General features: G+C 42.1%; 2 protein-coding genes across 9 annotated transcripts; both read left to right on the top strand.

The window, feature by feature from the left end:
* Positions 1-20709: 20709 nt before the first annotated feature.
* UBR5 (ubiquitin protein ligase E3 component n-recognin 5) lies at positions 20710-102507 on the top strand. 8 transcript variants are annotated; one of them, XM_084282449.1, is made up of 60 exons: positions 20710-21053; positions 37428-37472; positions 38134-38215; positions 38402-38478; positions 39271-39390; positions 42102-42291; positions 43712-43871; positions 50607-50756; positions 52741-52934; positions 56985-57101; positions 57183-57293; positions 58062-58216; positions 59321-59438; positions 60303-60487; positions 60873-60982; positions 62582-62694; positions 66162-66305; positions 66395-66506; positions 66713-66867; positions 67712-67909; positions 68997-69207; positions 69848-69892; positions 73143-73269; positions 74596-74747; positions 75141-75236; positions 75655-75778; positions 76080-76177; positions 76878-77026; positions 77411-77502; positions 78437-78583; positions 78678-78796; positions 78890-79016; positions 79116-79245; positions 79796-79956; positions 80429-80668; positions 81543-81666; positions 82292-82403; positions 83498-83629; positions 84528-84785; positions 85154-85422; positions 86122-86333; positions 86654-86884; positions 88449-88522; positions 89146-89318; positions 89418-89531; positions 90052-90272; positions 91202-91322; positions 91417-91515; positions 91794-92037; positions 92583-92694; positions 93246-93390; positions 93685-93815; positions 94053-94113; positions 94450-94625; positions 95040-95124; positions 96137-96292; positions 96682-96795; positions 97897-98041; positions 98615-98700; positions 99602-102507. In XM_084282449.1, exons 1-60 carry the CDS (start codon positions 20992-20994, stop codon positions 99812-99814), a joined length of 8424 nt encoding a protein of 2807 aa, XP_084138575.1. In that variant the 5' UTR covers positions 20710-20991; the 3' UTR covers positions 99815-102507. The 8 variants fall into 8 exon arrangements, with proteins under 8 accessions (XP_084138575.1, XP_084138577.1, XP_084138573.1 ...); XM_084282451.1 differs by having other exon boundaries at positions 52723-52934; positions 75192-75236; XM_084282447.1 differs by having other exon boundaries at positions 52723-52934; positions 79122-79245.
* Positions 102508-107497: 4990 nt separating this feature from the next.
* Positions 107498-120387, top strand: RRM2B (ribonucleotide reductase regulatory TP53 inducible subunit M2B). The gene is made up of 9 exons (XM_084281863.1): positions 107498-107554; positions 109730-109885; positions 111250-111366; positions 111936-112069; positions 112609-112703; positions 114542-114675; positions 116425-116529; positions 117561-117674; positions 118135-120387. Exons 1-9 carry the CDS (start codon positions 107519-107521, stop codon positions 118285-118287), a joined length of 1044 nt encoding a protein of 347 aa, XP_084137989.1. The 5' UTR covers positions 107498-107518; the 3' UTR covers positions 118288-120387.
* Positions 120388-124113: the final 3726 nt, after the last annotated feature.

The raw sequence follows: 124113 nt of genomic DNA, 5'->3' as shown, positions 1-124113 counted from the left end.
AACTCTTTTACTACTGCTTTGTTGAGAAAAAAATAAATAATATTAATAAATAATAATAAAAAGAGTGTCTTGGAGTTTTGAATTGAATGTTCAGTTCACACAGATGGGGTTTTGATGCCGTGCCTTTGGTCCTCAGCACCCAATGGGGCCAAAATGCACCTGCTGGGGAAGCCCTCCAGAGCCTCTTCCAGCTGGGACACGGGGCTGGGCACGTCTTCACAGCGGCTGGGTGCTTTCATTGGCATAACAGGAACAAAAGAGCAGGTAAAGTGTGTGCAAAAGGGTATGTGAGTGCTTCTTATAAAAATGCTAATGCTGTTTCCGGCCTCTTGAGGGTGTTTGGTGATGCGCAATAAATTACTTTTATAGGGTTTTGTGAGCAGCCGTGAATTTAACGCTATTTTCAAGGAGCAAGAAGTGTCTCTCTAATCACAGGCAAGGAACCTAAATAAAAAAACCTTCCAGTCAGCAAGAGTAAAAATATCAGGCCTTTACCTTTAGAGCCTTCCTGATAATGCCTGGAAACCAGTTAAACCTGTGTACCCAGGAGAAAAATAGCACAAATAATGTGTCTCTTCCAAGATGTTTAGTTACTCTTCCTCCTGCAAAAATCAAAGGAACGGTCCAAAAATGTGAGGTCATTAGAGACAAGCCCACTTCCCTGGCTGAGATGCGTGGTGCTCCAGTCCAGGGCAGTGACCCTAAGTGATGAGCTGCTGCAGCGCTCCGATCTCATGGGTCTGCCCACGGTTTGGAAGCACACAGCTTCTGCTTTGGAGATCAGGAGCAGAAGTTGGTGGAAGAAAGCTGGTAATGGGACAGGAAGGATAAACTGAGGTCTGTGAGCCACCTGAATTCAGGCACAAAGTCCAAGTTCCTGTGCAGGTGACAAAGCAGGTGGGGAAAAGGTGCTGCTGGGTGCCCCCTTCCCAGCCGGCATGCAGGAGGTCAGGTCTCCAGCAGGCACCAGCCCTGCAGCCCAGGCTCCTCATCTGCCCAAAACATGGGTGCACCAGGGCTGACCCCATATTCCTGGAAGGAGAGAGCCCAAGGACGAGAAGTTGAGCTTTAGGGAACCCAGAGGCTGCTGTGTGCGGCTACAAGATGCATTGAAGTGGTCCAGAACTGATTCAACTTTTAAGCAGTCATTTTGTTTATTTCAGATGAGAAAAAAAAAAAAATCCCTAGCAGAAAGCGACCCGGGGTAGGATTTGAGCTGGGGGTGGATGGCAGCTCCTCCCTGTGAGTCACCGAGCAGGACTTCCCCAGGATGTGCTCCTCCTGAGAAACTCGGGAGAGGTTGAGGCTGGCAGGCAGCAGCATCTCGGCTGGCTCGCAGTGCTCCGGTGCGGAGATTGCAGGAGAAGTGCAGCCTGTTTGGCTTTGTTTGCACGGATATCCCAAAGCCTGTGCCTCTTCCTTGTTCTGGGGCAGTTTATTTGAGCAGTCTGCACTGGGTTCCCTCTGCAGACACTTTGTCTGTTTACACTGCTCCAAAACAAGCTCTCCTCCTAACACGCAGCTTCGTGTTTATGCTTTGATTTGCCCGGCACTCTGACCCTTCCTGGAGATGCTCAGACCCTCCAGTCTTCACCCCTTTAACACGGTGATCATGTTTTTAGTTCCCTGGATGAAATATGACATATATAGGTTCAGCACACCATGCTGGGTCTCAGACATGACCTTCAGCTGAAACAATTCGCTACTGCAGGTGGTCCTCGGGCAGGCAGGGGATGCAGCATCTCCCAGAACAGGAGTCCCCAGGGAATCGAGGAGTATCAGGACACCCAGAGGATAACCCACGTGTGCCCTCCTGGCAGGGGGTGGGCTTTCACTTCCCAGCAAATTAAAATCTGCCAGGTGAGGTGCAGGGCATGGCGATTCTCCCTGCAGTTTGAGCTGTGGTTTGTAGTTTAATGGTAAAACTCTTTTCACCTGCAGACCTTGAAAGACTACAGGTGCCACCCTGAGTTAGAGACAGAGCCGAGACCCTCTGTTATCTGCAGCTGCTGTTAAAAGAGAGGACGGTTTTGTGTCTGTGATTCCACAACACCTACAGATAGCAGCACTATCGGGAGGTGGAGGAGAGCAACGAGGAGCAAGAGGTGTCTGACAAGTGGCTGGGGAAGGAGGCCGCGAGGTTAAAGAGTTACAGGGAACGGGGCCAGAGCCCATGCCAGGGGGGAGGCAGCTTCGCCAGGTGCTGGGCGATCGGTTTACTCCTCATCTAAATCTAGTGCAGGATTATTAACGGCGTGACAAGTGCGGAGTGTGGGATGACAACAAGGCCGCGGCCAGCGTACGAGAGCACTCGGCGCCGGGAGCTCCTGCTCCGACCTCTAAATTAGGAGTGCTTTCTCCACAGATAAAGACAGGGAACGTGCTCTGAAAGGTTACCCAGGGGTTAATCGAGGTGCCTGAGGGATGAGCGGGCACAGTGGTTGCACCTAACATCAGGCATGGATAAAATGGGCGAAGTTCCTCCACTTTTGGTCCACTTTTGGTACGAGGAGGAACCACGTTCCTGCACAGCTCCGGCCTGCAGAGCACTGCCAGGCTGCAGGAAAACTCCTGGAAGCACAGGACCGAGGGGAGGTCTGGAGCTGGCATCCTCAGCTGACCTCCCACTACAGGGCTCTGTTTATTTATTTATAAGTGCCCCGATAAGGCTAGAGTTCAGGAACGCAGCCGTGTTTATAGCTGCGGAGCCAAATCGCCCTCTTGGGCACCTTCCTCGTGCCAGGGAATTCTGAGAGGGTATTTGCTCTATCAGGATGGCCAAAACGGGCCCCCAAAATAATTCCCTGCAACACTACGCTGAAGAATACCCGAGCACGTGGAAGCCCCTGTTATGGCCAACAGCAGTGGCTGCTGAATCGAGCCTGCTGAAGCAAACAAAACTCCTCGTATTCAGTCACGCTGCTCTGGGGGAGAAGAGCTGCAGGACCAAAGGTCAATATAATCCAGCACAGAAACCGAATGTGGTCTCGGTCCCTTGTGAGTGCTCCCACACACCACAGCAACACCAATGTCAGCCCTTGCCATCCCTGCTGTTTCCTATCGGCCTCGCAAACAAAAAGGCACGCTGCAGCCCAAACCAGCCTCCCTGCTTTGCAGCAGCACCTTTGTTGTTTTTTGCTTGCAACAAATATTTGCACAAGGATAAATTAAAAAATAAAACAAAATCATCTGCCACCTAGTGGCAAATTTCTTTCAGGGAGATGCCGGCGTGAGCGTGTCTTGCTGTGTTAGTGGTAGCTGTCCAGGAGTATTTTTGTTTAGCAAGCTCTCATTGAAGCAGCATTTGGAGGGTACGGATTTCAGTTACACTTTTGGGTAAGTCCCAGGCATGTAGGTGTTCACAGAGCTCAGTGACCGAGTGATTTGCTTCTATTATGCAGGTCTTAAAGGTGCTTCAACCCGTCCGGACACATTGCACAGGACATAAAACGAATTAGGATTTTTCCTCAGTCTCCCAGCCTTCAAGTCTGTGAATTTAAGCACTAACAGCCTTAATTGGTAGGCTAAACATCTATTTGTAGTTCATTTCTGTAAGAAAACATGTTTTTGGTCCTACATCTTGCTTTAATAATTGGTGTGCATCCCCCCTGGACACGTCACCGTGCCCTCAGGGCATCCCTGCGTCAGCAGCAGGAGAGCCAGGAGCAGCGGCTCCGTCCCGGCGGGGTGGCGGTGGTCAGGGAGCAGCAGAAATACCTCCTGCAGTGCCGTGTCAGAGACACGTGGAGTCCTTGGAAAGACCAAAGCAGGGGGAATGGTGTGCTTCATGGAGAAAAAGTGATTTCTACTGTGTTAGTGGGTGAGACAGGGAACTGCTGCTCCCAGTCCGGTGTCCACAAGGGCACTGAAAGCCTGAAAAAGGGCGCAAATATGGAACAAAAATACCAAGGAGCTGGAAACCGGCTTCTTACAATGAGCAAATCTGGAATTCAGGATTGAAAAGTGACTTACTGGCAATGTAGCTACCACTGTGTTCTGACAAAGCCGGCTTCTGAGGGCTTTTTTTCATCCGGCAGAGTCAAAAAGAATGAACTGACGGTGCCAGGCGATCTCATGTTAGTAACAAGGCATGACATTTAATTACGAGGAAATTAGTCACTGGAACAGAATACAAAGAGAAGCGCTGGAGTCTGTCTCCTGAAGTCTTCAAATCAAGACTAGAAGCTTCCCCAGAACTCACACTTTGGGCAGCTGGTTTGTGGTATAATAGGAGATGAGGCCAGGCGATCTGACAGTGCCTTTTAGTCTTAAAATCTGGGAATAAAACCATATCTGTAAATAAAATCATGATGTTCGGGAGTTTAATTTGTCTTTGGAAGCCCCATTTAGGAGCAAAGTGTGAGGAGGATGTGTTAAAGGATGAGCAGTGAGGATAAGAGCAGTCGCAGCCAGCCCTGCGATCGCTGCGGGGCTGTGCATGCTCTGCAAGTCTGAAGTCATGGGTAGATGGGAGGTGTTGAAATCTGTTTCTCTTCTGCACGCTGAGACAGCTTCTGCAGAAATAGTTACCGAGTGAGAAGGCTGTGTCCCAGAGGGGTTTCGGTTGTATTATTCCGTGGGTTGCTCTGTCTGAAGGAGGTCTCCTCAGGGCTCCTGAGCATCCTTATGGCCGTGAGAGCAGGAGGAGGCCTCCTTGCTGAGGCGTGGATTATTTCCATGTGTCCTCCACCAGCGTCAGGAAAACCAGGCTGCCCGCGCGTAGGCTGGTACGTACTGACCCAGATACACACCAAGCCCATAAAGCTTGAAGTTTGTTATCGGATATTTGAGTGCTACCTGGACGCTGAACACCTGCCAGCAGCAGCACGTTTCTCGCACCAGTGTTGAGTTACCTCGCTGCCTACGGCCAAACCAGTCCTCGGGAGGGGATGTCTGCTAGAGGTGGCTTCTCCCAGGGATGGGAGGTGAACCCAGACAAATTTAGGGAACAAAGACCCAGCTTCCAAAGAGCAAGGGCAACTCCCCACTAGCACAGGTAACCTTGGAAGGAGTCTCCTCCCTTTGAGGTGATTATTATCGAGCCCTAGGAAATATCCTTACAGCTCTAATGGAAGTGATGGGATTGGGAGAAATTTCCTTATTGTAGAAGTGTGATTGATAAATGGTTTCATTCAGCTTTTGAAATCCACGAGATTTATAAGCAGCAGCAGTACCTGTGCTCAATCAGGCTACCTCCTGCAGTGTCCTTTTACCTAGCAAGTGACCGCTGCCAAGTGTTCCCCAAATCACCCGTATCTTCATGTTTTCCCCTTGGCACCCCCCCTTTCCAATCACCAAACCCTTTTGAAATGAAATGAGGCTCGCACACTTTTTTTTTTTTGAATGCTCTGTTTTGTTTTGGAAGAGGCAAGAAGTGCTGGTGGTGCCCACAGACAGGATGGAGCTGGAGCCCACGGGAGGAAAGAGAGAAGGAAGGACCCTGCCGGGGTCGCCCCGGGTGGCTCAGAATCTCATGAGGCAGGGGCAGTGCTTGTGGGCGGTTTCAATCTTCATGATCCTGTTGGATCCTACTGAGTAGGTCACCTCGTCTTCACTCACCCCTGGCGGCAGGGAGATTTCCTTCCTGATGTTTTTGTAGTTGTACTCCCTCCCCCGCGCGCTGGTGTGTGCCTCCTCGTGCTCCGCTAGCACCTGGACCTTCCTGTCCTTCACCTTCACGGTGAGTTCCTCGGGGTCAAAACCCTTCACATCCATCACAGCTAAAACGTTACGGTCCCGGGAAGCACTCGGCAGCCTGTTAGATCTTCGTTGTATGCTGCAATGGAAACAAGAACAGCGCCTTGCAGACCGACTCGTGGGGGAATGGGTGGGTAACTCCGAGGCCGAGAGAAGCAAATGGGAAACTGTCAGCTCCACCTTCGCATGCAGGCTGACCCACAGCACTTGGGCTGCTGTTGGCCCACGCCTGCAAGCTTTGGTGGTCAGGAGCACTTCAGCGTGCCGTGTTGGGATGGGGCAGCTGAAGTGCTGCCATCCCTTCTGGTCTCCCAGCATTTGGTTACACCTCCTCTCAGACAGGGCTGTGTCCCGTACCGCCCCCCGTGCGGCCCTATTACCTGACCAGCTCCTGCTCGATGTCCACTGTGGCCGGCAGGGCCCTGCCCCGCTCTGCCAGGTGGCTGGATGTCCCGCGGGGATGCAGGCAGGGGCAGGGGGGATGCGGCAGGGGGCTGCAGGGGCAGCAGGGGGGCAGCTCCTCCCGCAGGTGCCGCAGCTGCCGGTCCAGCAGCCGCACCTGCCTCTGCATTTCTCTCTCGGCTCGCCTCAAATCCCACTCGGCATCCTCCAAAACGTGGTTGAACAGAGACATCTTCGAGCTGCGGCGAGCCGCATCGGTGCCCGAGCGCGGGTTGCGCTCGGAGATGGAGGGGAAAAAAATTTGCCCGGAGAGCTGCGGGTTGGCGTGAGGCGTGGGGCGCAGCCACGGGTGTTCTTATGAGTGCTGTGAGCCCAGGAGGTGCCTTGTGACATCAGGGGGCTGGGGACGTGTCACGGGGCTGGGGACGTGTCACAGCCCCATGCGTGTCCCCGGGAGACCCACCAAAACAGGCCGCCCAAAGCCCCATCCAGCCTGGCCTGGAGCACCTCCAGGGATGGGGCATCCACAGCTTCTCTGGGCAGCCTGTGCCAGGGCCTCACCACCCTCACAGTGAAGAATTTATTGCAAATATCTAACCTAAATTCACTTTCTTTTAGCTTTAAACCATTATTCCTTGCCCTATCCCTACACCCCCTGACACAGAGTCCCTCCCCAGCTGTCCTGCAGCCCCCTTTAGGCACTGGCAGGCCGCTGTAAGCTCTGCCCGGGGCCTTCTCTCCTCCAGGCCAAACACCCCCAGCTCCCTCAGCCTGTCTGCACAGGACAGGGGCTCCAGCCCCTTGGTCATCCTCATGCTTCTCCCCTGGACCCACCCCAGCAGCTCCATGTCCTTGTGCTGGGGGCCCCAGAGCCGAATGCAGGGCTCCCGGTGGGGTTTCAGGGCAGCAAATGTCTGTTAGCAGCCGAATGCTTCACATGTACTCATGCACACATAAGAGCCAGCTTATTTTATATTGAATGGTAGTCTCACCCAGGAAAAAAAAAACACTTTATGGTTTATTACTCATAAAAGGCTCAGCTTTTTTTTGTTTTCAGGCTGAATCTTTTATTTAAAAGCTGAATTCAAAGACTGCCACTGTGTGAAGGGCCCCTCCTGGAAGGCGGCTGTGCACCTTTCCGACTGGGGTACTTTGCCTTCAAAACCCTGACACTCTCCGGTCCCCCTGGCTCCACATAAAAGAGCCTTTCAGGAGGTCTCTCTCGCGTGGTACAAGCCTGAATCATTTATTTCACAGAGGAAGTTTCCTTTGCCAAGTCACATCTGAGGAGACGAGATCTGGAGCAGACCGCTCACGCTGAGGAGCGCTGCGCTAAATCTTCCTGACAGAGTCCTCGGGGCACGGAGAGCAGCAGCTCCCCGCGCTGCGAAGGCACGGAGCCCAGGAGAGAAGGTGGGTCAGGGTAACCCAGCACCCCTGTGAGGAAAGGGGGCCCCGCAGAGGTGGCCTGATCCTGGCCGGCTGCCCCACGGGACCCCAGGCTGCTATTTTCTTTTTTTTCCCTCTTGCTTTTTTTCTTCTCTCCACATTTTGGCAGCAAAGCCCACAGGCTGTCCAAATTGCACATTTACAGCAGAGAAGCCCAGTGGGTGCGTGACTTACATAGAGTCTAGGTTTGACCTTAAAGCTACCTCCCTTTCACATTTGCCTCCTTCTTCTTTCAGTTATGTATTTATTTATTTATTTAAAGTTCTAGCAGGTCCCAAGAGACCCGTGAATCACCTAAAAAATTTATAGGGGAAAAAAAGAAAACAGGTAGCAGAATAAAGCAGTTGCCCACCTCAGGTCCCATCGGTCACGGCACGCACACTTCAGAGCCAGGAACATTTCAACACTTGGCCCTGGACCAGGGATCAGAAGAGAAAAGCTGAAGCGAGATTGGGGAGGATACACCAAGAAAGAGCCCCAGAGAATGGCTGGCAGTGAATACAACGGGCCACGTGGCGAGCCACCAAACTTGCCCTTAGGACAACTGGTCCTGGGGGGCTGCTCTCCAGACGCAGCTGCTGTGGTCCCTCCTGTGAGCTCATGCAAGGAGGCTGCATGACACTTTACAAAACACACCAGAGGGGTTGCTGGTTTTCTAAGAGTCACTGCAAGCCAGCCACCCTGTGAGCTGAAGGCTCTGTTGGCACTCAGGCAGGCGAACATCACACACAGAGGTCTGCAAGGTCCTTTGCTTGGCTAGCTCAGCTGCTGAGGCAGCTGGTTTTAGCAGCTGGGACATCCGAAACCAAGGAGCACATTCTCCAGCACTTCCAAGAGGTGTCCAGCGTGTATTTATGTTTACTCCCGGGCAGCAGTGAGGGGGGTGTTGCCAGCAGCCTCCAAACACCACCCTCGGAGGCAAGGACACCTCTAGGCCACATGGGTGAGCCCCTCTCCAAGCTGGCACACAAGATGCAGTCCGTCATTTGGCCATGCTGCTTGGATGATGACCTCTGGGCATGGCAGGAGAAGGACATCTGAGCTTGGTAAGTGTCCACCTGTGCCCTTACCTACTGGTGGGGCTCTCCTGATCTTCTGCACATCTCTCGCAGCAGCACCTCTGGCTTGACATCCTGGCCAGTTGTGCCACCACTTGCCCCAGAGCTGCAGGGATCCACGAGGGCTTCACTGCCACCCTGATGTGTGGGGCAAGGACTTCTCACAGTCCAGCTTGTTCTCAGGCCTGGAGAGCATCAGTACAGCCCCTGACCCTGAGCAGGACATGAAGGTATGCGTGCCTGCAGGACACACACACACCAAGTATGTTCACTGAGCTGCTTTTCTCCCCCTCTGCTCCCTTTCCCATCCCATTCCCACCAGCTGAAGCACGTCGAGTAGGACTGCCCCTGACACACGGTGCCTGCTTTTTCTTGTCTTCCCGTGCCCTAAAACCTCCCGGGGAATTCTGCAGTGGGCAGACACGCAGTGTCAGCAGCGCCTGCTGTGAAGCCAAGCAGCACGGGAGCAGCTCTGCTGTTTTACAAACATTTCCTGAAACACCTGTGCACGGAATTGCTCGCCCCCAGGGCACCGGATGCTCCAGCACTGTCACACTGGGTTGATATCTTTACTTGTATTTTCAACCAATGGTTAAAAATATAAAAACTTTTTTGCAGCCAGGACTTTTATTTATTTATTTATTTATTTTAACTGAGCTGTGGTTTTAAAACCAGAAGTAGACACACGTCTCCAAAGGCAATCTGTAGCCTTTTTTTTTCCTTTTTCTGCATCATCTGTGCAAGAATTGTGTGCCGTCAGGGTGCTTTTTCACACTTCTGTTGTTGCTTTTATCAGCAAACAAACAAATAATAAAAAAAAACAATGCTATAAACCTTTGGTCCTCCCCAGCACTTAGCACTGTTTGCAAATTACTGCAGCTGAGTATCATAAATTTAGTTTCAGCGTCGTCTCAGCCATATGTGATCATTCTCAGGAGTGCCCCCATATAGGTTGCTGTCTGTGGATGCCATTTTTAGGAAAGGGACCTCAGCAGTCAGATCTGGCTCGTTAAGCAAGTGATGGTTTGGGTTGCCTGCTATCCCTTTTCAGGCTTCATGTCCTTTGGGGCATGGCATTATAGAGAAACCCATGGTCTAAGTGGTTCAGATGAATGAGATCTCACCTCAGCCTGGCACATAAAAGCCAGCAAATGTTAACGACAAGAAGCCCCAAATCACAGACGTCCCTGCTCCCAGTACAGCAAGAGAAAGAGGGACTGGTGACAGCCCACGGTGCTTGGGAGGTGAGCAACACGTGGAGGTGGGTACACCATGAAGAATCATAGAAACGTTCAGGTTGGAAAAGCCCTCTAAGACCATCAGGTCCAACCTTTAACCTAGTACTGACAAGTTCACCGATAAACTCTGCTACTAAGTTCTACGCCTACACGTTTCTTGGATACCTCCAGGGATGGTGACTCAACCACTTCCCTGGGCAGCCTGTTCCAGTGCCTCACAACCCCTTCAGCAAAGAAGTTTCTCCTAATATCCCCCTCTCTGAGGGGATGGCTCCTGCAATGTCCCCATGAGCTGGTGAAGCAGCTAAGGACAACCTCTTAACTCAGCACTTGACCAAACTCCCCCAGCCCAAGCAGCCTGCAGAGCCCACGTGCCAGGCCCATCGCCCTGTGGGCACCAGCCTGTGGGGCCACGGGGACCTTCACGGCCCTCCAGGGCGACACGGGGCTGTAGGCAGGACGGTGAACGGGAAGCGTGGCCATGCCAGCCTGAAACAGCTCCTCCTGAACGCCTGCTCCTTCTGCAGCCATTTCTGAAAGCACGCGACCCTGTCACGAAGGGCTGGGCTCCTGACTCATGAGGGGCGTATTCATCACGGCAGCAGCTCGCTTCTGAGGCAGAGTAATCCGCCGTGTGCTAAACAAGCCTTTCCTGACGGGCTGCTCACACATGGCCGGAGCCGTGCCCGCTCCTTCCCTTCCTGCTAATCCTGGCCCCGCTGTCCGGCTGAGGGGCGTGCGAGTGTGTCGGGGAAGGCCATGCCCCGTGAGTAACGCTGGCAGCGTCACTGGGATGTGTCAGGAGGAGCCGTGCAAGGCAGGAAGCCCGGCTGCTCTGCAATTATTTCCTGCGGGCTGTGGGTGGCCTGGCCTGCCTCACCGCTGGGGACTTCTCCGGCATGGGGAGGTGGCACCCGGGTTGCTGTGGGCACAGCTACCACGGCGTTCGCCTCGGATCTGGCCCTTGTCGGTCTCACCGGTGGGCTCGAAGTCACCCTGATGATAAAAACCAACGCAGCTACGCCAAACGCCATCTGGGTTCTTCGTCGCCTCGTTTCTGAGCCTTCGTGGGTGTCAAGATCTTCCTGACACACAGGAAGCTGAGAACCTTAATCTTAAAACACAAAAGGGGAGTGGAAGGATGGACAGCAGAGGACGTCTATCAGACTGCTGCTCCATAGCCCCGCGAGGAGCTGGAGACCCCGCTCAGAGCCCAGCTTGTTGCGACGGCCCATGGGGACAGACTTAAAGATACCCCAAATACCATGAAGCTTGCAATCCCCTCCACTCCATTCACTTCTCTCCTCATTTCCATATGCGACGGAGGTAATTAGCCATGTAACCGTGCACTTCTGTGTCCAGCCAGGCATTGCTGAGAGGCTTGGAGCAGGCCCAGGGAGCCAGGCTCTCGGGCTCAGCCTGCTCCTCTTTCCAGGGACGGAGCCTCCCCGTACGCAGCGTGTCCCAGCGACGTCCCGTGGGTGTTATTCCTGGATTCCCAGCACGCTGCTTGTGGACATGACAACATTCTTTGATATCCTCTCGGTTCTAAAAACATTGTTAACACTCTTTAACCTTCAATCATTTATTTTTTTATTTTTTATTTTTGTTTTTTTCTTTAACCTACTTAGGCCAGACAGAAGAAAATGAGTGCTACTTTTCCCTTTTGGAGCAAAACAGTTAATGGATTGCTGACTTGCCAATAGCATCTTCACTCTGTCTCTGCATGCTGGAGCACAATTAAAGCAGTGACAAGTCCCTCCCCTGCACATTTCAGGTCACCACCGAATCCAGCATCTGCGCTGAAGCTGCGTTACCCCATTTATTTATAGGATTGCATCTGAAACACCCAGCAGCAGCATGTCTCCAAGAGCAGAATCCAGTGGCATGCCTGTCCCGGCATGTTATTTGTATTCATTCACTAAGCTTGCCCTTTCTAGAGCCTATTCTAACCCAAAACATCCCAACAGCTCCCCAGTGCCGGAGAGCAGCACTGACTGTGCTTTCCAGCTCTCGGGTCAGTGGATGAGTATTGGGTATTTCACAGCAACACTGTCCAATTTAAGCATCTTGTCTACCTACATGTAAACACAGAAGAAAATGGTATTCTCTATAACAATGCATTTTGTGTTGCTAATTAACAGTCTGACGTCCACTTCTGTTCAGGGCAGTCCTCTAGAAATGAAACAGCTTGCTTTAGGTGTAGAAATCGATGTGTTAGTGCAATGCAAGAGAGAGCTCATTGTTACAACATCCACCTTCTGTTTTTCTCTCTGCACGATGAAGGAAAGGCCCAGCCACTTGTTGGTGATATTCCAAGACTACCTGAATGCTGGTGAAGTCCCCTGCATTTCAATCCGTGTATTAAGTGAAAGTCCTTCCCCCAAAGAGCATCCTTGGAAGACGACCAGGAGCATCTGATGGGCTGCGTGTGGGAATTCCCCTTGCAGCAGACCGGCTGCAGTCACTCGCTGCAGACAGGAATGCGCCTGCCAGCAGGCAGCACTGCGCTTCTCCAGCATCGTGCAAGGAGGCTTGGAGCCCTGAGAGCCTCAGAGTTCACATCTTCTTGGGAAACCTGATTATTTCAAGTCTCCTTTCCAAGCTGGAACATTGTATAGGTAGCAAAACAAGCTTACCGAAGCCCTTTGCTTAGATGCTGGTGCTTTGATATTTGATGGGATTCCTATGAAGGGGAGAAAGATCTAAAGTGCTTGATAATTCTGTCGTATCTCAGTGAAATCCATTTCCAATCTCATCTGCGCTGCTAGGGAGAAAAAAAATCCATCAGTTTTAATGAGAATGAAGCTCCAAGGTGAGGTTCTCCAGGCTACAGATCTGGAGCCTCAGAGCAGAAGGCACTGCAGTTATGTGTGGAGGAGAAAGAGCCTGAGATATCTCTGCAAAGTGTTGTTATCCAAGATTTGTTTGATTTGTTTGATCGATTTTCTTCCTCTGGGGGTAATTATCGAATTAAATGGCTTAATAATGAAAATTAGAGAAACTCTCTGAGGGGGAAAAAAAAAAGGTAGCCTCAGAGCTTGGTATCCTCTCCCAAGAAAGCTGTGAAGTCTCTCTCATAATGTGGGAACTGTAATTTAATTGTGTTGTACAGCAGACTGGAAAAATGCATGAATCAGACTGACAAGTGCTTCCAGCCACCTGTGATTACAAAAATCCCAGCTCACAGCATGAGCCCTCTCCAAGTGCATCCAGGGGGTCGCATTGGTGAAACAGATCAAAGGCCGGACCAAAACGTTGCTCTCGTCACCTGGCCTGAACTAGGAAAGGTCCAGATGTTGCTATAGCTCTCACAAAATTTTCCTGTTCCGGAACCTATATCGGAATAAAATACTTTGTTCTATAATTAATAGCTGGGTTTCTGTCTCTACAGAATGTCTCGGAGCCCGTCCTCCCCCAGCATCTCGCAGGCACGCAGCGAAAGAGCATTGCTGGGCCACAGAGCGCAGAGCTAGTCGAAACCTGTCCCTAATATCCAGGGCTGATTCTATTAGCTAATTATACGTTGTGCAAAAAGGGATTTCCTAACAGCCTTTTTTAAGTTAAAACGAAGATCTGGATCTTTTTTTTTTTATATGTCAAGGGACCAGATAAACCAGAATGCAAAACCCTGTAACAAACACACCTCACGTACTGGCCTCGTGCATCAGCACCGTGCCTCCTGCAGTTTTGTGCTTCAGTTTTTGGGGAAACACACAGGCTGGCAGGTGGTTACAATTCTCCTACAGGTGCCTGCGCTGCGAAACTTCCCCGACTCATTGTGGAGGTTTCCTAGCAACTTCCTTTCACGGGCTTTTGTGCTCAAATTTGTTTGGAGATGTGGGCTATCATAAAACAGTATTTCTGCCTATTTAAACTAGTTCAGCTCTTTTCAGCCAGCAAGGCGAGCACAGTAGCAGCAGCAGTGCCTGATTTATATCCTTTTCAGCTGTTTCCTCCAAAACAAACAGAACCATGAATTATTACAGGTGGGTTTCTTGCCTTTAGTCACTAACCGGTTCACCAATCTAGTGCTCAAATTGCTGAGCAATGGGAAAACTCCAAATCTCTTTTTTATTTTTTATTTGTTTTTAAGACATAGCACCTGTATTTCCAATGATGTCTGCATCGATGACATTATTACTCAGTTCCTTTTGCATACCTGAAACTAACAGATGTTGACTCTGGACAGTCCTTTCCAAATACGCGAGAGACACCGCATTTTTGGGGGGCCAAAAGTGCTCTTAAAAACAAGCAAAAACAAAACAGCCAAACCTTGCTAACCTTTGTGTGCGTGCATGTGCAATCAGTTTAAAACTGGCCCTGGGTTTTACTTAGGTCTGTAAATTCACTGTGGGTGGTAGCATCCCGGTTTGAACACGCTGAAGGAGTGTTTATCCAGGATTTTGGACCGGCTCAAGCAGCTTGCCACGCCATCCTTAGCTGAAAAGGAAGCGAGCGAGCAGCTTGGTGAGCACAGCAAACCTGAGAGAGAGCAAGGGCATGCAGGAGAGGAACCTCCACGTGCTGGTGGAGCTTCTCGTCCCACCCGGGCATGGCTGAGGCACGGCAGCAGTCCTGAAACTGTGGAGCATGAAACCTCTCCCCAAGCTGGCCCGCCGCTGTGGCTGGTTTACCTCCGCACCAGATAGCCCTAGCAGAGATTAGCCACGCTTCCACCCTTGTGTGCACTGGGGATTTGCCAAATCCTGGCATTTGTCACACTTTGCTGCCCTAAACCATTGTGTTTCTTGCTTCACGCCGCTGTTTGTCCCCGTGCAGCTATGTCAGCTGTTGCCATCAGTTGTGGAGGCCAGGGCAGGCTTCCAGAGCAGATCAGGCCCTGGATTTCTACCAAAACCCATCTGATCCCGGCTGATTCCCCCCACCTTTACGTCTGGGTGAGGTGACAAGCGACGGAGCCCACAAAGCAGCACACCACGCAGCTCTTTAAATAGCTGTCCTCTCCAGCAAGTCACGGCTGCTCCTCTATCCTGCGCGCAGCAGTCCACCCACGGGGCCGGGAGGGCTCCTCGCCGACCATGCCGATTGTTTTAAGACCTGCTGACATTTGGAAAAAGAAATTTGATATTTCTCCCTCTTCTGTCAGTGTGACAGGAGCTGCTCGGCGTGTGCCTCGCGCCTCGAGCCCTGTAATTAAAGCCCGCAAGGTTTTGACGAGCTCCTGGGCGCCGCTATTGTTCCTGTGCTCGGCGGCGAGCGGTAGCACGAAGGGTTAACTTTCCGCTGCGTGCCTCCACAAATCTGCATAATGCCTCACATTTGGCAGCTCATTTGCATAATTTTAAATGACTCTTTTGTCTCGGAAATAAAATCTGAAAGGCAGCTTCAGGAGTAAGTGCTCGATATTAACGTTTCACATAATAAGAAGGCTCGGCTCAGTCTGTTTGTCGGAGCCCTTCAAAGGGGGGCTGGAAAAAAAAACAATTTTTGTAGGGAGCTGGTGTTTCCCCATCGCCGAGCCTTGGGTGTTCTCTCCCGGTGCCATCTTGGCTGCCCAGAGCCAGCTCTCTGCTGGTGCTGAGCCAGCCCACTGCCCCCCGGCAGGCCCTGGGGAGGGAGGCTGCTCCCCAGGGGCTGCACCGCCGAGGCAGCGGCTAAGCCACTCGAATCGTCACATCCCAAAGCAGCGCACTGCCAGCCCTAGAAGTCAGGCAAAGCAGAGCATGTTTTCCACCTCATGGCAGCTGCCACCTCGCCACGCTGCAGGCAGGCTGCTCCTCTTCCTCTGGTGCTTTGTTGTTTTGCCACGAGGGCCCTCGGTCCCGTTCCTTCCCAGCCAGACGGAGCAGCTTCGGGGAGAGCTTGAGGCAAATCCAGCTCGGCCTGGGCAGCACGCACAGGCCGTATGGGAAAAGGACAAGTGTACATCTGTAATCCTGAGTGAACAGGTCTGTCAAATGCCAGCAAGCTTCTACACAGCACGTTTAGCTCAGTTTTACTTTTGTCTAATGCTCGTAACCCAAATTCAGGTGAACTCCAAACTTTCATGCAGGTGTTGTTACTCTGAGTTCCCTCCCTCAGTCCCCAGTGGCATGAAAGTTTTAAATAAAACACTTCCAAGACTGTCTAGGGACATTTTTTCTACCTTCACCTTTTGCCTTAGCCGACCCTTTTAACCGAAACTGCTGGTAAAATTAGCCAAAGGCGGGTTGCGGTGTTAAAAATTTCAGCCCCAATGAAAGCCTGAGGCAACACTGACTGCAAGCGAAGCTACCTGCACGGTCAGTTGGGAGCCCGTGGGTCTGTGTTTGTCAATCTGCCTGCCTGCTTGTGTCACCCACCACACACACACAGCCGTACACCTCAGCCAAGTGGTGGAGTTGCTGTTATCCACCCCAAAATGCGCATCCACCAGCTAATGGTGTCCCTTGCCCCTTATGCTGCACTGGATAAAAACCCTCCAGAATAAAACCTTTCCGAATATTTATTCGGGTTTGCCTCACCCCGGTAGTTTCGGTGAAGCCTGATGTTACCTACAGCAGCAGTTCTCAGCACAGGCCTTGCTCCTGCATCTCCCTCTATCTGCTGCCCCCGCTCCCTTTTTCTTTTTTCCCCTTCAGCTCTGACATACCATCACTGCAGAAACCCTAAAACCTCATTTCACGGGACTTCCACCTGTTAGAGCTGTCCCTCTGCACATGAACCAACATCTATTTATTTATTTATTTATTTATTTTGGATGTTTCATCACTTGTGCGACTGGTTGGGCTGACCTGGCGCAATGATGTTCTCAGCTTGGGAACATGCTACCGGGATAGAAAGGCACATTTACAGAGCAGCTCTCCTGCTCTGTGTAAGCGCCCTTAGTGATTTGAGGGAGGGGGGAAAAAGGGAAAAAGCTCACCAGACTGCTAGCAGAATAACTAACCCAATTGAATGGAAAGAACGGGGAAATAAAAACCCTTTTTTGTCCCAGTTAATCACCCAGCCTCCCCTGACGGGCTGCAGGCCGATGTGCGGGGATCTCACAGGGCGCGGGGCCGAGCTGCTAAGGCCATGGGCCCAACTTTCAGGCTGCTAAATTCCCATTTCTGTCTCGTCACCAGCTTGCAGGAAGCTGCTTTGATGTGAAATAGTTAACTCCAGCTAGAAGCAGGGTGAGGAGCAATAACAAATGATGGGTTAAGGACGGAAAACAAAACGTGAGTCTGCCAGGTGTCGGTGGCTCACCTCGATCCCAGGCACATCGTGCCAACCTCCCCTAGGCAGGAGAAGGGAAACCTAGCCAGGAGAGGAAAAGACTGCAGCAGAGCTCGGGTTTTTTTGGTTGCTGGAGAAGCCACAGAGCAGAGAGCTGCAGCAGGTGCTCTGCTAGGTGCTGAAATCCGCAGTAAGATTACAGCTTGAGACCCGGACTTGCTTTGGACTTTGCTTCGGTTTGTGGCATAAGGTGCCAGAAATGAGATTTCTTTCTTTGCAATGCGCTCTGTTGATCACTCCAGAAACTTCCCTTCAGTCTTGGGAACCATCTAGAAGCCGCAGTTTTCTCCACAGCACCCCTGTTGACATTTCCAAGAACGCCGGCCTCATTTCTTCCCCGGCCAGCGACGGTCGGATGCTGCCAGCCCGATGTCATCTCTGTTGACATCTGAAGTCAACAGCCTGGAAAACGCGCTGTGGGGTCCTCAGATGCCTCGGGCTTTCACTTTTGTTCAGAGCCTCCTTCCCCAACTCCTGCGTGCTGCACCAGCCCGGGGCACACCTGCCAGCATCCGCCTCCACCGGCCACACAGCAAAGGCCCTTGCAGGCTTTTACCCCAATCCTCCCACCCCTACAAAGTCCCCTCCCTTTGGGACTTGCAACAGAAACCTGGGGAAACACCCGGCTGCAGCTGCTGAGTGAGCCGAGCAAGCTGTGAGCAGTGACTCCGTCCTGCTGCGTATTTTTCAGATCCTTCTGGGGGAAAAGTTCCTGGAGCATCCACCCGAGCTGCGTGTGCTCGCAGCAAGGGGCTGGGCGAGACAACCTGCCAACCCACATGCTCCTCTGATCCCAAAACCTTCAGAAAATGTTGCCTCTCAGCAAACCTCAGCTTCAGACACGACAGCTATAAACCCACGGGAGTTATTTTACGCGGCCTTTCTAAGCGGGCAAAAATTCCAATTAGCCACGTCTACGAGGAGGAAACCCGTCCTGCTGGTCGGGTGGTGCTGTATTTATAGCTGCACCTTCGCGAGGAAGCTTCTTTATCAGCAGCCCTGAAAATAGCAACATTTGGACGCAGAGGAGTTGTGCAACTAAAGCTCTTAGGCCGAGGCAGGAGGCCTGCCTTGAAAATAGTTTGGAAAGAAAGAAAATCCAGTTGTGCTCTTCATTTTTCTCAGGACTTAGGAAATGCACATTTTGAAACCATTTTACTAATGGATGTTGTCGTCCCAGAGGCTTAGACAATGCAAAAGTCTTGGGAACATCTTTTTATTTTGAAGCTCTTGAAAAAACAAGCAAGAAGGAGCAGTCCTTGGATTGAACATTTGGACTGATGTCCTCTCATCCACGCTTAGGGTCAGCTGCTGTTGGAGACAGCAGGGTAAGCTCCTGGTGTGAACGCTGAAAGCTGAGATTCGCACCACTGAAGTTTATTCTGGCTCCGAGCATGAGTTGCAGTGAAATCTTTTTTTTTTTTTTTTCTTTTTTCTTTTTTTCTTTTTGCGTATGCTGAGTGTTTGCATTGGCACGGCCACAGGCAACGGCTAAAACTGGGGTTCAGTGATAATGTAAATAAAGCCACAGAAAGGGATTGCTCACAAACGCCAGCAGCAGGCTGCTGAGCCCTAACAGACCTATCTCCCTTTGGGCTTTTCCAGCTCTTTTCCTGTCCTTTATCTAATAGCTTTCCATAACCCATTAACTTTTAAAGCCTGCTCGTCAAGTGTGGAAGGAAGAGAGTAATTGAAATCACATCCTTATGCCCGGCCCTTAAAAACACTCCTCTGAACAAGTCACGTTACTTGGAAATCCAAGCGCTTTGGAGAACTAGATCTCGATCCCGAGAGCCACTGTAAGTTATCGGGATCTTCCCAAGCCCCACTCAATGCATTTGAAACATCGCCAAGGATGCAGCAAGGATGCAGGACTTGATGTGGCCCATCTTCCAACAGTCCAGCGTGAAGGGGAATGACTGCCAAAGGCAAGCAGTCAATAGTGGTGTAAGAATAAAACCAAAAAACATGATGCGAAGTTTTACAGGAGATTGTCATCCTGATAAAATGACTGAGGTCGAGACAACTTAGAAGATCCTCCTGTTGCAGTAAAGTACGGGAATGTTTCAGGGAAACCATAAATAAAAATAACAAGAAAAGCAGAACAAAACAGGGAAAGAAAGAAAGAAAAAAGAACAAAACAAACACTTTGCTATGAGAAAATGCAGAACTAAGCCATCCAGAAACCCCTAGTTCTGTCTGAACAAAAAAGAAATCATGGATCTCCCCTGTTTTTAAAAGCACAGCTACTGCACTGTCCCGGTACAGAACAGATTTCATCCTGTTCCACGCCTTGTGCATTGCCAGCAGCCTGCTTGGATTTCTCCTCTAAGTAGTTCAGGTTGTCTTGTGTGTGTTCGCAAACGTGTTTGAGTATTGCTGCCACCTGAGAGCAGAACATATGGGGAAACAGTATCTGAGAGTAAGAAACTTGGAACACGACAATGTAATATTTGCTTTTTATCCCGTTTCCTCATGTTAATGATAGCTGCACTGGAGAAAAATCCTTCACCAGCTCCTCAGCTCCCAGGGCTGCAGGCTCCTGACAGCCAGGGGGGAACCCAGGGAAGAACGGGGGCTGCAACATGGCAAGTCCCCGAATTACCTACGTCCTTACATTTGGGAACAGATTTGGGGGGAATACCACTACACGGCCTCAAAGAGGCCTCGTAGCTCCCTGACCTAGGCTGGGGGGTTATTTGGTACCATTATCACGGGGCATGCCAAAAAAAAATCCACACTGGTTTTCCAAATTCCTGAAAACATGCAAAAATAAGCTGGAAAACCAGCAAGGAAAAAAATAAAAATAAATGAGATGAGAACCTTGTTTAACCCCAACCAAGGTGTAAGTTTCTGTAGAAGTGACTGCTTTTCTGACTGGTTATATTTTGTGTAGAAGTCACTATTTTCTGACTGGTTATATTTTATGTAGAAGTCACTATTTTTCTGACTCGTTATATTTTGTGTAGAAGTGACCATTTTTCTGATGGGTTATATTTTGTGTAGAAATGGCTGTTTTTTCTGACTGGTTATATTTTACGTAGAAGTCACTATTTTTCTGACTAGTTGTGTATTGTGTGGAAGTGGCTGGTTTTTCTGACCGGTTATATTTTGTGTAAAAGTGACTTGTTTTTCTGACCACTTACATTTTGTGTAGAAGCAGCTGGTTTTTCTGACTGGTTATATTTTGCATAGAAGTGACTTTTTTCTCACTGGTCATATTTTGTGTAAAAGTGACCATTTTTCTGACCAGTCATATTTTGTGTAGAAGCGCCTGCTTTTCCTGACTGTTTATACCTCGTGTAAAACTGACCACTTCCCCGACTCCTTCATATTTTCTACAAAACCGGCTATTTTATTAACTCATAACACCGTCCCCCCCCGAGGCACTCGAGGCGGGCGCTCACCCCCCCCCGCCCCCCCCGGGCACGCGGCCCTTCACGTCCCCCGCGCATGACATCACCCCCCCCTCCCTCCCCCCCTTCCCTCTCCACCAACCAGCGGCGAGCTTAGTGCCATGCCGCCCGGCGGCCGCGCTTCCGCCACTCAGCGCCCTCCTTACAGGGGCCGGCCGCCGCCCCGCCCTCCCCTCCCTCCCTGGCGCGGCGGCGGAGGCGGAGCCGGCCCCGCGGCGGAGCCAAGATGGCGGCGCGTGGGTGAGCGCGGCGCGCCCGGAGCCTCCTCCCGCTGCCGTTGCTGCCCGGGGCCGCGCTCGCCTCCAGCCCCTCCGCCACAGCACCCCGGGGCCTCCGGGGAGCGGCCGCGAGCGCCCCGGGGCGAGCCCGGTAGGCGGCGGCGGCGGCGGCCCGGAGGCCGCGGGCCCTCCCCCCCCCCCCCCCCCTTTCCTCCGCCTCATTGTGTGCCCGGCCCCTGCCCGCCTCCCTCCGCCGGGGGGAGCCGCGGCGGCGGCGGCGGCGCGGACCATGACCTCCATCCACTTCGTGGTGCACCCGCTGCCGGGCACCGAGGACCAGCTCAATGACCGGTGAGGGCCGGGGGGGGGTAGGGGCGGGAGGGGAGCCCCGCAGGGCCTGGGCCCCGCCGGGAAGGGCCTCGCCGAGGCCTCCCCCGGGGCCCTCAGCCCCTTCCCGGGGGGTGCGGGGCCCTGCGCGGGCTCTCAGCGCTCTGTGCTTCTCCCCCTCATCGTATATTTATTTTTTTAATAATAAAGCGGGCCCCGCTGCCGCATCGCCGCTGCCCTGCGGCTCGGCGGGGGAAGCCGGCGGCCAGCTCGGCTCGGGGAGGAAAGGCAGAGCCCAGGGGAAGCGGCCTGGGAGGAAACCGGGCTGCGAGGCCGCTCTCCTGCCCCGCTCGGTGCGGCGCTGACAGCGAGCGCTGCGGCTCTGCGCCTCTTCCCTGGGGTCTGCCCGGAGCGTGCGCTGCGCTTGAGAAGCGCCGCTGCTGCTCTTGGCCGTAAATCCTTTAGAAACGTGCGGATTTTCATTTCTTTTGAAGGTTGTGCATGAAAATAATCTATATTTTTAATCATCGCTGGGTAGAGATTATGTATTTTACACTATAAAGAAACTCTATTTAATTTTTTCGATTGTCTTTTAGGTATATATAAAACTTTAAAAAGTGCACGCTCTTGCTTTTATATATATATTTATATATTATATATTTATATATTACATATAATATATTTATATATATATATATTATATATTTTGTGATCTTAGTGGGTTTCAGGACAGGTCAGGGTCCAGTTCCCTTCCCCTGTTATTTGCAGTTTGGCTAAGGAAGAGTGATCCGTAGAGAAACGCTATTTAATCTTTACAAGTGTTTTGGATATATATAATTTTAAAAAAGTGGATGCTTTGGGTCATATTCTCAGGGATTTTTGTGATCTTGCCGGGTTTCAGAATAGGTCAGGGTCCAGCTCACTTCCCCTGTTGTTTGCAGTTGGGGTTAGGACAAGTGACCCAGCTGTGCTGAGACAACTCTGTTAAGACACAGCAGAGGTTTGAGGGCATGCGATGAGGAAAATGGGTCATTGTAAAGATAAAACTCCTGCTGAACTGCATCACCCCTGCTCTTAAAAGAGGGAAAAGAAACTTGTAAGGATAAAACATGTCCTGGACTTGAAGCATGTCAGCGTGGAGTGTTTCTTTTTTTTTTTTTCCTTAACCTGATGATGCATTTTGCAGGACCCCGCTTCCCTTGGGGAGGCCTGCCCATTCCTAAGGGATTGTTTGGCTTTCTCCACAGTAACGCGTTGGGATTTGGCATACATCTTCCTTTAGAGTGACAGGCTGAGAGGTGATGCTGTAGGAGGAGTTCTGCTGCTTCTTCATTGTGCTGGTTTGATTTAGGATAATGATCTGGGGCTTCAAACTTAAAAGGACCCCAGCGGTTTTTCTTTGTCTTTCTTCCTTTCTTTCTTTCCCTTTATTTTATAATTTTTTTTATGTTGGTAGGCCCTTTCGAAAGCATTTGGCATGTAATTATCGTGCTTTGCTTGGAGTGAGAGAGCTCATCTGGCTTTTCTTTAATGTAACCCGTTTTCTTCACTTACTGTTAAACATGGTGTCCCTTCAGTCTCCGTAATGCTTCCTAATTTATTATTTTCTGTTTCTCGCCATTGCAGCAGCTTTTTTGATACAGGAAGCTTCATCAAGTGTGGTAATTAATAGAAGGAGAAGGCTGCAGAAGTGCCTTTAAGTAGTGACTTATTCTGAAAAAATCAAGCGGCCCCTCAATCTGAGCTGCAAGTCATAAATTTCCGCTTGGTAAACATCATTTCACGAGAAGCGTGGTAGCTGCGCACCAGAACTTGCAGGGCAGGGAAACAGGAACGGTTCAGAAATGGGGCTGAGGTGCCCGTGGACGTGCTGCAAATGCCAGCTCAATTCTATCAGCGTTGTTGCCTATTGCAGTTCTGTCAATAGAGATTAGGATCAGGACAGCTGAATGAATTTTCACATCATATACACATGGAAGTTGGAATCCTGGAACATCTCCAGTCTCTGTTTCTTTCCCTCCTTGCCCTCCGTAGGCTTTTTGAGGCCGCGCTGCAGGTCGTGGTCGGTATTCCCCATTGCTTTTTTTCTGTCTCCATTCAGCATGATAATTGCTGCTCAAAATCCGATTTTGGGGCTCTAGTTCTGTGTTGTGCGTGTTCATTAGGAGCGTGCGTCGAACGTGGTCGGCCGTATTGCTTTCAGGAGTGCAGTAATCACATTTTAAAGCACAAGGGATTTATTAGTGCAGTCCTGGTGTGAGTTTTTATCCGAAAGTACTCGCTGCACTTAGCAGTAATCAGTGTGGATGTCTGCAGTGGACAGGTTGTGTTTGGAAAGCATCCTTTTCTTCAAGTGCTGCTATGCTCTCCAAAACGCGAGGAAGTAGCTGTTCTCAGTTTGATTTGGTGCAGTTTGTGTTGCTCCGTTCTGCAGTTTTCACTCTATTTTCAGTGTCTCTAGTTACCCCTCTTACTCAGCAGCGACTCGGAGAGCAGCACAGCACTGAAGAGCAGAAGAAAAAGTAACTGTAGAACCGCGAATAATTGGGAAGGCTCCCAAACGCGGGCGCGCACCATCGGAAAGTGCTTAACTAGTATTTTTGAGAACACTTAATGCTCTGCCTTAGTGGTAGTTATTAGACCTCTCTCAAATTACTTGAAGCGATGTTGGCTTCTCCGTGGTGCTCATCCAGATGTCTGGAAGCTAGGTGTGCTGGAGAAAGCTCACCGAGTCCAAGGTTATATTTACTCCTGAAGCTGTCTTAGATTTCACTTTTTGAAATGGGTAACAGGCTGAACTTTCGTTTTGGATGAGCTAAAGTAATTAAACCTTTTCCTCTAAGTTTATTTAGGAAGGTAGGCAACTTGGAGCTCTTCCCCTGAACCATTTCTCTGCAAAGTGAATATGAAAAGTTTAGTGGGAGAAATATCAGGTATGGCCTGCAGTAAGGCTCTGTGAAGTATTTGGGTTGTAAATAATTGCTGTTACCTCTGAAAAAGAGAAGCCCAGCTTCTACTGCAGTGTGTGTTAAATATATTTTATGGGTTATCCACCCCACTCCAGGTATGTTTCAGAGTTGGAGACTTTGTGCCTTGTAAAGGAAGCTTAACACCCAACTTCATCGATAGCTCTGTCTTAGAAAATGTTAGTTTTTTTTTTTTAATTTTTATGTTGGGTAGGAAGTGGGTGTAACCGCAGCCAATAACTATTTCGTGGCTGTTAGGAAACCTCCCAGGAGCAGCTCAACCTGCTGCTCTGTGGAACGGGAGCCGTGCTCCTCGCGTTACGCTTCGTGGCTTTCCCTAGACGAACTCCCCGTTGGGGATGGGGCTTGTCTGGAGGCTTTGCTTTGTGTTTTTACCTTGCACTAAGAAAATTACCGTCAGCTAAGCCATTGAAGTGGCGGCACAGATAGGGGAAGATGTCATTTTTGAAGTGGTTATTATTGATGTATGGGTAATGTCCTTTCTTTCTTCCCCTGTGAAGATGAGCCCCGGTGAATGTGGTTAAAGAGGGAGTGTTTTGCAGTTCAGGTGAGTGGCACGCAGTCAGTTCTCTCACAGTGGGCTGCGTGAAGCGAGTGATGTGACAAAGTTCACTCGCAGCTGCAGTGAGTGCCTGCCTGCAGTCGTGCTGGGGAAAGGAAGGGATCTCCTGCTCCTAAGGGAGTTTGTTTTGCCTTAGTATGTTCAGTGCCTTGCTCTGTTATTTGAACGCTTCAGTTTAGGCATGGCCTAAAATAAGTAAAATTAACTAGGGTGCTTTACATCCATGTTAAAACCCTCCGACAACCAATTTCTACAGAAAAAGCACCTGGCAAGGACGTGTCCTTCTGGTCTGTGTCTCCTCGCTCACGTGCACGAAAGCATCATTGGCACGGTGATGGGTAAGAGAGCAGTGGCTGTGTGGGCTGCTGCTCCGGCCGATTCTTCCCCTTTCTTTGCCTTTCCTGATGAGCAAATCGGTTAAAAATCCCCAGCAGATGTTGCTGGACGGAGCTGGGGCAGGGCGTGGTGCGGTTCTGCGCGGGGAGCCAGCGGGGATGTGGAGCTGCTGTCCCGGCCCCGAACGCCTGCAGGAACTGCACATGGGGAGGGAATGCGCCCGGTAACGAGGCTTTGGGTAGCCCACAGCTCCATCCTCTACACCCACCGGCCTCCTGGGAGACCCCGTCCTCTCCCGGCGAGGAGGCAGCCCCAGCATAAACTCCTCGTTGCTGCTCAGGGCTGGGGGAGAAGGGATCATCTGGCTTGGTTTGAAATAGAAAACCTCCGAGCTGCACGCGGCACTGCAGCCTTCTGTGCGCATACTTGTAGCTCAAGTGATTTACTTTGGCGTGCTTTAAACCGTTTCCTAATCTATTGTAGCAAAGCTGAAGTCAGCCTGCCTCAACCAGAGATGGATGGACTGAGGTTTGATTACAGGGAAACCATCGCTAACGTAGTGCTTGGGTTCTGGGAGTTGGTTGCTCCATGAGACTTTAGTAATCGGAGATGTGCTGATTTATTTATTTTTTTTTAAATGAAAGCTTTTAGGTGTGTCAAATGGTTTGTACCACCAACATGGTTCACACATTAAGAAGCAGGGCATTAAGATTTCATCTCTTTATTTCTATGTTGTTATTTAAGGGTGATGATTTGGGAGGCTGAGCATCATCTTCAGTCCAATTTAGTATCTTCATTTATTAATCAATTTAGTATCTTCTGTAGAAATTCTGCCTGCAGGTTTACTTTCTTAAATATGTGAGACCTTCTTCAGTAGATCAGAATAAGAAATCCAAGATCAGACTTCTTGTTTTTAGGCAGCTTGATTCTGATTTTGTTAATAAATAGAAACGTGGTTGCTTCTGCCCTCTGACTAATGGAACTTCTGTTAAAACAGCTCAAAAACTTTAAATTGCATATACACATACTTCCAAGGCCAATTTTTCACTAGCTGTTGAAAATTTTCCTATGAGCCAATTAACTTTTCGTATCTGATTGATTGTCTGAGATTCCTTACCCATAGGCCAGCAGATGTTCCTGGGTGGGTGAGCATCAGAATATATGGGTTTAAAAAAAAAAAAAAAAAAAGAAGCATTTTTAAAAAGTGCTGTACGAGGGAGTGTAGGAGGGAAGAGGAAGCAGGATTGAGGTCCTTCCATTTTGAAAGCAGCGAGTTTATTTTGGCTACTGTAATGTGACACTGTAGTGCGAGTGATCCGAGATGAGAGTGGCTGTGAGCGGTCACGAGGAGTTTGGTAAAATAGCAATTGGGGCACAACCGTTGTCTCTTTTCCCTTTTCACATCAGCTGTGGAGTTTGGGTATTTTTGTTGAATAGATCGATAATTAAGTAAGATTAATGGGATCACATCTGAATAGTTGTATTTTAAGGAGAGCAGTGCATGACAGCTGCAAGAAAACCTTTTTAACTCTTAGTTTTCTTCGGTATCAGTCAACAACATTTATGTTCTAGTTCTTTGATTACAGCTTTCAACCTGCAACAGCATACTTTTAGGGTAACTTTGGTACAGAATGTGTTTATTAAATACTACAAAAGTATTCTCAGTGGCAGCTAGAACAAGATGTCTGTCATAAATATGTAATTAAGCCATATGGCTTTAATCAGTGCATATTACATGTTCTTCCTTAAACTTTCTAAAGTTTGAGCAGATAACTGTTCAGTGCCCAATTACACCGTGTCAGAAGTTACTTAACACTTGAGGGAAAAAAAGAGGGATGTACCTAATCGTGGCAGGCTTTGCAGGGTGCCAGAGCTCTGTTTTTACTGTTACGGCACGGTTAATTGTCCTTGGCTTAAATGAAGCGGGCTGCAGTCCGCATTTGAAAATTGCATCAAGAAGGGGAGGGGACTTCAAAGCAGCTTTGATTGCAGTGAGTGCACTGACGGCTGCCTAGGTAGTTAAATTTGCAAGGTGTTCCCTATAGAGAGTTCTGCCTTTTCCTGCATCCACTAAAAAGCTGCTTTAACTGAGATAAAACCAGGCAGAAAAACTACTTGGGCTTCTCTGCTGCACAAATTTACGTCTTTTAAACTTAAATTCAGTGAAGCCCAGTAAAGACTGGCTCTTAGTAACAACTTCACGTAGAAGACTGCAGCAGTGGGCACCTGTACGTGCCCCAGGGAGAACGTGGGAACAAGGCCTGGTTGCAGTGGCTGGAAGATTTTACATGGGGAGGGAACAGTTAGGAGAAAAAAGTATTGAATTAAGCATGAAAATAGAAAATTTTAAGGTGTTTTTGTGCAATACTGTGAGCCTGGCAGTGTAAGTGAGGATGGTCACAGCATTGATAAGGCTGCTACAGCAACAATTACCCAGCTTTCAGACCTTAAGCTCTTCGTTTTTCTTAGCGTAGTATTATTTTAATCATAATTTCTATACTCTTAAAAAGTCTTTGCTTTAAGAAAAAAAAAAAAAGTCAACCAATACTGCCTTTTTCTCTCTTACCCTTCCCCTCCAGGGAAAATTAACTGCTCTGTTTCAAATTAAAGAGCTCTTCTGTATCTTTGAGAGAGAACAGGTACTGCCTCGGTCACACAGAGGTATGAGATTTGCCAGTCCTACGCACTGCAGACATGCTGAAGAAGTGAGCAGAGGGTTGTAAGGTGGACACAGTGGGCATCCACGTTTCTGTAACATAACTGGCTTGGATCCCGTTGAGGAGTGATGTAAGCACTGAATTTGCTGTCTTTGAGATCTTTGCCTACCTCTCGAAACTCTCATTGCCGCTGCCAGCAAAATTGGTGACAGTAAATGTTTCACCCTGTCTTCCAGAAAATCTTCGCTGCTGTGCCTTAAAGCGCAGCATGCTTTACAGTACTAAATCGTATCGGTACAGAAAAGCTCTGAGTGTGAACTTGCCACCCATTTTCAACACCCCAGCAAGATTTTGTTGCAGTGCTAAAAATGCTCTTTAACACAGCATTCTGTGTTTTGTCTCATCGCCTATTTTTGTCATCCCGAGCCCATTAATGTTACGCCATAAGGTGTCTCTTGGAGACTTCTCAAATAATTCGCATCCCAAAAGAGATTACATGCGTGCTCTCTGCAATTTTATTTTGGGCAGCTTTTCTTCTCCGGTAAGCCAGTTACTACCTTGTATCAGAGAAGATGTTCTGAAATAGCTCCGCTCCTTTGTGTTTCTGATTTAACTTTACAGTATGGCATTTTCATAAAGAATGTGGTCTAAAAACTGAAAACATTCAGCTGATTAATGCTATTTTGGAAGGCGGCCGTGTTGGAGCTACGAACTGTCACTGCTGTTTTATTGCCAGCCGCGAGGTCTGCCAGCTCCATTTGTGACATCAGTAATGCAACTCAACAGATGAGAGTACGGAGGCTGCTGGGGGGGTTCACAATCCTAAGAAATTGATGTCTTCAGACCAAAAAAAAAAAAAAAAGAAAAAAAAAAAAAACACAACAAAACAAACCCCCAAAACATTAGAGGGGGGTGTGTTTTGTTTGGTTGTGTGGGGGCTGTTCTTTTTTTTTTCTTTCACACACTCTCATCAGCATTGTGGATATTTAGAAATATCTTGCGTATTCTGGGATGATGATACCCGTACAGCTGCACTTTGCCAATTCGCTAGAAAATAGCCCCAAAAGAAACTTGGGTGCTCTGTGCGCAGGGTTTTGTGGCATTGCTTTCTGCAGCGTGTTTGCCATCATCTCTAGCTCAAGCTGGATTCTCATTTTTGTCTTTTTTCATGCTGTGTAGAAGTAGTAGTGGACTGGTTCAAGCCAAGCCTGTGTTAAAACAGCATTTTTTCTCAAAGATGGATCTCATTTTTTTCAAGATGGATCTTAAATATATGGACTCTGACATAGACTTACAGACAAATATTTCTGCTACGCTGTTTTTTACCAAAAATGTGACTGAAAAATAGTTACCCATGTGAATGTAGTTGAATGAGAGACCTAAACCTTACTCTTTCATCTTGCAAAATAATTTTGCTTGAACATATCTCAGTGTTTATTCTTTTACTTACAACATGGCATTCTGCTTTTCTCTGTCCATCCTGGAAATGATCAGAGATGCATTTATTTTCTAACTAGTAAATATCCATAAGGGTTCTTGGAAAAAAGGACTTCCTGCTTTTAATACTTTTCTTGAAAAAAAGCTTTTCATAGAACTAGGTTGCTGTCTGACCTTTAATGACGAAGATCTGTCTCTTAAGGTTGTCAAAACTCTTGCGTTCAGCTTTGACCATACTTAAAATCATAATAATTACAGTGTCTGTCTCCCCTTCACCCACTTACTTATGCAGTTTGCTGACTTTGGCAAAACCTATCTCCAGAACAGGGATGTAAAGGACCTGAATAACACTCCAGTGATGCAAACCTTGCAGTTGCGGGGTCAGATCAGGTAGGCAGAGCACACCATGCCTGGGATTGCCCTGTGCTGGCTGGGCAGGAGCAGCCGGAGCGTTGTTTCGTTCCCCTGTGGCTCAGCATCGGGCAGGTCTGTTACCTGAAATAGTATGGCCGCAGGCAAAACGTGAAGTAGGAGGTACCCAGCGTGCTGCTTCAGGAGCTCTCGCAGGGGAACCAAAATGCTGGTTAGGCTGAGGGGAAGCACCTGGAGTTTTGTGGCTGCGGTACAGACAGATGGAGAAGAGCAAATCTGTTTTCAGCAGTGGAAAAAAAATTAAAAAAAGGTATTGTGAGGAGCTCCGCGCCTCAAAAGTTGGGTTTTCTTTTGAGTTATTTTGCCTACGGTGTGCATCTGACAGCGATTTGGCTCTTGTTTTTCTGGCATGGTGCTTGCTTTCTATTCCCTTTGCCAGGTCTCGTTCTGTTCCTACCTAAATCAAAGACACAGTGACTGAGGGGAAGGTTTTGAAGTTGCGTGTTTGGTAGAAGAAAGTACAGCGTGAGGAGAGCTTCATGGTTTTTAAAGGCAGTTTTTAGCAACTTGGGAATGCAGCGTGCAGGTCCTGCTGTGGCACCAGAGTTTTGGCTGAAGGTTTTAGGCCTTCAAATATGAGGAATTGGCAAGTAAAGGACTGGACTTACTAAATTGTCCTTCCATGGCGCTACAACTAGCCAAGACAAAAAGTACTTAAAAATTCAACAAATTTTTACCTTAATTTTTTTGTTTTTTTTTTTTAGCATTTGAATGTCCTTATCAAAAGCCATTCATTGTCTGACATTGCACATAGTGATCATGGCTTCAAAAAGCTTAATGCAAGGGTGCAGAGATCATGACTTGGGTTCCCACAGAAGCCACAAGTCGGCCCAGAATCTGGCTGTGCTGGTTTTAAGCCTCCATGGTGGTAAATACGCAGCCGCTGTGGTGGCTCATAAGGAACTCTTGAAGGACCTTTAGCAATCTAACACCACCAGACACAAAAAAATCCTAGTATTTTACACTAACCAGGTATTTATTTTTGGTAGCTTCCTAGCCACGTGTTGGTAGGCAGCAGTTGCACGTTTCTGAACGTTTCAATACTGCCTCCTGCTATTTAAAGTGGATGTTTTTCAAGTATCCTTGAATTAAACCGTGAGGTTCTGAATTCCCACTCCACATTGTACTGTCACGGCAGGATTTGCTTGCTGAAATGACGGGTAACTGAATAGTTTACAGCTTGCATTGTCCTAAGATGGGGAGCTCACACCCAGCTGAGGGAGTTGCTTCAGTGGTTGAGCTTTTAATGGCCTTCTGGCTGAGGAAAAGGCCTCGTGCTAAATGTTAAACAGAAATTCGGAGCAACTACAGGGACTTTGTGCAGGTGAACAGAGCCTGGCAACGTGAAACGATGACCTGATGCATTCTACAGGAGACAACAGATTTCTGTCTTGTGTTGCCTGAATCCACACCCCATGTTTTTGGAAGTCTGCTGTCACTGAATTTGCCTCAATCCGATGTTATTCCTTCTCCTGTAGCGTGAGTCTTTCCTTTTTTTCGCCCCACAGAAACTCCCAGGCATCGAGGCAACCTGCAGATCGATGTCTACTTCCCTACAAAGTCCTCTGAATACCGTACTAAATACCAACACCTGTAGGTGTGCAGCTCCTGTCAGGATCTTACCACTTCTGATTTCTTTCTGTTTGTATTCGGTCTTTTTATTACAGCTGTTAGCAGAAGGGGGCTGTGCTGGGCCATAGCTATTTTAGGGCAGGGGTGTTTGCTTGTTGAAGAAGTGTGACTGACCTTCTGCTCCTCTCGAGCTAGTTTATGGCCGTGCTTTGCACTTTTTGCAGTTATTTTTCGGAAGGTCATGTTCTCAGGTGTCACATCAATGATAAATATGAGGAAAGGGGCTAAGTAGATTTGAACTAGAGGAACTGGTCAGTCAGATCTAGGAAACTCATCATTAATCAGAGGCATTGAGTTCAGGCAAACCTGTGCTGCTTCTCACAAGTCCAACAGGTGGCTGTTCCCTGGTCCTACTGGAGGGTTTTTTCTCGGTAGAGTAACTCCATCTGGATATCTTAGTACCCATGAGTATTTTTGTTCTGTCTAAATGCTACTTCTCAAATGGTTCTCACACTCCTCAGTGTATTTTTTTTTTCCTCTAAGCCACTGTCCTTGCAGGAATTTGCCCCTACAGCAAAATGAGAACTCCTGGCTTTTCAGTGACAAAATCATCCTGCTGATGATTGATCCTTCAAGTGTCCTGAAAGGAAAATCTCCTCACAATCCCAGGGTGGCTGAGGCCGGCAGGGCCCTCTGGAGCCAGCCGGTGCCACCCGTGGCCAAGCAGGGACACCCAGAGCAGGGTGCCCAGCACCACGTCCAGGCGGCTGCTGAAGGGCTCCAAGGAGGAGACCCCACAGCCTCTGGGCAGCCTGTGCCAGGGCTCCGTCACCCGCACAGCACAGAAGGGCTCCTGGTGCTCAGGGGGAGCCTCCTGGGGGCCAGGTTGTGCCCAGGGCCTCCTGTCCTGGATGTACAGACAGTGATGAGATCCCCTGGGCCTCCTCTTCTCCAGGCTGAGCAGTCCCAGCTCTCAGCCTCTCCTCACAGGAGGGGGGCTTCAGGCCCTCTGTTGGGCTGTCCTCAGTGTGTCCGTGTCTCTCTTGCACTGAGGGAGCCCAGCACTGGGCACAGCACTCGAGGTGTGACATCCCCAGTGCTGACTAGAGGAGAAGGATCCCTTCTTGACCTCCTGGCACCATTCCTCCTAATTACCCTTTGCTGCAAGGACGCACTGCTGGCCCCTGTTCAACTTGGTGCCCCCCAGGATCCTCAGGTCCTTTTCTGTCAATCTGCTTTCCCGCAGCATGGCCCCCAGCGAGTATTGCTGCCTGGGGTTGTTTCTGTTCCCCAGGTGCAGGACTCTGCACTTCTTTTTGAACATCCTGAGGTTCCTGGCAGCCCATCTCCAGCCTGCCGAGGCCCCTCTGGGTGACAGCATCACCTGTGGTGTATCTGCCCCCTCTTCCCCCCAGATTTCTGCCCTCAGCAGAGTTGCTTCCCAGTGGTGTTGCAGGGACCTCAGAGGGAGTCATCTGCTCGCTGTTTGCCACATTAGCTTTCTGTTAGCGCTTACTGACTCAGCGCCGTGTGGTACCGTTGTTCCAGGGCGGGTTATTAAACCATCAGCACTGCCTTTATCCATCAAACTGACAGTCCTGGATAATCAGGTTTGGGAGCCATTTTCTGTAAGGCCCCGGAGACAGAATACAGACTAGCTGTTAGCCGGGCCCCTCGGCAGCCTTGTTTTCTTCCTGCTTGTGGCAGTGACCAGCGCTGGATGACAGAAGGATTATGAAAAAACACCCAGTGATGCTTTTCCGCGCGATAACAGTTTGTGTGATAACAATTTGCAGCTCGGAGGTTTCCTGAGCAGTACGCAATGGCTGAGTGCTTCTCTCGTTTCTGGGAGTGGAGCGAGGACAGCGGAACCGCACGTGGGCTGTGCTGCAGCCGATTACTGTGAGTGGCACAACTTTGGTGTCTGATGGCTTTATTTCAGTGATCCGGGGTCGGTCCCTGCCTTCGCACCTCTGCTCTGCCACCCCCTTGCTCCTTGGTGGAGATCTTTCACCCTTATTTCTTCTGTGCCATGAGTAGGGCATTTGGTACGGGAACTGTGGCAGGCTGCCTCTTTATGAAGCTGCAGCATTTCAAAGATTTGGTGTGGCAATCAGGGCTACGTTAATTCAATTTTGCATTCCTCTACTTGGAGTGGTTCATCACACCCATTAGTTTAGATGTCCCTTTCCTTTTCCTCCTCTAACCCTTGCTGTCACCACGTGGCGCTGAGGTTAGGGAAGCCCTTACAGTGTGGCCCTGCCTGATAGCTTAACCTTGTTCAGAGTGCATGAAGAGCTTTTTATGGCTGTAAAGGAGCAACTTCAGGAAAGAAAATCCGAGAGAATCATCTAAATACCATGTCTGGGACTCTGCAGCGCTCCTCGACAAGTACAGAAAGGCTTCCTTCTTTCTGGAGACATGCAGCATGTTCACATCTTCTTTTACATCTCCGTAGTTAAATCCTTTGTTTGGGTTGTTTCGCTTCAGTGATTTTTACTGTGTGCTCTTTAAAGACCTAGCTGACATTTAAAAATTTAGTTGGAAGCTGCAAAGTCAAATGGAAAGCAGCTTGCTTTATGGCAGCAAAGAAATTCATCTCTGAGACGGTGGAATTTATTTTCATTCTTTTAAATAGATGGGCCAAAAGCACTATTATTTGAGTAAAACCGCAAAACATGCAGATTAGATACCAGCACCTAGAAATATTTTTTGTTGCTGTTATTCAACAGTAAATAAGCTTATGAGGGGAAAACTATGCAAATCTTCCTACAGTTACCAGGTGAGATTTCTGTTTACAGTGCACCATGCTTTTATGCTACTTGCCAGCAGATTTTCAGTGAGGACAGAAAATGTAGGTGTGTGTTTCTTCTTGTGACTGAGCTTTCTGACACATTGAACAATTCTGAGGTTTTAGAGCAGTAAAAGTCCTGCTTATTTCCTCTGGTGGGTTTGTGGTGCTGTGAGCTGTTCCTGGTGTGCTGGAAGTGCTCATGAAGGATGAGTATTCCCGGAGGGTGACTGGCCAGGTACGTCCTTTGGAAGCTGAGCATGGTGAACACGTGCCCTGGAAGTCTACAATATCTTAATAAATAAACTTCTTGGACAGCCTGCCTAATTTAAAACAGAAAACTTCCATTCTTACAAATTGGATTGAAGTTGTGAAACAGCGTTTTGCTAATGTGGTGGATTTTAAGCGCTTGTTTGAGTAGGCTGAAATCGCTTTGAAGTGTTCAGTGTTCCTGTAAAGCACTCAGTGCTTTGGATTGAGTTTGCTCTTCAGCTCTCTTCCATTTCTGAGCTTTACTTGGCTTTATACAGCAAGACAAGGCAGAAGGATGGCTCATTAGATAAACTCTCAAAGTGTAAGTAAGTGGACTTGGAGAGAAATAACACCTTCTGATGCATGGATCTGCCACTTGTGAAGTCTGAGCTCTTGTAATCCTGATCTGGAGCCTCTTTGATTGTGTAGTTAGAGCACAGCTCCTTTCTTTTCTCATCAGTTCGGAGAAGCTCTAGCTGCTAAAATTGAAATAAAAGAAATCCCTTTTGGGCTGGAGCTTGGATAAATTGACTTGTTTCTCCTCACAACTGATTTTGCATGAATTTTGGTTGGGATACTTAATGTGTTTCTTAACACAGAAACCATCATCACTGAACTTTTTGTCTAGTGTGTTTCCCCCAAAATCCACTTGTAAGTGAAATACATGGTGCTTCCGACTTTATCCTTTGAAATGGTTTAATTGCCTTTAATGAGATTTTTTTTAAAAGCTTAACCTCTCTGGCCATTCACATCAGAGGTGAGTTTTTAACCACAGAAAGAAACCGAATAAAAGGTCTCAGTGTTGGCATTCCTTAATGCAAGAATTGATTGAATTGGCTCTGCCTTTGTTTCTTCTTCTGGTGCATCGTCAGTAGGAATTATCGAATCCCACTGTCAAGATCAGCCTGATCTTAAAGGCAGGTCTAGTATTTGTCCTGCAGAGGACCCGCAGCACAATATCATGCAAGGAGACAGGGATAGCTGCAGGAAACATTTATTTAAAAATAAAAATACACATTTAAAATTTTTATTTGCCTGAACATATTCTCTGCACATACTGTATGAACACATCTTTCTGCTTTACTTGTATTTTTCAGCTGCTTTAATTCAGTGACTGTGGTGTTAGCACAGATACTGGTGGCAGCACGAGTGAGGAGGATGGGGATGAATGGAGCAGCTCAGCAGGGACAGCACCAAACTGCTCCTTTTCTTACTCGTGCTCTGTGTCAAATTCGAGTCTGGATCTTCAGGCCTCAAAGCCGTACTTGGTAACTGCTGTTACAGCAGCTGTGTAAGAGATGGACGGATTTCTGCAAGTTTGGTACTTCCAGTATTGTAGCATATAACCTTCTCTGCTCCCCCTGTAGATGTTGACAGCAGCCTCTTCTCAATAATGCCCCATCTCTTGATCTGTGTTGCAGGTAGACCTACTCCCTTCAGACAGGCATCACTGAGTTTCACAGAGTGCACAGCTCTCAGCTTTTGGAGTGTGCTGATTCCCTGACACTTCATTAATAAGTAGCAATGTGATTTCTTACAAATTCAAAAATTTGTCTTTTTCTGTCGCAAAGGCTGAGCATGACTAAAACTCAGATAAGGAAGCTTTAAATGTTGCTCGTAGACCAGCCTAGTACCGATTCCAGTGCAGTGCTGCCTTGTTTGCTGCCAGCTTTCCTTACAGTCAGTGCAGTGACCTTAAAGGTAGGATTTCCCACTCGTGTTGGCTAAGAGGAGTAGTGTTAATGGAACACTGCTCCAGATTCCTGGGGAACTGTTAGGTAACACAGTTAAGACGTGAAGATTCAGCGATGTTTAACCTTCGTATTATGCAGCAGACCCTGCTGGCTTCACAGAGCCTTACAGTGTGCTGTGGGCTACATAACATTCATCTTTGGGATTTCATTTGGTGTTCTTCCACAGTAAATCACTCTTACGGGGTACCTTCTGTACCTATTGCATGTGAAGCTTGTGGTCTGTATCTTCCTTTTGTGGGTGGCCTTCAAAGAACCGTAATACTTTCCTGTGTGAAGTAGCTGCGGCCGCAAATGCGGATGGTAAAATGCCTCCTTACAGACAGCAGCGTGGCTGGGATAGCCAAGGCTGGCTCTAAGCACGTTCACCCCCTTCCTGCTCTCTTTTCACAGTGGTCTTTTCGCCTTGTGCTTGTATCAGAGTTATTTCCATCGATATCAATTGTCTAATTACAAAGGGGATGCTGATCAAGATGATCTGTGAAACACTAGGATAAACCTGGCAAAAACAGGATAGGATTTTATTTACTTTATTAGGAAGATCTTTCTTTATTCACAGGGTTCATCTCTTGATTTAGTCTCTATAATACAAATATTCTTGCTAAATTTGGAAGCTGTTCAGGGGCTTTTTCAGATCCCTTCTCACGTTCGGGAAGACGGGAGCCAGAGTTTCCCCTTTTATTATGAGGGGATCTTTGCTGCTCAGGGATGATCTTTTCTAAGGCAGCGAGTGATAAAGGCAGAAGTTACACTGCTGGTTTCTGCTTTTGGACACTGCATCCTCTAAGCAGATGTGGGTTGGCCAGATTTCAGGTTCTGATCGTCTGTTTGGTGAGATACCATAAAAGTGAGTTGGAAGTACTTTGGGAAAGACAGATTCCCTCTTGGTAAAGTTGATGTTTTAGGTAACCTTATATAAGGTAGTGAATCTTCTTCAATTTATTTTTCTACTTGTCAGAGTTCGTTGTTTGTCCATTTTGGTGCTGTCTTTTGTGCATATTTTTCAATCTCGTATGTTTTGAGGAACTTACTGTCCTGTTTTTGGCTCTGATGTGCCGTATACTTGGATTCTTTAGAAAATGGTAATCGTGTCTGCTGTGGAATAGTGTATTGAAACTTAGTACAAGGAAACATATCTACAACTAATACTCATGGCTTCATCTGTTTAGTTTGTGTGTAAAGTTGTAAACGGTTGTAACAGGGCACCTTGTTTGGTGGCGAGTTGCAAAACACAAAAAATGCAAGAAAATATGGGTGTTGTAGCAAGGTAGTAGATGGAAGGGTAAAACTCTAAAATAAAATAAAACCTCAAACAAAAACTTGACTTGAAGCTGAACACCGTCCATTTGTGATGTTGTCTCCCAACATCAGGTAGAATTTAGATCAAGCTTGATTAAATCTGGTGGTAAGTGGTTGCCATAATGCTCTTTCAGTCCCCTGCTGTAGTGTCATGAATGTTGGCTGTTAATAGTTAAATCTGGGATTAGATGTTCAGTTTAATCAGTGTGTTATATGTTGAAGTATCCTTACCAAACAAAATTGTGTTGTAAATGTGCCAGCTAAGTGGATGTTTTATACAATAGAGGCTTCATTTCTTGTTTCTTTTTTTTTTCTTCTCCAGATTAAGGGAAGTTTCAGAGAAGCTGAACAAATATAATTTAAACAGGTAAGACGTATTACGTGATGCTGCATGTAATTTAGGAAAGGGTGATTTTAATAATGCCAACAGGAACTAGGACTGTTATGGAAATAGCCTTAGAAAGCCTCGGTACTTGTAGTAAAGTTCAGAATCATAGAATTGTAGGGGCTGGAAGGGACCTCCAGAGATCATTGGTCCAACCCCCTGCCAAAGCAGGTTCCTCAGAGCAGGCTGCTCAGGTAGGCATCCAGACGGCCCTTGAATATCTTCAGAGAAGGAGATGCCACAACCTCCCTAGGCAGCCTGTCCCAGTACTCCGTCACCCTCACCGTAAATGCTTCACATAGAAGAAAATATTGTTTTCAGTTATGATATATTAAATTATTAAATACCCTCCATATTAAATGACTAAGTTAAAGTGTGTCCCCTATTGTTTATTGATGATCAAATTAAATGATAATTCTTTCATCTGTTAATGTTTTGTTTTGCAATTCCTGTGATTAATGACTGGAAAGACAACATAGAAAAAACACATGCTTCATCTGATATACGTCTTCAGTCATTCTTGAATGTTTTTCTATCAGTAACCATCACTGCTATAATTGTTCCTTCCATATGCCGCTTGTTTGTTTGTTTCTGGACCTGAAAAGTTTAAAAATGTTATATGTTGCTCACTTTTTGTTTTCAGCCACCCCCCGTTGAATGTATTGGAACAGGCTACTATTAAACAGTGTGTGGTGGGACCAAATCATGCTGCATTTCTTCTTGAGGTAAATTACTCAAAAATTTGTTCAAATAACAAACTTAAAACCATACAGTTAAAAGTAATTCTTTAAAAATCAAATTGATAAACTTTCTTGAGCAACCAAAGACATGTTTTTGCATGTATTTTTTTTTTCTGTAACTGTCTTGCAATTTCAATTTTGGACACTTGGTTTTCTTGTTTTTAAATATAGGATGGTAGAGTCTGCAGGATTGGTTTTTCAGTTCAGCCAGACAGATTGGAATTGGGTAAACCTGATAATAATGATGGGTAAGAAACTCTTTTCTTCATATTAAATCATTCCTTTGAACTGGATAAGCAGCTTGGCTGCTTTTTTGTTTTTGTTTTGTTTTTAAACTAGATTGCCTTTGGAATGGGTACTTTGAGTAAATGCATAATAGTTACGGTGATGCAGCCAAACAGCCTAGCTTGACAAACTGGTGTAGGGAATAAATACTAGATGTGGCTCTAAAACAAGTGAGACAGGATGTCTTTAACTTAAAGAAACAAACAAACCACACCAAAAATAATAATCATGGAAAGAAACTGTCTTAAAGCATTAAGCCCCACGTAGAATCCACTCTGAAAGTGGTCTTGTCTGGAAAGGCTTACTTTTTAGATCCATTTTCTTCAGCCCAGGTAAGTCCTCTTTAATAGGGCTATTTAACATATTTGGATGTAAAATGTTGCTTAATATCAAAGGAGCAAACTCATGCTCAGGTCTGCAGCTAGAACAACTGGCAATTACGTTTTGTACATATACACTAACTGAAAGCTTAGCACAGTGGCTATCTCAATCACTAATTAGGTTAATGTGTACTTGCAACTGTGCTGTTACGGGTTGCTGATGTACGTACGATCTGTTAGACATGCTTTCCATTTTCTTTTCTCAGCGTACCTCTTAATATACAGTTAGATTAGTTTGGAGTATTCCCCAAGGGTGTTGCTTAAGCTGGTATGTTACCAGACTGAGTCCCTGAGAATTTAGACCTGGGATTCCAGGTTTTGTTCTTAACCCATTTGGGATTGTTTTGTGACTGATTTACCATCTTTTACTTTCAGTTCAAAGTTGAGCAGTGGCTCAGGGGCAGGAAGGACATCCAGGCCAGGCAGGACTAGTGACTCCCCATGGTTTCTGTCTGGTTCTGAAACTCTGGGCAGACTGGCAGGCAACACCCTTGGGTAAGTTTTGATAGGATTGAGGCTGCAATCTGTTTGTTCCATATTTGAGTATATGTGTATACACATATATAAATTGTATGCAGTATGTATAAGGGAACGTATAATTACAGCAGTTGTGTAGGTAGGGTATAATAAAAAACCTTGGTTAAAATCAGATATGCAAGTGACCCTTGAGGACCTAGGATATGGAGCGTTCTTCATGTATGTGTGGAGAATAACTTTGTTTTGGCTGTGTTGTCCTCTTCTGAATGTTTTTTAGTGACTTGATTTTGAAAAGCAGTTTTTTTGGAGGGACACTATCAATTTAAACTATCTAATAGGATAGTGGCATCAAGTAAAATGAGTACTTGTGCAGGTAGTCTTCATTATGTATACTTACGGGCTTTTATGTATTCATTTTTATTTTGCTTTCTTCTCCTCTGCCCCAAATAATATGCTGGTTTGTGTTACTTGGGGTCTTACACATAGTAATAGGAAGGAAACATTTCAAAAAGTTGTCATTCAGAACCTATAAAATTTTCTATATGCTAGATATACTATACAGACTCAACATTTTATCATTAGCTTTAAAATTGATGGTGTCCCTTCATATAGCAATGTAAATTAATCTTCTTTACATAATCACTATGAATTTGTTATGTGCTTTTATAAGAAGTTGAACATGTTTTTCAAAGGTTCCTAGCCACAGTAAGGAGACTTGCTGTTAGAAACTGTATTTTCTGCATGTGAATGTTTTGTTAAAGGGAACTACACCTCTTCCTTCAAAGTGAATTTCTTGTTTGTTACCACATAAGCTGATTTCACTGAGGGTTCAGTTGCCTGAAAGATATCCTGTACCCCAACTTCCTGTGAAACCTGGGCATCTGAACCTAAATCTGTTTGCTAAACTTCAAAGGCAAAATTGGTACTGTCGTGTTCAAAAACCTGCTGTCAAAAGTGTAGGGTTTTCTCCTCAGACTAGGAATGTGCTGAGTTTTTTGTCTGAGCAGAACGAGTTAAAGTCACTTGAAGCTATGTGCTCAGGAGACCAACCCTGGAGAGTTCCTAAGTTCTTTCCCTTGCATGTTTTAGAACTCCCCAAACTCAGAGTAACAGCAGATACTCTATCTGCTCTGTTAAATGAAGGGAGTACTTGCTGTAATAACATGAATCTGAAAATGTGCCAGTGGTGGAATCCTTAGATCACATCATGGGATTTGGAAGATTGCTTTCATACTAGTGGGCAGCAAAGAGATGTGGAAAAAATGGTAGATAAGCAGAAAGATTTCAGTTCTCTTTGTATTTATTTTAGGTTTTGGGAGCTTCAGTAGTAATAGCTGTGTCCCAATAATTTTTTTTTTCTCCATAGATCTTTGAAAGTATAGATCTGTTAAGCTAAAGTCATATAATGGAAAGTTAGAATATTTCAGGCGAATTTAAGTCCCCTTGAAAGGAGTCCAGATGAAAAGAAAGCTTTGTAAACACAAGGGAAGTACGTTTTATGAAGACAACATTTTTGTATTGAGGTTGATTGGTAGATTTCCAAACTCTCAAAAGGTGCTCACCTCTCAAAGAGGTGAAGGAATGAAGCCTTTCCCTTTTAGGGATATTAAATACTTCACCTTTTTTTCTTCAAGTTTTCTTGAAGTTTTAACCACATTTTAATTAGCTTTTAGTTACACTAAAAATAACATCTGAAAATGGCAATGTGTTAAGTCAGTGGGTTTCTCCAGATCTGATCTCACTTGAGGTAGTAAAATGCACAGTTAGTATAGTGTGAATTTAAAGAAGATGTTTTTGTGATAACTCTTAATTATCAAATTAGGACACACTTGGAATATGAGTTATATTTATAGAGTTTTAACTGTTAGAGCTCTCATGTCTGTCACTGACAGTTTATAACTTAATACAGATACTTCTCTCTACTTTAAGTGTTAAAATCTAGTATGTAAGCTTTTCTTTAAACCCCCATCTTCCATGCTGAGAGTTGAATTGGAAACTTTTGTGTAGGAAGAACTTCTCTTCCCTCAGCCCCCTTTCGCGCCTTTAGAAGCTAGTTTATTTTAAGTAAAATATCCCTCCCCCCCACTACTATCTATTTTTGTGGGCTCTTTTTCTATCTGATCAGACAAGATTTTTTTTGCTGAAGCCTTCATTGTATTACTTAGTGTCTTGTATTGGGCTATTGTCTGTGTGGTTGCTGGCTAGAGTCCTGAAAATGCAGATGTCTGACAGGGCCTCATCTTAGGTGGATGCTTGAGTAGTTCTGTAACCGTATGGTTCTTGTCAGAAGAAAAGAGCAGGATGCTAGTAATTAACTTAAACTATAAAATGTGAGACAATTATTTTTACCTAATTAGCTTTTGTATCTACAGGTGACATACTTTTAATGTGAATTTTAGATACTGTTTTGGAGAACATACCTACTGACTCACTGAAATTAAAAAAGCTGCTTGTTCAGTCAGTTTATGCATGCCTTTGCAGCGCAGGGGATGCTGATTTCACCAGTAGCCATAGGCCCAAAGTAGAGTATCTCAGAAGTTTATCAATTAACCTGGTGTTCATATTACTAGTTTTGAGAGAGACTTTCATAGCATTTGCCTATGAAGTCAATCTCCTGTATTTTTCAGAGACTGTCTACAAGTTATTCTTAATAAAACTGATGCCATATTTCTTGAAATCTCCCCAGATACGCTGCTATAAAGTACATGCTTCTCTCTAAATCTTTTTAGAAGTCGCTGGAGTTCAGGGGTCGGTGGAAGTGGAGGAGGATCTTCTGGTAGATCATCTGCTGGAGCTCGAGATTCTCGAAGGCAGACCAGAGTTATACGCACAGGACGAGATAGAGGATCTGGACTGCTGGGGAGTCAACCACAACCAGTGATTCCAGCATCAGTCATTCCAGAGGAACTCATTTCACAGGTACGTGAGCTAGAAGCTTCTTGTTTTCAAAAAATATGGACAGGAAAGTGCTTTAATAGTACTGCATTTTCTCCAAGGAATAATGGTGTACATTTGAAAAGATGGACTTCTTCTAGCTGAATTGCTTTTATTCTGAAATGCGTAATGTGAATGACAGGCTACTTTTGGATATTGGAATTCTTGTTTCCCAGACTCCCACTGAGGCGAGGTGTATGTTCAGTCTTGATGAGAAATGCAGCGTGTTGTTCATTTGCAGATAAAAGATGTAGTGAGAAGGTCAAGTATTTGAGAATTGTACCGAGCATGTAGATGATAAAGTTAAGTTTCTTAAGGGAGTGTAAGGAAGGAGGAGCAGATTGGCTTTTTTTTTTTTTTCCTTGTTGGATAAAAGGAGATACCCATTTTAGATTGAAATGAAGGACACTAAACATAATTAATCTGTTAAAAATACTAAAACATTTTCTTCGTGGACACTTCCACTTAATTTTTTTAGTTAAATGTAACATGATTTTCAGGTTCTGCTTTTACATCTTAATGCGCTAAAGCCTGGATAAACTGATAGACTTCATGTTGTGTGATATGTGATGCAGTAGTTTGTTCAAACAACATTTTTCTCTCTGTTTCAAGGAAAATGTAATGAATGTATTTTAATTCTTAGTTCAAACCAAGTTGCTGGCCTACATGTAGAATACAGATGCTAGTTACTAGGCTGAAGATAATCCTCTCACGTGCTTTGAGTGGCCTATAGCATAGCTGGCACAAGATAGGAGCTAGCAGCCTTGGTATCTACAGATACACCAGTGACAGAGTGGCTTCCTGTCTCTCTTTGAATTCCGAACTTAGTAAAAGCTGGGAGATTTTCACAGAAAGTTTCATCTGTGTTTGCAGTTTTCTAATAAAAACTTAAATGTTGCAGAAACCACTGAAGGTGAGCCTTTAGAAACAGGATGATGAGAAAAACAGGGGAAATGGCTACCTCTTTAAGGACAGTGGAAAGAGAAACCAGTGTCAAAAAGACAGGGTTGGAGGTCTAGTTTTGGAATAACAGTTGATGGCAGAATTCTGGCATATTTAAACACTTTTATAGAAAAAATAAGCAAAATCCATTTCTGAGAATATTCTGTTTACCTAGTGCATTGAGCATTTCAGGAAGTATTTTCTAAGGTGACCCATAAGGAAGTTCAGCACCAAAGTCAGAGTCCAGTAAGCCTAACTTGAACTGAGAGGAAGTTAAATATCCAGGACAAGATACTGAGAAAATTCAACATGAGCCTTTGTTTGTATGCTCTTTGATTGACCTCTGGAGAATTGATAGTAGCTCTCTTGATTTTATTAGACTTCCTTTAGTGTTAAGTATCCTTATATTAGGAATGGTGTTTGGTGAGCTGAAAATGACTAGTGATCTATTCTGCTTTGACAGGCACAAGTTGTTTTACAAGGAAAGTCCAGAAGTATTATCATTCGGGAACTCCAGCGAACAAATCTTGATGTAAACCTTGCTGTAAATAATTTGTTGAGTCGTGATGATGAAGATGGAGATGATGGGGATGACACAGCAAGTGAATCATATCTTCCTGGAGGTTTGTATCCTGCAAATTTTGATAAGGAAATGTCAATGTGTTCTTATTTTCCTGTATTTAAACACTCACAGCGTGCTCTGTGCTGTGCAAGGTATGCAGCGAAGACTTCCTTAATTGTAGGAGCAAAGTCTAAAGATGCAGAAAACAAAAGATACACTGGGATGTTTTGAGGTATTAGGTTAGGCATTAATAACTGTTCATTCTGTGGGTGGCAAGAAATTGAATTTAGTTATTTTTTTAGGATTCCAGGCTTTGTAACATCAGCATTACTGACGTCTGTATTTTGTTTCTCAGTGAGTTGCTGAGACTGCTGTGTGGCTTGCTCATAGAAGCTAATTCTGAAACCTTCCAGTCACTTCAGTCACTTGCATGTTTGTTGTTTTTTTTACCACTAACATATATTCCTAAGATACAGCAGTTTTTAGAGCAAAAGTTAGGCTGCTTTTTTTTTTTTTTTTTTTTAAACCAAAATTTAAGTTAGGGCAAAATGGTTTACAGTTACAGTTAGACTAAGAATTTATTCTTTGTCTCAAGTACCCCCTATAAATGCTGGAGTATTCTGGCAATGCAGGTATAATGCTGTAATCGAAGTCCAGTTGTTCTCGGAATATTGTTTGCCCCATGAAATCGATTTTTAGGGAAGACTTTGAGTCTTCTTTTACATTGGCCAAATGATTTAGGTAATCTGACTTTTCTTGTTGAGTAAACATATTTGAAAGCACAGCAGCCAAATCTAATGTTTGTATTAGATGCACTGCATGATAAGAACACATCTAAACTCTGACTACGTACTAGTTTTTCTTTTTGTGTGTCAAAATGACATTTTGGTATTTCTCTAATAGATATTTTTTCTGCTCATCTGGTTCACCAGGAAGGTTCATGGGCTTCCTCCATCTTTATCTTGTCAATCACATGATTAGACAAAGGTTTTTTGTTCTGCAGCAAAGGCTTTGTAATTCATTTGTCTCTTGGCTTTAGTTGCATCAGTCAAGCTTCTTTGTTTTGCTGTAGGATCAAGAATCCTCTGGTGAAAAATCCTTAATATGAGTCTTGATTTTAGTGATCAGTTTTATAGCAGTAGATGCATTGGAAGAATTAAATTCTCTCAACTCTTTGCATGTATTCAAAGCAGGAGTTCTTACTCTAAGCATACCAGAGCGTGTTCCTACAGAGCTTGCCTTCAGAAGGCAATTCACTGTTAGTCATTCACAGTGAAAGTTCCTTTTAACTGTACTAACCAGCTTCCTTACAGCATTAACTGTTCTCTTAATACCTCTTGGGATCATAGGAATCAGTTAACAGGGACTGTCTGACAACCTGTGGCTAGTAGCTTTTATTAGAAGGTTCCTGCATTTCTCTTGTATTCGAGATGATAGCTTGAACGCAGACTTACACTGTCTTCAGTAAACAACTTTGTCCTTGGCTTTATTTAGAAGGCTTCTCACCTGTTTAGGCTGATGTTTCCTACAAGAGATCACAACCTACTATTTTTCCCCTTTACCCACAGAGGAACTGGGCTATCTTTTCTCCAGTTTTTGTGAGAAAAGGGGTAGAAATGACAACTGAAATGAAACTTGACATGTCTTAGCCCCAGTCTGTCTGCAAAGATGTAATTCACAGTTTGTAGAACGTGCTGTGCCTTCTGTGTCTGTCTTAACTTATTTGACTTCTACAGGCAAAAATAACTAAGCTTGTTGAGCAGAAATGGATTTACTTCATAACTGAATGTGATCAAAACATTTGGAGAAGTCTAGCTGAATACTGATCAGTGCTGTCACGACTCTACTGTTGGTATATTAAATAGTACAGATTACCAACCCTTACTTGTATCACATAATCATGCAGGCTAGATTTCAAGAGAACCTGATAGCTGGAGAACCTTGCATGTAGCTCTATGGAAAAATTAACGATATTCTGACCTTCAGAACTACATAGAGCCAGTTTTTAAGTCTTTTGCTCCAGAAACTTTGTGTTCTTCTTATTTGCACTTGTCATCTTGCTTCTGGATTTTCTTTGGGACCTTAAACATCAGAGTTCATAGAAGGAAGCTGTAGATACCCAGTAACTGCTACACACATTCTATTTTTAGTCAGGTATTTATACATGATTCTGAAAGATAATGAACTTCTACTTTTTATGATGCCAAATTTTACTTTAAAGTGTTTTGGTTTTGTTCCTATCAAATAAAAAAAAAAAAAAAGACAAGGCTGTTTTTGCCTCAGGACTTTCTGAGGCTCTTGCATTTTGATTGAAAGGGTATGCTGCTTTTTGCTTTCTCCCTTCTGCATGTCTGGTGCTTTGCTTAGATCAGACTCTTCAATTTAGGTGTTACTCCTCTAAACTTTTGAAGACAGATTTTTTTTTTTTAAACATTAGAAATAACTTGTACTTGATTTAAAATAAAAAGAAACAAAAGGAAAAAATGCTGAGATTCTTTCCAGGCACTGTGAAATGTGTAAGTTGTTGTTTAATACGTCATGATTTCATGAATATATCAATTGTGATATAAATCCAGTTAGTATTGTAAGGGTTATGCATCTGAATTATTTAAGGGAAGTAAAGAAATGTCTAAATTCTTCCAGAATTCTTCAAAAATGTCTTAAGTGAAGAGCAGAACTTAATTTTCTGTACAGATTGCCTTCAATAAGTTCTCTTAGAAATTTATTTTTAGAGCCTTGTGTACTTTGACTTTTCTAATCTAGTCCTGTTTCTTTATGATGATTCAGTGAAAGGAATGTGGGTTCATTTGATGTGTAACAAATACATGAGGAAAAAAATCAAAGTAAAAACTACATAGAACAAAATAATTTAGTGTAGAAAAGACTCAAAGGAGTCTAGATTAATATTCCAGCCCATACCAGGTTGTGTTAGAGTATTCTTTCAGGCTTTATGTTCTGTTAGTACTCTCTGGTTCTATAGAATTTAAAACGCTCGGTTGTTTGTATAGTTCATGTGTGCATGTTTGCTCAGTAACGCCTTTGTATAGCGGGTTCCCACTACTGGGACTTGAGGAACAGTTTTGGTAGTATCCAGACTAGTTTGAATTTCAGAATCTGAGATGAGTTTGTTCTAAAAAGGGAAAAATCAGTGGTTTTTTTTTTTTTTTTTTTTGGTAAGGAGAGAGATTGGCTTGTGTCAGCAGTATTTACTGTATTGCCTTGCAGTGAGGAAGGATGGGAACCAGAGTATATGTAGAGATCAGTTTAAAACCTGGATGTTCAGTGGGTTTCCTTCAGGGAAGACAATTAGGTGCGTGTTTGTTGTGGTTTTCTTAGTGTATTTTTTTTTTCCCTCTTGGGTTTGAAGATGAACTTCAGTTGGGTAATGTTTTGAATAAGTATCTCTTATCAAGAAATGAAGTCTGGAGTTCTGCTTAAGTCTGGTTTCCTAGGAAACCAAAATACATGTTTTTGTCTTACACTGTCACAGGCTTGCCAATTTTATCTCTGCTTCTTTCAAGTTTGGATTGTGAAGACATCGAATTCTTGTATTTTTCATAAAAATACGCAGCTGAGGAAAGGGGAGACACCTTATGATTGCCCCCTTGATGGAAAACATTTAAACGTGAGCTCGGTTTGAGGTTGGAATTGATCCAGGCAATGCCTTCAATTAATGAATCCTTAAAAAACAGTTCTAATGCTACCCATGGAGCTATTGGAAAATTATAATAAAAAAAATTAATCGAATACAGTTTACGTGTATATTGAAACAGTCTGCTCCTCCTCCTCCCCCCCACCCCCCCCCCCCTTTTAAAATGTTCTCTAAAATCTTTTTCCTCTTAATTTTCAATGGTATTTACTAGGTCATAGGTGCTTTCTCACCTAAATATATTGCTCAGAATCATCATATCTAAATCAGTATTTGAGGGGGTTGATTCTGGTCTACCACTGCAATAAGAAACGAAAGATACCATTTCATGGGCTTTTCCTGAAGAGCAGAAAAATAAAGTCATAGAAAATGTTTTTTCCCTTTTTTTTTTTTTTTCCCCCACCTGGATTCTTTAACTGGATGTAGCCTTGCAGTATCTGTGTTTTCACAGAACTAAAAAATTCCAGTGATCTTTGAAGGGGAGTGGATTTGGCTCCTATCCCTACTGGTTTTAGCACCTTTGTTTGCTGGTATAGAGGATGGAAGAAGGGGGATCTCTTACAGAAATATTGGAAGAAAAATAAAATCTGATATGAAGCTGAAAGAAGAGGGTAAGAAAAGGCTTCATTTCCTCACTTGTCTTAATGCACATGTAGCCAAAAATGCATAGTTTCAGTTCTTAGGTCTTATGGTTTGGATACCTACTTTCCTGTTTGGAAATACAGCTAACCTCAAGATATCTAAAATGCTGGAAAGTGAGTGTGTGTGTGTGTGTGTGTTCGATGAGTTAGTGCATGTTTTCTTTCAGGATAATTTCTAGTTTAGCTTAGTTTAAAGGACATTGTCCATTTTGAATGAGGCTAGTGATTTTTTTTCCCGTGCTAGCCAATTCTGTTCCTAAAAGAGATAAAAATTTTTCCAATTTCTGGCTGAATAATGACCAAAAAATTAGAAAGTTGCTAGACTGCACAGAGGTGGAGCTTACCTGGGAAGAAATGGGAATGGTGAATGTGATCATCAGGATAAATGTTTCAGCTGTGTTTCCAGCTCCTGAACTATGGTAATTAAAAGCTGATATTTAAGGTGAGGTGTTCTGCTGCATTATTGTTGTGGAAAACCAGTGGAAAACTGATAAAATGTGCAACAGGGTAAGGCCACCCTGAGAGATCTTAAGTGTTTTGGTAAGGCAGAGCCTGCTTGCCAAACAAGATTTATTTTTTTTTAAGTAGGTTTTCTGACCTAGTCAAGGTCAAGGATCACGTTCTAAAACACAGCGTGTGGACCATACAGTTCCACACTGTGCTTTTAGAAGCACAGACTATATACTCCAGTGGGTTATTTATTGCAAAAATAACTCTCACAGGTCTTGCTTTGAAGTCCCCAGAGCTCACTATTTGTAGTGCTGTTCTTAGGTGAAACCCTTTCGTCTGGAGACAGTTGTTGATGGCTGGTTTGTCTTAAATTCCTAAACTCCAGAAAATGTAAGGATGACTGTTGTGATTTGCTGGGATGTGAATGGCTCTCACTTTTAGTGTCAGTAAATGGAACTGTTAAGTGAATTACTGCTGGCTGTGAGAGAGGACTTAGTTTCTTTTCAGTTTTGGGATACCTTCTTGTTTGTTTTTTTTTTTCCCCACTTTGTTCCAGACACTGAGGAGAAAGTCCCATAATAACCAGCCTTTAAGGTTAAGAATGCTTTTATTTGGCTTATCCAAACCTTGATTTCTGATCACTCTTATATTTATTATGAGGTTGAGGCTGAGAACTACATGTGTTGAAGATATTCCTTGTGTGCTTTCTGAGGGAAATTGGGGTATGGCCTTCTGTTAATGTCATGAGTGGTTTAAGCGAAGTGCTTTAAGTGCTTCTGCTTCCCAGAGAAGCTCTCCTGACCTTCCCTTGTGTGGCAGCCTGGAAACTTAATTTTGGGAGCCTGATTAAATTTTCAGTCAAATTTGTGTGGACTTTTCAGAATGGGCACAGCTGTCTCCTGAAGCAGCAGCAGGTGTGCTGAGGGTGGTGCTGCGTGTGGTAACGTAGCACCTTCGTGGTGCTGTCTGACTGCCCGCTTAACTAGGCCTGAAGATTACTGCCGCTGAAAGGGGCGGTTCTCTTCCCACCTGGCTTCCATATCCTATGAAGAATTATTTCAAGGCAAGCCCTGAAATGGCTGGTTGAGATTTGGATATCCCACCTTGGCCCAAGGAGAGGACTTGCCACAGTGATGAGGGATGGAAATAGGACTGTCCCTTCTGTAGCAAGGAGGTGCCAGTCTGGTTTAGCTGTCTTGTCAGTCAGTGTTTCTGGGCTTTACTAGTTTTCAGTAGCCTCTTTTGCGGGTGGATAGTAGCTATAGTTTAGTAACCATAGGAAATGGATAGTTCAGTGATGATCACTACTTCAGAGAAATTCAAGTTTTCTGAAATAGTAGCTTAGGTGGTCATGGTATGAGTTCATCTTTCTGAGTTTAACTGTGTAGTATTAAAAATATATATGTAATTTTTAAAAATGTTGCTTTCTTCCAGATAACCGTTTGTTGTTAATGTAGCTGCCATTTCAATGTTTGTACTGAGAGCTGCAAGCTGCTAGCTTGGGAGTGAAGTATGGCACTCTGAAAGAAACTCTCTGTGGAGGAACTTGTAACCTTTGCCATCAAAGACGTGGCTTTGTGAAGGCCAGCTTTCACCATCAGTTCTGTCCTTCCTTAATTCTAGGTTGTAATTCTAGGTCATCTTTGGAGTTCTGTCTATGTGCATGAGTGTGTGCACATCTGTGCTTATGTATCCATTTGGGTCAGATGTGTATCCACAGGGCTTTGCTCTTCCAAGAGAAAGGCTAAAGTCTGAATTTTTGGGTTACAGAAGAAAATTGTTTTGGGCGAGACTTCTTTGGGAAATGTGGTTAGAAGAGTGACAGAGAGCAGTTCTTGTAGGGAAACTGGTTTTATGCACTAGTCTATACCATGCTTGATTGTACAGGTGGGTGCATAGGAGGCACATGAGTTGGAACTGGTGAATCTGAAGAGCAGAAATTCAATTACTAGATAGGATTTCTTTTGTTGTTTTGATATTTATTTAGTTGATGGTCTCTCTAGCTGATGTTTTAAGTAGCTGATTATTCACTTAAGACCCTTGTCTCCTCTTATAGAGGATCTTATGTCTCTTCTGGATGCTGACATACATTCTGCTCACCCAAGTGTCATTATTGATGCTGATGCTATGTTTTCAGAAGATATTAGTTACTTTGGTTATCCATCCTTTCGGCGCTCATCACTTTCCAGGCTAGGCTCATCCAGAGGTAATTTTGCACCTTTTTTCTTTGTAATAAGTAGCTTGCTGTGCAAAAAGCTGGTGATAGTGCACACTGGTGGTTTAGTTTTTGATTTAATGCGAAAGTAGACTGTGATATGTTGTCGAATGTAGAGTAGACAAGTAGATTGTTGGTCATCAAAATTATTAATGAATTGGTGAATGTCAGCAGGTAAGTTCTGTGAGAACCTTGATAGTCACGTATTGTTAAAAATTAATTTGTCAATCATTGATGTTGCAAGATGTAAAATTTTTGCATGCTGAGTTTATTTTAAACTGTGCAGTGTAAATACCTACTAATATATATAATGGATTACAAATATGTAATTAGGCTCAAAAATCAGTAATGATTGTTGACATGCAGCATTCTTCATCTTTTTTTTTTTCTTGGTTCAGGTTACTCTTAATATGCTGTTCTTCACATTTCCCTAAGTATTACATGATGGAGGTTATATTTATGGAATGAGGAGAAATGTGTTTAAAGATCAAGGAGGGAGAAAGAATTAAATTTGATTTTTTTCAATTTGATTTTTTGAAGCATTTTTATAGCTGATTAGAGAGAATTATTAGCAGTTGATACCAAGACCATGTTGAAGCATTTTTGGTTTTGTTTTGTAAAGCATATTACACGTAAAAGATTTAGAACAGAATGTGCAGCAACTTCCTAGCTTTTTGAAGCTATTTTGCAAATACCTAGTGTATTTCAAAACTGTTAATCCAACCTCTGCTGTGATTTTTTTTGTTGTTGTTTAGTATAGTTTTGTTGCCTTTCATGAATCTGTTCTAGTATATTAATTGCTGAACATGTAAGTTCCTGTCACAAAGCTACTAGTCGGGGTCAGTGTGGTGATTGCTAGAAGATAAGTACAGTAATTTATGAAGTATATCTGTAAGACAAGCTGTTATGTTTGGCTTATGTAAAAACTTCGCCAATTTTCTAATACAGCAAAAGACCCAAGACTTGGTGTAATTTATTGAAACTGATAGAGTAACGTGGTCATCTCATACATGTAATTCCAGTTGACTTTTGTGAGCATAAGTGAAATACTTAATAGGTTAAATGCATTATGTGCATGTACAAATATTCAGCATCTGACATAACTCCTTCTAAATTCCTCCTTTTTTTTCCTTTCCTAAGGTTATTCTATATAAGACGTTACCACGAATTTTATAACCCTTATTTTCCATGCATAGTTGACTCTTGGAAAGTTAGTTTGATTACCTGATTTAAAAAATTTATCTGCATGAGCGAACTGCAGAGTACTGGCTTTAGACAGTTTGTAGGCCAATTGGAGGGGAAGCATTTTGGTAAGGAACATTTTCCTACAAGGATCCTTTTTAAAAACTTGTCTGACTCTTGAAAAGTTTTCATTTGATCTACTCAAAACAGATGCACTTTAATTTACTAAATCCAGTCCTACAGGATACTGCTTTAAACACAAGGGGTTGGATTATCAAACTTGTGTACAAAAGCTTTTTTAATGCTTGCTTTCTTTAACTTTTTCAAATTACTGTTTTTTTGGAAAGTTATTATGAAACTCTCTAATAAATACTCTTTTTTGGTTTGCATAAATATCTAACAGATGGTATAGACCTAGATTTTTTTTTGTTACTTCATTGATTAAAAACAGTACTACAAAACTCTGTATTTTGTACTGTAAAACATTAAATTTCTATGTTTACTCTATCTGGCCTCTCATGATGCAAATGAAAATGCGGTAGCATTTTTGATGATGCACAAAACTATTTCTTTATTTCTAGCTTATTATTTTTATATTTAGTAATTCTAAAGTACATGTGCTTGAAAGGGTTAATATTTTGAATGTTGCATGTCAGGACTTTTTTTATTTTTAATCTTTGTGAGTAGATTTAACTGCTGTTAGTTGCATCCTGAAGGGTCTTTACTAGAGAGTGGCTTACTTTTATCCCACTGGTGTGACCCAATTGCATACCAGTTCTCCTTCTTCCCTTAGAGAGAGACTCTGAGCTGTTGCGTGAACGTGAATCCGTTTTACGTTTGCGTGAACGAAGGTGGCTTGATGGAGCCTCATTTGATAATGAAAGAGGCTCTACAAGTAAGGAAGGGGAACCAAACCTGGACAAGAAGAACACACCTGTTCAAAGCCCTGTTTCTCTAGGAGAAGACTTGCAGTGGTGGCCGGATAAGGTACTGAAATTTTCTGCCTCTTTTATTTGCATGCTGTGCGATAAATCTGTTGTTGTTTTGTTTTTCCAATTAAATACTCTTGCTTCCTTGTTGAATAGCTCCTCTTAGTTTGTGAGAGATAATATAATAAAGCATATTTGTTACCCACTTATGAAAATTGTAACTAAATATTTACAGCCTCATAGTTAAGACATTAATAACAGAAGCATTAATTTCCTTTTCCACATGTTTTGAATACACTGCTGTAGTTCATAAAGTTTTTTTTCTTCTTTTAGTACGTAGGTGTTCAAAGAATTTAACAGGCAAAAGGAAACTCATAAAACAGTTTATTCAATTTATTGCTTTATTTTCCTGTCTCTATTTTTTTTCTTTTCAGATTCAATATAGATAGAGAGCTTGAAGAGGGAGGTGAATTTAGAAGCTTATTTCTGCTTACAGCAGCTCACTTTTAATCCCTGTCATCTTTATTCTGGCATTCAAACTGAAAAATGTAGATACCTTAAAAAGAATGTTTATCAAGTAGTTCTTCTCCCAACCAGACCTCATGTGTCTAAGGTGTGATTTTATTTTAGCTTTTTAATTGGCCAGTATCTTTGAGCTTCTTTGCCAGCGAAAAATGACAGCTTTTGTTCCGCTTGCGTTGTCATAATGGTTGAATGGTAGGCCATCTAGCTTGGGTAGAGAGATTCCTGGGTTTTTAGCATAAAAAAGTAAATCTAGTCTACATTTAGTCTACATACTAAATCAGTTTATGTCCACTGCTGTGTTTTGATAGTGTTATTATCATTGTTATTACTGTTTTGTTTTTTGCTACTTCAGATCGTTTTTCCTGTTAAGCCCATTCAACATGTTAGCAGTAATAACTTACGGAATTAGGTGTTAGGTATTTTTGTTTGTTTCTCCACCCTGATGTGGTTTTTTGCTTCTTTGTAGACTTAGCAGATTATGCCCTAGGATAATTATTGCGATCTTTTATTGGACATCTTTTATGAAATTAACTTGCTGCGATGTTTAATTGCATGCTTGCTCAGTTCAGATATACTGGCATTCTTCCACAAGACATCTTTGCATATGCACTGCTGTAAACCCTAACTTCCAGTTAAATGGAGGTGTCTTACTAGAAGGAAGGGCCTTTCATCTTTATCTAGAATTAGCTATACTTTTTATTCTGTCCCTCAGTTGAACATTCATAACCAATTGTTCTACGTCTTTCTTGCTATAGCCCCACTTTTAAGTTGTGTTGGGGGTATGTTCCGACAGAAATTCTTCAAGAAAAATCATGAGGGAGGTGATTTAGCTGAAGTGCCAGCTCAGATATTTCTTCCAATTTGAGAATTGGAGAGGAGATCTGGAGATGTCAGTGAAAGTTGGAAGTTAAGAGTAACTTAAGGGAGAGATTCGAGTACATGAAGAATTTCTACAAAATAACCAGTCTTGTTTGCAAGATTTTTCCTTCATATTTCATTACTTCCACGTTTAGCACATGAAATGTAGTAATCCATGATGAGGATGGGGAGCTGCAGTTTAGGGGAGGTAGAGCACTAACCTGAAAGGAATGGATGAAACTTGGAGAGCTGCTGGTGTTCCCAACATTATCGACTTCATCCACATCTGACACTAATGACGTGGAACATTGCAGAGTTTTTTCCACTACATAAGTGAAATCAGCTCCAGGAATTCAACTCAATAAATTACTACTTCTAATAGTGCAAATCTTGTTCGTATTAGTAGTGTGTGCCACTTGCCAGTGAAAACAATGTATTTTACCAGGCAGAGCCAGTCTGTTGTATAAGTATGGCTGTTTTCTCCTCCTAGACTGTAGTTAGGTACAAACTGAGCTTTATTTAGCTTGTTTGAAGTACATATATTCTGTTTAGCTATTGACACGCAAAGATTTTTGTCACCGATCTGATTGATCTTCAGGCTATGTAATTCCTTTGGTCTGAACTCAGAGTTAAGCACATGAGACTCCAATTACAGAACTAAAGCTGTCATGCCATTTGTGCATCTTTGCACTGTTTGTCTCTTGAGTGATGTTCTAGAGGTGTATGTAGCCATGCTCCTGATTTTTAGGTCACAAGTGCTAATATTTTGATGGGAAAGAAAATTTATGGATCATGGGTCTCTTCTGAGCTGAATTAGTGGTATAAAGCTGTCTATAAAAAGTTTTATAAAACAAATGGACAATATAAAAAGTAACAATGATACTGTCTTGGAGCAAAAATTAATTGGTTTCCATAATTTGAGGAATTAGGACAGATGACTTTGAAAGATTCCTTTATGCTGATGAAATATTTGAATCTCATTATGCTACAGTAGGTTACTTTTTCAGAATATGCAATATTTATGTGATAGCAATTGTTAATCATGACTCAAATTAGCATTTATGCTACTTCTGTGCTATGTTGGGAGATGCCTTCCAGAGCAATAAAGTTCTCCTACAACTTAACGAACTTTAGGTTCTTTTATTGTGGTATGAAAGAATTGCTTGTGGTTTCTTCTTTCTGCTGCATTCTTTCTTTTCTTTCCCGAAGTTGAGCACTTTGATAAGAAACATACTGAATCCTTTGTTATTTCATACCTTCTGAAATCTACGCTCCTATGCATGAAAATTGTGTTGTTTTTTTTCGATGTGTAAATCCAGATTAATGAAACATTGTTTCCACTAGTAAACTTCTGAAGCTGAAAGAAAAGCTCCTTAATTTAGGGGAAAGGTAAATGTACTGGATGGTGGGCTTTTTTTTTTTTTTTTTTTTTTTTTTTTAACAGTCTGACACGAGTTCAGTTTCCCATCAGATGGCTGAAAGGCTTACATGTGGTATCTTCTGATCCAAGAGAGGCAATTAAATATGCTGATCTGGGAGATAACTATTCCAGATAACATGAGTTATCATGCACCTGTCTTTCAGATCTGAAGCTCTAGAAGACAATTTTATAGCATCTGATTTTACACTAGCTACTTCATCTATTAAAAGCTGTATTTTCCCTGAAGTGGAAGGGAATGTGTAGCTTCTACTGGTAAAGAAGTTAAGAAAAAACATGGTTGTCCTGTGGGTGCAATGGCTGAGGGTTGGTAAATGCCTATACAAATGTTTCTCAGTAAGCAGAAGTAAATATTTTGTGAAATTACCAAGTTCATGGGTCTGTAGTCTGAGATTCCTTTCAGTGCGAGGGGAAACAGGAGCTTGGAAAAGAATGATTATAACTGCTGAGTATTTGATGCGACATTGGTAAGCAACCAAATGTGAGAGAAAAAAGGGCCTGTGAGATCCAGGTAGTGTACAGAATAAAGCAGTTGAGCTAAGTGAAGCAGGATGTTTCTACTGCTCAGTATGAGATGTGTTAAAATGTTAGAAAGGAGAGGGAAAAAAATTGAAAGTAGTCCATAATTAGAAAATAATCCATAATTATAAGCTTGTCTGGTGTGCTAGGTCTTAATGATGTATTTAAATGATATCTAGCACGCTGATTTTTTTTTTAATTTGGTTGTGTTTAGAGTTGTTTGTTCCCATTTAGTAGTGGAAGAGGGAAATTGTTTAATCGATGAGGTAGAGAATTTGAAAATGTCTGATTTAGTTGGAAGATATCTTTTATGAGTTCACTTTGGAATGGAGTAATGGAATTATATTGCTTTATTGTTCAAAAAAATAAACACAATTTTATAAACTACTTAAATGTTAGAAGATGAGATCTTCCCAAGTGTGTGAGCAGTGTGTTGTTCTTAAAATATTGTGGAAGCTTTTAATAACCCATCAGAGTTAATTGCCACGTGTAGTTTTTGCTCAACTGCAGGAAAATACTATGTAAGTACCCACTTTTTCCTGCCTCACCCTATTAGCAGCAATACTGCATATTTTTGTTTGAGGCAATGCTGAGCTTTAGACCATCTGGAATACATTTTTCTCTACAGGTTCAGCATACGGTGGAACTCTGGAGAAAACAGTTACAAGAATTTTGTTATTTTTTTTTATTTATATCTATTACATTAAAATCTTGATATGCAGGTTGTATAATTTCACTTTTTTAGACCTCCTATGTCTGTATTTATAGGATGGAACAAAGTTTATTTCTATTGGAGCCCTGTATTCAGAGCTTGTGGCAGTTAGCAGTAAAGGAGAACTCTATCAGTGGAAGTGGAGTGAATCAGAGCCTTACAGAAATGCACAGGTACTGTACATCTTTAAATCCTGCCTTTGGAATGTTTTCTATGCTTTGAATATCTAAAATATTTTTTTATTGTTTCCAAAGAATCCTTCACTACATCATCCACGAGCCATGTTCTTGGGATTAACCAATGAAAAGATAGTGCTCCTCTCTGCAAATAGTATTAGAGCAACTGTTGCTACTGAAAATAACAAGGTATGAGCTGAGTGCCTGATGCTGAATTTGACAAGCTGTTTTTTCCACTTACTGGCAGTGTGTAGTAGAGAAGTTAATCCTTCAGCTTTAGTAGAAGGTAAAGTTAGTTCAGTAGAAAGTGTTTCACTTGTTCATTCAGCTCTTTTGCAAAAAGAATCCAGCTGATATTTTGTAAAAATGTAAAAAATAAAAACAAAGTCAAAAGCAAGAAAACCAAAAAACCAGTGAAATAACCAAAACCACTTGGATCTGGTAGATTTACAGTTGAAAAAGGCTATCTGAAGCATATCTGGTTTTTATCTAGTTATTGGAAATGCTTGGCTTTTTGCTGTTGTAGTTAAAACCAACATGGGTTTTGGAACAGAGATGCTTGTTAATGTAATTAGTGGAAAAACAGAGGGCATTGAAGCTTTCAGTACTGTAAATTATTTTACCTAAACTTAATTTTATGCCCACTTCAGAGTGAACTTGATAGCGTGAAGTATTGTTGGTAAAGCATATGCACTTGTTTTATTTTATGACGCATACCTGCATTTTTTTGTCACTTTTTTTGTTTGGTACTGGAAATAGAGGGGAAAAAAATCCTGCAAACCTCTTCACTAGGAAAGTAAAAGGTGCTGGTGGGTAACATCCCAAATGGGATCATTGCTACTTTTTTTTTTTGGTCATTTCAAAACCAGTAAATACTACGTTATTGGTGCAAATCTCTCTTCATCTTTTTTTTTTTCTCCTTTGTGTTCTTTGTTCCTTTCTTCCCTTTTCCCTTAGGTTGCTACCTGGGTGGATGAAACTTTAAGCTCAGTAGCTTCTAAATTAGAGCACACTGCACAGACATACTCGGAGCTTCAGGGAGAACGGATTGTTTCCTTACATTGTTGTGCTCTTTATACATGTGCCCAACTAGAGAACAACTTGTATTGGTGGTAAGTAAATACTGTGTCTATGTATAAAAATACAGATCCATTGACTGTCTTAATGTCCTTGGTTCTTAAAGTCTTTGCAAAACTGTTTGACTACAGTTCTGGGTTCTGAAACTCTGTGCTTGAGCTTAAATTAAGTTTTTAAAGTGTACATATTCTTTTTCCTTCATGCTGAAAGCTTTTCAACCCAGTTATAAAATCTTTAAGGGAATAAGGTTATTTTTATTAGGAGACATATATAAATGCTTTAGTATTCAGATATATCAGTACTGTACAGTGTAAGAGAATAGCTTTCTTTATGCCTTTTAGGCATCTTTCAGATTATAAATGTGGAACAGGCTTACCCGGATATGAAGTCCACATTCTCCTGTCAGGTTCTTTTAGAAATTGTGGTCTGAATCCTAAGGAACAGATAAATAATATTGGATGCGCCCTCCAGAGCTTGTTGCTGAAATTATCTAACTCATAAACATCGCAAAATATAAAATGTTCAAGTATTCTAACAATGAAAAGATTTATGTTCAATAAATCCCTCAAAAATAACACTGTTGATTTTCTGTTAATCAGATGTAGACAGAAGCTTGTTACTACTGATGTACTTGGTTACAGTTGGCTCTGATACATTAGACAGGACTTTGGTCTTTGCGACATTAGGAATGGATGTTTTTCATCTTTTACTTAATGTGAAGGAGGTTTCCAAACAAAAGCATCTAAACCTTTAACCCACCGTGGCTAAACCATGAAGTGTTGAAATTGTGTAGCATCAAAATAATAAGCATGCTTAACTGTGTATGTAGGTGTTATTGTCAGCTAAAATGAGTGGATCTAGTTACAAAACCAGTTGCAGGTTTTCGTTTTTCTTTGGTTGTGTTTTTTTTTTTTTTTGCCTTGTAGCTGCTTAAATCTGCCATAAGAGTCTGAAGTCCATCAGCTGTGCCCCCAGAGAGGAGGAGAAGCTTTTAGAATTTAAAAGTAAAAAAGGCTTATCCTCTTCCCCAGTAACTGTGAATTCTTGAAGTTACAACTAGTCATAGGAAATTGTAGTTCAAAGCTTTAAACAAAGCATTTCTTTCACAGCCTTTATTAAAAATATGTATTTTTCCACAGGGGTGTAGTTCCTTTCAGCCAAAGGAAGAAAATGCTAGAAAAGGCCAGAGCAAAAAATAAAAAGCCCAAGTCTAGTGCTGGTATCTCCTCCATGCCAAATATAACTGTTGGAACCCAGGCAAGTGTAACAGTCACAGGTGACATTTTTACAGTGTTGTACGATGAGCTTACAGCCTGTTCTTAAAAAAATAAAAATCAGGTTCCATTCCTGTTGTGCACCAAAGTTGTATGGTATTAAAATGGTATATTTTAATTACATGACTGTGATGTGTCCTGTTAATGTTATTTTTTTTTACTAGTATGGTTATTGTTGCAAACATGGAGAAATGAGCTGTACACATACAAAGTGTTTTTCTTCTAATTTACTCACCGATTTTGTATTTTGAGAGAATGAAATTTCAGTAATGTTATGGCTCTCAATAAAGCATGTAGCTTTGTAGATATTTTTTTTGTAGATATTTTGCACTTAAGTACCTGCAAGATCAGGTCTGGGACTGATGTATGTATGCAGCAGAATAGGCATTCGGTTTGAAGCCTTTGTCAAAAAGTTTAATAGCTGATACAGAAATGTAGGATTCTTTTTGTGGTTAGTGTTAGAATAAGTATGAGAGAAAACAGCTCCATCCCAGGGAACACGTTTCTTTTGGTTCCTGATCCATTCTAATCAACTCTGGGAGGAGTCTTTGTTTTTGGATGAATCCCTCCTTTTGCAATTGAGCATCTAAATACTGTGTGTTAAACAGTTACACTGCTAAAGCTGTTGTTTTCAGCTGTGAATTGCACAATAGCCTCTTAAAAAAAAAAAAAAAAGCAAGCTTAATACATCATGCTGACTTTCCTTTTCTCACATGCTTCTGTAAGGTTTCTTTCCTTTTTTTTTTTTTTTTTTTTGACTATGTACGTTACCAAGAAAATACATGCATACATGGTTTCCCTCAGTATGGCCCACTGTTCTCATAGAAATAAATACTTCTTTCTGTAGGTGTGCTTAAGAAATAACCCCCTCTATCATGCTGGAGCTGTTGCTTTTTCAATCAATGCTGGAATTCCTAAAGTGGGCGTGTTAATGGAATCTGTTTGGAACATGAATGACAGCTGTCGATTTCAGCTTCGGTCACCAGAAAGCTTGAAAAACCTGGAGAAAGCTAGCAAAACGACAGAAGCAAAGTAAGTGAGAGGATGCGAACACACAAAGAGAACGTGTATTTGATGATCTTTAGAATTGTTGATTGATACGAATTTAAAAGAAGTCAGCTTCCAACTAAGGGTGTTTGTTTTCTGTAATATTTTATATGTTTTCCTTAATGTTATGAAACTTAATCCCTGATTAAGAAGCACAGCACCATTCTCAATGTTGGATGCATACCCTTGAAAGTTAGGATGTTAGTTCCATGGTAGAAAGCTACTTAGCTTCAAAAAAATTACATGACAAAGTGTTGTTGTTACTATAGAAGGTAGAGAAAATGGCTGGTTTCTTGTACGCAGAGACACTTTGTTCATTGTCATGGAAAAACCCACATCCCTTCATTTTAAATAAAACTTTTTCTTCTAGACCTGAAAGCAAACAGGAACCAGTGAAAACTGAGATGGGTCCTCCACCATCCCCAGCTTCCACTTGCAGTGATGCATCTTCAATAGCCAGCAGCGCATCAATGCCATATAGTAAGTAATGTGGAGCTCATGGTGATGTAAAACGTTTGTCCAGATAAGTTCTTGTAAAAGGCAGGCCTAGAAAAAGATACTGTATTAATTTCAGAATCTGATAAAAAGTAAAAATCTCTTTCAGTCTTCTGGTGTGAGCCACAACATACATAAAAAGCTTTTATAATAGAATTTAGATAGTCAAATTTAAATGTGGTAGTATAAGCAGTGACTACTTGATGCAAAGTGTACCTAAGCAAATATAACAGCTCTCAGAATCAAAAGCGTCTTTCAGGAGGTGATCAACAGGAAGTCTGAAGATAGTTTCTTGTATGTTTAATTGGAACGTGATAGTTTGTTTACATCCCAGAAGTTGAACTTGTTTTTGGAAAAAGCCTTTTAAGGTTGAGGTGTTCTTACACAACTTGCCTTGCAGGTGAACTTCACTGCTTAGAGCAGTAGTTGGTCTTATAAAAAATGGTTGGTATTATAAAAAATGACTAAAACCAGTCATTACTTACTGATACATAAAACAGGTGGGAAGTTTTATTGCATTAAGTTCTATTTTTTTTAAATACAACAAAACTTTTGAAGTACAACCGAAAAGGCTGTATTAGAATTTGTCACTGACCTCTTGTGCATCTGTTTTTTTTCCATTTAAACTTGCGTATTATTAAAGGCTTAATTGCAACGCCATCATTTGAAGGAATCTTTTCCATTCTTCTACTTGTTCACATAGTGCAGTTCTAAGTGTTCACTTAAATAATTGAGTTGCCTCATTCAGTGACCAAGAACCTTGTGTTGTATACCCAGCTGTGCAGTACTGGCTCACAGAACTAGTAGAGGCGCATGCTACTGATGCCTTGTGTTTTGCAGTTCTTTCACCTGTAATTATTCATTCACTGACTATAACTCTGCGTGGGATTCTGAACTAGAGTTTGAAGTTAAGCCCATTGTTAGAAGTTCTCTGCTTCTTCCTTTAATTATGTTGATGGTATTAATTATACTATAGAAACTTCAGGAGATAAAGATTCTTATCAGTGTTAATTTAGATACGTTAGGTATTTAAATTTCTTCCCCAGTGTGTTTGAGTTTACTATGGTTAATGTTCAGATTATGTCTTTGCAGAAAATCTTATGGCCTAAATAGCTATTTTATGCCTAATTTGCTGCTACACTAGATGTTTACCGAAAATCCATAGGTTAGTGGGCAAGCAGACTTCTTGCATGGATGATAGGAAACGCTGTATCAGGGCTGAATGAAGGGTCTTACAAGTTGGTTGTTACCTACAACATAAATACCTGAGCCCTGCTAAAACAATTTCTTGTAATTAATTTTCATTAAATGTCTTTAAAAATATTTTTCTTTATCTAATATCTTTTATTAGCACTAACCTTTTTTTGGGGAAAAGTAGTGGCAGAGTGTTCTGTTAGGTAGTTCTGATCATTGTAAGTCCATTTTTACATTAATCTCTAGTATTAATTTCTATACTTGAACATTGACACTCTTTTTTAGCAGGGGTGAGGGTAGGAATACTTCGTGGGTTCTAAACAATGCATTTTGATACTGATTAAATATTTCAAGTCTTTTTTCATTAATTACTTTTTTTTTTTGTCTCAGAGCGACGACGATCTACTCCTGCCCCAAAAGAGGAGGAGAAAGTGAATGAAGAGCAGTGGTCTTTGAGGGAGGTTGTGTTTGTAGAAGATGTTAAAAATGTTCCTGTTGGCAAGGTTTGTCTAAAATCCACTCTCCTACCATCTTTTAAAAATCATTTTAGATGAGCTAACTGTTAAAGTGCTTTGCACTATTATATGTGGTATACTGATAGTTTTGGGGATGCACGAGAGTTTGTGACTAGCTGTATTCTAGTCAGAATGCTGCAGCTGCGTGACTTCTGTTACATTTTTGTTTATGCATAGCACAATAATACTAGTAGACTGTTGTGAGGAAAACATGCTACATCGTAAAAATCAAGTCTCTTGAATTGAACTAAAATATTAAGAAACAGATGGGATTTAATCTGAAAGATTATTTCTGGTGAATGGAACAGTAACTGCTGCACTTCAGTGAGATAGTAAAGAATTGCATGTGTTGTGACTGACTTTTATGTGCACATCAGCTTCATGTTTGGGTGACTCTGTTCTGGCAATCAAAGAACAGGAATGTTTTGATTAGAAATAACATGCTTCATTAACATAACTGTAAAATTATTTGATCTAGCAAATCTGTTAGGTCCCTGGATTTTTTCATTTTCTCACTAGTAAGCCCTTCAGTACAAGTAAGCAGTAAAGTTTTTGGTTTCTGCTTCAGCATTGTGTGATGTTAAGAGGTACTAGGTTATCTAGACACTTCTTTGCTGTGCTTATCAAAAATAAGGACAATGGGAAGGCCCAGAGATGTTTTACAGGAAATTAAAACATTGAGTTGTTTTCTACCTGATTCATAGAGGATATTTTAAAAAGAAATAAATACATAATTCCAGCAGAGGAAGTAACAGTTAGATTTGTCATGTTCACTATACTTGTTCTAGAGTGGAAGGCTTGCCTTGAGCAGTGTATTTGAAGGCCCACAATGAACTCTTATTTTCATGTTTAGATCACTTCTGCAAAGGGGAGTATGGAGCAACTTAATCCATTAAAACTGTTCTATTTTTGTAAATGAGGTTTTGAGATCTAGTTGAAGTCATTTGAATCTATTGTTTGCCTGTTATACCAGCTGTGGGAAAGCTGTTTAGTTCTGTAAACAGCTGTAGGGTGTCTGTCTTTGTGAGCTGCATCAAGGGGAGGTACTGTAATAAATAACAGAAGAGTATGAATTTTAATATTTTCATATTTTCGTTGAAATGAAAAAACACTAAGTGGGTTTTCTTCTGAATATAATTACCGGTTTTGTCTACTCTGTAACAGTTGTTTATGACAAAGGTGCTTTTTTCTTCTGGTGATGTATATAATCATTCACTCTTCCACTGTTACAGTTCTGTAACACCTAATCTTTGAAGGTTAGATAGAATCCAGCAGACAAAATCACAAACAATTTTGCCTAGTGGTGTCTAGGTTAAGGACAGAGCACGGTACATTCCCTGATACGTGTTCTGCATGTAATCTGGATCAATTGTGCAACTGTATGAAAAAGACTGGAGGCACCTGAGACTGCGGAAGGGATACTCTTTGCAGTGTTATCCTGCAGGCTCCCAGAATAGCTAGTGTTGTTCAGTGTGAAACAGCAATGTTAGCAATTCAGCTTGTTGTGAGTTGAATTCAACAGAAAGTGTTCTGAACAAGAACATACAAATGATTCCTGAATACATACTGAAGTTAAAGACTGCAAAAATGTAGTCAAATGTGTTTGGAGTCTCTTAACTTCCTGCGTTAAGAAGTACTGCCCTTTTAGAGTCCCAAATATACCTTCATCACAGCATTTTGGTTGCTGAATGACTTTTTAGAAAGTCAAATCCTTGCTATATTGCTATGGATGGTCTCAGTTCACAAAGCTTTTTGTAGCAGCACTCAGTCATATAAAAACAAACGTTCTACATGTCAGATTAGAAGTCGTGGTTGAACCATTGTTTTTGGGGCGGTCCTGTGTGGAGCCAGGAGTTGGGACACGATGATCCTTGTTGGGTGCCTTCCAACCTGAGATATTCTGTGATTCTCTGGTCTTTGTCTTGCAAGTTTCTATATAAATCTCTATAAATCTGTCTTTTTGTGTTCTAGGTCAGAGTTAATGTTCACAAATCTTTTGACAGGGTCTGAATTTTCAAAGTTTCTGGTAGTATTCATAGTCTTCATTGGTGCTTTGCTGTTAGAAGTAGGAATTCTGCTACTAAAGTAAAATTACAGTATAATGGGTATTCAGTGCTCTGGCTCTTTGCAATGCTCTTTATTGCAGAAATGTGCCAATACCTTCATATTTGTCAGTGCATCCGTTTCTCTAGTGCCCTTGCTAGCCTTACACGTCACTAGAGAAACAGGGAGAAAACAAATGTGTGGATTTTTATTGGCTAAAATATCTTGAAAGCGTGAAAGATGCTTTTTATCATCAGTCCCCTGTGAGGTAGAAAGTTTCGAACAGCTAGGTCTTTGTTGCTTTGTAGGGTCTTTCTGCGTAGGAAGTATTGAGAAATTGGGGCCTAATAAGGCTGCTGGCTTTTATCTAGTTTAATCAAGACTGAGAGCATAATGAAATCTTACTACTTATCAAAATTAAAATGTTTTTCTTCCCCTTGTCCTCTTCTGTTAGCTTTGTTTTCCTTTCGAGAAAATTATGGACTCAACTAGGAAACTCAAAGGGCCTTGATGTTTGGTGATAGCGTAAGATGCCTGTATATCAAGGAAAGCTATTTGGAAGGTTCTGATTAGAATTCATTGCAGCAACTCCTTAGAGAGGCTTACAATCTCAGAAATAACTGTAAGTGCAGGGCTGAAAAACTTCGTTTCCTTGGGGGGCAGAGAAAGGCACATACATGAAGCGTGTCTGGATGGACTTGTCTGTGTCCTTCAGTCTTAATTGACAGAGTAGATAACTATCACTGAATATAAGGAATAGATAATAGATCCATAAAACACTTCTTTGTCACTGTGCACAGTCATCTTGAGGAATGAGCACTAAAAATTCACAACAAAGACTTTAAAAGTTCTTGAATGTGGCAAAATAAAAAGCAATTCCCTATTTCCTTTATTACAAGAGCTAATAGGCACTTAATAAAGTCAGTGTAGATTTTTTTTTTTTTTTTTTTAGTTTAGTTGTTAGCTAATGTTTGGAATTATTGCCACAAGAATAGTGTTTATTTCAAAAAAAAGACAGGACAAATCAGTAGGAGAAGGGTCTATCCATGCTTTAAAAACCTAAAGCTGTCTTGCTGTTGCCAGTAGGTAGAAGGATGGATATGTTAGGGAAATAGCAGTAGGAGTGTCTCCAGTCAGTTATGTTGATATCTTGTTGCAGGTAGGATGCTGAAGTGGAGTGACTTCTGATCTGGTTCAGGATGCCCGTGGAGTCATTTGGAAATGCAAATTTTTAAGTGTTAGTAACTGTAGTTAAACAACAAAGCTAAAGACCAGGATATGTAGGATTTTAACACTGATTGTCAACCTTTTTTTTCTTTTCCCGACAAAGCTCTGTTTCATTTTAAAGCAAGTTAGCTTCAACAGTGTCTATCCAAAGCTTTTATTAAAACTGTAATGTTTTCTGCTTGTAGGTGCTAAAAGTGGATGGTGCTTATGTTGCTGTGAAATTTCCAGGCACTTCCAGTAATGCAAACTGTCAGAGCAGTTCTAATTCAGATCCTGATCCTTCCTCTCTTCTCCAAGATTGCAGGCTGCTCAGAATAGATGAACTGCAGGTACGGCTTTGTGAAACACTGAGAAAAGTGTTTAGAAATGTCAGTACTGTGTGCTTTATTGTATCTTAAAATTTTATGACTGTTTTTAGGTTGTAAAAACTGGTGGAACTCCAAAAGTTCCTGACTGTTTCCAGAGGACACCTAAAAAGCTGTGTATTCCTGAAAAAACAGAAATTCTAGCAGTAAATGTAGATTCAAAAGGTAAGTGGAACTTAACCCATAAAGATATTCCGTTATATCCTTTACTCCCTGTCTCTCTTCCTCATGGAAAACTGACTTTCAAACTAATGTAAATAGTTAAATAAACAGTGTTGATCTTAGTAAGTCCCTAAAAGCATAGAAGTTTGGCATTTTTACCAATTGCCATTAGTCCAAGGCATTAACGTTTTATTCATTTATCTTTGAAGGAGTTCATGCTGTTCTGAAAACTGGGAACTGGGTTCGCTACTGCATATTTGACCTTGCTACAGGAAAGGCTGAACAGGAAAACAATTTCCCTACTAGCAGCATTGCATTCTTGGGTCAGAATGAGAGAAGTGTTGCTATTTTTACAGCTGGACAGGTTTGTGGCCTTGCATCTCGATCATTTATCCTCACTGTTTTTCACTTTTATCAGCTTTAAATGGAATGATGCTACCATTAATATTTTGGAGGGGTGGGTGGAAGAGCAGTCTAACTCACTGAAGCACTATTAATAATCTCATTCAAATTCTACCTTGAATCAAAAGTAAAAAGGGGGAAAAACCAACTTGATGGAGTAGTTCCTGTGTTCGTGTAAACTGGCTAGCTAGCTGTGTTTTAGAAGTGAGACAGATGAAAATCCACTCTTGAGAACAAATGAAAGAGTTAGCAAAAAAAAAAAAAAAAAAGTTTGGTAACAAAATGGATATATTAAGGCTTTGTGCAACTCCCCTTTATTATCCATTCTTAAATATCCTATTTTATCTGATTGTACAGTTGATTACACTGTGCAGGCATCCATGAGGAAGACCTAGGAAAAAAAATACCAAAGTCATTTCAGCGACTTTCATAAACAAAATATACTTTTTTGGGGATAGTTGAAGGATATATTTGTGGCAGAGAAATGGAATTTGTTTGTTGGATTTCAATATATTCACCTTTCTTTGGAGTATTTAAGTAATCTAAAAGTGTAAGTAATGTATGTTTCATTATGAATGTTTGTCATGAAGATGTATTTAATAGTATTTGTTGTCTCAAGCACATTTCAGGCATTTGAGAAAGGGAATCTGTTGTCTTATGCTGACACACTTGTAATTATTAGTGGTGGAAATGAGAATTTGGGGTAAACTCTCATTGTTGGGAGTTAAGCAGAAATGGACCTTTTGGGAATGGAAATGCTTATAAGTTGTGGAGATTTAATTTTAAAATATTTTCCCCCAACACAGGAATCTCCCATTATTCTTAGAGATGGAAATGGTACTATCTACCCAATGGCTAAAGACTGCATGGGTGGGATACGAGACCCTGACTGGCTTGACCTTCCACCTATCAGTAGTCTTGGAATGGGTGTTCATTCCCTAACAAATCTTCCTGCTAACTCGACCATCAAAAAGAAAGCTGCCATTATTATTATGGCTGTTGAGGTAATAGTTTCTATTATATAAATATATTTTAATTTGTTTTTCTAAAATTATGCTTGAAGGGGCTTAGTGTTTAGATAGCAGCTTGTATTTTTTTTGCTATGGAAACCAATTTCAGCAGCAGATTTGCATAGAATTATCAAAGCAAAACCAAATTGATGTAGTAAAGTGGAAGACCCATCGGTGGTACATGACTTCTGTAGCAGGTTTTAATCAATGCAGTTTTTAAGCATAGCTTCTAAAGCTCTTGTCTTCATGTGTGTACTATCAATTTGAAACTTGTGTTTTATGAGTGCGGAGCTTTTCTGAGGGATCCAATTACTTTATTTTTCTTGTGAACACAGTACACTTTTAACATTTTTGTACCTTATATTTGGACCATAAATTAGAAACCTTTGAGAATCAAGCAAAGATTTTTTTCACTTGAATTGCATGTAGAGACCTGTACTCATCTGTGGTGCTGTATGAGTAGTTTTGCTGTGAATTTATCTATCATGCTTGTATATAAACCAATAATTGATTTGGTGATTTTTAATTGGATCTGCTGTGTGCTATGCTGCCACCAGGAGGTATTGTGTACCTGTTAGATTGATTTCACAATGGAGCACTTAACCACTGTGGAAAAGCAAATTACATATGTAGTGAGCCTCCCAGACCTTCAGCAGCTTCTTGTCATTCACTTCTCCTCATGTTTATCACTTCATTAAAACAAAATATATAAGAGCTAGTTAATGTAGACCCCTTATTTTTTCAGTCATACCACTTTTCCCAAGTTAGATGAAATTAAAAGTAATTTATCTCAAGAACCCAGCTGTGAAGCCAAAGGCATACTTTGGGGAGTTTGATAGCTTCTGCTGCTTAAGCCTGTCTTTTCTTTTCTTGTGCCTGACTGCATGCTGTTCTGAGTTTTTAGTAGTGCTGTAATTGAGATAATACATATTCTCAGCAGTTCCTGCACTGACTTTCAAGAACATCCTAGGTTTAGATCATTCTATGAATTTCAAACATGGAAAACTGGAAGTGCCTGCCAAATCTGTATGTCTACAGTTTTTGTACTTTGATTTAACTTACTTTATTCTTTTGAGTGCAGAAACAAACTCTAATGCAGCACATTCTGCGGTGTGACTATGAGGCTTGCCGACAATACCTGATGAATCTTGAACAAGCAGTTGTTTTGGATCAGAATCCACAAGTGCTGCAGACGTTCCTTGGCCATAGATGTGATGGAAACCGCAATATTCTGCACGCTTGTGTGTCTGTGTGCTTTCCAACCAGCAACAAAGAAACAAAAGAGGAAGAGGGTGAGCTCAACAGTGTCGTGAAAATAATTGCACAGTAAACTTTTATGTGTTTTCCAGAGCACTTGAAACAAAGCCTGCATTCTTCAGATATGAGTAACTTAAAATTTTGCACCTAAATTGTGTCCTAACCTGTCAAAGATGCTGAGGCAACACTTCTATTACTGTCATAAAGGTTTATAAGTATTCGGTAGCTGGGAGTACTGAAGTGCTTTTATTGATTGCAGAAGACAAACTTTTTGCATCCCCATATTCATTTTAAATGAAGACAAGTATTTTTCCCTTTTATATCACTAGTATCCCCATTATATCAGTAGTAAACATAATGAGAAACAATACTTGATATTTTTCAAGTGTTGTAGTGAACATTAACGACTCCAATTTTACTTGCAGTTGACATGTATTAAGAAATGTAAAAAAAAAAAAAAAGGCTTTTTGTTAATGTTAGTCACTGACACCATATAAAAATGTCTATTAAATCCCATTATGTAAAAAGTATGTTAACAGAACAACAAGGTTGCTAAGTCAAGCACTCAAAAAAAAATAAATTAGGAGATCCAGAATTAAGTTTACCCAGGTGCTGTACGTGGGTATGCATTGTGAAATGGTCTTTAATTACACCCTCATACTATTTTTTCCACAGGACTACCTCATTCAGTGCACAAGATGGACGGTGCTCACCGAATGGGTAGCTATTCAATATTTCTTTTTATCCTCATCATTCAGTGTGTGGCCCCATTCCTTACTTACGCACACCATACAAACCCTGCACTGAATAATGAATGAACTTTCTTGTGATTTTTGTATGGTGCTGTCATTGAATTTTAGTCATTTATAAACCTTATTTGTTCTTCACATCCCTATTTATAATGTGAAGCTAATGGTACAGATTCCTCATCTCTTGAAGGTGATTTAGCTTGAAGTTTTTCTGCGTTCAAAGCTGTTGACTTATTTTGAGGGTTCTGTTTGAGAAGTCTAGGGCCTAGTCCCATTTTTTTTGAGTAGGTGTTATTTCATAACACTTCATTCCAGAGCTGGATTTAACAGTGATCTTAGTTGTTCTGTGGATGTTATTTATCTCTGTGAATCAGGCACCTTTTCTGTGTCCAAAAATGAGTAAAAAATGTATCACTATCATCTATAAAAACTTGTTTAACAAAGTTCTCTGTGTTGGTAGATGTGACTGAAATAGGATCCAGTTCTCCATAGCGATGTCCAGTGGTGTTAAACACGAGACAGACCTTTCCCTTCTCCTTTCCAAGCTGTTACTGCCTTACTGCTTGCACCTTTCCAGTTTAGCAGCAAACAAGGCACAAACAGTTTGCTCATCGTACAACCCTTCATCTATGGTGTGTCGTCCATCCTGTGCACTGATTGAGGCAGGGGTCTTGTTGAGGAAAAACAAAACAAACAAAACAAACCCCACCACCACCAAAAAACTATCTGTGTAACTGAAGACTTTTACTATAAGCACACAAGGAAGCTGAAATAAGGATGCATGGGCAAACTTAATCTGACTTTTCCTAATTTGAGTGCTTGTCTTTGCAACCTTGACATTCTTTCAGTAACTTCATTTGGATGTAATTTAACTTTCTGAAATCTGAAAAGAGTGTGAACCTGATGGACTTTAACACCCCTCTGCCTCTCTCTTTCTCTTCACAAATGTTGTTTTAAAAAGGGATTCATGTCTTCATATTCAGATCACATTCACCTTCCACTGTACCTGCTAGAGTTTGATACTAGGACAATGTATTTTCTGTGTATCATCTGGAGGGCAGTGCTGACTAATGTTACTGTAAGTTACACAGCCATTTGCTGAACTGTAGAAGAAGATTGATTTAGGACTAAAGGCTTCAATTCCAGGCTCCAGGTGTGGGGTTCCTTAAGTTGCAGAAAATACTGCTCCTTCCCAGCTAGCGCCTGCCTGAGATATTCTTCCTTAACTGCCAGAAGGGGAATAGAAAAGGCAGGGATGAGCTTTTTTGTTCTCAGATCCTGTGCCTAGTTTCCCCATAGTTTCTGTAGTGTAAGATAAAGGAATTTCAGAAAGAGTGGACCTAGACCAGTAAGGCTGAGGGCAGGCTGCTCTGTTTTTTATCTCCTCAGTCTAGCCAGTGGAATGGATCTTACATGCAAAGAAGGTAGAATTGTTAAAGTAATCTGAAATTTAGTATAATAAATATTTAATGAAAACCTATAAACAGGTGAGTTTTTCTAGAAAACTATGGCAGATTTCATAAAACATCAAAGCATCTAATTACCCATAGAGGCAGGGCATTTGCAGTTGATGGATTTCCAAAAATGAGTGCTAAATCTTTAAGTGGAACAGCTAAAATTCAGTTAGTTTACTGCAGGACCATGGATAGGTGAAATCTCTCCGTTGAAGAGAATTTGCATTGCTTGAGGGATCACGCTTGAGAGCTGCTGTGTGATAAGGCCACAAGTACTGTGTGATGGGTCATGAACTAAGAAGTGGTTTCCAGAACTACTGTGTCTTGTAAAGGAGTACTGCACAAATGGCAGTTCACTAAAAACTACAGGTCAACGAGTATAGAACCGGGGGCACAAGGGTTAGGAGTGTGTCAAGCACTCAATAGCTGTCTGCTGTGAATAGTTAATGACTCTTCTCTGTAAGAAACCTGCACGTACTTGAGAATGAGCAAACCCCAAATCTTTTGCTACTCATCACTACCAGCAGTAGCAGATCTGAAGAATAAAGGTATTATGAAAGCTGACAAACACTCGCAAATTACCTTATTCTATCAATTCAAAATGTAGAGTATTAGTGGGTAATGGTCTTGTGAAAAAGAATTGGGATTATCTGGGTCTTAATACTGTCCGAGGAGAACAGAAGTGTGAAGGATGGTGAAGGTCAGTTTGAAAAGCCTTTAATTGGGAAGTGAGCAGTAGCTGTAGCAACTTTGAAACGTGTCCTGAAAGAACGATCATACTCACTTTGAAGAAAAAAAATACTTAGGAATGAAACTTTTCCTTCTATTTTTTTTTTTTTTAACAAAAAACTGTTGTTCAGTCTGAATTGAAAATAGCTCTTCTCCTGGCCTGTGTCACGCCGAATGTAGCTTCTCTTTCAATTCTTTCGGTATCTATTGCTAGAGTGATCCATAACTTGCTGTGCAGTGGCTGTTATCTTTGCCAGTAGCCTGAAGAAGCAGTGGGTGTTGTTGTATGCAAGCCTTGCACGGTTGACTTCTACTGCTCTGTATTTATTTTGCAGATAAATCTAAATTAGGCCTTTGGTTCAAGTGGCTGCTTCAAGTTGTGCTCGGTACAACTAGGCAATTTTTTGTGTTCTGCCCAGCACTTGGCACAGCTCAGTCCTGCTTATGACTAGGACTTTTATGTGCTGTGGTACTTAAGCTTTTAGATGGGAGAAGCAATGCTTATTTAGAACTTAAACCGATTGTGCTACCATATTACATTCTTACCACAGTTTTCTTAAGCATGCTCATAAGTAGAGCATGTATCTTACAGACCCACAACTCTGCATTGTTCTTCACAGCTGTAAATTGTGAAGTGTGTGGTGTTTTTGTTTTGTTCTGTTCTGGCTTTTATTTGATTGTCATTACTTTTGAAGCCTTTACTCAGCAAGTGTCTAGAGTCAGCAATGTGGTAGAGCCTTGTCTCTTCATGACACTGAAAGCTTGTTCTGGAACATGGTGTGCCTTAAGTTTCCTTCCTTTGCTTTCTTCCCTGTTAGACACCAAACCCAGTCAAAATTATGGTTAATACTTGTTCAAAATAAAAGATAACAATGAAAAATCCTACTCGAAACTACTGTTGCCCTCTAAATCTTAAATCAATAAATGCAGGGAATATTTTATAATTAGTGGCATTTCATGCCTTGTGTTCCTTCCTTATAATTTTCCCAAGTGAAATTTTGACGCTAACTTTTTTTCTGATTTTTATTTTTTTTTCAGAAGCAGAGCGCTCTGAAAGGAATACATTTGCTGAAAGGCTCTCTGCTGTGGAAGCTATTGCAAATGCAATCTCAGTTGTGTCAAGTAACGGCCCAGGAAGTCGGGCAGGATCATCAAGCAGCAGAAGGTAATGTTTTCTTGTTTTCTGTATGTTAATTTTGGTATTAGTTACCAATCTCTTTTAATTCTTTCTTTCAGTCTAGTTTAAGAATAGTTTCTATTGCTAGTGTGAAGTCAGATTTCACTTCTTCAAAGAGAAAAAGATGGAGCTCCAGTCGTGTACCCCCAACTCTCACAGCTGATGGTGGGATATTTCTAAATGGATTCTCTCTTCTAGGGTTGCGGCGTTAACTCCTCAGTAGTAAAGTGGAAATATTTCTCCTTGGGAGAAAAGGATAAGCTCTAGTGTTCTTCATAAAGGTGAATTAAATATCTTGGAAGGGAAGTACTCTAGTTGTGCCCAAGTTCTTTCTCTTACGAGAATTTCTGAGGAAGGTGGTCACTTGGGCAGATAAACAGAAAAATAGAATTTCCTAGTATGTCTGATTTCGCTGAAGTTCTTTCTGTTTCCATCATGTTAGCTGAGTGGTGATCGTGTCAAGAGAACCAAAAGGTATCTGTATTGAGTTCTAGTCAGTTCAGAGCACTCCTGATGAGGGCATGGGTTTGTTTTTTAACACAGTGCTATAGTCAGAGCATTTGATGTAAAATGTTTTTATCCTTCCCAAGCTGCAGTCCTCATCATTGTGATCATTTTGATATGGGAGGTGAGGACTGAAGGTTCCCTCTCATGTTCTACAGAAGACTTGGCTATATAAAAGGAAGTGCATTTAAAAACGAAAATGTACCTCTTCGTATCACACTGAATTCTTTGGCTATACATTATTCCTATCACTTTTTCCTCTTCTAAGATGATATGGAATTTCTTAAAATTATTTATTGACTATCATCAGTAAAACAGCACTTTCATGTTACAAAATTTTAAATTAAAACTTACCTCTAAAATAATCTTAAGCCCTTTTTTAATTCCTTCATGAACTTTTTTTTTTTTTGAAGTTAGATTTAAAAAGACAGCATCAACAGAAGCAAATGCCAGGGTCTTGGCAACAAGCTTGGGGTAAAAGGAATTTCAGATAGTGGTGATAATGCCTGTCACCTGCTCTACCCTGCAACAGGCAGTGCTGAGGAGGAAAAAGTAGATGTGTTCTTGGCTCAAACCCATCTCGATTAGTCGATGACTGCCTCTTCTTCCATGGCTGGTATATCCTGTTATAACAAAATGGAATACAGGAATGAAAAATACCTCTTTGCTCCTTCTACACAATGATGAAGAAAAATGTAAACAAGAAGTTTGGTTTTGTTTTTCAGTTTGAAAGTCAGCTTTAAGATGTCCTAATTATACATGAAAATAAGTTTGTATTTTTACCTTTTTATTTTGTTTATTTTTATTCAGTTTGAGATTAAGGGAAATGATGAGAAGATCCTTGAGAGCTGCTGGGTTGGGCAGACACGAAGCTGGTGCTTCATCCAGTGATCACCAGGACCCAGTTTCTCCACCAATAGCTCCTCCCAGCTGGGTTCCCGATCCTCCTGCAATGGATCCGGGTAAGTCTACTGTTGTATCAAATTAGACTGTAATATAAGAGGAGACTTAATGAAGAAACCAGTGACTTTTAAGGTAAATCGCTTAGACTTGACTGTGAGACTGAAACATTTAATGTCACTGAGATAGCAAAGTGTGCTTTAAGAGTTCACTGAAGGCTTAAAAGCTCTTTTTTTAATCCCGTGTGTGCCTGTCTTATGCTGGTGTCAGACTTCCGTGAAGTATGCTTTATAATGTTGCTTCCATGGATGCTAGTCTAGGAATGTTTCCGTTTGTAGGAAAGAGTACCCATTAAACAGAGAAAGCTTGCAGTGTGTTAGACGCTGCAGAAAGAGCATGTTGTTAGGGATGTCTTTATATATTGATATACATCCTGCTGTTCTGTTTACTGAAAGATGGTGACATTGATTTTATCCTGGCCCCCGCTGTGGGATCTCTTACCACAGCAGCGACTGGCACCGGCCAAGGACCGAGCACCTCCACGATACCAGGTGAGGACCCGCTGCTTATCTGATAATGCTTTAGAAGCAAAATGATCTGAAAAGACATCTTTGTTTGCGCAGACTTTCTACATATGCAAACACTTCTAACCAAATGAAGATTGGATCGAAGCAGAATTTCATGAGGGCGCAGAGTACCTGAAGTTTTACATAAAATAGTTTTTACCTGAGGAATGAGAAGCATAAAAATTTGGTGATCAGTATGAAATTGATCTTACTGCCTGTATTTCGGAATGTAATTTGGAACTGCAATTTACAGTATTTCAGTGAAATGTTGCAGCAGCTAACAAACTGCTGAGTAGTCCTACTGATGAATCACTGAAGTGAAACATTGAATTATTTGTTTTTAATAGGGAGTCATTTTTTTGAGGGAAAACAGTTTCTCTGCATTTTCATTTTCTCATTATAGGGCCTTCTACTGAACCATCTGTAGTGGAATCAAAAGATCGGAAGGCAAATGCTCATTTCATACTGAAATTGCTGTGTGATAGTGTTGTTTTACAACCTTATCTTCGAGAATTGCTGTCAGCCAAGTAAGTTTTCAAATCAATTTTCATTATTCTTTTTAATGTTACATAATGCAATTTATTGTATAGAAACCTTTTTAAAAAGTTTAATTTAGAGTCACATCAGCTAAGATGGAGAATGTTAGAAAGTTGGCAGCTTTTGTATCATGTACAGAAGTAAAATGAGTAAAAGTGCTTAATCACTCCCTGGTATTTCAGTTTGCACAAGGTTAGCAGTGTTAAGTTTTTGTATGCTTCCTACCTCTCCTGTTGAAAAAAATAAACATAAAGGGTCAGTGTTTTGACTTTTCTTTTTTTTCCCCACTAGGGATGCAAGAGGCATGACACCATTTATGTCAGCAGTCAGTGGCCGGGCGTATCCTGCTGCAATTACAATTCTAGAAACTGCACAAAAAATTGCTAAAGGTACATCAGTTTCACTAATTATTAGTGTATTGTTTTTTCAAAAATTTGGCATTAGCATACGTTCAGATTCATTACATTCATCGCATAGAATGAATCACATATTCATTCTTTGTATGCAGTAGTACGTGGGTTTGAGCAACAGGTGTTGGTGCTACACATGTCTTTACAAGATAGTAAAGTATACTGCTGCACGTTTTGGAAATCTGTTATGGAGTGTCACCCTTATTTGTAGTGTATGTATTACGAAAGATTTCTGTGAATATTACTGCTTTTGTGCTTTACAATCCTTAGTGATTTAAGGTTCCACTTTCCAGTGGTACACAGGTATCACATTGAACTTCTGTATTTGAACTGGAGGGAAAAAGATCAGTAGGCCAAACTAGATGATGTTACTAAAGTGACTTTTATGCAAACATATACTTGATGACTCTTTCAACGTTGGTGATTCATCGAATTGATTAGAATGCAAGTGAATTTAAAACTGGAGGAAGATTGTTCAAGGTTATTTTTTGGTCAGGAGCTGGCAGCAGCTTCTGGAACAATTACCTGTGATGTGACATACAAGGTTTTCAAAAAAAAAAAAAAAAAGTGAAGAATTCATTGAAACTTACTCTGTGATTCTTCTGTCAAGTATGGATTTTGTTGGTTGTTTCTGTGTTTTTTTTTTTTCTTTTTAAACACTGACATTCTTTTCTTCTAGCTGAAGCAACTTCAAGTGAAAAAGAAGATGATGTGTTTATGGGAATGGTTTGTCCTTCTGGTACAAATCCGGATGACTCTCCCTTGTATGTTTTATGTTGTAATGATACATGCAGCTTTACCTGGACTGGTGCAGAACATATTAACCAAGTAAGGCTTTTTTCCTTTTTAAGTAATATTTTTCAATCATGTATTATGTTAGTCTAGTGATCCAATTTTTGAGTAATTGAAGTAGTTTTTAATTTTTGTAACTTGTCTAATTTTGTCACTGCTCCTTACTCTTAAGGCAGGCAGTGTTGGTCAGAATATTGCTGTTAATGGGTGTGGTTTTCACCTCACTAACTTTGGCAAAAATTTTGATGGAAATAACTCTTAGAAAACGGCGAATATTAAAATTAGCAACAGTTTCACTTTCTAGAATCGACTGACTTCTAAGTGAAGGCATCAGTTTTAAAAAGTGCAATTTTAACACAATGCTCTGAGATAAAAAGTACATAAAGGAAAACCTCTGTATAATACTCTTAACTTTTTTAGGATATATTTGAATGCCGAACATGTGGCCTGTTAGAATCTCTTTGTTGTTGCACAGAATGTGCAAGGGTCTGTCACAAAGGACATGACTGCAAGTAAGTATTGTGTTCTGTTTCTTATAATCAAATCAGTCTTGTAGCTTTGTTTCTTTACCGGTGATTGGTTTTGGTTGTTCTTTTTTTTCCCTTGATTAAAATCTTCAGATATTAGAGAACAGAAGATAAGTAATATATTTTAAATATATTTTTCTTCTGCTCTGTAAGGTTTATTTTATGGATCTGAATTGAAAGAATAACATGTAGCCATCTCATAATTTTCACTTCATAGAATTCAGAGTAACTGAGTAAGTCTAACACCCTTAAGTGTGTAATAATCTGAGAAGAATATGCTTCATTTTGGGCACCTCCAAAAGTTTTCTGAAGCCCTTGATTGCCAATGACGGATCATTCTTGTAAACTTTCATAAAGAAGTGTAGTATATTCATCTCTTAGATCAACTGTAATAAAGGGAGAATTGAGCTAGCAGTCAAATGAACAGTCAAGATGTCTCTGATCAACCTGGCCAAAGTTTTGAAGCTGCAGAAGTTTTGTACCACTGTTACAGCATGTAAATGTTACTGCATTAACATCCTTGCTATAGTAAGCTAACAAATACAATTATAAAGATATTCTCAGCATTTTGACCATTATTGAGCTTTAACTGCATGTAGAAAGGAACTTTAACTTAACTTTGGCTGGAGGATATTTTGGGGAAGAATATACTTTCTTGGACGAGCTTTAAGGCACTATGAAAAGCTCTACAGTGAAACTGCCCTCGTGAAGTGAGTGTAGGAAACAAGAATGGCAAATGTCAAGTGTAGTGTTGTAAAAATGCATTTCTCTTTTAAGCTACATCTTGGTGTCCTGCTAATATAATTAACAAAATTCTAGCAGGAATCATAATGTCTACAATAATGCCTACAGCTTGCGTAGAAAATACTTGCTGTGTTAATGAACAGTGTTTGCAGCTCACTTTTTCTCTTTCTTATAGGCTGAAACGAACATCCCCCACAGCTTACTGTGATTGCTGGGAGAAGTGCAAGTGTAAAACACTAATTGCAGGACAGAAGTCTGCTCGCCTTGATCTCCTTTACCGCCTGCTTACCACCACAAATCTTGTTACTATGCCAAATAGCAGGTAGGTTCATATGTGCAGTGACTAGAGCAGAATAATCTTTATTGCTTAAAATATGTGGTGTACAGTATCTCCACTAATCAATTTTTCATTACAGGGGAGAACATCTCCTCCTATTTTTAGTACAGACAGTTGCCAGGCAAACTGTGGAACACTGCCAATACAGACCACCTAGAATTAGGGAAGATCGTAATCGTAAAACTGCAAATCCTGAAGGTAAGAGCCCTTTCACTGAAATAGATGGTATTTTATAATAAATGACAAAATTTCAATACCTCTTCCTCATATTGCTTTTTTTTTGCTCTTTAGATTCTGATATGCCTGATCACGATTTAGAACCTCCTCGATTTGCTCAGCTTGCTTTGGAACGTGTTCTGCAAGACTGGAATGCACTGAAGTCTATGATCATGTTCGGCTCCCAGGAAAATAAAGACCCGTGTGTATCTACAAATAGTCGACAATGTAAAGTTTGATTTGATGTTTGAGACCTGCTGACTTACATAAAATTTAATTTCTTTTTGTTTTTTTTTCTAAGTCTTAGTGCAAGCAGCAGGATAGGCCATCTCTTGCCTGAAGAACAAGTTTACCTTAATCAGCAAAGTGGAACTATTCGCTTGGACTGTTTTACGCATTGCCTTATTGTCAAGTGTACAGCAGACATCTTGGTAAGCACACTTAGCCACGTTTTACATTGACTTCTGAATAGTCATAGAATGGTATGGCTTGGCAGGGAACCTTGAAGATCATCTAGTCTATTCCCCTGCTATGCAGAGGCGTCTTTCACTAGATAACGTTACTCAAAGACCTGTCCAACTTTGAACGCTTCCAGGGATGGGGCATCTGCAGCATCCCTGGGCATCCTGTTCCAGTGTCTTAACACCTTCATTCTGAAAAATTTCTTTGCTATATCCTATCTAAATATACCTTCTTTCAGCTTAAAACTGTTGCTCATCATCCTGTCACATGCCCTGGTAAAAAAAAAAAAGTCTTTTTCCATCTTTCTTACAAACTCTCTGTGATATAATGGGATATTCTAGTGTATTTGGGGTGATACACTGTGAGCCTAATTTGAGAATAACTTCAAATTAACTGTTTTTTTTTTTCTGAAGTTACACTGTTATGACTGTGCTCTGTTTTTTTTTGAATCTTAATTTGGCTTGTTTCATGCTTCTGAATTATACGCTATTATTGGGTTGTAATAATTTGTTTCTGTAGCTTTTAGATACTTTACTGGGTACTCTGGTAAAAGAACTACAAAACAAGTATACACCAGGACGTAGAGAAGAAGCGATTGCTGTTACAATGAGATTCCTGCGTTCTGTGGCAAGAGTGTTTGTCATTCTTAGCGTGGAAATGGCTTCCTCCAAAAAGAAAAAGTAAGTGTGGAAGATAGGAGGGGATTGTTTTGGTTGTTTGCTTTTCTGTTAATTCTCTCAATAAATGAGTTGATACTCATCAGTAATAGGCAGAAACATATGAACTAAGGTGCAGTCTGTCGGCAGTGTTGTATTGAAATGTATGTGCCTCAAGATTGCACAATAGCTGCTGGTATTGTGTGTAGCTTGTGAAGTTTTAATTTCTTAAGATAGACGCTGAACTTCTCTGAGGGTTTTGGGAAGTAGGTTTTTTATTATGTTAGTCAAAAATTCAATCTTTATCTGTTATTTGTAGATTTAGATATTCAGCCTTAGTCTCTCAAGTTACTGAATGTTTTTAACTGACTTCAGTAATTCCTCGTATTGCTGCTATATACACATCTATGTACATACTAAAGATATGATTGTTTGAAAAATGTTATATTCGTATTGAAGATGTACTTACCTTTATTTTTCCTTATCTTTTCCCTAGCAATTTTATTCCACAGCCAATTGGAAAATGTAAACGTGTATTCCAGGCATTATTGCCCTATGCTGTCGAAGAGTTGTGCAATGTAGCAGAATCCTTAATTATTCCAGTCAGGATGGGAATTGCACGTCCTACAGCACCCTTTACTCTTGCTAGCACCAGCATAGATGCCATGCAGGGAAGTGAAGAACTATTTTCTGTGGAGCCTCTACCGCCAAGACCATCATCTGACCAGTCTAGCAGGTAAAAGCTCACTATTTATTCTTTTCAAAGTCTGTTAAAGATGGGTTTTGTTCTTTGTTTATGTTGTTGTTTTGATTTGTGTTTATTAACCTTTCATTAGGAGAAAAAGCTGCTTATTCTGGGCAAGTATTTTGGAAATACTTTCCTACTGACAGATTTCTTACCTAATTTAGGTTGATAGTGATGTCCAGAGGTCATCGCCCTGTCCCCTTCTCCCTGTATCCCCATGTCCTTATAGATCCCCATTCAAGTTTTTGTCAGGTCCCTCAGGCCATTGCCCATTTCGATGCAAAATCCCTCCAAGCATTTAGATTCCACAATGTTTTGGTGTAACCTTTTTTGGATTGGTGACCACCCTCACTGTGAAATCTTTTTTAAAATGTCTTTTATTTCCCTCTTCCTTTTTCTTTATTCTAGAATAACATGAATTTCTTGTTCTCACTCACATCCGTTTCTTCTTGCCTTCTACTCTATGCTATACCTCTGAGAAATAGCAAAATTTTTTTTTTTGCTAGCTTGCAATTGAATGTAAGTGATCTACTGACTTTGGAAGTATTTACACATGAAGCACGGAGTTACTCTTTCAAGTTTTGAAGGCCTTTACAGGTTTTCGGTGGTCTAGTTGCACTGATTTACCACTTCATTTGAGCTCTGGTATCAGTGAGTTATTCTGCCTACTACCCACCCATCTAGGAAAAAGAAGCTGATCTTAGTTTCATGATAAACTTGCAAGTCTTTCTTCAGTCTGTTTTTTTTTCAGTCTAGGCACTTCAGGCTTTTGAAAGGTTTCCTTTTAAAAAGGATCTGAACTGATGCTTTTTTTTCCTTTCTTTATTAATGCTTTTTTCTTATAACCTCTTTTTTCCCTTTTAAGTTCTAGTCAATCTCAGTCATCGTACATCATAAGGAATCCTCAGCAAAGACGAATCAGCCAGTCACAGCCAGTTCGTGGCAGGGATGAAGAACAAGATGATATTGTTTCAGCAGATGTGGAAGAGGTCAGTTTTCTTTTTCTCCCTTTCTTTCTTCCCCTCAGTGTGGGAGCTAATGCATTAGCACATGCTTTAATTTCAAAGCCAAAAACTCATGCGTCAAGGTCTCTAGCTTTCAGAAGATACTCAACTACCCCTTACAGCACAGTAATACTTCATGGAGTCCATAATTCCACAAGCATTTTGTTTTCACAGAGCTCTGAATGCAAAACTATGTTGTTTCCAACAGCGTTTAGTTACTTGAGAGTATACAAAGTGTGTACAAAGCATTTGAATAACAGTATGACTTAACATACAATAAATACATCTGTAGTCTCCTTTATATGTAATCTTACACTTTATTATAACTCCCTTTTATTAAAATGGCCTTTCAACATATGGTTACTAGAGGGACTTGTACCAGGATGAAGTGCTTCCAAATTTAGAAACTACTTCTAGGCTTTGTTCAGCTTTACTCTTTCAGCATTAAAATCTGATGTCCAAAGCTGTCTTTCATTCGTGGGATTTTTTTCTTAGATATGTCTTCGTGTTTGTTAGCGTTTTACATGAAATTTTATACTTTCCTTTTGAAAACACACAGATCTTTGATATAGAAATTATTTTGGTATAAAATTAAAATACCTCTTTCCAGGTTGAGGTGGTTGAGGGGGTAGCTGGTGAAGAAGACCATCATGATGAGCAGGAAGAACATGGTGAAGAAAATGCTGAAGCAGAAGGACAGCATGATGAGCATGATGAAGATGGTATGTATAATGTGCATTGCGCATATTACTGATTGGAGGAACTAACTGCATCAAAACCAGAAGGGATCTTCAGAGTCATCAATGATCATGATTTGAGAGCATAAACAGAGAATCAAAGGGGTTAGGGTTACACATAATAGAAGCAAGATGGGTAAAATTAGAGATTACAGTGTACCTCCCTGTCATGAGTTACTTTTGTTTTTGCACAAGGAGAAAATATTAAAGTATCAAAGATTTTAAAAAAACTTGTTAGATGTTAACATCTCAGATTTTGCCTTTTGTAATTGCTACTGTTGACAGAATATTGACAGTTTCTGTTGTAAACCGGACTATTGAAAAGTAGCATAGCTCTTAGATGACTAATGATAGAATAGCAGTTATGGTAGATGTGCTTTCAAAAAGGATCTGAACCATGGTGAACAAGTTTTCAAACCACTCATGAAATACGGAATTATGGATCAATTTTTAATAGCCACAATTCATCCATTACTTTTGGAAATTCTTGCTCTTAATGTGACTTCTCTTGTCTCTTTGGGATTAGATCGTCCAAAAGTATGATTTAAATAAAATTACCTTCTACTCTTTGTCTGTGGCTTATGTTTCCAGTCAGCTCATTTACAGGACAGGAAATATGTTCATTCACTTGCTGAGTACTTGGAATATTCATTCTAAAAATTTAAAACTGAATAGAACCTGTATTTTTAAATAGATTTAAAAAAAACAAACACAAATATTCCTTGGATATTCACTTGAAATAGCATGTGGTTAATTTTTCTCATACAAATGCACAAATAGCTATGGGGTTTTTTGGTTTGAGCAGCTAATCTTTCAAGTCTTAATTTTCAGTGTGGGTACTGAATGTATATGCACAGGGCTAAGTGAGAAGGTCAGGGGTAGCTAACTGCTGAAAAACAAGGAGAAAGCTACACATATTGCTTCAGATTTGCACTGCTTTTATGCTCTTTCCCTGTATGTCTTTTAGTTTCTGCTACAGTCAGGGGCTCTGGGTTTAGTTTAATGTCTTTTATGAGCTACTACAGCCACTCGGTTTTTCTCTGTTTTTAAACATGAGTTTTTTTATATTGTTTTTGTAGGCAGTGATATGGAGTTGGATTTACTAGCTGCTGCTGAAACCGAAAGTGACAGTGAGAGTAACCACAGTAATCAGGACAATGCTAGCGGGCGCAGAAGTGTTGTCACTGCAGCTACTGCTGGCTCAGAAGCAGGTATGCTACATCATCTCATGTTTAATCCAGCCGTTCAGGTATTAGGATTTAATTGTACAGGAAAAAGAAATGTATTAGTGGCTTAGCTTTAATAGGGGCAGGACTGGTTTCAGCTAAAAAAAATGTTATTCTTTGCCTTTGGAGCTGGACTGTATCCAACACTTCAGAGGCACACTGGAGAAATGATTTACTTCACAATTAGATGGAGCAGAGTGAGAATTACCTGATCATGACATTTTTATAACAAATACCTTTCCCTCAATCTTTTCCTTTTTTTGCTTCTTCAACCAGCTTCTTCCCTCACACCTCTGTCTTCCAATATTTCCTGTTGTTTCTTTGCCTATAATTAGAAGGAACTATGCAGGCTTTTTGCAGAAGCTGTGCTAAAGTGAGAGCCATCTTCTCTGCTCTTACAGAGCTTCTGCATGTGTTAGCTAAAGATTATTTAGCACTCCTGTGAAGTGCAGTGAAATGTTTTCACTCATTTTTAGTGCAGAAGCTAGCTATGGTTTAAAGCAAAACGTGAAACCTGATCAGTCATTTAAAGGCTTTTGAAAACAAATGCTGTACTGTTGTCTGGAAGCCCAGTTTTTAGAGCTCACTGACAGGGGGCAGAATCAGTGAACACTTTAAAAATCAGATTATTTCTTCATTTGTCTTTTGAAATGCAAATAGTCTTAATGCTTTTTTTTTTGTTTGTGTGTGAAACTGATTTTGGAAAATATGCAGTATGTCATAAGGATAATTTATTGAAAATTTGTGATAGTGGTACGTGAACGTTTTTATAATGTGTAATTTTTTTCTTATGAAAACGTTTTTATAACAGTTGTATGATAAATCCATGCACGTATATGACTGCAATCTTCAATTACTGTTTATTGCTTATTTTCTTTGACAGGAGCTAGCAGTGTTCCAGCATTTTTTTCTGAAGATGACTCTCAATCAAATGACTCCAGTGACTCGGATAGCAGCAGCAGTCAGAGCGATGACATAGAACAGGAGACCTTTATGCTTGATGAGCCTCTGGAGCGAACCACAAATAGCTCACACGCCAATGGTGCTGCCCAAGCTCCTCGTTCTATGCAGTGGGCTGTACGCAACACCCAAAACCAGAGAACCACTAGCACTGCTCCTTCTAGTACGTCAGCCCCAGCAGGCAAGTCTGAGTAAAATGCATGCATGACAGTCAATTAACTTGTGGCTTTGCTCCCTCCTCTCTTTTCATTTGTTCTCTTAAGGAGGAAATGTTACATATTTGTTCTAGAAAGACAGCAATGACGTATCTTGACTGTTCTAGTACTGGTTTTGAGTTTAACAAAAGGAAGGATCCAGTCTAGTTCTTAAGATGTTGCGAATATGCTTGCAGTAGCTAGTCACGTTTTTTTTATGTAGTGACTTCACTTGCTATAGATGTGATGTCACTAATATTTACAAGGGTTTTTACTAGAAATGTTCATGATATCTGTCAATACATAAAATGTTTAGCAAAGCTTAAATTCATTAATGTCATTCTTTTATATTTAGCGAGTTCAGCGGGCTTGATTTACATCGACCCATCCAACCTGCGTCGGAGCGGTACCATCAGTACGAGCGCTGCAGCAGCAGCTGCAGCACTTGAAGCCAGCAATGCAAGCAGCTATTTAACATCTGCAAGCAGTTTAGCAAGAGCATACAGCATAGTGATACGGCAGATATCTGACCTCATGGGTCTGATTCCCAAGTACAATCATTTAGTGTATTCTCAAATCCCAGCTGCAGTGAAGCTGACTTACCAAGATGCTGTTAACTTGCAGGTAAGAACATACAAACTTCGTGCATCAGCATAATCTCAATATAATTAGGATTTTTTTAGGTAGAATCATAAAATTATTGAGATTTTTAAAGAGCAGAATAGAAAAGAATGAAGAAAGCTGGCTGGTGTTGGATCAAAAAGCCAAATCAGTGGAGTTAGCAAATAGCAAGGAAATGAGGCTACAGAGCTAATATTGGAACTAAGTAAGGAAAAGACTGAGCTAAAAGAGGAATTTTTGTATGCAGTTGAAATTGAGATCTGCATAGAAAATTGTCCTTTTTGCTGAAGTTGCAAGTGGTGAAGGATAGAGGACACCATATTGGGATGAGGGCTGTTAAAGCTACCAAAAAGTTAGGAATTAGGCCAAAAAAATACCAAAATGTGCGTATCTGGGAGTTGCAGTGTGGATATAAGGTGAGGAGTAGAAGAGGTGCCTAAAAATGAGAGAGGGATTGTGGGGATGCTTTACAGAAACACCAAGGTAGTAAGTGAAGAGAGCTGCACACCACTACAGTAAATCAGGTGTCCCCATAAAGCTTTCAGAAATTGTTTGTTGGTCATTCTTGAGTGGGATTTTTAGTCTCTTTGTGGGAAATCATACATAACTGTAAAAGTAGTGGTGAAGGCTTGTGTTGAGATGATTGCATTCTATCATCTGGTTCTGTTGTTTGTAAAACTCATTAAATCTCATTTTCTGTAGAATTATGTAGAAGAAAAGCTTATTCCTACTTGGAATTGGATGGTTAGTATCATGGACTCTACAGAAGCACAGCTGCGTTATGGTTCTGCATTAGCATCCGCGGGTGATCCTGGGCATCCAAATCATCCTCTGCATGCTTCTCAGAACTCAGCCAGAAGGGAAAGGATGACAGCTCGTGAGGAAGCTAGCTTAAGAACACTCGAGGGAAGAAGGTATGAAAACAGTTTAATTATTGCATGGTGTATGAAGTACTAGTTCTATTTAATTCTGTAATGCAGCAGCATAGTTACTGTTTTGATTAATGGTGCCTTCCTGTATTGTTGCTGCTACTTGGTTTATTCTGATGTAGTTTATCTCCGGTATTACCTCTTTGTAATATATTGCACCTCAGCTGCATTTACACAGAAAAATGTGAAATCATGGTCATTGCTCTTACTATCACACTGTTTTGTATTTCATGTCTATATTTCAAATGTGGAGAATAATAGTAAAGGATGCCTAATCTCTGTGTTCAATTCTTTTCTCTCACTAGGCGTGCTACTTTACTCAGTGCTCGTCAGGGAATGATGTCAGCACGTGGTGATTTCCTGAACTACGCACTGTCTTTGATGCGTTCGCACAATGATGAGCACTCAGACGTCCTTCCTGTTCTAGATGTCTGTTCACTAAAGCATGTAGCATACGTTTTTCAAGCGCTTATTTATTGGATTAAGGCAATGAATCAACAGACAACATTGGATACTCCTCAGCTGGAACGGAAAAGGTATTAAGTCTGACTCAGAACCAAAAACCTCATTGCATGGCAGTGCCTCTAACAGATGTACTAAAGACAAGTTATCAGCTGAAAAATGCAGTCTGTTCCTCATGTTTAACATAATAATGACTAAGTTAGAAATCTGTTAAACATGCTAGAAATGGCATAGGAGAAAACTTAAAAATTTGGTATGGTGAGCACAGTAGTTTGATTTTTTTTTTTCCACATGTTTGGGATGCTTAAGTCTTAACCTCATTACTTGAAGCATGGTAGGGAAACTGATAACAGAAAATGTCATTAAGTTGAAAGCTACATTGCCTCAACGATAGCATTTTACAAGGTATGCCAGCATTTCTTTCTAAGTTTTTTTTAGAATGTCCTTTGATATGAAGTGGTGATTAATGATCACATGCATACCCATGTGTTGGTAGTCTATGCCAACTATTTCTACTTACTAAGTTTGGAGGTGAAGTACCTGAGTAGTCATAGCCAGCAGGTAGATAAATGCAAGTCTTTGCTTATCCCTGCCCCTGATTTTCAGTGTCACAAATCAAAAACAACACAGAACTGTTCATTTTCCCTACAAATTTAGCAATTGTAAAACATGAGTGATCAGTATTTAAGATATACTGGACTGCTGCTTTAGTTCAGATGTTACGCTCAATGTATCTTGTAATGTAAGGCCTGTTAGAACCTCAAAATGTATACCAGAGGTTATTGTTAGAAACAGTAGTTTCCTCAGAAGTGGTAGTGGTTTAATGCAGTAACTGATCCAAGTTTTGGTGCAGGCTGAGTTGAGTTGTTGGAGCTGTGGCTTTAAACCTTTTCCAGGCAGTAACATACTTCTGGAATCTTCTTTGTTCCCAAAAATTCGTGTACTGAAATCTGTCAAATAACTTCACCAAAGAACTAAGTTCTCATGAAATGCTTAAGCTATGAATGCTTAGACTTTCACATTTAAAAGTGAGTGGTTCACATTAAAATGAAGTCCCTTGCTTCTGTTAGATGACATTTGAGTAGAGCCTGCATGAAATGTTTTTATTGGTTTTCATCTAATTCCAGAACATATTTGGCGTACACTGCCACAAATAAAAACAATCACAGTTTGTGATACTATAATAAAGTGAAATCTATTTCTCTAATGCATAGCTCAGACTTACATTTTAAAATCTGATCATACGAAATTACAGGATCAAGCATATTCTACACCAGTGAATTTTAGAACAGTATTCAGTTATATAACTTCTCCCCTAATTTAGAGTTCCTAGATTGTTTGGTACTGATATGGTCTTTAAAAATAAATATACCTATTGCTGACTGAAGCTTTAACTGTTTAGATCAACCTTGGTGGGTGGCCTAATGCATTTAGGGGTAACTGCCTGAGCAGTGTAGTGACTATGTAATGAGAGGGGCTCTACAGCTTTGAATGCCACCTCTCAGTGGAAAATACCTGCCTGTTCACCAGTGACTTTACAGTTCTTACGATGTATACCTTGCAAGTATATTTACTGATTATACTGTTGATTTTATTGACTGCAACTGCTGTAAATGCTTTTTTCTTTCTTTCTTCTAGAACTCGTGAACTTTTGGAGCTGGGTCTTGACAATGAAGATTCAGAACATGAAAATGATGATGATACCAATCAAAGTTTGTATACAGAAACACTTCTATCATATGCTAAATTACAATACTTTCACAATGTTTTTTCCCCATTAGTTAGCTGAGGCTTTGAATAAGTGTTTGTTATTTGCATACGTTAAGACAATGGAAAGATGTCCTTACTAAAGTCTAGCTATGAAAGACTTTCATACCGTTATTATTTTACCAGATTTGTCCTGCCATTGCTTGTTTTCATTGTGGGCCCCTCTTTTCATTTGCTTTCTCTCTAACCTGCAGAGTTTGTGCCCTTATTGTTCTGCACAATGGCAGAATTTAAAATTAGAATCTGAGCTAAACTGTGGTTGTTTTGATCTGTTGAAGATACTGCTGAAAACAATAGAATGTGTACTCTGTATGAAGTAGATATAGTGTAGCAGTGCACATTCATTAAAACTTGCTACAGTAAAAAGAATAAAAGTGTCAACTAAGCGACTTAATAAAAGTAGAAGGTTTGAAGAAGCATCCTGTAGAACTGCTAAATCTGTAGAGAGGTGCTTTGCATTCCTGTTCCTTCAGTAAGATAGCTAAGAGAGGAGCTTAATAACTGTTGATAGTTTAAATCCTTTGCTTTTATAACTGAAAATTAAGGTGAAATCTTCTCTGGTGTTTAGGTGCTACACTCAACGACAAAGATGATGATTCCCTCCCAGCAGAGACCGGCCAAAACCATCCATTTTTCAGACGATCAGACTCCATGACGTTCCTTGGCTGCATTCCACCCAATCCTTTTGAGGTTCCTCTGGCAGAAGCCATCCCCCTGGCAGACCAGCCCCATCTATTACAGGTGCCACCAGCGATGGTGTTCTGAAAGATAACTGCAGTTTGCTTTTTCATTTCTAACTGAAATATATTATTTACCCAGAATGCTTTTGTTCATTTTCAGCCCAATGCTCGCAAAGAAGATCTCTTTGGCCGACCAAGCCAGGGTCTGTATTCATCTTCTGCCAACAGTGGGAAATGCCTGATGGAAGTTACAGTGGATAGAAACTGCCTTGAGGTAGATCTAAAAGTTTGATTATTTTATACAGTGGGGATAACTTAAGCTAGTACCTTCATTCCTTAAGAGACACTTCAATTTTTCACAGAAAGTTTTAAGTAGCTTTTAAAAAAAAAAAGATAATTCAAAAGCCCAGTAAGTGCAAAAACTTTAATTTTTAATTTTTTAATGTAGAAATTTTTATAGTTACTGACGTAGCATATTTCAAGTAATACTTTTTGAAGTCTGCTATACAACATGAGTTAATTTTGAAATGCAAATGTTATAATCATGATAACAAATATTACCGTGCTCAGTAGGTTTGCCATTTAATGTTTGGTCTGTGGACAAGTGAAGTGTATGAAATACAAACACAAAACTAGAAAATTGTTTTTCCTGTTTGCTGAAGCCATTGAGATTGTGTTTATCAGAGCAATTATAGTACTCTTTTTTGTGTGGTTTAGGAACTACATATATCCTGAGAAAGCCTTCTAGTCTGTTTTGATTAATCTGCAATTAAGTTTTGCTTTTCCTCGTTTAGGTTCTTCCAACTAAAATGTCTTATGCTGCCAACCTAAAAAACGTTATGAGCATGCAAAATCGACAAAAGAAAGAAGGGGAGGAACAAAATGTACCTACAGAAGAATCTGAGAGTTCAAAGCCAGGGCCTTCTGCTCATGATCTTGCAGCACAACTAAAAAGCAGCTTGTTGGCAGAGATAGGACTGACAGAAAGTGAAGGGCCACCTCTCACATCTTTCAGGTAGCTGGATTTAAAAATTACTGGATGAAGTATTCCTGAGCTGATAAAAGGATATTTGGGACTAAAACATATTTTTAAATTAAGATGGGTAGCTTTATTTAGTTAGAAAATGTTGTTTGTCTTTGGAAGCTTTTAAAACGAACAGTCGATCAGTCTTGAAGCCTGTGCAAGCCAGTAGAAATCCTTTACCTAACTTCCTTCTGCAGACATGCTATGACTTCTTCGGTAACTGAGTTAAAAATAGCAGTTAACAGCTTGCCATCTGTGGCAGGTGATACTGACCACATTTTATGCAGTTAGAGCCCTGTAATGGTGGATCCCACATAGCACTGAGGTTGCTTGTTTTTGGAGCAGTTACTCTGTGGAAGCAAGACTTGTGTTTCAGCTGAAACACAACGGATGCAAAGTTCCCTACTTACTGTTCTGTGACCGTTCCAAATGCAAATCAAGTTACTAGTTCCTTCGTATACTAATACTTAGTAACTGATTAGCTTAGTAGGCAAAAGCCATTTTTAATCGGCCATACTCTAGGGGGTTATAAGACCAAGGTCAGTGTATAGAGTTCCTTATATTTTAAGCCAAGTGGTATTGGTTAACGCTGCACAGTAGCTGGAAATCCTAGACATCTCGAGAGAATTTATTATCAGGTTATCTTGCTGTAGTTTCCAGGTTTTGTTATTTAAAGTGTATTGTTTTTTATCTGTGTTTGTCAGTGACCCATGGAATACTTCTAACTAATGTCTTGCTTGACTTGTAATCAAGTAATTAACATGGACATTTGACCTCTACACCTAACTCTATAGTACAGTGATGTCCTGCATAGTCAAGTTGTTTCCAAATAAATAACTTACTTGGAGGCAAGAGGGTAGGTAAAAGTAGAACTATGTCATATATGTCCGAAGTTAATTTCTTTACTCTCCCTCTCTCAGGCCACAGTGTAGCTTCATGGGCATGGTTATATCTCACGACATGTTGCTGGGACGTTGGCGCCTTTCTTTAGAGTTGTTTGGTAGAGTATTCATGGAAGATGTTGGAGCAGAGCCTGGCTCGGTATGTATTTTCCAGTTTAAGGACAATTCCTTTTCCACCTAAACTGTGAACCTCCCTTATTCTGATTTTTTTTATTTTTTATTTTTTGTTTAAGATCCTTACTGAATTAGGTGGCTTTGAAGTAAAGGAATCAAAATTCCGCAGGGAGATGGAAAAACTTAGAAACCAGCAATCCAGGGATTTAACGTTGGAGGTAAAAAATGTTAGTTTTTCTTCCAAATTTATCTTAATTAAAAGCTGAACTATCAAACGTTGCAGTAACTTGATAGGAGAAGCTGTGCTTCAGAGTCCGCAGGCCAATGTTCTTAAACCTTACCGTATAAGCTGTGCTATGATTACTGTGTAGTTTTTCCATATTCTAATGAGCGTTTTCTGAGGCTGTGCAGAAGTGTCCAGAAACTTTCTTGTGAAGTTGAAATTCTGTTGATATCGTGGGCGATAAAGAACAAATTTCTTTGTGTTTTTTAATAGGTTGATCGAGACAGAGACCTTCTAATTCAGCAGACCATGAGGCAGCTCAACAATCATTTTGGTCGCAGGTGTGCTACCACTCCAATGGCTGTGCACAGAGTAAAAGTTACTTTTAAGGATGAGCCGGGAGAAGGCAGCGGTGTAGCACGAAGCTTTTACACTGCCATTGCACAGGCTTTTCTGTCAAATGAGAAACTGCCAAATCTAGATTGCATTCAGAATGCCAACAAGGGTACCCATACAAGTAAGTGATATGCAGCAGTTAATCTCCAGATAATATTCATAAGTGTTGGATTTATCTCGCATTAAAACATTTGCTGTTGTCTCACTTCAGATATTTTTTTATTGCTAAGTCAGCATGGGAACTTTGAAAACTGTGTATATTAGTTCTCTGAGGCAAGGAAATTGTGGTGTTTTTTTCTTAAAACAGACTCTTCTTTCAAAAGTTCTTAGTTTTTTTGAGCATCTGTCTCTCCAGTAGGTAATTACCATCAAGATTTTAGGCAGCAAGTGCGTATGTTTAATATGACTGCTCCATCTGGCTTGTCACAAATAATTTTAAATGCTTTTTGAAACTGTATAAAAATTTTAGAATTATTTTTGCATTTGGAAGTTTGTACAAACACTACAGGTTCCTTTCATAAGCGTGGTTCAACATAGATCACTAGTTTAAGTTAAATGGTTCTGTCTCATTGATGTCTTTCAAGCTCTGTCCTCCTTACACTGACACTGCTTTTGGGGAGAGAAGTATAAAGAAGTTCATGGTTATGAGTTTTTTTCCTCCTTTAGGTCTGATGCAGAGATTGCGAAATAGGGGGGAGAGAGATCGGGAAAGAGAGCGAGAGAGAGAAATGCGGAGAAGTAGTGGCTTACGGGCTGGTTCTCGGAGAGATAGAGATAGGTAAGTGATATATTTTTCATTTGTTGGAGCTGGTTTGTCAGATAGAATGATTGCCTTATTCAGATAGAATTCAGATTGCCTTTGTCAGATAGAATGATCTAGAGGAAAGATAATTCTACTTAAATTTAAGGTGTCTGTCTTTCTCAGTTTCGGGAGCAATTTATGAGGTCATTTCTTGAAATTCAGTATGTACTTCAATTCTTTAAAAATTGTTTTACCGTTGATAGATTGTCTCAACTGTATGCCATAAACCTCTCCTGCAGAAACAATAATAAAAACTTGTATATTAGCATCACTTTGTGAGGTGGTTTGCAAACAGCATTGTCATTGGTGGCATGTCTGACTGCGTTATCTAAAATACCGGTAGTATTAAAATCACTGCCTCGTTTTGAATCATTCTGAAACATTCCCTCTAAGCAGCGATGAGAAACAACTCCTCTTCTAGCATAAAAATTAATGCTGTTTTGAATCCTTGTGCCAATGATACTGTTGCAGAAGAATTTTGCGTATTTCCTCTGAAATCAGTACAAACTGCTCTAACTTCTTTTAAGGGACTTTAGAAGGCAACTTTCCATTGACACACGGCCTTTTAGACCAGCATCAGAAGGAAATCCTAGTGATGACCCCGATCCTCTTCCAGCACATAGACAAGCCCTTGGAGAAAGGCTCTACCCTCGAGTGCAAGCAATGCAACCAGTAAGTCTTGTCTGTCTAGTACATTAAATGATATGTTAAATGTTCTTGGCCTATTTTCAGTTTAAAAAAATAAAATTCCCTGTCCGTTATTGTTTAACTTGCCTGAAAATATTTTAACATGTATGCCCACTTCTGTATTCTTCAAGATATTTTACAGTTTCTATAATTTATCATTTAGCCTATGTGGTATCTTGCAATGCATTCTATATTTAAAATACTGAAACTTTCATAAAGCTGTATTTGAAAATGAGAGAACTGGAGGAGGATATAAGACGTGTCATTCTGTATCCCCAGGCATTTGCAAGTAAAATCACAGGAATGTTGTTGGAATTGTCTCCTGCTCAGCTGCTTCTCTTACTAGCGAGTGAAGACTCCCTTAGAGCAAGAGTTGATGAAGCTATGGAACTCATTATTGCACATGGCAGGTAAATATCAAAGGTTCTGTAAAAGATGAAGACTGATTTTGTGGCCGAGACACTTGTACTGTGCTACATCTCACTCCAGTGCATCTAGCTTGCTTCTTGCTTTCTTCTATATGTTTTTCTCTGGGCAAGTGATTTGTTGACTTTGGTTTAATCAAATCTGTCTGGTGTCAGAATATGACCATTCCTTATTGTGAAACTAAATGTTCATTTGCCTTTCTTTTCTTTTTTCCCATTAAGGGAGAATGGTGCTGACAGTATACTGGATCTTGGGTTGCTAGACTCTTCAGATAAAGTGCAGGTAAGGTATTGTTGCACAGTTAGAAATTTACTGGAGATCCAGTTATATCAGTTCATTTGGAACCTAATGGAGCCTTCTCTTACCTTGCAAGACAAAGTTCTGCTTAATTATCTTGTGCAGTTATCTTTTTATCTGAGTAAAGCTATTCTTGATTCTTTTCCTTTGGAAAGATTAAGCAATAATCACTCAAAAGTATAAAACATTACCATGAGGAAATGTAATTGGGCTTCTTAACCAATGAAACTTGAATCCTTGGCTCTAGTAGCAAAGAGTTTGCTTATGTGGGTTGGTAGCTAGAAATAGATTTCTTAATTACTATTCTGACTTCCAAAACAGGAAAATAGAAAGCGACATGGTTCCAGCCGCAGTGTAGTGGATATGGAATTAGATGATACAGATGATGGGGACGATAACGCACCACTTTTCTACCAACCTGGAAAACGAGGGTTTTATACACCAAGACCTGGTAAAAACACAGAAGCAAGACTGAATTGTTTCAGAAACATCGGCAGGTATGTCATTAACGTACTAGACTGAACAAAATTTAAATGATGAGTACATGAAATACCAAGGAAGAGTACCAATGATCCACGCTGCAAAAACTTTCTTTATTCTTTGTGCTCTATTTAGCACCTGGTGCTCAATATTAGATAAATTGCACATTTCAGCTTGAGGTTTCTCTTCCTGTTAAATCTTTATTTTTTTTATTTTTTTTTTTTTTACAATCTGAAAGGGCAGAAATTATATTTTTAAAATGATTATATGCCCATAGTGGCTTTTTTTGTTTGTTTTGTTTGTTTTTGGTGAACTGAGGGAGCTGGAAAGCTTGATTATTAAGAGTATTTTTACTTTTTTAATGCAAGTTTGCTGAAAAATCCTCCATGTAATATGTCATACCGAAACAACAATCAAACTTGTATTTTCAGAATCCTGGGATTGTGCTTGTTGCAGAATGAGCTGTGTCCTATCACGTTAAACAGACACGTAATCAAAGTTCTTCTTGGCAGAAAGGTAAGTTGATCATAGAAATCTGAATTTGCTTTAATTACATAAAATCTCATCTTTATAACTGCTTTTTCCCACGTGTTGTGCATTGACTGGTGGAGTTGGTAACTGTAAAGATGCTAGGATGCTTTTAAATTGAATTTAAGGTTTTCATTTTAGATTGTGAACTGAGTAAATCTCATTCAAATACCTCCCAGTAGATTTGCAATAGGTTAGCCTTTGATTCACTTCAGAAACAGCAAACTCTCCTTTTATTTTCCCCTTTCTGAGACTGAAGTCTTAAAAGGGTGGTGTTAGTACCAGACAATAGCATCTCGGCTTGCCAAAAGCACTTTTCTTGATATTTGATAGAACTCATAGAATTTAATTGTAATTACGTTTTGTCTCATGTGCAGGCAGAAATTAATTCAGAGCACTAGTTACTTAAACTTCTGGCAAAAATCCTCTGTTTTTCACCCCTGAATGAACACCAGTGACATGCTGCATATTTCATGCATTAGTCAAGAACATCATAAGTTCTTTCTGATGCAACAAACTTACACCAGAGTTTGTTATTGCTGGCCTTTTCTTTAAAAACAATGCTGATCATCTAATGAGTTTTCCAATATATATATAATCTTTCGCAAAAAGAGTTAGTGGCAGAAAGATATGTCTTTAGATATCCCGATACCTTCCAAGAGATTTCCCTTGTATTCACATCACACATCAAAGAATAATTTAGTTAGAAAATAATGGATGACTTTTCAGCTTGATAATGAACCAAAAAGTGAGGAACTGTAGAAAACAGTAAAAAGTAGGTGGTGTTATTCTGATTGCTGGAAGCTGTGGTATTTGGCTATTAGGACATCAGCCATTTAAATGTGTAGCTGCAGTATGTGCTTCAGTGGAGAACAGTCTTTCAGCATTTTGCAGCACTGCAAATTGTTTCCAACTTCCATCAGCCATCATCTCAAATGGTCACACAGTTTTGAGTATATTCTTGAACAGGTATGTTTCAAACATCTGTGTCTTTTTATAGGTGAACTGGCATGACTTTGCTTTTTTTGATCCGGTTATGTATGAAAGCCTCCGGCAGCTTATCCTCGCTTCCCAGAGCACGGATGCTGATGCAGTGTTCGCAGCAATGGATTTAGCATTTGCAATAGACCTGTGTAAGGAAGAGGGTGGAGGGCAGGTAAGGATGGACATACCTGCATCTTTGTAGTTCAGGAATTTGACAATTTGCACATGTTGCCATGTGCATATAATCCAGATCCTTCTAAGGTCCCAAAGCTAATGTTCTAGCCTTTCTAGATCCAAATAATGTATTCTCTTTAGCCATTGAACTGTGGTTTTTTATTTTTTTTCCTTGAAGGTGGTTTAGAACATACCATAAAGCCTGGATAGTAGAGTCAGTCCTTGGGAATCCCTAATGTTTTACCCTGGAGTAGTAGAAGCAAAATTTTATACCACTACTTTTTAGAGGAATATTAAGCTGTAAATTGCTGATCTACATACCGTGTCTGTTGTAGTAATAATCTAGTTTTGTCATCTTCTTTAATTGTCCTTGTTACTTTGCCATAGGTTGAGCTTATTTCCAATGGTGTAAATATACCAGTCACTCCTCAGAATGTTTATGAATATGTCCGGAAATATGCAGAACACCGAATGTTGGTGGTAGCAGAACAGCCTCTGCATGTAAGTTTTTGGTGGAGCGTGCTCTTAAAAACCAAAGTAATAATCCATAAGATTTCAGTCAGATAATTCTTCCCCTCATTATGGTATTGTTGCTCAGGTTCTTTGAGGTATGACAGCTTGATTTAAAAGACATAATAGTTTTTTGTAATTGTATAGCTCTTTTTGCAGTGCTGTGAAGACTGAGTACTTTGAGCAAGTAGTAGAGTACTGAGTACTAGAACGAAAGGACAACTTTTAAACTTGATTTCATTGGTTAAGTCTGGCAAGAAACCTAACAATTGACTGTATTGAGTTTGAGTAATTTTTGGAGCTTTTCTTAAATGAAAGTTAGAGTAATATATTTTTGTAAATAGTTTTATGTAAGACCAGTGCTTAAAATACTCTGTCATGTGATACTAAATCTAAACTTAGCCATTTCTGCTGACTAGTTTCCTGCTGCAGTTCTGAGACATAGGAGCAGACTATAGATTACTTCTCTGCAGATTAGGTCCAAAATTCTTCCACAAGGAACGTGTTTCTGGAATGAACTTGTTTGGTCTCGACATCTGCATAAATTAATAAGTGCTTTGTTATAAGAGTTGAAAACTGTAACACTTGTATTTATTTGGGGATTTACTAAAATAAATTTATTCAAACTTTTCCATTTTGAAAATTGAGTTTTAACCTTTACAGGATATAATCTGTATAAAAGGTGTATATGTATACTATCTATGTATACACGTATTACAGTTTTAAACCAGAATTGTCATATTAGTGTCTGAAGAAGCAAAGTGAACGTAAGATGTCGTAAGCATTTTTTGTAACTCATAGCTCAGCAAAATATCCGAACTTCTCAGTAACAGAGTGCAGATGCTTCTGCTCCTGCAGCTGATGAAACATTAGTTCAAAGCATTCCTGGTTTTGCAATACTTGGTGGTACCGCTCTGCTGCTTAACGTGCTGGTGCAGTTCTTTGGTTCAGAAAATTGTATCTCAGGTGGGAAAGCTTTGAAAGAGAAGAACAGCTAATAGAATACTAAATTTTGAGTTGATAGGGGATTTCACATGGAACTTCTCAGTAAGTGATATGACTGTAATGTGAATCTTGTGGCTTTCACTTAAGGCGATGAGGAAGGGTCTACTGGATGTGCTTCCAAAGAATTCATTAGAAGATTTGACAGCAGAAGATTTCAGACTTCTGGTAAATGGCTGTGGTGAAGTAAATGTGCAAATGCTAATCAGCTTTACTTCTTTCAATGATGAATCAGGTATGAAACAACTTAATCATTCAGAAACAGAGTTGTAGAGTAAATAGAGTTTAGAGTGTGAAGTTACTAGCATTAAGCTTAAAGCACCTCTTCAAATTTGACATCAGTTAATAAGTCATTGAAAATCGTAGTAAAATTCCTGCTATGTTCAGTACATACCTTGTAAAATGTTTACCTTCAGTTGGGGCGGGGTGGGGGGAGGCACATGTTTTTTGACTGTCGCTTGGCATTAAAGGAAAGGATTATGTTCCTGGTAGTGCGTCTTTCCCTCTGGAAGTTCAGACCTAACGTTAAAACTACAAATGTGATGTATGCAGTCTAATAGTTCTTTGATTTTAAAACTGTTGAGCTTCCATTAGGCTTTTCAGGTGGGAAGGTGTGGGAGAAATACTGAGGTAGGTTGGAATTAGCCTTTACATTCAAAAGTACGTGTATTGATTCTGAAATTACTGTCTCCAGTATCAGATTGTAGCTGAGATCCAACTTGCAGTACATGTAAAACAGCTCTCATATTTATGGTTCAGCGCACCAACTGAATTACATAGATATATATTTTTTATTTATTTCCCATAGGAGAAAATGCTGAGAAGCTTTTGCAGTTCAAGCGTTGGTTTTGGTCCATAGTTGAGAAGATGAGTATGACAGAAAGACAAGATCTAGTAAGTTGTCCTTTCTCGGTGAAAATATGCAGAACAACTGGTATTAGTCTTGCATCATTACTGCTTTTCGGTATCTGTACCTACAGAGACTTTGTATGTGACAGTAAGGTTGCAGAGCAGAGTAGTAGTGATTGGTTAGACTTTAATGTCTGGAAACATTCGATGTGAATACTAGACCTTGCAGCTGGAGGTATGTGTGGTAATGTCCTTGCCTATGTTCACAAATGTAGAAGCATTCTTACAGTCTCTGCCGAGTAGTTCTTAAGCTGAGTAACTTGTTAGTCAACTGTGTTGTGGGCTAGTAGGGTTTTGAGATTGATTTCTTTTCCTGGATCAAGCTATTCTTTTGACTTCTGTGTGTCCTGAGGGCAATGCCTGTATCCTCTCTGTTAATGTCAGTAATGATACAATCTCCTTCTTCACAAAACCTCTTTGGAATAACTGATGAGAGGCATGAAAGAGTAAGATTGTTTCACTTTGGAAGACAAGACTTGCCTATAAGCTGTGTCCATGAGCTTCTTAAAACTACTTGCTTTTAACTTCTTACCCCTTCAGGTATTATCTTTCCTTTACGGTTTGCTAAAAGGAAATGTGGACTAATCTGTAAAGCAGAAAATTTAGAACACATTTGTTAAGCAATATCTGTGATTAAGCTTTGGTAGTAACACTGCTCTGGAAGTTTCAAACTTGGGAAAATAACCCAGTGTTCTCCCTTGCTGACTTCCATCTGTACAAGTACTATATGCCTTTTCCTTGGTCATTAACACTTCTGGTAGAGATTTCTGGTATGTTTCATATTGATGGCAGTTAAGAATCTTCCCAGATGGAGCTGGGGACAGTATGCAGTGTAAATTTTAGCCTTGTCCAGCACAATTTTAAATACCACCTCCTGTTTTTTCAGGTTTACTTCTGGACATCAAGTCCATCATTGCCTGCCAGTGAGGAGGGATTCCAGCCTATGCCATCAATCACAATAAGACCACCAGATGACCAACATCTTCCTACAGCAAACACTTGCATTTCTCGCCTTTATGTCCCACTCTATTCCTCTAAGCAGATTTTGAAACAGAAATTGTTACTCGCCATTAAGACCAAGAATTTTGGTTTTGTGTAGAGTATAAAAAGTGTGTATTGCTGTGTAATATTACTAGCTAAGTTTTGTAGATTTTTCCATTTGTCTATAAAAGTTTATGAAAGTTAATGCTGTCATACCCCTGGTGGTACTTTAAAGATTTAAATGCAAACATTCCTGTACTAAATTTGTAACGTAAAGGCAAAAGGAGCACTGGCAATACCTGATTGCAACAGTTTGCTAGTCAATAACTCCTTGGCCTAACCCCAGCCAAAGATGACAGCAGAACAATATAATTTACACTGTGATTTATCTTTTTGCTGAGGGAAAATATGTAAAATGTTCTGAAAATTCACTGCTGCCTTTGTGGAAAGTGTTTCAGCAAAGGTTCTTGTATAGAGGGAGTAGGGAATTTCGAAATAAAAAATTAAGTATGTTCTGTGTTTTATTTTAACTTTTTTATGGTGTTTAATTTGTGGTTGGCTGCAGTTGTGTATCATGTATATTGAACTTGTAAAAAGTTCCTGACAGCTCAGATCCCAGAGTTGGGATCGTCCACTTATGAAACCACTTTCACTGCAATTTTTGTTCTGGTTGCATTGAACTCTGGCACATCAGATACCATCACTAATATTTTGCATGTAATCTGTACCTTTAGTGTGTTTTTTTTGTACATAAGATGAGGCCAATGCACAGTATTTCATAGTTCACAATCAACATTTTTGTATCCCTGTTCCAGTGAACAGACAGTCAGGAGATTGTTCCACTACCAGTTCTAACCCGACACTTGTACTACGTTATCTAACTATGTAAACTCAGCCTGGGCACTTTCTGGTAACTGTAAAATGTTTATAAGATCATGATTATTGAAGATACATTTTGGAAAACTTTAATGTTCGTGAGCAGCTTAACTTCTTTTGTATCTAGCCTTTTTTTAAGTATCTTGTTACAGTTTTTTAATAAAGAAATTACAGACAAAATACCAAGTTATACTGAAGAAACAATAGTTTTTATTTATTTAGCCATTTATACTTTAGCTGGCAGCGTACACCAAACACAGTTCATCAAAAATCTGAATTTTGTAACTGAAAAATTGACCTGCAGAAGACATTTATTTAGCCCGCATTTTACAGTTAGCAGAGAATCCTGAACGAAATGGGCCAGGCAACCCCTTCTTTTGACAGAATTGGTTTGAAGGGAAAGTGGCTTGTTCTGAGAAAAAACAAACAAACAAAAACCTCAAGGTTATTAGGTTAGAATAAAATTTTGAAACTGTGTTGTAGTGGGTTTTACTGTATTTTCACTTTTGAAGTGGTTGCTTTTGGGGAGGGCAGTCTGAATATAATATAGGGCTTGTTTTTCCTAATGCTTGAGAGGTTTTTGAGAGGTAGGGAGCGGTTAATAAAGGCAGGAGCTGCTTTTTTTTCCTGTATCATAAATTTCTAAAAGCTTAGTGGACTGAAGTATTGAAGGCTAAGGGTTTCTGTGGTGGTGATGTTTTCCATCTTTCTTGCTTCTCCAATGCCATGAGTCTTAGGAATTTTTTTCTTCCTTTCGCTGGGGAGAGCTAAACTAAGGCTCCATTAAAATCTGAGTGGAATTCAACTCTGCCAGAGTTCCACTGGATTTTCCTTTGTGCTTTGTGTCAGCTAGTGGAGGATGTCCAGAAGTTAGCTACAACTGAGATTTTTTAAAAGGCTCCATTCTCATCATTTGTTTAGTTGCTGCAGGTATGAAGCACAGTTGAGATCAGAGATTCTGATCACACGTTGCCAAATTGATGCAGAAAATACTGTTTTCTAGACAGGGTTGACTGTGTCAGGCTCCTGTAGTTAAACTGCAGATAAGTCAAGTAAACGGATGCAGAATTATTTCTGCATTTATTAGTACTTCCTAAATGACTTATCCTAGAAAAGGATAGTTTCAGCACATGGGAATTGGAGTATATTCTGGATTTTCTGTTGGATACTTCAGGGTATCGTAAGTTTTAAACTTACCTGATTTTACTATTTTAGTTTAAATATGTTTTAAAAGGCAGTACTGCACACGAGTCCAGGTGTAAGTGTGTTAGTACAGGGACAATTCATGCTGTGTGGCTGTTGTCATGCTAAGGAGAACAGTTACAAAGGTACAAAGCATCCTAGACCTTATGCTTGGATTTCTTACTGGTGTAATTATTTTCATCACCAAAAACTCCTCTAAGGGGACATATGTGAAGTTAGTAGAAAGCAAAACCAACCGAACAACAAAAAGAAACAAACAAACCCTGCTTAGGATCGGCCTCAAACCTACAGTCTGTAAAATAAAGCTCCCTCCCTCCCTCACAAAGCTTTGTGAGACTTTGATGTATTAAAAAGTATCCAAGGTCCTTGGATGAAAGGCCATATATAAATGTAAAATACTGTGTGTATATATCTATGTATTGTGTGTATATGTATATAAGTGTATGTGTATGTATAACATATAAATATATGTTATATGTATATATATTTCTGTATATAGCTTAAACCTTTTTTTAAGTCCTGTAATGTATAGCTAGACAAAAAATAATGCAGGTAACTCACAGTAGCTCACCGTATATACACACACACGAGGCTTTCTGATGACAGAAGTGGAGAGGGGATCTAGGAATGATTTATGCTGTGGTCATTGACTTGAAATGTATATAAATAGCTTTTTTTTTCCTCTGTATGGTATATTTAAGCTATATCGAGATTTTAATAAGAAAAATGTTTATTAAAATCATACACCTCATCTCCCGTTGACTTAAGCCCTTCTGTTAGTTCACTTTGAAGATGTGGTAGAGAAACAAGTTAAAGGAAAATTCTGTAATGTTTACTTTCTATATAGTCCAAATCCGTAGCTGTTTTTAACTGCTGAAATAGGAGATTAAAGGATAGATACTGCTAAAACATCTTCACCACCATGCTAGTTCCTATGCTGAAGCTAGGGAGAGCTGACACCCTAGTGTGAACTTCCCAGGGTTAGTTCTCAGCACTGGTTTCAGTTGCTTCAGCTTACTGTTCCCAAATCCAGAAGGTAAATTGCTTGCTTTGTTAGCTTACCAGAAGTGGAAATCTGCAAGGACTTTTCTTATCAAGTGCTCTTTCTCATCTGTTTGGTATGGGAGTGTCTTTTCTTTCCTGCAAGGTAGTTATTTGCTCATTAAGTAACAGTTCAAAAAAAAAAAAAAAAAAAAAAAAAAGTAGTGAACTGGCAAATCTGTAAATCAGAAGTACTCCCATCTGGTACAGCAACAGTCATGCAGGGAGGAGTAAGAAATGTGATTTTCTTTATCTCTTAACCTGAATTTATCTTTTAAAAGAAGCATACAGTTGTGCGTAGACCTGTTTTTCAGAAGTTTATTTGACTCTGTGCATCAGCAGAAGTGCACCAAGAGCAGAGCATGGGACAGCTCGCTTCAGTTGTGTGGGTGGGAGAAGCGGAGAAGTCGCCACCCCATCTCCTGCTGCAGTTCTGTTTCTCGCAGTGCTCTTCTTGGAGGCCTTGTCCAGCACAGCTTTGTCATCTTTAACACTGGATGACAGATTAGGGATAGAACCTGCTGAGGAAGCTTATCTGCTGTTCTCTTTTATCTCCCTTTTTATATAACATCCTTATAACCTGTGGATCATGTCACTGTGAATTTCTGTAAATGCCCTTTTAAACCTTTCTGGCTTTGTACTCTTCATTGATGCTTTTGTTTCTCTAGCTTCCTCTTCCTGTGGCAAACTACAGGTACCTAGCTTGCTTGCTTTGCTTCCTTTTCTCTTTTTAAGCTGTGGAATTTGACCTTTTTCTGAACTCTTCAGTCTAATCATTTTTAGTAATGGATCTGCCAACATCAAATAGAAAACTCCGTAGGTCCTAAATAACTGGAAGTCCTAAATAACTGGCTTTCAGGATGTGGTGGTTGTTTATCCCAAGCTCTGAGCGTCCACACACAGACAGAAATGTGATGTCGAGTGGTCCTGCCAAAGCTTCAGTGAACGTCTTGAACCCAGTGCTGGAAGTTCACGTGTGTGCTCCCTGTGGAGAGGACGTGGAGACACTTCGTAATCGAAGCCTCTTCTAAAGCTGACGTGCATTGCGGTGTGATCAGGACTTCTTAGCATCTTCAGGAGTGTTGCTGGGTCCTTTCCTAGTTTGGAAATTGCTTTCATGGTTTTAATTTGCAGCAATTTGGATGTTTTTATTGCTGAGCAGGTTTGCTGAACTGAGAAGCACGGTTTGATTTCTGATCTTCTGTGGAGTTGCCTTTTCAAGAGGCTGACTTAATGTCTGGCTTGAAATGCAAGCCTGTAATTGAGACTTTTCCCCTTTGTCCATGGCTTTCTTAATATGAAGCTTTTGCTTTTCACCATTTATCACCACAGGTTGCTCTGTAGTAATGTACTGTTCAGTATAGCAAGAAGCAGATTGTTGCTACCAAGCGTTTGAGAACTTTTTTCCCTGTGATGGGGAAACTTTTCAGTATCCTTTGTCCGGTGACAACAGCCAACACAGCCTATGTTTGAATGCTGTAGTCATGTGAACCTGTTGGAAAACGTGTTGCCACAACCTGTGTTAGAGTTACTGTGCAAGGAGGCACTTTCAGGGTAGCTTTTCAGAAAAAACTTTCTTTGAACATACTGGAACTATTCATGAATTGATTTTCATGCAGTGAGTGTTTTTCATCTGGAAAGGCTGATTTACCTTTGACTTAGAGATGATAATTCTTCAATTTACCTCAAATAGTATTCTTTATATAAAATTTGATCTTTGTAAAGCATTTTTAAAAGACAGATATTCCCAAAATAAATAGTATCTTTGGGGGGAGGAGATGTTATAGTTGAAGCTGTGATGATGGACGTCATACTTGGTATATTTTTTGGGACTTAATTTGTAAATTACTTTACCTTGCCAAGAGTAGTTTGTCCAAGGAGTTGTAATTGATGCTACTGTTGATTACATATTTTTTTCCTTTGCTTTCGTTATCTTCAGAACTAAATATAGGACAAGCCTGCAGGTTGTCCTCATTCATGCTCTTCTGAAGGAGAACGTGGCCAGGCTTTTTCTTTTTTTGGATGAATTTTTTAGAGCGGATCAAAATTACTTTGTACAGACCAAATTTTGGGAATGGAAAGCTGTGCTAGTAGCTGGTCAGGTCTGGCTCTCTCCAACAGCATACCAAGTGCCTGTGCTGCTGCCTCAAGTCCAGTCACTGCAGTTAGATTTAGAGCTCTTGTGCAGCCACAGGCGACCAAACCTGTGAGAGGACCTGTTCTGGCAGACTGGCTTGGAGTTTGGCATCGTGCACCTCTGGGGAATGCCCCTGCCCTTTCAGAAAGTGTATATGGAAGTCTGTGGGTCAGAGTCCTTCCACACACAGAAACAAACACCCTAGGGCTTGCGTGCTGAGAAAGCAGAGGAATGCGACCTTGGGGTTGCACAGGACAGCGCTTGTATCGCCAAGGGATTAGGAGCTAAAGAATGAAGCAATGTTTGCCATCCACCTTGGTGCTTGTTTTAAGACACTGCAGTCCACTTCAGTAATCTTTAAGCCTTGCACAAGCATGCCTAATACTAAATTTCATATATACGTTTATTCCGTGTAAGCTGCTTTAGAACTCCACGATTGCTTTTCCATATTTCAGTATCATGTATATTATGTAATTAATTTTATTTAAAACAGTTAATGGAAGCTTGGGGGTTTTGTGGGGATGCAAGAAAAGCCAGCTGCTGTTCTGTTAATCCTTCACTCGTTAACGGTTTGTTTCCTTTGCTGTGTTTTTCCCTCTACATATTAATTTTCAGGCACTATGTAAATAGACATTTGCTGTGCAGCTATAAAAGGGAATGCATGTCTTTAAGAAATTATCCTCGAATATTTGTAGTCCTTTCTGTTGTTATTACATGAAATTGTTGTATTTCTTACACTTTCAAATACTCAGTCCCTTATTTAAGGAATTTTGAAACAGCAGCCAGGATTAAGGTTAGGGACAGAGGACTAGGACGATTGATAGGCAGGTCAATGTTATAAAACAGTATGATCAGTATGCTTGAGGTTTTTTGAGAGGGGTGTGTGAGTTCCTGGGTCATCTGTGCACTGCATTGTACTCACCAGTGTAACTCGTCAGTGTTAATGGGTCAGCTGGGCTTGCTCTAAATCAGCACTTCTGTCATCATTTGCTCTGGACCAAGAAATGAGACCCGAAGACACACAGTACGGGGAAGAGCAGAGCTGTTGAACATGGATATTAAGCAACGTGTGGGGATGTTTGGGTAATAAAACTTAAGTCTGGCTCAAAAAGAGCAGTAGTTAGGTAACCAGATGTTAGTATAAAACTGTATTTTCTCGTGCTTGTTACGTGTTCTCAGCTACTCCTTGGTGGCTGTGAAATTTCTCAGATGCTTTTAAAAAAAAATAATGACAGAAACTGACAAAGGTATGCGTAACTGTCTTGAAAATGATACACGGATCAGTTGAAGCTCATAACTGCACACACGTACCTTTCTGTGGCTGTGGGTTTGGCTGGTACTTGGGCTCGAGAGCACTGGGGAGCGGTATCGGGGTGGTGCCGTAACTGTGACTTCTCTGCTGAGGAACATCAGACCTCCAAGTCATCCTCCTCCTCCTCAGGTGCCTCCCTCCTGCTCTCCTGGTGTTTCTCTACCTTTACAGAGCGGCTCAGCACTAGTTTTACGTTGGTTGAATGTCTTGGGTGCTCATAAACTTCTCTCCCTGATGTTTGCTTCCACATTTGTCTCTGATGTCAAGCCTTCGTTAGAAACCAGGACCTCCTGCATGAGGTGGGGCTTTTATTTGGCTGCCTTTTTTTTTTTTTTTCCCTTTTCCCTCCAGACTCCTCAGTTGTTCTGATAAATGACCTGCGTGCCTACAGGAAACTGCTGCGCCCAGCCTGGCCACGAGGAAGGAAGAGGGAACAGCCTCCAGGCACTAGCCTCGTGCAGAAATTTCTGTTTATAAGAAGTGATTCGCAATAAATGATGGACATGTTTTAGCAGTGCTTCCACGGGCGGTGCTTGTACTCACAGGGCAGTGCAGGGAAAGGGGCAAGAGTGTGTTACGGGTGGTAAGCAGCTCTGCACCACACCTACATAAATTACACAACTACTGGAAGGTGTTCTTAGGTCTGTATCAGCTTAGGATGGACTCAAAAACGTAATATTTTTCTTTAAGTTGCACTTTTTCCATACGCTTCCACCATACTCACCTTTATCCCCTAATAGCCACACTGCTATCAGTGCCAGCTGCCACCACTACAGGTGGTTGTTGCAAACCTGTTACCTCCCTCTACTACTTTATCTGCCATTATCGTCTCTTAGCGGCTTGCCTGGGATTTTATATATGAATATATGTACGTGTATATATTTATATATATTTTAGTAAGAGCAGCCGCTGCCCTGCCCCCTCTGCCTCCCTCAGCTTTCCGCCTCTATTTTTGTGTCGCAGGCGCGGGCCCGCAGCCCGCTCCGCCCTCGGGGAGCTTTCATTTTTTTTTCCTGTTTATTTATTTTTCGATTTATTTATTTCAGAGTGCTTGTGCGACCTCTCTTTCTGACCACCACAGCCCCGCGGGCCGTGCAGCGAGACCCTTCCTCGCCTCCCACCGGCCCCAAGCGGGCCCCCCGGCTCCTGGGGGAGCCTCGGCGGGGCCGTGCCGGGCTGAGGCGAGGCGAGGCGGTGTCCGAGCCCCGCTCCGCCCCGGCGGAGGGCCGGGCTGCCGCCCACACGGCGAGGCCATGGGGGAGAGCCGGGAGGCGGCCGGGCCGCAGCGGGTAAGGCCGGGCCGGGCCGGGCCGCGGGCGGGCGGCGGGGCCCCGGGGCGGGGCTCTCCGCGTCGCGCTCTCCCCTCAGGGCTCCCCTCAGGGCTCCCCTCGGAGCCCCCCTGGGCCGGGAGCGGGCTCCGAGAGCCCCTCGGGGCAGCGCCGGGCCTGAGGCGTGCGGGGCCGAAGGGTGCCCCCCCCGTGAGCTTCCCCATCTTGTGTGCCAGCAGCGCTCGAGTCTGTGGGCAAAACTGAAAAATAGTTTTGTTGTTTTGGCTCTAAACAGCGGCGTGTTGTGTCTGTAACGGAGGTGGATGCTGGCGTGCCAGAGGCAAACAGAGCCGCGCTGTCCCTTCTGGCGTGCAGATGACCGCACACATCCATCCTTCCTCACGCACCCTGAGGGTTTCTGCAGGTGTGGCCCATGCCAGCCCTGCCAGTGCTTGTCCTTTCCTTCCCTTGCTGTACGCAGTGCAGCAGCGTTTGTTTCTAGCAGCTGCGGAATAACAGGAGTGTGAAATTCTGGTGTTTGTCCAGCAAAGGGCGGATGGTTGAGAGACCGGAGTCTGTCACACGAGGAGGGGGTGCTCCTTGTTCCTACAGCATGTGCGGAGTGTTTCATCCACCAGCTGGAGGTGAAGGAAAAGACCAGGACGCTGAAAGGAAGCAGAAGTGTACAGGCCTCATGAATGCTGCCTCCCCCGCCGCCATGAGCTCTGCTGGGTTCCCCAGGTCGGGATCCCTGGCTGTGATCAGCACGTGCTGACCTCAGGAACCAAAACAGAGGAGGATTTTCCATGAATTTTCATCTGCGTTGTACCATGGGATGCACCAAATTAACAAGCTGGCTAGCTAGCAAGTGTTACTCTGATACAGTTCTTACCTGGAGGGGTGAAACCCAGAACTGAGAGGGACTGCACTGTGTCGTAGCCACAGGAGCTGCCTGTGAGCTCAGAGATGGAGCATGTGTGCAGAACTCCTCTCCGACCCCAGCAGGGCTTAGATGGTGCGGGAGGTGGATTGAGAGGGAGTTTCCAGCGTGGTGTATTTTCTGTGGGATAACTCTTTCAAAAATTACCACTGTTGTTTAAACTGGTATCACTCCCCAGTTCTGCACCGTGGTCAGAATGGCTCAGGAGCATTGGGGCTTGGGTTGGGGACTGCTAGGCCAGCCTATTAGTCTAAAACATTTGGGGGCAGCCCCCAGGCAGCACAGAAGGCTTTTGCTCAGGAAATCATCGGGCCAGCAAGGGAGGCTCTTGCGGTGTTTCCTGTTACCAGCAGATGGAAGCGCCGGCGGTGGGGCCAGCCCTGAGGACGTCGATTCTCCCCCACGATGCTTTCGGGTCGGCTGCTGCAACCATCTCTGCTTCCTGAGCGATGCAGAGGGGCTTGCACTCTTGTGGTGCTCAGCAGAGACTGCAAGGTGGTGCTTGGAAATTCATCTTGTGTAATTACGCAATACTTAAAAATCACATAAACTGGTAAGGCTAAGGCAGAATGCGCTTCTTGATGTGTTTTCTTTTGGGATTTGCTTTGCAATCCTCCCCAGCAGTGTCAGGAGGATCTCAGAACCACGTCCTGCTGGCTGAACTCGGGATAACCGTGAGCCAGCAGCTCTCATGGAGGTTGCAGCGTGCCGTCTGTCCTCACAGCTCCTGGTGGTGCTCGTCTCCAGCAGGTGCTGGGCGGCACGTTGGGCAGGGACACTGCCTGGAGGCAGGGTGGAGGCCGTGCTCGTGGAGGAGGGACCTGAAAGAGTGATGTGTAAGGATGTCTGTGAGGGCAGTGATGCAAAGGGACCCAGCCGAGGTGGCTGTGGAGGTGAGCCCTGAGGAGCAGGCAGGCAGCGCGCTCTCTTTGTTCGACGGCAGCGCGGGTGCAGCCGTGATTTCCTCCTGGCACCACAAAAAGCCCTCTTCTTCTGCACTCAGGTGCCAGATGCTTCCTGGCACCGCTGTGGCTGGCGGGAGGAGAGCTGGTGTAGGCAGAGCCAGACGGAAAGGCAGCCTGAGCAGGGGCACGGATGGAGGGCAGAGGGGAGAGCACCCCAGGGAAGGGTGATGTGGCCACCCCTGGGGGACAGGTGAGCGTGATACGGGTGGCTTTGAGCTGTATTGTTGGGGCACAGCGAAAAGCAGGGGGTCCGTAAGGGCAGCCCTAACCAGGACTGTGCTTTATCCTCAGAGCTCTTCTCCGAGTGCTGTAGAAAATGGCCTGAAGCCTCACGAGGAGCCTCTCCTCAGAAAAAACCCCCGTCGCTTCGTCATCTTCCCCATCCAGTACCCGGACATATGGAAGATGTACAAACAGGCCCAGGCCTCCTTTTGGACGGCGGAGGAGGTGAGCTCCGGGGCAGTGGGTTGGCACAATACACGTGGTTGCATTAATTTGATCTATCTTGGGGTCCCTGCAACAGGGCAGGGCTCCCTTTGTGGACAGTGGAAAGAAAGCTGCTTCTACGAGGTGATTCAGCTCACCTCCGTTAGGTGTTTGGTGGAGGATGGTGATAATCAGGGAAACTTGTTAAAAATGCATATAATTTACTCCCAAACACCCTGGTTAGATGCTTGTCACCATGTTACGATGCCAGCTGGGAGTTAGGCCATCTCGTTTTCCCTGAGGTCGCTGGTTGGCCAGGCTGAGCTGTACTCAGCTCACTGCACTTGCAGCAATCTTGGTTTCTGAATTTGCATGGATCTAGAGAGATGACCTGCCAGGGGACCAGCTCGTTACAACTCAAAGCTTCTGCATCTTTGCTCGTTTGTGAGCAGTGCTCTGCAATTGCTGAGCCCTAAATAGACCAGAAAGCTCCCTGGGATGGCAGCGAGTCGCTGCCTTTACAAGGGTTATTCCATTGCCTGCCGGGGAAGGGAAGCTGTCCTGTGTCAGAAGAGGTTGGTTTAAATAGTTACAAAGCATTCAAACTCCTGCCACATTTCCAAATGAGCTGAAAAGTTAAAAACTGGGTTTGTATACGTGTGTGTTTGTGCACAAGCACACACATCTATTTGTATGTAAATAATACTCGCACACATTCACATATAAAAGTTTTTTAGCCTCATTGTAGTTTTCACATCTGGTCCTACTTAACAGCAGCTGTGTTTCAGAAATCCCTCAAAACAAACAAACAAAGAAAAAAAAGGCCAGTGCAAAGGAACCCTTGTGGTTTTCTCCCGTGGCTAGAGCAAAGTGTCACAGGTGGGAGCCGTTGCGTGGCATTTGCCCAGTGCTGTTCTGGGGCAGGATGGAGGCTGAACACCTGTCAAGGGCAAAAGTGCCCTCAGGGCATCTTTTGGCAGCCCTGGGTCTAGGTTTCTTTCAACACCAGCATTTATTTCTAGTAGACTTTATACGTGTCTCAGAATGAGCTCTTATTAATGTGTTCATACTCCTGCCATTGAGATACTGATGCTTCTTGAAACCGATTTCTTTATAATTCAGTAGATATTATTTTTATTCCACATTACAGAAGTGTCAACTGCAAAGCAAACACAGGGTGTTAGCGTTGCAGAGGGAGACAGCCCTACTGCAGTACATCCGCTGTGCTTTGTGTTCACACATATTTAATTCTCTGTGTGCAAAGATTTGAAAGCCAACCCCAAAACTCTGCCTCAAACGTTTGTCTAGGCTGCTTTTGTTCTTGCAGAATAACAAGCACAAAATGGTGATAATGTGCTTTTTATTTTTATTTTTTCCTTTATTAGGTTGATTTATCAAAGGACCTTCCTCACTGGAACAAGCTAAAAGCAGATGAAAAGTACTTTATCTCTCACGTTCTGGCCTTTTTTGCAGCCAGCGACGGAATTGTAAATGAAAACCTGGTGAGAAAGCTTTACAGCTTGAATACTGACTCGTTTTATTAGCTGTTGCTTTTTCCTTTTTTCTGATGTTAATGCATTAGTCAGTTAAATGTGCATATTTACTTCTCATCATCCCACCTTTGCCAAGGGAAATAAGCAGCTGGTTTTGCTGGGCCAGGTGCCTGAGTTGTGTTGGATCAACTGTTGTCAGCGAGACTCCAAATCATGTCACTGCAAAACGCGTCTTACATCACAGTTTATTTTTTTAACGATGAACAGAAAGTGAGGCTTCATTCAGCCTGAGGTTTTTACTGCTGCGGTATTGTGCTCTTTCCGTCCTGTGTGTGTGTGCCACCACGCTTCACTGCTCTTGTCCACACGACAAGCAGAGCAGATGTGTTTACTTCGAGCTAGCTTTCTCTGTTTGCTTCTGCACCACACCTGTCCTATTGACAGACCTGTTCAGAGTAGGGCTGAATTGCTCCCATCCCTTCTGTGTGGCAGATTATTGTCTCTCCTAGCAGGCTTGAAGAGCTGTCAGATGTGGCTGGTTTTACTGTGCTCACGGTCCTGCTTTTTGGTGTTGGTAGGTGGCACGCTTTAGCCAGGAGGTGCAGATCCCAGAAGCTCGTTGTTTCTATGGCTTTCAGATTCTCATCGAGAACGTTCACTCGGAGATGTACAGCTTGCTTATAGACACTTACATCAAAGATCCTGAGAAAAGGTAAATCTCTCAATGTGCTGAGACCTGGGAAATCTTTTCTCTAGCCCAGTGGCACCGTGGTTGGGCAGCAGCAGCTGCCTTCTGTTCCACACTGACTTCCTGGGGGGGTTAGGGGCAGTTGCTTGAAGCTTTCCAAGCCTGCAGTCCTGGGACCAGAGCCTGTGCTTGGGACAGTTGTCCAGTTCTTTCTGTGTTATCAGGAGAGATGAGGTTTAGCTCCTTGAGGAGGAACTGGCTGCCACCTGGCTTGAGAGCCAGCTTGGTCTGGTGGGTGGGCACCCTGGGGTAGGAAGTTTGGGTTCACTTCCATCTCTGCAGCTCACCTCCTCTGAGGCCTTGGCTATGCCATTTTCTGCACGTCTGCCTCCCTGTGCTCTTGTTTCAGAGATGCTCAGCCCTCTGGGGTAGGAGTTGTTACTTGGGTCAGTTCAGAGCCTAGCACAATGGGTTCCACTGCCTGGTGGAGACAACCAGGAGAGATTTACATAAATCCCTTCTTTGCATGATTATTCTGATGTTTTCTTTGTTTTCTTCTACAGGGATTACTTATTTAATGCCATTGAAACAATGCCTTGTGTCAAGAAGAAAGCAGACTGGGCTCTGAAGTGGGCTGAAGACAGAGAATCCACTTTTGGTGTGTATCTTCTTAAAAACTTGTTTCTGTTGAATGTCCCAAACTAATTGTACGGGAGTGAGCTGCACCCCTGAAATGCGAAATGAAATTCTCCAGATGGCCTAGTGGCTCATGGGTCTCTGGTCTGACGAAAGAGCTAGAACTAACTTTGAGTGAGCAATTAGATTTTCATCTTCAGACAGAACAATACATTAATGGCAGTGCCCACTGGAATCTCGCTATGAAAAGTGCCCATGGGTTTCTCTGTCTTTTTGTTTTCCTCATACCCAACAACCCTGGCTTCTTCAGTTTTTGCTGGTGGCTCTTGTTTTCTAGAACTTTTGATGGTCTCTTCCAGTTGGTTCCCGTTTTGTACTCCAGTGTTCAGAACCGGACAGCTGAAGCCTTGCAAGCCCAGTTTTTTTTTGTGTGCATGTTCGTATGGACAAATTCCTGTGTGATGTTCGCCTTTTTTCCAACATGATGACTGAGCCTGGGCAAAAAAGGATTCAGGAATCATCTCTCTCGAGCATTTCTGGCTTGCTGTTGTGACCAGGCTTCCAGTTACTGTATCTCCTCTCAGAGTTGAGAGTAAAGTCAAATTTTATCCTAATTTTTTAAAGTACGTTTCTACTCTTCTGTATTTTCTATCTTACTGAGAAAATTACCCAAATGTAAAACATTCTGGAAGCCCGGGCCTTAAAATTAAATGTTTTGAGATATATTGTGTGAAAGCAGCATGGCTTACTTAGTGTTTCCTTCCAGAGTGGCCTTCAGCAGGGTCTCCACAGCTTTGGCTGCTTTCTTACGCTGAGGGCTCAGTTGCTGTGTTTGTTCTGCGGACTCTTGGCCTCCCAGCCTGTGCAAACATGACGTGGTGCTGCTGACAGGAGGTTTAGTTTCAGCACAACTCATTTATGTGATCGTTAGTCAGGTGGAATGTGGCAAAAAACACGTGGTTTTTGGTATTGTGCTTCATTAAATTGTATGACCAGTCTTCCTCCCCTCCTGGGTGGAACTAACTTAGGAGGTTTTTGGTGTCGTCAGATAAATTCTTTCCCTAGTAGCTTCTGCGGTACTTTTTTATGTGTTGCTCTTCGTGTTTTTCTCCTAACCTGAATTTCTTCAGATAAGCCAGCAGATGGCATTCGCATCTTGTTTGAAGAAGTGCGATGTCTGGAATTTGGGGGATTATGATTATTTTAAACAAAAAGCTACACAGTTCTCACTGGGAAAAGGCACCAGCATTTAATGCAAAACCTCTTAATGTTGGAATATACTCGGGGAGCTTTTGGAGGTGTTTAAAATAGGGTACACGCAGTGACGTGTCTTCAGCAAACACTCAGATGGTCTCGTAGTCTGAGGAAACTAATTCCTGTAGAGAACAGGGAGAACTGGGACCAGTAATGCTGTGATTTCTGTGGATGAAAGGTGGGATACGAGTAGTTTGTGACTGGGTGAAGGGTTTTTCTGTGCCTTTATTTTAAAGGAGACAGGCTTCTCCCAGTTCTGTATGTTAGTTACACGGCCATTGCCCTGCCTCTTAGGAGAGAGAGAAAGCAATGCTAAGATCTTGGCCACTTTGGCGACTTTTGTTCTTTCCCTTTTGACTTTTTTTTTGTGGCAGTTTCAGAGCCTGCTCAGTTTTTCCCGTTCTGCTGGGCTTGCCTGTGGTTCAGTGCCGTTGCGAGGGTTGACCTCTGTGCCTCGGGGTCTGCTGGAGGATGTGGTCGGGCACAGCACCTGCTGGATGTGCAGTCAGTGCACATCCCTCCCCTCCAGCACGGGGCTGGCTGATGCTCCTGCTGACGAGCAACACACCCTTTCATGTCTAACCGAAAATGTGTCGTGTTGAACAGGTGAGAGAGTCGTTGCCTTTGCTGCAGTCGAAGGCATCTTCTTCTCGGGCTCGTTTGCTGCTATCTTTTGGCTGAAGAAGAGGGGCCTGATGCCTGGACTGACTTTCTCCAATGAACTCATTAGCAGAGATGAGGTAACGTGTCATATGGGAAAGGGCAGAATTGTATTTCCTAAAGATCCCATACTTTCGCTGGAGCAGGTCATGTCTGTGGCAGCAGGTAGGTTTGGGAGGAAGCCGAAGAGCAGAAAGGGGACAAAGCAGCTGAGTGGGGGCAGAGGCAGTGGCTGGGCAGGAACCAGTCCAAAAGAGAATCCAGCAGTAAGTAGGGGATGCGATTCTGGGTGTGACAGAGCCCTTCTAATGCCGGCAGTGCGGGAGGTAAGGAGGTGGCAGAAGTCTGAGTGTGCTCTCTGATAGCCAGTTCTTTCTACAGCCTGATAAAGGAACTGCACAGGCTAGGAAGTTTGGATGCCTGTGAAGGATCAGGCTCTTCCCAGAATATGCATTCAATGTCTGCATGCGATGGGAGTGCTCCTTAGCTGGAGATGTGATGTGTCTGGGGGGCTGCATGTCAGCACGCTGACTCTGGCAGGTCATTTCCCCACAAGTTCCCTGTCTTTTCACCGTTTCCTGGACTGCTGTCGGCCAGATGGCAGCAGTTCCTTGTGGCTGAGGCCTGGTTTAAAAAAAAAACAGCAACCAACCAAACAATTCTTCAGCCTTTATTTCCTTGTGTCTTCTGTTTCCGTGAGTCATCACGAGCTGATCCATTCAGAAGAGGATGTACTTCCTAGAAAGGTGACTTGCAGCTGAATGGGATGAATGTTCCCCTTTACAGCAGCGTAGCTGTACTTCTCTGCAGTGTTGAGCACAGAAAGATGTAGGGGTTTGGGGGCTTCACTGCCACATTTCCACCTGCATAGCTGTTAATTGTGAAGAGTAAGGCATGGCGCACACAACACCTGCATCAAACAACAGGAAATACTGCTACAAAAGAAGTGGCAGTGAAAGAATCTACACTGGGAAACCGCAGCATGAGCTGTACACCTGAACAGATCCGTGGTTAATGCTCAGTATGGTTTTTGAGCTGCAGGCTCTGCTCCCAGGCTCTCTGAGCTGCTGCATCTCTGATCTTAGAGGTGCCAAGCTGCTGGAAGCAGAGCGCGCTGAAGCCAGTCACCTTTTGCATCCCGCTGGTGATGCTGCCCTGGATGAGGCCCTGGGAGGCCCTGCAGCCAGCAGCCAGTGCTGTCCCTAGCAGGGGAGTATTTCCCAAATCACATTTGCTTCGTTGCTACATGGCATCTACAAATCTGTAGATGTTGTAGTAGCAAATCCCTCACACTCACTGCGTGTTGTGTGGGGAGGTGATTTGTTAATCTTGGATGTGATGACTCTAATCCGAGTCCACTTTTTTGAAAATGCTGTAAGGAGAAGCAAGGGAAGCTACTAAAAACTTAAAATAATTATTTCTGTACAAGTATCTCAGAGTAGAGAACAGATCAGTGGTTTAAACTGACTGACATACTTCTGCAGGTCCTGATGTGTAGGAGTCTTTCTGCAAAAGCATCTCTGAGAGGCAGGAACCAAGCAGGGCTCTGCGTAGAACCCTGAGCAGTAGAGGGGCTCCCAAACTGTTACCAGAGATGACTGGAGGAAGGTGTTTGCTGGTTGTTACTTTGCATGTATTGGATTTAGGTGTTAGTGTCTGTGCTGTAACCCAGAAGTGCCCTCGTGGGTCTGCTGCACGCAGGGACATTGAGACTGTCAAGAAGCAAGAGGCTAGGAAGCTTAAACCTGAACGAGGCTACCTCTAAATAAGAGTAAGCCATGTGAAGGAGGGAAAAACTGTCTTTTTGTTGTTGTTCTCTGTTATTTCAGGGCCTACACTGTGACTTTGCTTGTCTAATGTTCCATTATTTAGTGAACAGACCGTCAGAAGAGAGGGTCCGGGAGATCATCGTTAACGCTGTTGAAATTGAGCAGGTAAGCCTGGCTAGGACGGCGTGGGGTGCAGCACGGGAGGCACTGTATGTGCAGAAATACATTAACCTCTAACTTCTGAAATTCCATATGGAATGCTTGAATCCCTGATGCGTTATACCACCCTTTCCATCTTCCTTAAATGTGACACCAAAAGGCAGAGACTTTCTGATACAGTTGCCAGGTAACTGAGAAGCTGAAGCTGGCAGGCTGTTTTCCCCTTAATGACAAAAAAAAAAAGAAAAAAAAAAGAATAAAGGATTCTCTCTTAGAGAAGAGTTCGTGTACCTCTGTCCTTTCAGGATGTTTTTCTTACCCTACTCATGCACAGACCTGTTTGTCCCCTGTGAGAGCACAAGGTCTGCTCCGGCCACGTGTTTGAACCTGGTGCTGTGTCATAACTTTTTTCAGAATTGCTGTTCCTTCACAGAAAGTCCTCCCCATCTCTGCACTGCTGATTTTTTTCTGCATTGCTGAGTGTTTTGCAGGACTGTAATTTACCCTGTCTTTTCTGTTGTGATCTAACTACATCACAGACGATGAATTCCCCAGCACGGCCTTACAACACTGGCAGGTCCTGCATCAGTGCCTAAACGCATCTGTGGCTGAGTTCAGTGCTCATATATCACTATCCTCTCTGATTTATCATTCCATAATGGCTGGAAACCAAGGAAAACCGGGGATTTCTGGATCTATTCCTGCTCCCACTAGTATGGTGTATAGGTTTTATTGAACTTGGAACTCAAGCACTGCCTGAAGCTTGGGATCTTATGGGAGGGGGGAAAGAAAGAGGGCAGTAACAAAAAATTCTTGTACCTTTTCCAGAAAAACGTGCTAAAAATAAAGGAAGATACAAGCAACTACTGAAAACAGAAGACACTTGTTGAGTTTAGTGATGCAAGTTATTTATTCAGACAACTGCCAGGGGAGCCTGGAATATCACAAATTGTGTTGCTGTGAAACACAGGTGTCTTCTTTCCTTTTCCCATCTTAAATTGCATTTCTCTAAATGCCATCTGTATTTTAACTTCCAGGAGTTCCTAACAGAGGCGTTACCTGTCGGTCTGATCGGAATGAACTGCACTCTGATGAAACAATATATTGAGTTTGTCGCAGACCGGTTGCTAATGGAGCTTGGGTTCTCAAAGGTAAGAGAAGAAATTGCCAGAACTGCTGGCCTGCTAGAACAGCCCAGGAAAGCTGTCAGCACAGAGCACTTTGTTAGCGTGCCTGGGAGCAGGTCACATTTAGAACTTGCGCTTTCATGGAGTGACAGCCGAAACCACAACATTAATATATGTGCTTCCCTATTTAAAAGAGCAAGAACAATTTAGGCCATTGTTTCTCTCCAGCTGCTCTGCAGGTTTGTAATGGGAAACTTTTGCTGCGCTCGAGTGCTGCAGTCCTAGAAGGCTCACAAGCACCTTGCACAGGTTAACTTTGCCAAGCTGCTGTGGAGTGACAGTACTGAAATTGCTTACAGAAGTGCTCATAAATTCTGCAGCATATTACGGGAGGGATGATCTGCTTTGAAAGGCTTTGACTTGTTGTTGTTAAGCATCGTTACCCTTTCAGAACCACCAGTGCAATAATGTTTACTTTCCCCAGGTCTTTCATGCAGAAAATCCTTTTGATTTCATGGAGAATATTTCTCTGGAAGGAAAAACAAATTTCTTTGAGAAGCGGGTTTCGGAATATCAACGTTTTGCTGTTATGGCAGAAACAATGGACAACGTTTTCACTCTGGATGCAGATTTTTGATGCCTTGGCAAACTAACGGTTTGGGTGACGGTTTCCCCATCTCATTTTCTGCTGTGAAGTTATCTCCATTTCCTCTGTTGGAGTTGGAGGCTACTAGGATTTTTTCCTGGGTTTTCATGTTGTTTGTTGGAAGAGGAAATACTTCTTGCTCTGTGTCATTAAAAAAAAAAAAAAGGGGGTCCTTTTTTAAAAAATTTATATGGCTTTTTAAAAGGATGTCCTTTTTAAGGTTCCCTTGACCCATCTGCTGTAATTGCTGTCTTTTAAGATGACCTGGATGCTATTACTTTTTTAAGACTTCAGTAGCGTTTTAAGAAAGCAAGCTGTATATTTACCTTACGTTATGGTGTTCTGCTCTGAAAACCAGGTGAGGTATCACTCTGTGTATATATGTTGATGTAAGTTATTTTTGTGGTTTCTCTTTTCATGTTTATAGATCTGACTGAGAGTAAAAGCTCTTCACTTTTAAGTGAATCCAAGAAGACATTAGTTGAAAAGTACGAACTACAAAATCTTATTACACCCAGGGATACGGTTTGATCTCTGCAAAAACCTGGGTTTTGTCTGAGACAGTTTTTACTCTGTTTGCAAACCTGATGGCTGTCAGTAGGAGTTTAAATCACATACATATGATCTTTATATTGCAGCTGTTACTAAGCACGTCAGTGGACCTTGAATGGCCTTGAAAACGCAAGCCTTTTAGTAGAGGAGAAAAAAACACATCCTGTAGTTTGGCTTGTGCTGCCTGGTTTTCCCTGCTTCTCTAAACAAGTGCCTTATTCAGCAGGCTGTAGTTGTGCTGGGCTGCGTGGCTGGAACGGTGAGCTCTGGGAGTTGTCTGTCTTCTCCCCATTGTGCCGGGTGATTTGGTATTTTCCCCTTCTCAGTTTCACCTGTGCATGGATGGGAGTGCGAAGGCATCTCATTCCAAGGGACTGTGCCTTGAGGTGTTACAGGCATATCCCTGAGCTGTGAGGAAGCACCGGTAATGCATTGAGGTACTTCAGGTTGCGTGTTGAATGTGAACCACAGAAAGTATTGACACAGAAGAGCTTCTGGAGTAAGGTATTAAACCTTTCAAAAACAGATCTTGAAGTAGTATATTAGCAGCCTCACAAAGGACTGCTCTTTGGTTTTTGGTGCGTGCCCAAAAACTTCTTCAATTTTTTGATACCACATGCAGAGAATAGAGCAGTTTAAGAAAACCTCAATATACTGCAGTGATAGTTGGGATGTAAGGAATAGTGTTGACTTGGAGGTGGATTATCTACAAATAGGCTCTTTTTTTTTCCCAAAGATTAAGTAAATGTTCATGAGCTAGACAAAGAATTCTGCTTTATTAAACACAAACGTTTTTCCATAATGTTTAGTGATTTGTACGAGAGCTTTTTAAGTCTTCCCTACTGTTACGAGCATCTTGTGCTGCTTTCAATATGCCTGGCGTGAGCTGAGCTGACATCAGTTACTGCTGGTGGGGTGGTCACAAGGGTTATTGCCCTGCCATAGCCCTGAGTAGTGGAGTTCCACGAAACGGGTTCACTGCATTACCATAGTTCCTAGTGAGCGATTGCCTCTGCTGTGAAGACAAGCAGCAAAAGCGACTTTTTGTTTGATCTCACCAAAAGATCATGGAGTACGGAGTGAGTATGCAAACAGTGCAGCTTTTTTTTTTTTTTAAATTCCTTGAGCAGAACCTGCTTCATTTACCATAAAATCCTTGCGGGGAAGGGGGAGATGTGGAGGATATAGAGAAAAGCTGGAGCTGTTGTCGCTAAGAAATGTCCTACAACTGCGAGAGAAGTGTGGACTCTGGCGAGGAAATCCAGCACCTTTTGCAAATACTGTTCATGGGAGACAAAATGCTGTAAGTGGGTCTGTTGTTGGAGGAGTGGAACCTGGTTTTATGTCACTAAAAGTAATAAAAAGCATTTGTTTTGAGCGTTGTGAATTAAGATGGGAGTATACAAACTGTTCAAATATGGAACTGTTACATGCTCAGGTTCTCTAAATGTACTTGAGATACCAAAGTGGTCATAACTCCCCTGCCTTCCCCCTGCTGGGTGTAAAATAGTTCTGTAGTTTCAATAAAACTTGAACATGGAGAGGAACGTGCCGTTGTCTAGTTGTGTGCTTTATTGTGGAGCCTAAAATGGTAAAATTAGGTCATGCCAGAGAAACTTGGTGTTCATAGATTTTGGTTTCTGGGAGGAAGATGTGTGTTCTGGGGCATGGGCTTCACAGTCTAGGGAACAAACACATTTTATTTTATTTTATTTTATTTTATTTTATTTTATTTTATTTTATTTTATTTTATCTTATTTTATTTTATTTTATTTTATCTTATCTTATCTTATCTTATCTTATCTTATTTTATTTTATCTTATTTTATTTTATCTTATTTTATTTTATTTTATTTTATTTTATTTTATTTTATTTTATTTTATTTTATTTTATTTTATTTTTTTCCCCTGGAATTTTCTAGGTTAAGAGTAAGTCTCCTGGGAGTCCTTTGGGTTCCCCCTTGGGTGGCTGGGAAAGCTTTTTTGCTTGTTTGGGGTAAAACATCTGCAGCTCTGGAGGCAAAGATGTGGCTGGGTCAGAGGGACCTCAGAGCTGGATGGAGACACAGCTGTTCAGAAACCTCCAGGAAAGATGATCCCAGTTTTTAACACCCAAAACTCCTCATTCTCCTTCAAGCAGAGGAACATGGGTGGCAGGAAAAGGGACGGATTGATCAGCAATAGCCACAAGTGCTTAACAAAAGCTGCCGGTGTGCCCCCAGCTCTGTAGGTCTGTGACTGGTCCCAGCTCCTACTGGGAAAGAACAGAAAGTGGGTGAAGACAGGGCAATTGGTGAGCTTTCCCTTAGCTTTCCTTGACAGCCATGCTGCTGGGCCGGGGGGATTTTTGTGGCAGCTTAGGATGTCACGATCACGCTGCACACCCAGAACTGCAGCCAGGGCTGATCTAATCCTGCCACGCTTTTCTTCTTGCCTGTGGGTGTTATTAAATGACTTGTCCCACAGTGGCTCCCCAGTCTCCCTTCCAGCCCTTCGTGGCAGGCCTGATGGCTGTTCCAGACGGGTTTTCCTCCTGGTGGAGCCCTTGAGTCAGCAAAGACTCATCTTTCGCGTGCTAAATCCTTCAGGGCTCATTCCGGGAGCGCAGCAGACGCCAATATGTTAATACTACTTGTAGCTACACAGCCCACAGCGTTGTACACGTTCAGGTACCCTCTGCACACACTCAGAGCTGAGGGGAGAAGCCTATGAGTGCCACGGGGCCTCCTCTGATCCCATCACTTTGGGATCACGGCCAAGGTGACCCAAGCCATGGGGCTGGGCCTCCAGCAGCTCCGGTCAGCTCTGCTAACCAAAACATGAAACTAAAGCTGCGTTAGGTGAAAATGCAGCTGTCTGTGAGGTGTACCAGCATTCGGCCAGCCCCGTGTGCCTGTTGCGAAGCGCCCCGCCGAGCTGCCCGGCCTGCTGGCCCCGGGGCTGTGAGGGGACACCGGGGCTGGCCGAGAGGCCCACCACCAGCTCGTTTCACACAACGTGTCTGCACAGCTGTCCCACGGCAGGGCTGGGGTTTCCCTGCTGCACTTCTGCCCCTTCTCATGAAACTGGAGGGGGTTTGTGAGCGACAGGCATGGGATTCATATGCCAGTTATCCCTTACAGCGAGGAAGCCTCTGAAACCTCTCTGCAGGCCCTGAGGGGATGGCAGAGGAGTTGGTATGATTATTATTTTATTTTTCTTTCCTGGCGGTTGGCAGATCCAGGAGAAGTGTTAAGAGCAAGCCTTAATGTGCAAATCGTTTTTACTCGTTTGTTGAAAGCCTCTGGCACCCAAGCTAATGAGCTTCAGAGCTGCAGGAGGAGTTTGGCTGCCCGGAGACATTTCTTAGCACAGCTCCAAACTCCGGTCTGTCCAACTGCTCCCCTCTGTGCACAGCGTCGGACACAGATGTGGCTCAGAGGAGATGATATTCGGGACAGTGAGGCGATGCTCACCCCCTGTCCTCTCACAGCCGTTTTGGAGGGACCTCTCCAGTCACCGGATAGGAATTCCTCAGCAGAGTGAAGAATTAATTGCATTATAACTCTTGACTTTGCTTTCTCTATTTTCCCCCCAGGGTCTGGTGTCATTCACCCTGGGCCTGTGTTCTTGAAAACCAAGAGCTCCTTGAGAGGTGTGTTGAAGCTCTCGTGCCCCTTACGCTGTTCATTGACATGTGCTCTGGACTGAAGCGGTCTGTTCGTTCTCACAACAGCCACACAAAAGGGCCAGTTTTTGCCCAGGACCAAAGGAAGGGATTTTTTTTTTTTTCCAGACATCTCCCCTTCTTCATTGTAAGCTGAAAAACTGAACTTTGCCACAATTGCAGGGACATCAGAGATGTGTAACACGAATGCACGCGGGGATGGCTGTGGCTGGGACGAGGAGCATTTCCACCTTATTTAAGCCTCAGGCACTGTAAGGCAGGTCCTCACCCAGGATGTGTCAGTGCAATGCCATGAAACCAGCACACCCAGTCACAGCCCAATGGGTGTGAGGCTGGAAATGTGGTTCCCATGTGGTCAGCACCCATAAAATCCCAGAAAGAAAACCCACGTACAGGTGAGGTGGAGAGGATGTTAGGATGGAGGCCTGGTTTGCACCACACTGGACTTGTGTTTACCCTTCTCAAGGGCCCAGCAGTGTCTCACAGTATGCTGGAACAGACATCCTTTATTTATCTGTCTATTTTTAAAACCATGTGCAGCCCATCAGCACTGGGATGTGCTAGTGGGGATCCAGCCCAGTATTGCCCCCATCCCAGCAACCCGGTGCCATCCAGCAGGGTAATGGGGTTCATTTATTTCCCAGTGACCACCCTGAAGCTCATGGGGCCATTTCCATGGTGAGGAACGTTCACCAGCTCAAAAACTGTATCTGAGAGATTTTCTAGATTAGTCAGTAAACTTCCCTGCAGTCAGTGAGATGTAATTCCAGGTTTGCATCCTGAGGATTTCCTCCCTGGCCCAATGCACAGTGGTGTGGGGCTCTGTGCTCACTGCCAAGCGAGCGTGGTCCTACAGCCGGAGGCGAGCTGTGCAGGCTTGAGGGTGCTGCCAGTGTCACCCTGTGGGTTCATTGCCTGCACAAACCCTGGCACGCTTCTGGAGCAGCGTGAGGACAGGGCAGCTGCTGTCTCTGGAAGCACAGGCTCTGTGGGATGGCCGTAGGTCTGCAGCAGCTCTGTGTTGTGGCTCGGTCTGTCGGGATTTTCTGCTTACATCCCCATGCGAGAGAAAGGGAGAGAATCACGCAGAAGGCAAATTTTCTTTACAGAATTAAAAATAAATGCCAGCCCCCTGCTCAGCTGTTCCCTGCCATCCACACCCACGCAGCGGCAGCATCTCCTGGGGCTCTGCTGCTGATTGATGGGTGACTTTTCCCAGGGACGCCGGCCCACGTGGAGGTGGCCACCAGCTGCTCGGGGCAGAGCTGGTGCTGTGGGACCTGGGGGTTGAAGTACGGGAGGGAGAAGCCCCAGGGACTGCTGGAAGCAGGCAGGTGGCTGGTCTGGGCCACCTCCGATGGGCAGAGTAACACCAGAGAGCCCTCAGACTGCATCCCCATTTCTGCCTGCTTATTAACATGAACCTCGCGTTAGGAACCTAATTAGTGTAGGTTGTGGGGCCGGGTGATTGAGGCAGGAGCTTGAGGCAGAAGCCAGCTCTGCGAGGGCCGGAGGAGGTAAATGAGAATAATCTTGATGAGACCTACTCCAATTTGCACCTTCCTCACACGTGCGCAGCTCTCCTCCAGCCCCGTGGTG

Source organism: Netta rufina (genome assembly GCF_964035555.1).
Source record: "Netta rufina genome assembly, chromosome: 2".
Taxonomy (NCBI): domain Eukaryota; kingdom Metazoa; phylum Chordata; class Aves; order Anseriformes; family Anatidae; genus Netta; species Netta rufina.
The sequence above is the reverse complement of the archived record's forward strand: the minus strand, read 5'-3'. Positions and strand labels throughout refer to the sequence as shown.

What these genes read in the sequence shown, in the direction of transcription:
- RRM2B (XM_084281863.1), top strand. Translation starts at nt 107,519, where the DNA reads ATGGGGGAGAGCCGGGAGGCGGCCGGGCCGCAGCGG. An exon ending in CCTTTTGGACGGCGGAGGAG is followed by an intron (nt 109,886 to 111,249) that starts GTGAGCTCCGGG and finishes TTCCTTTATTAG; the next exon opens with GTTGATTTATCAAAGGACCT. An exon ending in GAATTGTAAATGAAAACCTG is followed by an intron (nt 111,367 to 111,935) that starts GTGAGAAAGCTT and finishes TGGTGTTGGTAG; the next exon opens with GTGGCACGCTTTAGCCAGGA.
- UBR5 (XM_084282446.1), top strand. Translation starts at nt 20,992, where the DNA reads ATGACCTCCATCCACTTCGTGGTGCACCCGCTGCCGGGCACCGAGGAC. An exon ending in AAACCTGATAATAATGATGG is followed by an intron (nt 38,479 to 39,270) that starts GTAAGAAACTCT and finishes TTTTACTTTCAG; the next exon opens with TTCAAAGTTGAGCAGTGGCT. An exon ending in TTATTATTATGGCTGTTGAG is followed by an intron (nt 67,910 to 68,996) that starts GTAATAGTTTCT and finishes TTTTGAGTGCAG; the next exon opens with AAACAAACTCTAATGCAGCA.